The sequence below is a fragment of the Lycium barbarum genome, chromosome 2 (genome assembly GCF_019175385.1).
Source record: "Lycium barbarum isolate Lr01 chromosome 2, ASM1917538v2, whole genome shotgun sequence".
In the NCBI taxonomy this organism is placed as follows: Eukaryota; Viridiplantae; Streptophyta; class Magnoliopsida; order Solanales; family Solanaceae; genus Lycium; species Lycium barbarum.
In genome coordinates this window covers 13,609,876-13,754,054 of record NC_083338.1, presented here as the reverse complement: position 1 = coordinate 13,754,054, position 144,179 = coordinate 13,609,876, and the positions used below count along the sequence as shown (strand labels likewise).

At 35.8% G+C, this 144,179-nt stretch overlaps 5 protein-coding genes and 1 long non-coding RNA gene across 10 annotated transcripts in view; 4 read left to right on the top strand and 2 right to left on the bottom strand.

Annotated features, from left to right (window-relative positions):
- The first annotated feature begins 14,883 nt into the window (after window positions 1-14,883).
- On the top strand, window positions 14,884-15,747 carry LOC132629340 (glutaredoxin-C1-like). Its single transcript, XM_060345020.1, has one exon. It carries the CDS (start codon window positions 14,933-14,935, stop codon window positions 15,482-15,484), a length of 552 nt encoding a protein of 183 aa, XP_060201003.1. The 5' UTR covers window positions 14,884-14,932; the 3' UTR covers window positions 15,485-15,747.
- Window positions 15,748-74,699: 58,952 nt separating this feature from the next.
- On the top strand, window positions 74,700-75,665 carry LOC132629339 (glutaredoxin-C1-like). The gene has a single exon (XM_060345019.1). The coding sequence runs from the start codon at window positions 74,861-74,863 to the stop codon at window positions 75,221-75,223; it is 363 nt and encodes a 120-aa protein (XP_060201002.1). The 5' UTR covers window positions 74,700-74,860; the 3' UTR covers window positions 75,224-75,665.
- An 11,852-nt stretch (window positions 75,666-87,517) lies between these two features.
- Window positions 87,518-99,157, bottom strand: LOC132626216 (protein MICRORCHIDIA 7-like). Its single transcript, XM_060341005.1, has 20 exons — window positions 99,003-99,157; window positions 95,342-95,739; window positions 93,112-93,186; window positions 92,953-92,987; window positions 92,774-92,852; window positions 92,306-92,398; window positions 92,090-92,174; window positions 91,898-91,973; window positions 91,641-91,769; window positions 90,914-91,012; window positions 90,732-90,833; window positions 90,276-90,437; window positions 90,078-90,173; window positions 89,511-89,562; window positions 89,300-89,411; window positions 88,925-89,219; window positions 88,346-88,407; window positions 88,196-88,250; window positions 87,993-88,115; window positions 87,518-87,909 (listed from the first exon to the last, which is right to left on the bottom strand). The coding sequence occupies exons 2-20, from the start codon at window positions 95,736-95,738 to the stop codon at window positions 87,820-87,822; spliced, it is 2,217 nt and encodes a 738-aa protein (XP_060196988.1). The 5' UTR covers window position 95,739; window positions 99,003-99,157; the 3' UTR covers window positions 87,518-87,819.
- Window positions 99,158-111,145: 11,988 nt separating this feature from the next.
- On the top strand, window positions 111,146-111,598 carry LOC132628371 (auxin-responsive protein SAUR50-like). The gene has a single exon (XM_060344155.1). The coding sequence runs from the start codon at window positions 111,146-111,148 to the stop codon at window positions 111,596-111,598; it is 453 nt and encodes a 150-aa protein (XP_060200138.1).
- A 1,599-nt stretch (window positions 111,599-113,197) lies between these two features.
- Window positions 113,198-117,952, bottom strand: LOC132629338 (uncharacterized). 4 transcript variants are annotated; one of them, XR_009578192.1, is made up of 6 exons: window positions 117,791-117,952; window positions 117,523-117,615; window positions 117,346-117,444; window positions 116,902-117,264; window positions 113,486-113,535; window positions 113,198-113,397 (listed from the first exon to the last, which is right to left on the bottom strand). It is a non-coding gene; the product is annotated as an uncharacterized LOC132629338 (long non-coding RNA). The 4 variants fall into 4 exon arrangements; XR_009578191.1 differs by having other exon boundaries at window positions 116,902-117,258; window positions 117,791-117,950; XR_009578193.1 differs by lacking the exon at window positions 116,902-117,264 and having other exon boundaries at window positions 113,479-113,535; window positions 117,791-117,946.
- An 18,726-nt stretch (window positions 117,953-136,678) lies between these two features.
- Window positions 136,679-144,179, top strand: part of LOC132626215 (uncharacterized) — a 9,638-nt gene continuing 2,137 nt past the window's right edge. For both annotated transcript variants that reach the window (XR_009577203.1, XM_060341004.1), the window contains exons 1-8: window positions 136,679-136,940; window positions 138,768-138,940; window positions 139,197-139,355; window positions 140,060-140,209; window positions 140,800-140,943; window positions 141,994-142,150; window positions 142,455-142,627; window positions 142,760-142,815. Coding sequence is in view for 1 of the 2 variants with exons in the window: in XM_060341004.1 (XP_060196987.1) it covers window positions 136,727-136,940; window positions 138,768-138,940; window positions 139,197-139,355; window positions 140,060-140,209; window positions 140,800-140,943; window positions 141,994-142,150; window positions 142,455-142,627; window positions 142,760-142,815 (1,226 nt within the window). In the remaining variant the exon portion in view is untranslated. The remainder of the gene's footprint in view (window positions 136,941-138,767; window positions 138,941-139,196; window positions 139,356-140,059; window positions 140,210-140,799; window positions 140,944-141,993; window positions 142,151-142,454; window positions 142,628-142,759; window positions 142,816-144,179) is intronic.

Sequence of the window (144,179 nt, the reverse complement as noted above, 5' to 3'; positions counted from 1 at the left end):
AACCCTCACCATGGTCCTCTTTCTCACCATTGTTGATATGGTTTCTTAATTCATCTGAATTCAATGCATGTCTTACTATCTGTAACGTGATCACCTCCTTACTATACATCATTGAATTAACTACGTCTTTGTACGATGGTGATAATGAAAACAGTAGAGTGCACGGTAGTTCTTCATCTCCCACTTTAATATTAGCATGAGTAAGATCCATAGCCAATTTATTAAAAGCATCAAGATGATCTTGTAAAGTTGTACCTGTCTTCATCTTGAAGGTGTGTAAACGCTGCCTTAACAGCATTCTAGTTATTACTGATTTCTTCTGGTAGAGATCTTCAAGTTTCTTCCACAAACTCGCAGCTGTTTTTTCGGTATTGACTTCATATAACACGCTGTCTGATAAAAAAAAATTGTGCTAAACGCATCCATCTCAATCTTCCGCTTCTGGCCTCTTTCGTATTTTCGGGATACGAGTCATCCAAAGCATAGACTGATATTTCTCTCCGTAACAACGCTATGATCTTGATCTTCCAAATGTTGAAGTTATTACTTCGCCCATCAAAATTCACTACCTCAAACTTCATAGATGTCATAGTCTCCTCGTCTCCTAGATCTTATGAACTGTAGGCTCTGATACCAATTGTTAGCGCGGAAATGATAAAAACACAATAATTAACGAGGTTCGGATCAATGGGATCCTAGTCCATGGAGAACGACCGACACTTTTATTAATATCAAGGGAGAAAGTAAGTTACAAGATTGAATACGCTTAGGTTCTATATTCTGTCTTGCTTAATAAATCCTAGCTAGCATATATTTATACTACTAGATCTAATCCTTTCCTAGAAAGGATCTAAATCCCAATGACACTCGAAAACCAACAAAGAAAAAAGTTTCCTTTTATTTCTTTCCGCTTTTGAGTAGGAATTGGCTTGAATATCTTCTCAACTTCACATTATTCTACTAGAATGCAAACAAGATAATACCGCACGAGCAATATGAAATGGCTTATAGCCCCATGTACCATCAAGTATTTTTTAGGTTCTTGAATCATTTGTAAAGAAAGGAATCATCCTTCAAAGTTTATATTCTAGTATTTTGTACGGAATAAGATATAAGCAACCCTGAACTATATCCGAATTTTTAGGATAGACCTTTCCTATTATCCCCTGAACTATTCCGAAGTTTTCGAGACATCCTTTCCTATTACCTCTGAACTATTTTAAAGTGTAATAAACGCAACCTTAAGTGCTGATGTGGCATAAAGAATCAATGTCTTAGGTAGCAGTGAAATACATGCGCTGGCACGTGTAATTTCGCAATTTAAAAAAAAATCTATTCCATTTTTCTTCCTTTTTGTTTACTTGTTAATTCCAATATATAATGGAAATATCACTTTATATTTAGAAAAACGAAAAGGACAATTGTTATTGTTCTTGTATGAACTTGAAAAAGAATTGGAGGTGCTGAGCAGATTCAGAGGTTGTTCAGGTTTTAAAGTTGAGATTCAAGTGTCAAACTCATTCAAGATCCTTAGTTGCTATTGATAACAAATAATTTCAAATCAACCATTGTTGAACCTTGAAAAAGCATGAAGAACAAAAAAATGGGTTTGTCGAAATTCTTGATTTTTAGCCAAACTGAATACTGGAGTTTGCTGATATGTTGTTATGAAGTTGACATTTGAGCTTGATTGGTGCGGATTTGATTGAGTTCTTATTACCAAAAAATAAAGAAGACGAAGAACATTGCCTTTTTTTTTTTTAAGTTCTTGGGATTTTCCAATTAAAAAAGGACACATGTCCATATTATTTAGAAATTTAGCTCATTTTTCGTCTCACATGTCTCTAAGAGAGCGAGCACACTCTTAGCTAGCGTTTGGCCATAGATTCCCCTAAAAAATTTGATTTGGGTGAAATTTGACATTATTTATACCCATAAGTTCTAAAATTGTCATACTTAATAATCCCAAATTATGCAGAACATGATATTTTAAGAACAACTGCTAATAACACACTTACTAGCTCATACAATTCAAATTACAATACAAAGATCCATTTTTATCTTCGCAATGGATTTCTACAGTCGGCAGAGCAATTTTCCGTAGAGTTTCTTCTTCTACTATTTGGGCACAACTTAACTCGTTCACTTTATAGAAGACACTGCTTTAATTATGGAATCTAGAATTTTTAGAGCATGAGTTCTCTATAAAAAATATAAAAAAAAAATAAAAAAAAGAAGGAAAAAGTGTGTTTAGTGGGAATTGATCCCTAGTCCTCTTGGTAAATAACTCAACTTTCAATTCAATCAAGTGCACCATTTAGTCTTTTTATAGTATGTGTTCCTGCAGGTAATATTACACTACTTTTAAAAAATATATACATAAAATATCTAGCTTTACGTAGAGACCATGTGTTCACATGCCCCAAATTTAGTTACTAAATTCGCCCCTGCCTCTAAGCCTTATTATTCTTTCCAATAAATATATGAAGAAAAATTTACAATAAATAATATCACCTTTTTTTTTTGGGTGCACTATAAGACTAATTTTTTCAGAATAGTATATTTCATACGCTACGGAACTTAAATATGTTAAGAGTAACAATTTCATTTCCTTGATAGCATTTGCCTAAATTAACAAATCTTTTTCATGTATATGTCCTTTATCAAAGACAGATTCATGATTTGAAATTTATGAATTCTTACAACGACTAACGTTAATAATAATAATAATAATAATAATAATAATAATAATAATAATAATAATAATAATAATAATAATAATAATAATAATAATAATAATAATAATATGCACACATAATCGTGGCATTATTTATTTTAATTTGAAAAATCAAAACAAAGTATTTGGACACGTAGGAATTATTCCAGAACGCTTTTATCTTCTTTTTCTTTTTGAGTGAATTTTGTATTCCTTATTCTAATATATATGGGAGTGTTTGATTATATACATATAGTTCAAGAAAGAACAAATTTTACATAATTTAGGGATAAATTTGGATTATTTCATATAGTTCAAGGGTAATTTTAACAAATTTCTCTCGTAAAAATATCAATCTTACCGAAAGCTTCCATCATTAGTGCATAAGAGTATATTTGGATCAATCTTGTAACGGAAGGTAATATATTTGACCTTAGCTATTAATGAAGGGTGAATTTGACGAAGTTCAAAGACAAGTTTGAACCTTAGAATTGTGTCATCAACAACAATTATTTTGATGGTTAGGCCAACTTTGATTTTATAGTCCCTTACAAATATTATTTTTATTATATAAATTTTCTTGAATAGAAATTTGTAAAATCATATTTTTTTAATTTTAATTATATGAACATAGAAGACACACGCCAACTTAAGTCCGAAATTCCTTGGAGTAAAAGAATAAATAACGAGATAAAAGAGTCGAGGGGCAAGGGAGACGTCGAGAGTTTGGTTAAAAAAGCAAATTTTATTCAATATGGAGTAATTGATATACAAATACTTTGCTGCCATTACATTTAATTTTCCTTTATATGTGTACTGAAAACGGCCACCTCTACAAGTTTTTCATTTTTCAAAAAGGGAAAAGAAATTGGAATTTATTCGGTCTCTCAATAAATTCCGCTTAACCTATTATGAAATTACTTCAGTAGATGAATAGCAACCATGGGTATGTTAGGTCAGGGATGGAGCTAGAATATCGGTTATGGATTTGGTCGAAGTTCATAGCTTTGATTCAAATAATATATTTATTTTAATTTTTTTGTTACATACGTATAAAATTAAATTAAAACTCTATAACTTAAATAAATTAAAATTAATTTTATACATTTTAAATTCTAACTCTGTCTCGATCTCGAAAACTTGCATTACTATGCAACATTAGCTACGTAACCGAATTTAAAGGAGCCCGAAACTTTTTTAACCCCAATTTTTTTTTTTGGAACCAAATTAACCCGTTAAAAAAAAAGAAAAAAAAAAAAGAACCAAAGTAGGCTTCACCCAATGAATCTGTGCGTGAAAGGGCCAAAGTGTACATTTACACTTTGGTCCTTTCACGCACAGAATCTGTGCGTGAAACCCCTAACAAAAACCCACTACAACCTCCCATTTCCAGCATACTCTTCTCTTTCATTTCCTCCATTTTGACCCTTTCAACACACTTTTGCACTCCCAAAAATATGTCTCAAAGTTGCGAAACTTCAAAGTTGCTATACAACCCGATATTTATGAATGCGGTTATTACTATAAACTAAAAATATCAAAGACCCAAGATAATTCGGGTCGCCTTTTTAGCATTGTAAAGTTCCCAAAGTAAGTGTTTTTACATTTTTTAGTGTTTTTTTTCACGTTATCCACATGTTTTACTTTAAAAAACTGATTTTCTTATAATGTTTATAGGATATGGGCGGTTGCAAACACTTTCGGTGGGAAGATAACATTCACGTGGATAAAACGGTGGCAGCGAAGTTTAAAAATCCACTTTTTGATAGAGATACTACGACTTCACGTATCTCTAGAGATACTGCTAAGTTTGACTCGCAATTTAAGCTTGTGGAAGCTGAAGAAAAAATTGAACTTTTGGAGGTCTTGCTCATCGGTTCCGAAAAAAAAATTTGCTGAAGGCTAAATTTAGAGACGCTCAACACGAGAAAATAGCTTTGAAAGAAAAACTTAAATTGTGGAAGATTATTTGTGCTATCTTGTTGTTGTTCATTATTTATATGTATTTTTTTTATTAAGTTTAATATTTCTATGAATTATATTTTTTTACTAGTTGTACATTTTCCCCTATAATGTAATCCGCACCCTTTATGTACTAATTTATTTGTGTTTCTTTGTTAAATTGTCAATTAATAATAGACTTTAACAATAAAAGCAAATTAAAAACATGCCAAACTAATTCAAATTGATGACTTTATCATAAAATAAAAATACAAATTAACAGCCTTAGTCCGAAACTTAAATGACCCATAATCTAAGACAATGAGCCTAAATAGACCCTAATCGTCATCAGAATAAAAGTCTTCAATATCGTCCTTGGAACGATATTGGCGGTCTCTTAACAACGAGACATAGGGAATGTTCTTGACTCATCTGAAAACTCATGTTATTAAGGGTCGTTAGGGCATATGTGTCCTATCGGATCGTCATAAAGGCATATTGCACAATATGCGTACTCTGGAAGGGTGGCGACTTCCACATGCTTACCATCGATATTGTTTTTAAGGCACTTAAAGGCTAATTTGCAAATAAAGTTTGGAAATGGCACTGTAAAAAATTGATGTGGGGGGGGGGGGGGGGGGGGGCTGCGATGTAGCATCAACAAAGAAAATGGGCTATAAAAATGGAGCTGCTACGGGAAATGAGTGAAGAGGCATATGTTTGGTTGATGAAATTAGAAGTTGAAAAATGGACGCTTTATGTTGATGAAGGAAGGAGATAGGGCATGCTCACAACGAACAGCTCAGAATCTTTCAATGGACTCCTCAAATCTACTCGAGGACTACCTGTCACCGCAATGGTAAGACTAACTTTCAAGCAGGTCGTGAAGCGATTTGTAGATAGGACAAGGCAGACTAAAGCTATATTAGCCAAGGACGGAATATGGATGCCAAAGTCCTATAAAAAGATGGAGCACCATAGAAGAAAGGCAGAGGGTCACCAAATGACCGAGTATGACGTCGTTGAACAAGTGTATGAAGTTAGAACGGGATATTACGACGGTAAAAGAGGAAACAAACATATCGTTACTGAGCGTACAAAATCATGCACTTGTGGTAAGTGGCAAACGTACCACATGCCAAGTGCTTTGAGAGAATGGCTAGAAATGTAATTGATTATGTGGCGAAAGAATATAAGGTCGTAAAATACCTTAGAGCATATTCCGGCCTCTTCCATCCCCTTGGTAATCAAGCTTATTGGTCAGCCGCGCCGTTTTCTATGGTTGCGAACAAGAAGCATATCCGTAAATTGGGAAAAAACAAGCTAACCCTTTATCACAATCAAATGGATGTTAGCGAAAAGACTTACTCTCGCAAGTGCTCGACATGTAAGCAATTTGGGCATGATAAGCGTTCATGTGGGCAAAACTCTAGTGGTGGCAGCACATTTGGAAGTAGAAGAGTGTCTAGAACTTGATTTTTTTTTAAAGTTTATTGTAATTTAATGTTGTATTTCGTTGCTAATAGAATGAAATATTTTTTAATTATTACGAACCTTTCGAATTGGATGAATTATTTTTAAATATTATATTTATTTTTGCACATTCAAAAGGTGCGGATTACACAACACAATAACAAAATAAAAAAAAGACATAAAAGAAAAAAACAACCTAATACAAAACAGAGTAATTTTTTCTTTTCTATCTTTCTTGAACCAAAAAAGTACTTTCATAGCTTTGAGAGTAAAACAAAAGAGATTAATCAAAATCCTATAAAATATGATACTTAAACCTAAATATAATAAGTTTTCAAACGTAGTTCAGAGCACTTTACAACCTCTAAAACGGCGATCCAAATGTATATGTATACTTGATGTAATGAGCCGATATTATTGTATACTAAAAAAATATTAAGTTTTATATAAAATATTTATATTCCAGTGTTTTGAAGCGTAACTAATCTTCGATTAAAGTACGGAAAAAAGCTTAATTTTTTATTTGATTTCCAAAGAATAAAGGTTGGGGTCGGGGGGAAACAGGGTTTCACGCACAGAATCTATGTGTGAAAGGACCAAAGTGTAAATGCACACTTTAGCCCTTTCACGCATAGATTCTGTGCATGAAGCCTACTTTAATTTTTTGTTTTTTGGTTAAAAAAGTTCCGGGTCTAATCTAAGGACATTTCATGCACCTGCTATACGTACGTGTCATAAAGGACAAGCAATAATGCAACCACGTGTTGGTGGAAAACAAAAATGAATGCAACAACAATACAACATCATACTCAGTTGTCAACATTAACTATTCAATGCGCACTTGGGTGAAATAGTCGTGATCTACCACTCTTAGATCCATGGTACTCCTTCCGGTTCAAAATAAGTAAAGATTATTCTCTTTTACTTTTTATTCTGTCCTCAAAAAATTATTTTCTTTCTATATTTAGAAATAATTTAACTTTATGAGATGATTTACAGCCACACAAATATCTAAGGTTTGTTTTGGACCACACATTTCAAAAGTCTTCCTTTATTTCTTAAACTTTGTGTCAAGTCAAAATAGGACACTCTTTTTAGGATGGAGGAAGTACTTACTTAGCTTTTTTTAATTTTGATTTAAATTAAGTATTTATTTACAACAAATTAATATTATCTTTTCATATTTATCTTTATTTACTCAAAGCAAAACATAAGCAAGAGTCTTATTAATTGAAGTTAGTTTAGTCAAAAATTTTTTTTTTTTTTAGGAGTTCAAATTTTCTTAAGGAGTGTAAAAAAGGTTAAGTGGACATTGATGTTGATCCGGAGGGACCTATTTGTCTTATCAAAATTTCACTTAATTTAAAATTATGTATCTAAACTATACCTCTTTTATTTATGCAGCACAATTTGATTTGCTTCAAAATTTAGAAAGATTTTTTTTTTTAAGTTATGGCCCTTAAATATGCTACTGTAATATAGCATTGGTACGACCTTCGTGTGATGTGACTTATCCTGGATGGTCCAGGCAAAGTGGGGTACATTGCGACGTCGAATTGTCTAATTGACCGTTACTCGCTCCAAATCCAAAAACATCCAAATATTGTGAAAATTAGGCTGGGAAGTGGGAAGAATATTGAGTCCGCAACTTAAATAACCTAGAAAGTAGGGTTTAAGATTAGAATAACTCAGTTAAAAAAAAATGTAACCAAATTATCCTTTTAGTGTGTAATAGAGCAAAAGTGTAATTTTACAGTTTAGTCCTATTGTGCACTAAATTAGGGCGCAATAGGTGTTTAATAAAATTCCTATCAGCTTCATTTTTTCAAATTACTCATCTTGTTAGAGATACCCCGACCTCACGTATCAGTAGAGATACCGTGAAGTTTGACTTGCAGTTTAATACGTGATGTCTGACTTGCAGCTTAAGCTTATGGAAGCTCAAGAAAAAATTGACCTTTTTGGAGGTCTTGCTAAAAGAATCCAAAGAAAAATAAAAAAATTTCAAGGCTAACCTTAGAGACACTCAACACGAAAAAAATGCTTTGAAAGAAAAAGTAAAATTTTGGAAGATTATTTCTGCTATGTTGTTGTTGTTTATTATTTCTATGTATTTTGTTTATTAAGTTTAATATTTCTATGTATTTTATTTTTCTATTTAGATTGTTATTTTTATGTACTTTGTTTTTATTAGTTGCACGTTTTCATTTATTATGTAATCTGCACCCTTTATGTAATAATTTATTCGTGTTTTTTTTTCTTTTTTAAAAAAATTGTGAATTGTTGAACTTTTTATGTATTATTAACTCTACGAAGATTATATAAATTAATAATAGACTGTAAGAATCAAAGCGAATTAACAACATGCTAAAAATATTCAAATTGATGACTTCATCATAAACTAAAAATATAAATTAACCGCATGAGTCCGAAACTTAAATGACCCAAAATCTAAGAGAGTGAACTAAAATAACCCCTAATCATCATCAGAATAGAAGTCCTCGTCCTCAGAACAATATTTGGGGTTTCTTAAGACATATCTTTTTTCTATAGATGTTAATTCTCTACTTGTTGATGATGCTTGTTCTTCGGCCAACGTTAGCATGTAAAATCTACAACGTCTTGCTAGCATTCTGTTATTTTCTTTTCTAGTCCTTTGTACGGCAAGCTCGCAAGTTTCTGGACCTACTCGAGACATGGTTATTGAGTACCTTGTTGGGATTTGAACGTTGAAATTTTTCAAGTCACGAACAAGATGTTCTGATTGGGCATGCTGATATGCCCATTCTCGACGTAACCCGCAAAAATATTCTCGTGGATCTGAATATTTTATGCTGCAAAAATCATCATTACGCTCTATAAGAAGGTGGGGTTTCAAATCGTCTAGTTTGAAATCATTGTTACTAAGAAAACTTGTTTCACTGGAATAGCTGCTATGATTTGAACTATCATTACCACTGCTATTCGAATCATTTGGAAGGAATAAAGACCAATCTACATTTCTACTACTCGACATTGAATATATTGTAGTCTAATAATAAATGAAAGGCTACTTATATAATTGCAAAACCCCCGAAGTACCCTCGGGGAGGGGGGGGGGGGGGTCATTATGACCCTACCTACTTACTTTATTATAAAAAAATATTAATCTTCATCGGACATCTCACAGTCCGAATCCCACTTGGATTTGAATCTTACGTAACCATGTTGACCTTATTCTGCCCTTAGGCAACGTATTTTCATCCGATTATTCTCTTTGCGAAAATGGTTAAGAGCAAAATTCAACTCTTGTGGAGTGTCACGAGGCATTGACATAGCACCTCTTTTTAGGCGTTTAATCCCTAATGACCTCAAGTTTTGCCAGTGTTGCAGCCTCCTTGACACGCCAATCCCACTCCTCTCTCATTGCATTATTATTGTATTGTCGATTGAATCTGTTATTCGGGTTATTTGAGTATTTAAAATCATCATCTAGTTCCAATGTCCTATCCATTGCTTCGAATATATCTGTTGGGGTAAAACATGTAACAGAACTAATATCAGCAAATTGGATATAGAATGACATGATAACTCGTTTCAATGTGAATGCTAAGTGTTCGTTAATCAGGTTATATACTACTCCTTGATTTGACAAAACCAACTTATATTGCGCAAAATATGAGTTTTAAGACACACCATGCTTGATTTGATAACACCATGCTGCATTATTTAATCACTTTTTAAGACACTGCCTTATATCGCACAACATTTAAATGCGCAATATATGAGTCATAGATGACACACTATGCTTGATTTGATAACACCATGCTCCATTATTTGACCGCTTTTTATGACATACTATGCTTTATTTGACAACACAATGCTGCATTATTTGACAACTTTTTATGACACACTATACTTGATTTGACAACACAATGCTACATTGTTTATGAGTTTTTATGACACATTATGCTTGATTTGATAACACCATGCTACATTATTTGACTGTTTTTTATGACACCAACTTATATTGCGAAACATTTAAATGCTTAATATATGAGTTATAGATGACCTTCTTGATTTGATAATACCATGCTCCATTATTTGACCGCTTTTTATGACACATTATGCTTGATTTGATAACACAATGCTCCATTATTTGATTGCTTTTTATGACACACTATGCTTGATTTGACAATACAATGCTGCATTATTTTAGCAATCTTATCCTATTGCGCAAACATTTTCATGCGCAAAAGTACTGCGCAGTGTTTTCATACGTAATAGGGGTTAGCCCCACGTTTTTTAAATGTTCACTTTTGCGCTCAAATTTTTCCTATTTGATATGAATGTTTGGATAAGGTAAAATCTCATCTATTTCATAAGTTTAAGTTTTTAAGTTCTTGCAAAAAAATCAAACTTCAGAGAAAAAAATGTCTTCTCCTCCTTCAACTGTTAAGGTTTCTCTATTCTGGGATGGAGTTATACTTGATGACAATAATACTGTTCGTTATAGTATCAAACCACAAGCCCATGTAATGTTTCCAACAACCTTGAATTACAAAACATTAGTTAGTTACTTCCACAAAAAAATGAAAACTAATCCCACTCAGTGTGGATTATCTGTAATAGGTAGATATCCACACACTGTTTCACAAGGTTTAGTGCTTTATGGTGTGTGGAATATCGATGATGATGACTCTTTGAGGGGGTATTTGAGGGTGCCTGAAGAATATAGAGATTTAGTCGCCATTTATGTTCTTGAAATGTATATTGAAAAGATATCTCAAGAAGTCCCTTAAGTCCAGCCCACTCATGATAACACTTATGAGGAATTTAGTTCTTATGGAGACATCTTACGTGGTCAAGTGCCGATGGAAACTCTAAGCCAACAATTTAACAAACTTACACTGAAAATTATTCACAAAACTATCCATTGGTACCAAATGTTAATTTTGGGCAAAACTCTCAGTTCGGTGGAGTTGATATTTCTCCAAATCATGACAATATAGATCTATATCGGTAGGTTGATCACCTTGATATTAAATAATCCTTATATATTTGATGTTGGTATTTAAAATATGTTACTTTTCGTGTAGGAAGGGGTCTTTCTTAGATGGAGATGATTGTCCAAATTATTGTGAGACATCATCAAGTGATAACGAACCGAATAATGCAGAAGTAACCGATGATAATGATGACAACGAAGTGGTCGATGTTCAATTTGGTATGCAGCAAGCAAATTTAATAGAAATGATGCAAAGTACAATGCCAAAAAACCCAAATTCTGAAAACCTAATGCAGTGGCATTCTGATAATATTCCATATCTTGATAATCTTCAAGGACGTGCTGATGCCTTTGTCTTCACCAGAGAAGATGATCAAAGTCACCAAAAAATGTGGAAAGAACCGCCCGATCTTATAAAAGATGATTGCTACCTTGGAAAAAGCATGATCTTCGAATCAAAAAAGGCATTGCAAAGGGCAGTCAAAATTTGTAGTACAAGGGAATGAGGGAGTATAGGGTAGATGATTCAACCAAAAAAGTATGGAGACTAGTTTGTAGACGATAGTATCAAGGCTGTCAATGGATGCTTGGGGGAATTGTTAAGCCTGATGTATGTGGGTTATCACAAAATTCCACCAACATCACACTTGTGATATGGGAGAGAATCAAGTAGATAATTTTAATTTAGATATAAATATGATTTCTCAAATGCTACTTAAAGACATTGCGGAAACCCCAAGGTAACCTATTCGACCTAGTTCATAATAATTCTTACACCAATTAAATTATCATTGCTAAATGTTGTTTGTTTAAACTTGTGTAGGATCCCCATCAAAGATTGCATTAGAAATGTTAAGACATTATATCATAAAACGATAAGCAAAAGAAAGGGATATCTTGGGCGTAGACATGCGTTTGAGATGATTTATGGAAATTGAGAGAGCTCTTTCCAGACATTGCTGAGGTATATGGCAGCTTCACAAAAATTCAATGCTCGTACTGTTGTAGAGTGGAAGCATCGACCCGGTAATATTTTCAACTTTGTGTTTTGGACATTCAAACTATGTATTGATGGTTTTGCTCATTGTCGGCCAGTCATATCCATAGATGGCACGCATGCATATGGTGTATACAACATCAAGCTATTGATTGCAGTAGGAATGGATGCTAATGGGTCGATATTCCCTCTTGCTTTCGCAATTGCCGCTAACGAGAGCAATGAGACTTGGGGGATGTTTTTGACACATTTGACGCGATTTATTATTAAGGATCGTATGGGCATATGCGTGTTATCTGATCGACATCAAGGCATATTGCACAGTATGTCTACTTTGGAGGGGTGGTAACCTCCCTTCGCTTACCATCGCTATTGTTTAAGGTAAATTTTCAAATGAAGTTTGGAAACAACACACTCAACAAATTGATATGGGCGGCTGCGATGGAGCATCAGCAAAAAAATGGCTTGTAAAGATGGAGATGATCAAGGCAGTGAATCCAAAAGCATATACTCGGTTGAAGAATATTGAAGTTCAAAAATGGACATTACATGCTGATGAAGGCAGGAGATGGGGGGTGCTTACAACAACCAGGTCGAAGTTATTCAATAGTTTGCTAAAATTTAAGCGGGGACTATCCGTTACTGCAATGGTGAGAATGGCTTTCATACAAGTTGTGGAGCGGTTTGTGACAAGAACAAAGCATGCCAAAGCCATATTAGCAGAGGGTGGGAAATGGATGCCAAAACCAAAAAAAAAATGATGAAGCATCACAGGAAAAAATGTGAGCTGCACAAGATGACCGAGTATAACTTGGCTGAACGTGTGCATGAAGTCAGGACAGTTTATTAGGAAGGTAGGGGATGAAACTTACATACTATTTATGAGGGCACGAGAACGTGTAGTTGTGGTAAGTAGAAAACATACCACATGCCGTTTTCTCATGCCCTCAAGTGTTTCGAGTCAATGAAAAAACGATATCAGGTTATGTGGCATCGGAATACGGCATCAAAAGTTATCTTAAAGCATATGCCAGCCACTTCTACCCACTTGGTGATTAAACTTATTGGCCAAACGAACCATTTTCAATGGTTGCTACCAAGGAGTATATCCGTAAAATCCGTGTCAACGCACGAACTCGGATTCACAATCAAATGGATGTCAATGATAGGACATACCCTCGCAGGTGCTCTACGTGTAAGGCGTTTGGCCATGATAAGCGTTTGTGTAGCCTACGAGGCCGTGGAGATGCAAGTACCTCTCGTAGTGGAAGAGAGTCTCGTACTTGATGTATTGTTTTAGATATTGTGTTATTGCAAATAAGGCTGTATTATTTGGTTATTATAATGAATTATTTTGAACCTCTCGTATTTGATGAATTATTTTTTAATATAATATTTATTTTTGTACATTCAAAATAAAGTAATGTCTTGACTAAATAATAAAACACATAAATCAACACCTTATAAAATAAAACACTTAAACCTAAAGATAACAAGATTCAAATAAACAAAACTTACTTCGGGGTACTTTACAATTCCTAAAACGACGATCCAAACGTTTAGGACGACTTGATGTAATGAGCCGACATTATTGTCAGCAAAAAAAGATATTAAGTTCTATATAAAATATTGATATTTTGGAGTTTTAAAACATGACTAATCTTTGGTCAAAGTATGGAAAAACGTGAATTTGAGAACTTTAAGATTGGTTAAAAATAAAAAATAAAAAAAGATAGCCTCTATTGCGCACTAATTTGGTGCACAAAAGGTAGTTTGGTTACTTTTTTTTATTTTTATTTTTACTAGGTTATTTTAGTCTCAAACCCCACTTTTTGGGTCATCTAAGTTGCGGACTCGAAGAATATTGGGCAGCTACGTCTCTCTTTCGGGACAATTTTATCTTTCTATTAGGTTTTTTAAATTAAGTATAAATTAGAGTTCACTTTTATGAACAATAATTTTTGTGTATCAGGACTAGAGAATTCTTTGAGAGAATTGAGATCTTGATTAGCATTCAACTTCAGATTACTTATTATTTTCAAGAGTTGAAATAGTGAAGGTTATATTTTTCTTATATCTGGTGTTCTCTTTGGTCATTCCTTAGAAACGATCAAGTTAATATATCGATTGTTGCATGAGACGTTCACCTAGATTTCTAGATTTTCTTCCCTGTTTCATTAGTCAGACCATCTATCAATTTTAGTTTAAGAGAATTCTATACTATATCTTAATTTGCTTTTAGTTATTGCTATTTAGATATATCCCGTTATCATTAGTATGGCCGATCGTGTTGTAGCTAGCTTTATTAATGGTAAAATAAACTTTTAAAAACTGAATTGGTTTCCATAACAAAGCATTATTTTTTTAGCGGATTAATAACAAAATAGTGCCATATAAAACGAAATCAAGGGAAGTAATTGTAATTTTTTATTTTCTAAAATACTGAATATTATAAAATAAATATAATTTGTAAGAGTGATTATTGTTTAAGACTGGACACAAAATTTATATATCTAGTACACCAATTCAATATGGATACCTGTATTAATTACGCTATGATATGTGTATATCCATCTTCCAAGTATTCCCCCTTCACCCTAATTAAAGCCCTTTATTCCCCTTGGCTATATATTGACGTAACCTTGGAGCTTACAGTAGACATAAAAACCACACAACTGCCCACCTTAATTTGCCTCTTCCATTAAAGGTTTTTTCTCGACATGTCTTTTTTGCAAGGGCTACTGGCTATTGTACACCTTTTGTATTTAATGCACATACAAAAACTTTACTTCTGTTATACCTACATCCTATATCTCCCATGCACGAAATTAAATCCATATACACAGAATTCCTATATTCACTAAACACCCCCTTTAATTCAAAATCGCCCACCTACACTATATATACCCTTATTGTTCTACTCCTCTTTCCTCACATTCATTGGACACCATTATTTTTTTCACCAATAGTATCCACAATGCAGTACCAAGAATCGGAGTCATCCTGGGGAAATCACAAAAACACAATGGGGAGGCGAAGATCATCGTCTTCAGAGTCTTTGGAGAGGGTGGCTAGGTTGGCATCAGCAAGTGCAGTGGTGATTTTTAGCTTGAGCACGTGTTGCATGTGCCATGCAACGAAGAGGCTATTTTGTGAGTTGGGAGTGAGCCCAACGGTGTACGAGTTGGACCAAGACTCTAACGGAAAAGGGATGGAGAGAGCACTCTCCAAACTTCTTGGAAATTCATCTATTGTTCCGGTAGTGTTTGTAGGAGGAGAACTAATCGGATCAATGGACAGAGTTATGGCTTCTCATATTAATGGAACTCTTGTCCCACTTCTCAGGGAAGCTGGGGCTCTCTGGCTTTAATTCCAATGTCATTTCTTTCCATTTGGACAAATGCCAAATGTCATCAATTAGACTCAAAGTTGACAAGACGAACTTTTCTGTTAGCTAATTTAATCTTTCTTAGATTTAAGAGGGGTTAGTTTGTAGTTAGTAATCTCCTAACCCTCCTTTTATCCTTGTGTTGTATGCTGAGGTAAGGCCAATCCCCCCTCTTGTACTTATTCTGAAGTTATATGACACCCCTGCTAACAAGAGAAAATTTAATAAAACGAAAATTCTTTCCATTTGATGATAGTTATGGTCAATGGTGGATGCAACGTATGTATAGGAATATTTAACGGTTGCTCATAACTTCCGGTCGATTGGTGTCATTCCAAAACCATATGTGTAAGTTGGAAAAGTGATGTCGAACCATATTAGACTGCCCCGACGTTTGGCCCATGAGGGGATAAACATCGATCGAGTAGGAACTCCCCAACATATATAAGATATGACTTTATTCAAACGTGCTACGGGCAAATGTTATTGTTTTCAAAGAATATATCGTTAATGTGTATTAAGTGCATTGATGTTTAAAGATTTAAGATGAAATATGATAAATGTTTATGATCCATAGGATATTTCATACTAAATGATGATTTAACAAGATTATGATACTTGTTTTCTCAAAGATTTGGAGGGACGTTTATGAGAGCTACTGGGTCGCAGGACTCACGATCTTTCTTTTGATCTGTTGATTCTTTAGCATGTCTTGCATCATACCATTATATCCACCAGCGTTCTAATTTCTTATTATCATCCATTCTCCATGATACTGACCAAATCCGTGCAATGCATGCAATTGTGAAGCAAGACAGAATCAATTTCTCCAACGATCAAACTATATCCTTATTTATGCACCACTCCAAACCAAATACCAGTGCACAGGGGTCGACCCAATTGCTGATTCCTTGTCCCAGTCGCAATTAGAAAGCCATTAATAGGTTCCCCACGTTGTCTTTTACTCTCATCGATCACCACATAAACCATTATTACAATCCATCACTATTGATCTTGACAAAAAGAGTTGGACATCTAACCCATTTGACAATAATAATAACCAAAATTTCATGCAGTTTGTGCTCACAAATGTTACAAAGATCTCTCTAATTATCACCAACTTGCAAGTTCCCAATGTGGATTTTTATCTTGCTGTTGATGTTGAAGGAGACTAGAGAGATAGATGTTGCAGTAGAAGGCAACTTTCATACTTAGAGCTGACCCCCCTTTTTTTTTTTTTTTTTTCCAAAACCATCATTGGTAGTGATTAGGCATTGCCTAATCTATGTGTTGATTGTAGAAAAAAAAAATACATAGTCGGTGTGTTGGCCTTTTGTCCAACCCACCTTGGGAAATAAGGAGGATGAACAATTCATCCTTGTACAAAATGAGATTTAGCCTTTTGTCGCTCTGATTCGTAAAAAAATAATAATAATAATAATAATAAAAAAAAATGGTTCCTTGTACCAAAAGGTCCCAATTAAAGTATACATGGGATTAGGCATTCAAGTTTGGAAGTTTCTAAGATCCTTAGTTACAAGGAGGGCAATATATATCTGCCCGAAACAAAAATAATCGAAATTAATCATTATAAAAAAAAAAGTCTTCCTCTGAGCTCAAATTCTGAAATTTGGAGTTTCTTCCTTGTCATTCTTCAACCAGTTTTTTTGCCCCATTGGCTAGGGTCAAATCCTGCGTGAAGAATGAGTTTTCTTTTTCTCTTTCACCCAAATTAGCTAAATAAGTCCCTGTAGCAATGATGGAAATTGAAATTGCCTTGTTTCTTCAAGTTGTTGATCTGACTTATGATGTGTAGAATATGTCTATTGACACTGTTTTGATCATTGATTATGTTGATGATTATCATAAAGTCAGATTCAATATCCAGATTCCTGTATCCATTTGCAATACACCATTGGATTCCAAAGAAAATTGCATTAAATTCAGCTACATTATTACTGCATTCTCCATAGTATTTTGAGTAAGTTTAACAACCCGTTTGGTCGTTATTGCACTTTTGACCCATTTACTCTCGTTGACCCTTTCCCGAGCTCTGTTAGTATGATTTTGACCAGCGGGGGTGGGTGACACAATTCCCGAGGTAATCAAGCGAGTTTTATTGTGACATATGAGAATTAGAACCTTAAAGTGACAAATCTTTGACCGATAGTTGACTTTTGGGTAAACGAACTTTTTTCGAGAATCCGTCGATTTCCTGAGGTTCAGAGGGTCGATTATGACTTGGTGGGGGTATTCAGTTCGGTTCCTGAGGCACTTGAAGCTTTTTGCACTAATGGTTGAAAAGTTGGTTTTTGGCCGTTGGGGGTTGACTTGGTCAGATAGACCTCTGTTGGGAATTATGAAGCCACGAGTGAGTTCGTAGCGTGTTTTTGAGTGTGTATGCATATCTAGTGTGTATCCGGGAGGCCTCGGAGGGATGTCGGGATTTTGGGTGAAACTTGGTGAAACATGAATTTTCCTAGTTTCTGGTGTCTCGCCCCAGCGAGATTGTCTACGCCGCAGCAGGTTCGCTTCAGTGGAACCTGGCCCGTTGTGGCGAGTTCTTGGATTTTTAATAAGGTCCGCCACAACAGATGATTCTCCGCCGAGGCGAGACCGCTGTAGCGGGTTCTTTGCTCGCGGGAGCGGAAATGTTGAATCAGAAAACCTTTTTTATTTCTAACTCCGAATCCATCCCTCCTATTCACTAAATCTTTGGTCTATAGAGCATTAAGGGGGAATTGAAAAGTCTTTGAAGTTTTTTCACTTGAGGGGTAAGTTTTCACTTGAGGGGTAAGTTCCTTTATCTTATCTTATGATTAACTACTCTTGTTAACCTTGAATTAATGGTGGAAATGAATGGGGACTAGTTGGAGAAGATGAGTTCCAACCTTAACTCGAGAAGTGAATTCTAGGCCTTAAATATCAATTTAATTGGTGAATCTTGCCAATATTAAGATGGTATTTCATGAATTAGTGGATTATAAGTTTGAATCTCTAACCTAGACCAAGAAATTGATCATGGTTAGTTAGGGTTTATGTTTAATTTGGGGGTTTTATTTTGAATGATAGAATTGATCAATAATTGAGCTTATTTAGAAATTGGAGAGTAGAATTGAACTTCTAGAATGCTGGGTTACCAATTCTACTCTTGAAATACCCATTTTACCCTTGTGGTCCGATTTCCCTCTTTTCTTAGTTAAATTTCGATTCGAACTAATTTATAGCAATATAGGTACCGTAATTCCCCGTTTTTAATTTAGATTTCGATAATGACTAGACTTTGAGTATTCGGAGGCTCTTCGGAAGGGCAAGGCTCACATTTATTGGTTTGTGGCACCAGCTCGGCATCGAGGTAGGTTACGACTTACCTTTTGGTTAGACTTCAGTTAGCGAAGCATATGTAGAAGTTATTTATTGACGGAGAAAGCATGTTAAGCCTTCGGGTATGAAGTTGGGATGGATATTCTTAGGTTGGTATTGTTGATACCTTCGTGGGCTTATCGTCTTGTTTATTGTGATTTGGCTTGTTGCCATGTGTGTGGTGTTAGGATTGTTGCTTATTTGCTATGTTATGGTTGTGATACGTTCATCTCTCACTTATCTAGTCGTTTCTTATTGATAAAGGGAAGGACATTTGATTTGGGATTAGTATTGTGATGTGTGCTCATGTAGAGGCACAAATGAGATTGGATTATGATTACACTTGATATTGATATCATGCATTCTTCTTTCATCTGATACATTGGTTCAAACTGTGACTTGATACTAATGATGGTAAGTGAGGAAGTGAAACATTCGAGGCTTCTTATTGTGGTGTTGCTACATGCATATTTCAAATGACATCTCATGCATATATTATTTGATGTTACCTATGTGGTTCGAAGAGAAATTGTTCCAGACAGGGCATTGCACAGATTTGAGGATAAATTTTGTATTAGTAGTTGATTTACGAATGTTGTTATGGTTATCCACCCTCATGATTATTGTTGAATTCAACATTCATGCATGTATTTCATCCTACATTTCTCATGGTATTATGATGTGATTCCAATGGAGAAATCGATGAAAAAAAGATTATGGAAACATAGGATAAGGAAGTGAAAGACGAAAGTCACCTCTGGGCTGTGTGCGGAGTTGCCTGTATTGTGAAAGTCACCTCTGGGCTGTGTGCGGAGTGGCTAGTGTTGTGGAAGTTATCTCTGGGCTATGTGCGGAGTGAATGGTACATTGACTTCTCGGGTCCGCTATAGGTCATGACTATCTAGACGTGGAGGTTATCTATCTGCAGCATGTATGTACGGTATGGGACAATTGGCCAATGCATTGCATCACACCTGCATTCATATTACCTCCACTCATATCATTGATTCTTGTTGCATTTATTGGATTGCATGATACGTTTCCCCATTGATTCCTTGGTTGATGATTCATTTGAGTCGTTGTGTGCTTGTTAATTACTTACTTAGACACTTGATGGATTTGAGGACTAGAGGTTTCCGCCTAGGCTATGACTGTAGACTACTGAGATCTGTTGTGATTCATATTCCTGCAATTCTTACGTGAATGTGCTTAATGACTATATTTGACTGCTTACATGTCAATTTGTTGACTTCTTTCTTCATATATGTGAACTAATTGTTGTCGGCCTATGATACCTACCAGTACATAGTGTTTGTATTGATACTACCTTGCTGTACTCTTTCTGAGTGCAGAGTTCGTCTAAGATTCTACCTCTGCCTCTCGCGAGTAATCCGAGGCCAGTTTCCTGAGTTTCCAGGGTGAGCTACTTGATGGACTTCCGCAGCTCGGAGACTCCTCTCTTATTAATTGTCTTCTCTTGTATTCTGAGACAGTATTTGTATTACGAGACTTATAGTTATTTCAAACATGTAGTTTAGCAGCTCTTGTAGTGTTGCAGACTAGATTCCCTGGGGATGTTGTAGTATCTATTCCGTACTTAGTTATTTATATACATGATTTGAGACTGTTTATTTTATTAAATCTTCCGCATGATAATTCTAATAATTGATAGTGAAAGGGAAGGGTTCTCCTACTAGTAGGATTTGTGTGGTTGCCCAGTCGACCCACGAGTTGGGTCGTGACAGTAAGCCATGATCAAAAGACCATTGTTATCTCTCAAAACACCACCTTCTTCTAAATCACTTGGATTTCCTTTGCTGCGCCAATCAATGTTCAACTTGAATCTACTGGGCTTAGGTTTACTCCACCTAAGACTTTTAATGTTAATCCTAAGTTTGAGATTTTCAATGTATAGAATAGTGTTATCCCAATGCCACTAAATTTGGGCTTGAGGGAATTGGCAGGACAACAACAAGTGGATCTGGTAAATAATCCTATTGATGGTGTTACCTGAGAAGCTTTTGATGTCATCATAATTGTGACTACATCTTGGTTTCCGAATTTCCCAGCAGATGAACAGAGGTTGACATTGCAAAATAACTATGTGTACTCTATGTTTTGTCTTGCTAAGCCACCATGTAATAATGGTATCTCTTATTCTTCCTTGTCTAAATGTAATGCCACAGCTACTGGAAAAGAATTTCCAAACTACATCAGCTAGCTCTCCTTCTCTGAATAGGTGATCTACACTTTCCATTTTTCCTGTTTTGCAACAAATGCACTTTGAAGGTCCATGGACTTTCAATCTTTGCAAACATCAGTTGATAGTTTCTTGTCTATTAACCTGAGCATAAAAAAAGAGGTCTCATAAAGTATCTTTTTTTTGCCAGATCTTGAAGCAGTAAAAGTAAGACTTTTAGTCTTTCGTAACACTTGCCAAGCAAATTTAGTAGTAAAAAGCCATTTTGATTTGGTGTCCAAATAGGCAAATCAGTGGCATAGTCCAAAATATCAATGGTAGCAATATGACTAACAATGTAGTTAGGAAGAATAGTATGCAATTTGTTGAAATTCCAAGTCCTATCACTATAAAATCAGAAACTTTAATCTTATTTGAATGATAATTGTTTGGAAAAAAATTGAGCAAGATGTCCACAACCTACCCAATTATCCCACCAAAAAGAAATATTTCCTTTAGCAATTTTCCGAATAATAAATTTTTGACAAAGAGTTCTAAAATCAAGAAGTCTTTTCCAAATATGAGATTGCCTGCAGCCCATTTTTTATAGACAGGATGGGCTCTAAGGCAATATTTTTTATAAGAAAATCTTTTGTTATGAAATTCCACCAAACTTTGGCTCCAAAAGCATGACTGATATCTTGGATGGATCTAAAGCCAATCCCACATTCTAAAGTAGGGAAGCATAGTTTCCACTAAGCTATCGAGTGCATTTTCTTTTTACCTTCTCCATCTCTCCAGAAAAATTTGCCATAAGCTGCTCAATTTGTTTAATAGTAATTTTGGGGCTTTGAATAACAGAAAGAATATGTAAGGGAATGGAATAAAGGACAGATTTAATAAGAATAGCTCTACCTCCATGAGATAGCATCTTACCTTGCCAACCTTGCATTCTATTAGCAACCTTAGAAACTAAGTTTCCAAAGTAGACAACTTTTTTCCTTCCATTATATATTGGGGCTCCTAAATAAGTGAAAGGAAATTTTTGCTGCTCATATCCTGCTACCTACTGGATATCATTAATGACAGATTGAGTAGTATTGGAGCCAACTAAGAAACAAGACCTGCTCTTGTTAATAAGTTGTCCAGAATAATTTTCAAAGATAGCTAATGTATTCATCATGCACTTTAGGGATAAAGGATCTTCTGATGAGAACAATACAGTATCATCTGTGAAACTGAGATGTGTAATAATAGGGAAACCTTTATCAACAATATATGGAATAAAAGCCTCATTTTTTAATTGGTCCATAAGATTAGACAGTAACTCATAGCCAATAATAAAAAGAGAAGGAGAGATAGGATCACCTTGCTTAATTCCTTTACTGGATTTGAAGAATCCATGTCTTTCACCATTAATGTTGATGGAGCACCAATTATTGGAAAGTAATCTCTAGATCATTTCCGTCCAATATTCAGAAAAGTCAAAACAATTTAAAGCTTGACAAAAATATTTCCAATCTACTCTATCAAAAGCTTTAGTCATATCAAGTTTTAGCACAACATTACCATTAGTATTAGTCTTACCAATGTTATGAACTATTTCTTGAGTTAGCATTATGTTGTCATAGATGGATCTACCTTTGAGAAATCCAAATTGATTTGGTGAGACTATTTTGTGTATCACCTTTGCAAGCCTGGTGTTCAACATCTTGGAGATGATTGTACAACTGAAATTGCTAGGACTTATTGGTCTTAGCTCAGTATACCTCTGAGGATTTCCACTTTGGAAGAAGGATGAGACTAGTATGAGTGATTTCTCTTGGTAATTAAGTACCTGCAATGAAATCACAAATCATTAGATAAAGATCCTTAGCTATGATTTCCCAATAGGGCCAATAGAATTTTCTAGAAACACCATCTGACCCAGGAGCACTGTCAGGTTTTAAGGAAAAAACAACATCTTTAATTTCCTCCAAGATAGGAGAAGCTCCTAGCATTGTATTGTCTTCTTCAGTGATCACTTTAGGTAAACAGTTGAGGATTCTTAGGTCCCTTTGCTGTCTTGAATCAGTAACTGTTTGTCAAATGATTTTATGGATTCATTAGCAATGTCTTCATTCTTCAGCCCAGGTACTGTCTTCTTTTTTTCATTTTTTTGAGAGTCAACCTCCTTCTTGTAACATTCATGATGGAATGAAAAAATTGACATTTGCATCCTTATTTAAACAATTTCATTCCAGGTTTTTGTCTCCAATAATCTTCTTCCTTTTTGGTATGTATGATCAACTCATCATTTGCTTTGTTCAGCTCCATCCTATTGCCTTCATTGTTGTCCTGAATACATATTTGTTCCTTGTCTGCTACAACATTTTCCAAGTCGTTGGTTTATCAAAAATATTGCTAATATGGTTCTTTGACCACCAACATAGCTACTTGCAAGTGTTCTTAAGCTTCAAATGGAATTTCCAAATAGAAGATCCTGTTGCTTCAAATTTCTAAGCCTGTCTAACAATGTCTAAAAAATCAGGTTCGTTAGTCCAGAAATCAAGGAATGTAAAATATTTATGATGTGAAGATTGAGTATCTTCAAGTGTAATGAAAGGAGTTGTATGATCAGATCCTGATCTGACTAAGTGATAAACTAAGGTTTCAATGTACTTTTGGGCCTAACAGTGATTTAGTGGAACTCTATCTAGCCTTTCCCAAACTCTGAACACTGGTCTACATTGCACCATGGGTATGTAGAACCTGTGTAACCTGCATCAATCAAAGAACAATCTGCAATACATTCAATAAAAGGAAGACTATTTCTAATTTTATGAACATTACCAAAAAAAAATCACTTTGGTCAAGGATACAGTTGAAGTCTCCAGCAATCAACCATGGTACATTGATAGCACTGGACATACTTCTAATATCATTCTAAAGCTCTTTCCTTTGTTGCTCTTCGTACTTGGCATAAACATATGTGACAAAAATGGTAGTCCCCTAATCCTTGATACTGCAAGTAACCTGCTGTTTAGTATCTTGAATGATATAGCAATCAAAAAATTAATCACTAAAAAATTATATTTTATTGTTACAGTTGGAGTATGCAAACTGATACCCTAGCCATCTTTTGAATTTATCAATCTTTGATTTTCTGCAAAAAGGTTCCATCATAGCCATGAAAACAATGCTATGTCTCCTTTTGAGTTGCTTGATTCTATCAAAAGCACCTTGAGAGGTAATTTCCCTCACATTCCATATAAGTGACTTAATTATAAATCACTATGATGAGTTGTTTTTTTCCTGTGATCTAGTCACAGTGGAAATGAGAAGTGCGTCCTCCTCTTTTGCCTTTACTGGTTCTGCCTCCCTTAGTGTAGTTACCTCTGGGAGAGAGATGTATCCTTTCAGTAATTTCCTGGAATGTCTGCTTAAGTTCTTCATCTTGATTGGAGTTAGTGAAAGTTTGAATAAGTTTCTTTGCTTACTCATCACTGTCAATGTGTTCTTTCTCAATGCTTTCATAGTCATCTGCACTGAAACTTTCACTGCCTTCTTTCTCTATGGTTAAGTCATCCCCGGTGTGTTCACTATTTACTTCCTCTTGATCAGATGCTGAATTATCATGGTATTGTCATTGCATTCTTCTTCTTGTTCAGAAAAAGAGTCTTCTGTAATACCCTGAGTAGTTTCAATGTCATGAGTATGTTTGTTTGCAACCTTTTGTTTCTGGATTGGAGTGACATTTTTTTTAAACCACAATTTCTTCCTCAACATGGTCTTCCCATCTAACTTGCTTCTGACTTTTACTTCTTTTTTTTTTCTTTGTAGCTTGTTGACTGTGTTGTTGTTCCTCTTTTTGTTTAATTTTTTCATGAATCTCCTTTTTTTTTTCCTGAGTGGATGTTGATGCAACACTTTTGTTCCTTCAAATTGGTTTAGCTTGCTTGGTGACTGTTGGCTTGACATGTTGATGTTGAGGTTGTGCATTTCTTGGTTGATCAACCTTTTGTTTCCCTTTGCCAGTTACAGCATCAACCTTCTTATTTTGAGGCTTGGAGGGATCTGGTTCATTGATGCTATTCCTTTGTTCCTCCTGCTAGATTTCCTCCTAGTGACTTCCTGAAAACCATCTTCATCATGTTGTTTGTTGCTACCACCATCACTTTTTTAATTCTTTTCAGTTGTTTCCTTGTTATCATTTTTGTTTTTATTTTCAGCGGCTTCCTTAATCTTTTTTTTACAGCAATGCCAATCTCCTTATTCCTACACCGATTCTTTTCACGCCCTTGCAGTTTGCAATAGTGACAATGTTATGTCCCATATTTTCATACATTGGGACGTTTTAAACTAAACGTGACAAGTTAAAGACAAGACTATTTTAAGATACGAAGTAGAGATTTTAACTTCCGGTTTCGTTTCAAGTCATAATTTAACTACAATTTCGTTTGGCATTGATATATTAATGGAAAATTGGGATTAAACTAACCATAAGTGGGATTGGGAACAAAAAAAAATCTGCCCATATTTTTTTCCATGTGTAGCCGTGTAGATTAGTGCCATGGTCAAAGGTTATTGACCCAAGATTAGTGTGGTACACATGTCCAAGTCTTGTAGGGAATATACATAGTGAAAAATCTGATTCACTCCACAACTCACTATATCATTTCAACACTTACAAGTTAAGAACACATAGAGAGAGAAAGGGAAACTCTTGACCTAGAGCTAGCCGAGAGTGAGGTCCAAATTTGCTAAAAAAAAAAAAACAGTTTTCTTCCTCAAATCAACTCCTCATTTAGTGTACAAGAATATGTAGTAGTTGTTGAAACGAAACAAAGAAGTGTAGCACCTCAATAGTGTTGAAGATTCGGCCAAAGTGAAGAACAAGATTGTAAGGTAAGAATGCTTATTGTTCTTGTGTTTCATGACGATTTGAATGTATAGTTCATGCATGTTGTTGTTGGATTGTTGTTGTAGTTGAAGTAGAGAGTTAGCCATGAGTATTGGTGAAGTCATGGTTGATTTCATTTTGCTTGTATTGTTGATGAATTGAATATGTATCAACATAGGTAAATGAACAAAGATTGTAGAAGTTTGTTTGTGATGTGGCATGTTGGATATTGGACTGTTTTTCTAAAAATTAAAATGAGCCGTGTGTTGAAGACTCTAATGAAATCATGTTTAATCTTCTTGTACATGTATTGGAAATGGATTGAATGTGTTGTAGTTTGGATAAAAGGATGAAAATCATGAAGTTGTTGGAATAGTGTTGAAGCCGTGTTTTTAGGGGAGATTATGGACTGTTTTGTGTCACATTTTGATTGTTGTTGTTATGGACATTGTGGTGTATTGTATGCATGTTGAATATGTGAATTAATGTGTTAAAGAAATGAATTATGTTGAAGCATACAAGCAGTCCAAAACAGTGGACTGTTTTAGTGCTAGAAGTGAATTTGTATGTGTTGAGTGTTGATTCTTGTTGTGAACGTTTAGTGAAAGTGAAGTGCAATGATTCAGGTCGAAATTGGAAGGATTTGTGGGCTGTTATAAGAATGGAAATGATGCTAAAACAGTTCCAAGAATCATGAAAGTAATGTCATTAAACATGTTGTTGTCGTTGTAAGGTTTTAGTGTCGACAATGTAGCTATTCGCGTACGAATTTGGTGATATATTTATCGTGTGACTGCTGGTCGTATTTTACTGAAATTACATGAAATGAAGACATGAAGTAATGTGTAAGAATCATATGTGGTTTGCTTGGTATGTTCGTAAACGTTTGCAAGAATTCCGGGCACCTTTATGTTGTTGGTTAGGGACTGTTTTGGGCGTGTTGATTGGTTAGGGACTGTTTTGGGCGTGTTGTGGTTAGGAACTGTTTTGGAAATATTGTCTTCTTTAAATTGGAAAGACTAATGATAGTTAAGAATATATATTGTATTTACGTTGTTTGGGTTGTTGTAAAGTTGTTACACGAAAACGTTAAGGCTACGGATTATTAGGAGTAACTTGAGAATGTAGTAGCCGTATGTGAATCGTTATGGAATGTTGTATTTGGAATGTTATGTGGGCTGTCCGGATTGGTATTGAACATATGATTATTGATGTTGGATTGGTTGTATGTAGTTGGTTTGAATGCGAACGAAACGTCGTTTAAACGTTAGAAAGGGATTGTGAGCGTCAAAATACGTATTAAATTCCTTTGTAGACTAATTGTAGCTCTTGATATCTTGATATAGGATAAGTGTTATTGGGCAGCAAGTACAAGTATAATACGACTAAACGCTAAAGGTATGTAAAGCCTATTCTTTCTTTCCTTTGGCATGTCCTAGACGTAAGTATGAAACGATATGAACCTTGGGGTAAATTCTACTCTCTAGTTCCATGCATGACTTATGATTCTATATTTCCTTAATGCTATTGTCACGAGTCTACTACATGATTGACTAATGAATGATGTATAGAAGTTCTTGCTCTTAAAAGAATGGCATGAACAGAAGCATACTTGACTTTCAAAAACTACACCATGTCAATTTGATACATGTACATGAAAGCTGAAACGTTCCTTGCTATAACTTATAATGAGAGTTGAAAAGAATTGAATATGATTATTATCCCAATACTTTAGAGCTGGTTAGTTGCTTATCTATTGAGTCTCAAAAGATGAATTGCATATATGTGGTTGCTTATTATTCTGCTCGTGCTTACCGCTATATCCTTCACTGAGTCCCGGGCCAGGACACGTTCTCGTGCGCATATTTACTATATTAATCACCGAGTCCCTCACTAGAGGGCCGGGACACGTTATATATATATATATATATATGATGATGTGATGATATGATGACATGATGATATGGAGATGGTGGCCAGGAGGGCATATTCCCTATTACCGAGTCCCTTATTAAAGGGCCGGGACACGTCTATGTTTATGTTTATGATGCTATGATTTTAATTACCGAGCCCCTCATTAAAGGGCCGGAACACGTTATATATATATGTTATATACAGAATGATTATGCAACTTTGATTACAAAACTCTATAACGATATTGATATGAGAATGATACAGATGAAATATGTCCAAAGGCAAGTTTTATGAATTTCTGATTGTTGCATTGGGTCCTACATACTTTGTCTCCTTATGAGTCTATTACTACATTTCATGCTTTACATGCTCAGTACATATTCCGTACTGACCCCCTTTCTTCGGGGGGTTGCGTTCATGCCCGCAGGTACAGACACTCGTTTTGGAGATCCGTCAGCTTAGGGTACCTATTCAGCTATTTTGGACTGCTCCTTTGTTCCGGAGCCTAGCCTGTGGTATAACTTCCTTTTATGGTATATATAAGTGTTTACTCGGGGTACGGCGGGACCCTGTCCCGTCATATGATACTATCACTACTCTTAGAGGTCTGTGGACATCTGTGTGGGTCTGTATATAGTTGTTGTTGCGTTGTATGAACATGACTTATGTTTGGGGCGTACCCATTCGTGATGGCAGCCTTGTCGGCTTGCATATGTATGTATGTTGGGAATGTTGCGTGTAATGGTAGCCTTGTCGGCTTGCGTATATATAAATATATGTTGTTGTTGAAAATGGTAACTCCTCAGGAGATAGGTGCTTATGACATACAGAATCGTGACATCTTTAAAATAACACCCTACCTTTTTATACAAATAAGTTCATGACATGTTAGTTATAAATGATTACAGTTGACAGGCAATATGAGTGTCCAATTCGGGCACTAGTCACGGCCTACGGGGTTGGGTCGTGACAGACAATATGTGGGAGCACCTTCATATTTGATTTCTTAGCACTTCCCATCTTCAGAGCCATCAAGTCTGTTGAATATCAACCATATACTGTCTAGTTTTGGGTTGAGCAGGTCAATTTCAACTTTAACTTTGGCTACATTACCTCTAGTTTTATTATAAGTAGCTTGATCAAGTCCAACAATAGTTCCTATATATTGAACCATCCTAGCTATGATATCCCATCTAAAAAGGTGCGATGGCAACTTACGAATGAAAATCCAGACATGAACTATGGAAGTTTCTTGTTCAGGTTTAAAATCAGGAGTCCATTTCATAACCTTCATAGTGTATTGTCCCATATAAATAAAAGGTTTGAGGTATATGTGATTGAAATCAGTCTCATTTGAGAAATAAATATACACAATTCTGTAGTCTTAGTAAGCAATTTTAATCTTCCCTTTCAAACGGTAATGACTAACTAAGAGTTTTCTCAATTTCTTCATGGTTGGTTTTCCTTTGATAAGTTTTCCCACAATAATAAATTTGCATTCATTCGGAAGATTAACAAAATAGTCTTGAGCATCGAAATAAACCGTAGGCTTACTGGGATATGTACCGTGAGTGATACTAATTTCAGTAGCCTCAGTAACCTTCGTCGCCAGAGATTCTTGAACATCGGCTGCAAAAGTTGGTTTCGAAGAAACAGGGGTTTTCTCATTATTATTAGCATTTTTCAGCTGCACTTAGAGGTTGATTGCTATCATTGACGGTGCTGGTATTCTTTGTGTTTTGTATATATGTAGGGTTTGCGTTGGTTGGAGAATTAGGGATTTTGGGTTTTGTGGGATTTTTGTTTTTCGGGGGAGGATCGAAATTTGAAGAAATTTTTGGCTTGGGATTCAGATTATTAACATTTGATGCCTATTCCGATTAATTATCCCTCTTTTCCTCGGTTTTGTGTGTTTGAAAGTTTGAAAATTGAAAGCTTCGAGGTTGAGATTTTGCTTTGGAAACAATGGCTTACCTAAAGGCTTCTAGAATTGATGGGTCGAAGTGTGTTTTTGGTTGCTATTATCTGATTGGTCAAAGGTGAGGGTGGTTAGGTTTGTCTGATGTGGTGTGTTACTGTTGGTAGAAGCTGACATATGTAACAGTAATTTATTTTTATCCGGTGGGTCCTTGAAGTGGGATCCAAAAAGATCTATTGTGAGCATAGGGAGGAAAATGCTAGAGAGATAAGCTATAGCTTTTTTTACCAATTGTTGTAACTTAAATCCATATGACTTAGAGCTGTACCTTGATTTTCATATATAGTTTAAAGGACAACAAGGTAGAAGAATTTTTAGAGCATAGGAACCAACTGTGTTTCAGGTCCTATGGTTCTAACAGTCGAAGATAAACGCCTTTAGACTTACATTTCTGTAATTAACTCTTGAAGTTTCTACAAAGTGCTTCCATAATTGTTGTTCATATTAGCCTTTAGAAAACAGGTGCTCAACTGTCTCTATATTGTGTCTTACCGGCCAGGACCAATGCAACATGAACATTTAGAGGCTATATTTGTACCAAACTCGGTAATTTGTCAACGGTTGGAATCCTATGTATCATGAACAACCTTCCAAGCTAGAAAAGACTTCTTGAAAGGGAGTCATTTGTACCAAATTATGGAATCAAAATGATTACTTGTCTTCTCTGCATGAATAAATTCCAAGTAGTGGAAGTATAAAATTTCCCAGAGTTCCCACAAGCCTAGTAAGGAACATTTGTTTTTTATCTTGATTGAAGCTAACATTTAATTGAGAAATCTGCAGCTTCAACTTATATGGTGGGTGGAACCGTAAGCATGACCAATCCTATTGGTCATCCTTAAGAACCTAATTAATATTGATATTCTCCAGCACATTTCCTTCTGCCATTCTCTTATATAAAGGACCAGGGCTATCCCAATTGTCAAAAAAAAAAAAAAGTGTTTCTTCTACCGATATTTCAAATAATACTTGTTTCCATCTTCTCCCTCACTTTACACATTGCTTTACAACTATTGGAATGACCAAATCTCCAAGGCTTAGTGAGAGGATGTGTGTTCCTATAGTATTTTGCTCTCGTGACCTGGGACCACAGTGATTTGTAGCAGTGTTTTAAAAGACGAGGGCGTAAGGCATGGCGTTTTACATATGCCTCAGCGAGGCGTATGCGCCATGAGTATTTAATTTTTAGTATTTTATAAAATAATATAATTACAATAAATACTTTTAAATAGGTAAAATTATATAAAAAAAATAAAAGAAAACTGTAAATAAGTGATATATATATCCAAAAAAAAAAAAACTAATCAAAGCAATTCATTATATGCCACTTACAACTTGTAATTATATATAACATAATTTTACAAGTATAAACAATACAATGAAATAAAAGCTAGAGAAAAGACATCATTTAACCCTTGAACTTGGCACGAAAACTCACTGTAGCAACTAAACTTAAGTTGTATTTATATACCCCCTTAACAACTTTCATTTCAATTATTTTCCACCTCTAATGCTGATGTGACAAAAAAGAAAAAAGAAAAAAAAATTTAAGCCAGTAAATAACATAAAAAGATGGGCCCACTAATATATATTATTATTATACAATAAATCAATAAAATAAAATAAAAATGGACCTTTTCTCTTTTTTCTAAACCCCCGGGTCCTCTTCCCCACCACCTCCACCACGGCTACCACCATGGAAGTATATTATTAACTAGTCAATTTCTTCATTGTTTAAAAACAATGAAGAAATTTTTTTCTTTAGTGAAGGGCAGTTCGTGCAATTTCTTTAGTGAAGGGCAATTCGTGCAATTTCTTCATTACTTCTTAATCTGTTTTTGTCCGGCATAAATTATTTTGAGAGGACCATAGAGAAATAAGGTCCGACGGTTAATTCTTGGGCTCAACATTGTTTGTTTGGCGTTTCTTCCAAATTCCCATTGTGGCTGCTTGGGAAGATTAAGATGAAGGCTCGGAGCTTTTGTTAAAGCTTTGCCAACTTGCAGCTATAAACAAATAAACAAATAAGGATAAGGAGGAAATGGAAATGACAAATATGGGATTTTTCAATTGGGTTGATTTAAGGAGGCGGTGGCTATGGTGGTGGTGGAGGTCGTGGTGGGAGGCGGGGGCGGGGGGATTCAGTTGGGCTGATTTAGGTGTGGTGGGGGAAGAGGAGCGGGAGGTGGCAGTCGTGTGGGGGGTGGAGGGGAGGGAGGAATAGTGGGGTGGGGGAAGAGGAGCGGGTGAAGAAGAAAGAGAAAAGCGAGAAGTGGAAGAAGAAAGAGAAAGAGAAAAAAATGATAAAAGAAAAATAATTTTCTTTTGTGCGGCGGCGGCAGCGGTGGCGGCGGCAACGGCAGCGGCGATGAGGAGAAAGAAGAAGAAAGAGAAAATAGTGAAGAAGAAGAAAGAGAAAGAGAAAAAATAATAAAATAAAAATAAAAAATGAAGTGTTAATAGTTTTTGACATGACAATGACGTGACAACGATGTTGCAATGACGTGGCGCGAGTGTAACACACCTCACCTTGTGAGAGTGGTATTATTTTTTTTAGGGTGGAAAATAATTGAAATGAAAGTTGTTAAGGGAGTATATAAATACAACTTAAGTTTAGTTGCTAAAGTGAGTTTTCGTGCCAAGTTCAAGAGTTAAATGATGTATTTTCTCTAAAAGCTATTATGAAATGCAAATCAACTATAACATCGTAACTTTCAAACAATGAAAAAATCACAATTTCTTTAAACAATATTGCTACCATAGTATTCAATTTATCTCAGTATTATAATTAAAACGTAACTCCTTCATGAATAAATATAAAATTACTTTCAAATAACGAAATAATAAAATATGATAATTTTGATACATAGGATAAAAGACCAATGACAAGCAAAAATGTACAATTCGGTTATGTATTTTTAAAAGAAATATAAAGTGATATTCGCCCTCACGATGTTCTCAAATGTATGCAATACTACGACTTGTTATTTGAGTTACACTCAATCTTCTTATTTCTATAGATAAAAACTATTAAGTATCATTCATTTGTTATAGAATTATAAGGGTCAATGATTCTAATTAAGGAATTTGATATATAATTTGTGTAAGAACTGTTAGGACTTAGGCAAGCCCGAACATTGAGTGTTAGGCGTGTTTAGGGCGTATAGTCAGGCGCTTGAGGCGTAAGCCTCACAAGAACTAAGCCTCGCACGTGAGCTCCGGGGCGTTTTGCTAGTGCCCAGCCCCGAAGCGCGCCCTGAAACTGCCTTTTAAAACACTGATTTGTAGTTCTAAATTTCCATCATTGCTTGGTATAAATGTTGTACAAGTGTCCTCCAGCTTCCTAAATTTTGATAGCCCTTCCTTATATAGCGAAAACAATTTGGACCAAGAAATCCATTGATATTTAACCCCATTTTCTAGTTATCCAAACCAAGAAAATCTGGAGTTATATCTTTCATTCATATCATGGTACCTTTGAGAGGTTGAACAACTATCAAAATATATATATTAGGGGCTAGGAACACATGCCTTATAAGTATTGCTCTACCTACCGTTGATAGAAATTTCAGATATCATCTTTTCACTCAGTTTATAACTTTACTCACCATCTAAAAAATGGAGGACAACTTCTTCCTTCCTAAGAAGAGTGGGCAGCTTAGGTATTTCATAGGCATTTTGTCAAACCTCATTCCTAGAAGCTTTTGTACTGCTCTATGTATAGTTGATAAGCGGCTCTTGCTTTTGTTAATAAACTGCCCAGAATATTTTTCATAAGTGGCTAAATATTAAGAGTTAATTGTAGAGAAGCCTTCTCGCTAGTGCAAAAATAATGGTGTCATCTGCAAAAGCAAGATGATTGATATGTAGCCTATGTGGAAAGCAGAAGCTTTTATATATATATATCTGTTATTATTTGATCTTAAGTCATTGAGAATCTAAGAAAGCAATTCAACACTCAAAATAAAAAGAGATGAGGAAAGTGAATCATATTGTCTGAATCCTCTCCATAAATTAAAGAATTCTTGCCTGCTCTAATTAACAAGAAGAAAGTACCGATTGTTAGAAATGAACTTATATATATATATATATATATATATATATATATATATATATATATATATATATATATATGATTTCTATTCATTCCTCTGCAAACTCTAGTTGTATGAGCATGACATATAAAAAAGGCTAAAAACCTCTGTCGTAAGCCTTTGCCATATCTAACTTTGATAACAATATTTGCCCCTTTCTAGGTTTGGAAGTATCTTTAACAATTTCTTGAGCCATAAGTATATTCTAAACCCTTCCCTCAATGTTATTTTAATGGTTGCTTAATTTTACTCTTTTCACGCTTATTAACAAAATACATGACATAGTTTACAAAGTTATCCATATTTAATATAAGTAGATTAATCTTGTCCTCTTAATATTGTGCATTCTTATTTAACATTAAATGTATAGTTGGAATAATTGTTACTTTTGATCTTAATTTCAAAATTGAAATTTCTTGGAATGATTTTTTATGCTTTTTATTTATTTATTTATTTATTAAGCCATCACCATTAGGTTGCGGGCCTAAGGTGTGGGAGGTGTGGCTTGACCCCTACCATGTTATATTTAAGTTTAAAAACTTACAATGGAAAGAGGAGGACATGGAACTTTGCCTCAATCGTACAAAAGAGATTGTCAAGCAATCTGGGAAAGGGAGAGCCTATACAAATTCCTTTCCCTATACTACAAAGCATAATTCACTAACAAAGAAGTTACATTTTTCATATCTCCTCCTAAAGGTTAGGATTTTCCATTTGTCCAGTTGAATTAGTCCCTTTACCTCTCTTGGGAGTTCTTGTAGAGAGTGATATAAGCTCCTATTTCCACTGGTTGCTGCCCGTTTAGCTAAAAAATTAGCCACCTGATTGGTTTCCCTACAACAATGAGTAATCTCATGAGGAGTCTGACTGAGTAATCTAGAAATCTTCTTGAAAATGTGCTTGAGCTTCAAGTTGTTAGTCTCGTGTTGTTGAGCATCTCAGAGATGACAAGAGAGTCTAATTCAATGTGAAGACTACTTATTCCCTGTTGTGTGCACCATTTTACTCCATATTGAACTGCTAGAGCTTCTGCCCGGTTGTTGCTATAGCAGTTATAGAGTAAGCCATGATCATGTTCCCCACCTCATTTCTTACCACGCCTCCTATATCAGCCTTGTTAGATTCCTTGAAGAAACTACCATCCGTGTTAAGCTTGATCATTCTAATGCTAGGCTTCCTCCAAGACATAGTAGTACATTTCACCTTTGGCTTAATTCTTTGCGTTTGCTGCATAAATTGATCCAATTTTCTTCAGTTCAGATGGATGGAAAGGCATCTTGAATCACAACCTTAATGTTCCAAGTGCATTGAGTAACCATTCTGTAGTGGTAGAATCTGCTGTTGTATCCATATCTACAAGCTGACCATGATTTTCATATTTTCCAGCAGATTATGATTGGTAGAGCTTGAATCACCAACTTATAAACTCTGTTTTGAATTTGGTATCCACCAGTTACTAAAAAGAGTTCTTGTTGACCCATGCTGATGATTAATCCCAAGAGGTGCACCCATAGCCTTCCATATACAGTTAGCAGCTTGTCTTTCTCAAAACATGATGCATATCATCATGTTGTGGTACATAGCAGCATACATAATTCACTACTTCCTCAAAATTGTTGTTCATCAAGGCTTTAGGAAATGGCAGATTGCTAATAAACATTCTCCAACAGATGAAGGACATCTTAATGGGAATGGCATTGTGCCGAATTTTGCTCAAGAAATCATTGTTGTTCCTGTGATTTCTAATCAAATCCCAAGCTGAACCATTTGAGAATTTCCCATCTTCAGTCTCATTCTAGATGGCATAGTCTCTCCTTTCTTCAAAACCAATACTTATGAACATAATGTGTAAAACAACTTGGCTTAGGAGAGTAGTGTACAACTTTTGAGCATTCCATATGTGATCTATCATGTAGTCCTGGACTTTGTCCTTGTAATTGCTTCTTGTCATATAATTTGGACACATTTGAGCCAATAAACTAATATCAGTCCAGTTGTCCCACCAGAAGCTACATGTACCAGTGTTGATTTTCCACCTAATGCACCTTTCACTCTTTTCTCTTGCCCAACGTAAGTGCTTCCAAGCTTATGAACTCCCAGCAACCCACTTTTTCGCAACAAGATGCATTATAGGACTGTACTCGGCAATTAGAAACTCAGCCCTTTTTACAGCAAGAGTTTTAGCAATATCTCTCATAGCTCTAGTACCAATTCCAAGTTCTGTTTTAGGAAAACATAAATTTTTCCATGCACTCCAATGGTACTTTTTTTTTTCCATTATCTGCTCCCAAAAGAAGTTGGCAATGTGTTTTTCCATAAGTTCCCATGTACCTTTAGGAGGGTTAATAGCAGACAAAGTATATATAGGCAAGGATTGGATAACACTTTTAATAAGAATCATTCTACCTCCACTAGATAAGATGTTACCTTGCCATGCATTTAACCTTTTAACTATTTTGGAAACCATGTTGTCAAAGTAAGCAATTCTTTTCCTACCAAAGTAAATAGGACATCCTAGATATGTGAAAGGAAAATCTTTTTCTAGAAAACCAGTGCAACTTCTTGTTCTAATGATTCTGTAAGCATAGGTTTTAGGATTGGTGAGGAAAAAACTCTCATCTGTATTGACCATTTGTTCAGATACATTTTCATATATCCTAGTCTGCATCATGATAAGTTTAATAGGTCTAGAATTACCACTACTAAATATAACTGTATCATCAGTATAGGCTCAATGAGTGATCTGAGGATTATTTATATGCATGGAGAAAGGAATGAAGTTGGGGTTGTACAGTAAATTGTTTAGGGACGACCTTGTGAGTCCGTCAACAACAATTATAAAAAGGAAAGGGGATATAAGATCTCCTTATTTAAGACCTTGTGAGGATTTAAATAAATCATGTCTAGTTCCATTAATAATAATAGAATACCAAATTAGAAATGTTCTCCAAATCATATCAATCCAAACATGATTGAACCCAAATTTGTTTAATACTTTAACAAGAAAGGACCAGAAAAGTCTATCATATTCTTTGGCCATATCCAGTTTCAAAACCACATTTCCCCCCTTATTTTCTTTGGAAATCCCATGAATTATCTCCTGCGTAAGGATTGCATTATCAGTAATACTACTCCGAATGAAAAATCCACTTTGTTTTTCAGAGATCAACTTAGGGAGAAGGGAATTGAGCCTAATAGACAGGATTTTTGAAATAATCTTATTTGAAAAGTTACTCAGGCTAATAGGTCTCAATTCGGAAAAATAAGTTGGTGTGTCAATTTTAGGAATTAGTGCAAAGCAAGAGTGTGTATAAAATTTTGTAAGCATTTTACCATGAAAATAATCATGCACAAAAGCAATAATATCTTCTTTAATAATATGCCAACAATGCTAGAAAAACTTACCATTGTACTCATTTGGTCCCGCAGAACTGTCCATGCTCATGTTGAAAACAACTTGCTTAATCTCATCTTCCTCAGGTAATGTGATCAACATGTTGTTATCCTCAGTGGTGATAATAGAAGGAATGCATTCAATAATTCTGCTTTCCTTATCAGTAAGATTCAGGTTGAATTGTTTACTAAAATGCTTGGTAGCAGGCTAGCAGCTTTAGCAATTTTTTAATCCCCTTGAACCTATCTTCCTCTTTGATTTTTGATCATGTGAATATGTAATCTTCTTCTCCTGTTTCTTAACACACAGTGAAAATATCTAGTATTCTTGTCACATCTTTGAACCATTTAAGTTGAGTTTTTGTCTGAACATAGAATTTTGGAGATTCATCCATCTAACATATTAAGCATGTTTAAATCAGCTCTTTCTTGCTCAGTGTTGTTCATAACATCTAGCTCTTCCAGCAATTCCACTTTTGCTTCCCACTCTTTAACCTGTTCATTAACATCTCCAACGGTCTTTCTGGACCAATTGCTAAGAGTTCTACTGAGCCTCTTTAGTTTGCATTGTAGTTTCCACGTAGGATTAGCTCTAATCTCCTCATTTCAGCTTTCTTGAACTGTTTTCATGAACCTAGGAAGATCAACCCAAAAAATTTTAAAATTAAAATACTTGATATGATCCTGTTGAGGGTTGTGGCACTTTAATAGGAGTGGTCTATGATCAGTACCACTCCTGGATAAGTGTTTCACAATTAAAACATTTCAGCCCAATCTTCATTGACTAAGATCCTGTCTAGTCTCATTCAAATTCACTTGCTATGAATCCAATCATTGCACCAAGTAAATTTAGGACCAGTTAATCTTATGTCAATCGAACTACAAAAATTCATACAATTTGTAAATTCCATACTTTCAGAGGCTTTGTGGGGTATACCTCCAAGTCTTTTATCAGGATCCATAATAACATCAAAATTCCCTCTCATGCACCATGGTCCATCTATAAGACTGGTCATATCAACAATGCTATCTGAAAGCTCAATTCTTTCTTCAGGAGTGCACTTTGCATAAACATCAATGATAATTCGAGATAGAAGATGTAATCTCTCTTCATTAAATACTTACTCTATTTATGTTTCATCATCCCATAATTGAGGTACATGTAGTTTTTAAAAACAATTACTCCCTCCGTCTCATATTGGTTGTCCACATTACTATAAATATTTGTCCCAAAATACCTGTCCATTTACAAAATTAAGATAGAAATAATTAAGTTTTTCCTATTTTGCCATTAATTGTTTTTTAAGTAACGAATATGATTAGAGTGCAATTAATTGGAGAGAGATAAGGATAATATAGTAAAAATACATTTTTATTTATGAGTTCTTAAAGGGCGTGTAAAAGGAAAAGTGGGCAAGTAATATGGGACGGAGGAGTACTACTAAGAGTAAATTGAATAATTAGTTTTATCTTGAACTTCTAAAATGACAAATAATTTGAGACAACTATTTTTAGAGAACAAGATACTCCTTCCGTCTCAAAATATTTGTCGTCCTTACTAAAAATACTTGTCTCAAAATATTTATCGTTTTATTTACCCAAGATAAAATTAAGTAGTTTTTTTCATTTTACCCTTGTATTAATTACATCAATGGTGCGATAAATATTTTGAAATGGAGGTAGTAAATAATTTGACACGGGGGAGTAGTATTCATTTTTTTGTGTGGATTTCCCTTCAAAGGCACTGTTCTTTAATATTTGCCCTTCGCCTAATACCCCGATTTGAACCCCAGATCAGTAAAATAAAAAATAAAAATAAAAAAGGAATTTCGCAAGGCAGAGTTTTGCATGACCTTAAGGTGGAGTTTGAACTCTGCCTGAGGTAGAGTTTTGCATTCAATACTCAACCTGAGGCCTAACTTTGCTAAGAAACTCTGCCTTGAGTTTTTTTTTTTTTTTTTTTTTTACTGATTCGAGATTCGAAACTCAAACCTCATGGTATTAGATGAAGGACAAAAATTAAAACCACTAATTTGAAGGACAAAAATTAAAGACCAGTGTCTTTGAAGGGTAATCGTGCAAGAGAACCAGTAGTATTTATACTTTGCTTGATACGTTGGAAACAACCACCGCTCTATAAGTTTCCCTTTTTGGAGGTAAAACAAACATGTGAAGTATTCCCCTCTCAATTAAAGGTGGCAACCGGTTCCAACCGGAACCGGACCGGTAACCGGTTAGTTAACCGGCCGGTTCCGGTTAAAAAACCGGAACCGCTTAACCGGTTCCGGTTTACCGGTTTTAAACTCCAAACCGGAACCGGTCCGGTTTGGAGTGCTTAAAATCTTTTTTGTTTTTTGGTTTTTTGTATTATATATATATATATATATATATATATATATATATATATATATATATATATATATATATATATATATTGTAGGTATATTTACATATGTTATACAACTTTATAATTAAAATTTAAATATTTACTGACTAACAGCCTAACAGCAAGTCAGCAATACAGAATAGTGCTTTTCGTATACATATATATGTATAACTTAATATATATACTAAATATATGTACTATATACTATATATACTTATATATAGGTATAACTTAATATATATACTATATATACATATATACTATATATACTATATATACTTAATATATATACTATATATATTTATATATAATATATACTATATATACTTATATATGTGTATAACTTAATATATATACTATATATACTTTATATACTTATATATATGTACTATATACTATATATACTTACTTATATACTATATATACTATATATACTTATATATTATATATACTATTTTTTCTATATGTACTATATATACTTATATATGTTTAAGTATATTATATAACTTAATATACTTCTAAGTATATTCTTAGTATATTTTAGGTATATTCCTAACTTAATAAAAGTAAAAATATGAACACAAGTAAATACAAGAAAGCTCAATGAGCCATATATTTTATTCATTCTTGGATAACATTTATTTGCAAGTTGTATTTTTTTTTTAACTTGCAAATAATACATGAGTTGTACAAAAATAGTAGAATAATAAAATCACCAATTTTGAACCATTTCGTTAATTTCCCCCACATCATATTCGGTCATGGAAATATCTTCAAAGTCTTCCATTTGGTCCGGTCCACTAGCTATCAAATCTTCAATTTCTTCCTCTTCGCCTTCCTCCGCTTCTGAGTTTTGGTTGCGTCGCTCCGATCTAATCCAATCTCGAATGCACACTAGTACTTGCAAGCTAAAGCCGGATAATGAATGTCTATGGTCTCCAATTTGCTGTCTTCCTTGGCTAAATGCGCTCTCCGAAGCCATGGTTGATACTTGAACCGTAAGGATATCTCGAGCTATTCTTGAAAGTACCGGATAGCTTGCCTTGTACTTCTTCCACCATGCTAAGACGTCCACCTCATCCAGTTGGCTGATATCCACATTTGGCTGCATCAAATAAAAGTTAAATTCATCAAAGTTTGCAGTAGAAGAAGAAGTTGGCTGTGAATGTAAAATTTTTAAACCCGACAAGCCCTTTTTGCTACTCTGAGAAGTAGTAGGGCGTGGAGCAACGGGTGTAGCACGTTCTTCCAAACTAGAATAATGAGTAAAAACTCTTCTAAACTCATTATCAATAGCGAGATCGGCTTCAGCTAAAGATGGTTGAACTCCCTCTTCAATTTCTAAAAATGTATAAATTTGACTAACCAAATTTTTAGTATAAGACACTTTTAAACAGGGATTTAAAAGGGAAACCAATATAAATAAAGTTGGGATGGGAAAAAAATACTTCTTAAATTTTATTATCATTTCAAAAATAGCCACTTGATAATCGGGTTTATATTTATACTCTTGTAAAACTCTAGCTATTTCCGCTAAGTAGGCTAAAATTCCAGTTACCGTGGGTTAGAATTGTCTAGAAAAAGCAAGAGTTCATTATAAAAAAATTCTAAGAGTTCAATACATTCTTTAACATCTTCCCAATGCCTAAAGGTTAACCAATCCTCACTATCAGTATTATATTTGTTGTGAACTTGTTGTATGGGAATCCTATACTCATATGCTTGTTGTAGCATAATGTAAGTGTAGTTCCACCTAGTCTCAATTTCTACTTGAATTTTCCTAGGTCTAAGGTTATTTTCCACACAAGCATTCTTAAAATCTCTAATTCTTCCCCTATTAGCATTACAAAAAAGAAACGCAACAGCATTTCTATCTTTTTGAACAGAATCATCAAAATGCACAAGACCATCTTTAACAATTAAATTTAAAATGTGACAACTACATCTTACATAAAAAATATTTCTTAGAGGAGGGTTTATTTCTCTTTTTAAAAGACCAATTGTCTTTGTATTATTAGAAGCATTATCTAAAGCAATACAAAGTGTTTTTCTATAAATGTTAAAAAATCTCATTATAGTAGACATTGAATCGGCTAAAAATTTTCTATCATGACGACCTTTTCCTTCGTCATATAAAAAAGCTATAATTCTTTTTTGCATAACCCAGTTGTCATCAATCCAATGACATGTAATAGCAAAAAAATCTAAATGGTTAATACTAAGGCCCAAATCAGCGGTAAGACAAACATTACAATTTAAAGAATTAAATACATGGCGCAAATAAAATCTATATATTTTAAACAAATCTATAACATCGGCTCTACAAGTACTTCTAGGAATACCCTCAAATAACGGGTTATGACAACGTTGAATGTAAGTAGCAAACCCCAAACCCGAGGGAAAGGAAAATGGTAAACAATCATAAGCTACCATTTTAGCTATTTCTACGCGTTCTTTTTTCTTGTCATACTTAAAATTTCTACCGGTTCGTGGGTCTATCGTCATTTGACTCCCCCCCACATTTGAACCCGTTTGTTCTCCCCAAATATCCATATGTTTGGTTCTCATATGACCATTTAGTGTACCCGTTCCACCATCCTTACCAGTTCCTTGCTTAAAACTAAATACTTGTCCACATAGGGTACACGTAGCTGTTTGGTTTTCCCTATTCTTAGTCATAAATTTCCAAACTTTAGCTGTTGGCTTACGAGTTCTAGGCGGTTTGTCTTGTGTATGTGATTGGGCAGGACATGTATCTCCTATGGGATTTTCGGGGCGTTGTGTTTCATCATCATCATCTAAGTCTTCATTAAAAGTGTCGGTAAAATGTTGTTGTATTGCCTCATGACCTAAAAGTGGATTATTTCCACCAACATCAATACCTAAATTAGGTGTGTTGACATCCAATTTTGTCCCTCCTTTATTTAATTTTATTCACTCGGACGTCTAAATTTATTGACGGGCTAGATACTTTATTTTCACTGCTATTTATATTCGCTACTTTTATTTTAACATTACAAGTATTAATTTATCACAAATTTTAAATGTCCGTCATCGTGTCATTTTCGGGTTTGGAATTGTTAAATTAATTACAAGACAATACCGTATAAAATCTTTATTTTTCTACATATTAATTATTAATTGTCTTTACATAGTATATGTTGTACTAGTTATTAAATTAGAAGCCCAAAATAATTAAATAGAGGAAGAAGGATCAACAATTTTCAGCCAAATTAATGACTTAAAATACAATGTTATTCCCCTACCCAAATAATCAGCCCACATTTTAATACCCAACCCACATTATATCAGCCCACGTTTAAATTAATCAACCAGCCCAAATAATTCCCTACCCGGTCCAATAAATTCACCCGACCCGGCCCATTTACCTTATTCTTCTAAACCTAACCCTAACCCCTTTCCCTCTCTCTTCTTCATTCCCTTCTCCCTCCTCTTATCTCCTCACCGCCGCACCCCCTTCCCTTTCCCTTCTCCCACGCTCCTCTCCACCTTCCTCATTTTCCTGCCACTTTTGTCTCCCCTGTCCCCCACGTTACCCGCTCCTCTCCACTCACCATTGTTTCCCCACGCCTCTGTCATACACTACTCTCTCTCATACGCTCCTTCTTTTTCCTTTTCTTTAGTACAAAATAAAACTTATAAGTAGAATCCGGGTGTAATCATGGAGGGGGGACGAAAAACAATCCTAACATCGACAAGGATCTGGAACCAAAAACCCCCCTACAAATACAGATTTTAAAAAAAGATAGTCTGACTCGAAAAGGAACAGCCAACAACTACTCTATTCTTGGTTGGAAACTCTTGTTACTTTAATTGGTTTCTCCGAGTTCGAGTACGAATCCGAGACTCATACCCACTTCACTGCGCACAAAAAAGGTGAACTTCGACACATTTATCGCTTATCGTCTTTAATTTCTGCTCGGTTTAAGAATTTAAGTTAGTCTGCCGTCTTGCGTAGTTATATATTTTTTCTTTGTTGTTGTATCGTTTGTTCAATGTTTGGGAGCTGTTAGGATAGAATACTAATTGCTAAGAAATAATTTGAAAGTCGTATACTGTGGTTTTGAGTATTTAGACTGAATTTCTAGGACTTGGAACCGATTTAAAGTCGAATATACATAGGATATACAGCGGGTTATCAAGCTAAGAAGAAGTTATACATTCGATATACATCTGATATATACACCGTAGAGTGTATATCTCAGGTATATTGCGTATGGGAACTCAAACTGCCCTGTTTTATCTGTGTCTTTTAGTTGTTCGAACATGATTTTAAGCCTGAACTTGTTTTCATCTAATTATTTTTGTTGGTATTGGACCTTTCTCCCTAATTGTTAAAGATCCGACATATATACATGAAGAACACTAAATGTGATGCGCTGCTTGGTCTGTTGTTCAGTATTCTCCAGTTTGCTGCCTTCATGCATATCACTGCTACTTCGTATTTTCTATGAGCTGGTCCAGTTGATCTGTGTATATGTAGGTGTTGTTGGTTATGATAAATATATACAAGTGTTGTCCATGTTTGAAAGAGTACTGATTTTGAGCATGTTTTGGACTGCTGTGTGCTTTTGTGCTCTGTTTGTACAATTCTGTTCATCGTGTCTTTTTTTTTAGATTGATTCAGTTACGTGCACAGTATCCAGGCTTCTGTTTGTTTCTTTTGTTTAATCTAGTGATCATGCTTAGTATAGTTAATCTTATTACTTGTTTAGCATAATGCTTGTGCCTTGATTAGTATAGTTATCATGTTTAATTAAGGTTCAGTTTATCCTGCTTCAGGTTTAAGTATATGTATTTTAGATGGTTAATTAGCTTTATGAACTGATTAATCTCCTTCTTTCGAAACCTGCCCAAATGACCTGTTTCCTTCTTATCTTGTTAGTATGTTGAGGCCTCAGACAATGCCCATGGTTTGATTAATCGTTAAATATATTGCATTCAAGCATGTTATGTTCAGGGTAAATGTATTAGAAGACATATGATTAAGAAACCTACATGCTTTGCCCAGATTTCATTGTGTTGGTGTGATCTTGTCGTGAGTCTCGTTTATGTTTAAAATCCAGCCTACTTTGAGGGGCTTAGTCATAATTCGAAACCTGAAACCTGCTAGACCCAGTGTATGTGCTTCTGTCTGAATAACTTGCAAACAAATGAAATACTTGAACATGCTAAAGGCTAGCTGATATTTTATGTGTTTTCTTGAAGTCATCTGTGCCGAGAGAGGTTTTAATTTGATAACTGCCTCATGCTGCTTTTGCATTCCCCTGCCTAAATGTCACTTTAGCCTAAAATATGCTTATGAATTATGTACATTTTAGGCCTTCTTTATAGTTGTGAACGAAAATGTTGATCATAAACCAAAGTGTGATCTGGTATATGCTTTGCCCCTGATCATCTCTTTCAAATTCTGTTCATCTGGAATCATGCCCCAGCTTTCCTTGTTACAAACCCTGCTTGTTTATTTCACCTTGACTCGTGTTTGATCATAGGTGCACATTACAGCGTGAACCTAAACTTATGGACCAGTTAGTGCTTTCAGAAGTATGTAGTGCCTTAGTTCCATATCTGTAGCTTATCCTTGTGAGTTTATCACTACAGAATCAGCTCGCCCCCCGTGTCCTATAATTCTATGATTTATTACAGTTTGTGTTAGGCTGCTATGATGGGCTATATGCATGGGGTTTTCTCCTTTTTTTTTTCCTTCCTCCCTAAATCTACTTCTGTAGATGTGGCCATGACCTATTTCTCTTTAACTGAATTATAAATCGCTGGCTCATCACCACTGCTCTTGCCTAAATTACTTTATCTCTGATGGACTTTATTCCCTCACTGTGGCAGTATCCACGACCCCTCCTTTTGTCTTACGCTAAAACTTGTCAGGGCTCTTGTTGGTACCCGCACCATCTTGCTTGCATTTGCATCATCTTTGACATTAACCTTCTAAATACTCTTATGAATGTATATACATAAGATATACTAAAATATACATAGTATATACATAATTTGCTACTTCATTTTTTGTTATATTTCGCATGTTTGAACTCGTTTATTGTTCGTATACTAATCCTTTCCTTTTTCGTTTTATGCATGACATCTCGCATACGAGTCCAAGCGACCCGTCATCTCCCGCATTCGGTGTTGGGCTAAAACCCAACGCAATTTCTCTTTCAAGTCAGCCAACCTACAGCCAAACAAGGAAATAAAATTTGGGCCAAAGCCCAATCAATGTCAACAGCAAACAGACAGCCACAGCAGTCCAAAATGACTGGGCCATAACCCAACAGTAGCTTAGTTACAGCAGTCATAAAAATGGGCTGGAGCCCATTTAACTTCTTCACTCTTCTATTTTTATCTTTGTGCATTTAATTTGTGTTGTGTGACTAACACTTTTGTTTATTAATCTAGATGAACTTTAGCAAATTAGTGGAGTTTAATTTAATAATGGGTAGTAATTTAAGGAAAGCTAATAATAATCAATTCCACAGAGTTTCATTTTCTTCTTTTTTATATTATTAGAATCATTTATGGTATCCATAATATTTACTTTTTTTTAGAATAATTGATCTTCAATAGCGCAAATTTATATTCATTTGAGTTAAAAGAATCAAGATTTGCTCTTACTATCTTATAAATTTAAAACATTACATATTTGACACTAATGCTAGCTCATTTGAGAAATAAAAAAGGCAAACTAGTTTAACGGATAACTCTTTCACTTTAGCTCTTTTTCAACGCTTCAAACGTATATTTGTTAAAACAATCCTTATATATATATATATATATATATATTAAATTATTAGTCTTTATATGAAACCTTTAAAAACTTATTTAACATTAATCTTACAATAACTCTTTTAATTTGTGAATCGGCATAACTCACTTTTCTTCAAACACATATAAACATCACATGTCCTTTCTTTTAGTTTATTTTAACTAAACTAAGTTTTACTTTAAATAACTTTAGGAATACTTATAAGATATTTTCTTAAACATTTAAACATTACATTTACACTTAGCCTAATTAAATTTTAGTCCGGTCGGTTAACCATTGTTAATGGGTCTTAAAGGATGCCTAATACCTTCCCTTTAGACTAATTGAACCCTTACCTAGAATCTTAAGTTTCGTAGACCTTAAACAGAGTTAACTTTAAACATAACTTTAATAAACTTTATGTGTCTTAATTCACCATAAATAATTAGGTGGCGACTCCTTAAAATAAACAAAAATAGGAATCACCAATATGTCGTACTCCTAAATGAACCCGGTTAAAATGGGGTATGACAGCTTGGCGACTCCGCTGGGGAATCTCACTTAGGTTCTAACCATAACGGACTTAGTTTAAATAGACTTTGTGTGCTATTTTAATTACTTTATTTATTTGTTAACTGTTTTTACATGCTATTAATTGTTTGTTTGATATAAACTGTTTGTTTGATATAAACTGTTTATGTGTTACTTGCTTTGATAAAACTGTCATTCCGTTCATACTTCCTCCACTTCTGGAAAATTCACACTATCCCATGTACACGCGAGGTGTGTTTTGCGCACCCGCAAATTTCTTTCAAAATCCCAAATTTTAGGAGAGTTGGCGTATGCGCGGGGTGCCCGAGTAACGGGGACCGCGTAGCCTTCTCACTCGAGTAGTCCACTCGGGAACCTTGCGTCCAGTAAACCAACTCTTAGTCAGCCTAAGATAGAGCTAAACCAACACCCTTTATTAAGAGCATACATTTCATGACCTAGGAGGTTTAATACCCTTGGTGTATTAAATTCATTAGATGACTTTACCCAAACGTCCAAGCGGGTTCACAACCCCGAGTGACACTAATCATACTTTATGTGCATGTTTGAAGGATAACTGTGCCTAAATATTGACTATTTGCTCTAATTAATTAAACTTTAGGAGGGAGGGAATGACTAACGTTTCTATGACAGATATGGATTTGCATCGGAGTACAACGAATGACGAAGATCAATGACGTCACAAAACGGAGCTGAAATTTAGACATAGGAAATTATTTACTTTACTCAGATTTGGAAATACTTTATGTACTATTCATTTAGCATGTAATAAATATTACACTACTTTTGTACTTTATTTTTGGGGAAATAGAATTTGTTTAATTAATCAAAGCGATGGGATGACATATTATGGCACACTTTACCCTTCAAACAAACGTTAGGCCTACCTCTGGCACAAAGAGGTCACATGCATCTTAGGACGCATTATTATTGTTTGATACAATCATTTACATTTATCTGGCAACTTGTTTGACTTTATTTGATGAATTATTTGCTACATGACTTACTTGACTTTACGTGATCATGACTTTACCTAGACGCATTAATGAGACTGACATCATTTCTACTTTATGTTTCTTTTATTCCCAGAGAGAGAGTTGATTCGTGTTGACACTCGATGGCCGACCATCCTTACATCACAAGGTCAAAGACGTCATCGTTACCTAAGCGCAGTTGGGTTGTTCAAGGAAATAAAATTACTATGTCTGATCCGACCGCACCTATTGCAACTGGTATGGAAAACATCGTGATCCCTAGTGATCCCCCCGAGGCTTCTGAGCACAGAACGATTATTCAAAGGGACGAACACATCGCCCGTCTGACTCAAGAGATTGAGGATCTTCGTGGAGAACTGAATCGGGTTAGGGACTTGACCAATTTATCCATCACACTCCAAAGTCCACCTCCTGAACCTAAACATACTGCACCAAACCCACCTCGTTTCCCATCACTTGAATCTCCAGTTGCTGAGCTTTTTCCTCCCCAAAACAATGTACCTACCAACAACAACTTACCCCCGATCACCCCCACAAATCCACCAAATCCATCATCCCTCTATACCCCTCCACAAACTCAACCACCCATCTACGCTACCTATGCTAGTCCCAATCCACTACCCGTCCACCTACCAAGTCAATCGCTAGTTCACACTCCCTACGTTCCTTTGCCTACCAACACTAATCCACTACCCACAACCACACCTCTAAACCTACCAAATCAACCACCTACAAACACCACCTATAACACACCACCTCCTATCCAAAACGCTCCGACCGTCCAAATTTATCCAAACCAGCATCTACAAGGGGCACATTTTGTCACTCCAAATACACAGTATGTGCCTCCGGTATATGCAGAAACACAAGCCTTTACCAACCCAGTAACGGTCAAGTTCCAACCCGAGGTGGATCAATACGAGGAAATGGAAAAAGATGCAAAAGTAGGGGCAGATAACATATTGCTAAAAGAGATCCACAGTCTCAAAGAAGCGATGAGAAACCTTCAAGTCGCCAGGGGAAGCAAAAGTGTAGAATACGAAGATCTGTGTGTTCAGCCTGACGTCGATTTGCCCGTAGGCTACAAGCCGCCAAAATTTGATACATTCAGTGGAACAGGCGATCCTCATACACACTTAAGGGCTTATTGCGACAAACTGGTTGGAGTAGGAAGAGACCAGAACATAAGGATGAAGCTATTCATAAGAAGCTTATCTGGTGAGGCTCTTACTTGGTATACACAACAGGACGTCCGTAAATGGCGTGGTTGGAGTGACATGGCGCAAGACTTTATGGACAGATTCAGTTTTAACACTGATATTACGCCTGATAGAGTTTACATGACTAAGTTAACCAAGAAAGCAGCTGAGACATTCCGCGAGTATGCGTTACGTTGGAGGTCAGAAGCGGCCAGGGTTCAACCTCCGATGAATGATAGAGAAATGACTGCTACCTTCATTGAATGCCAGGCTGGCATATTTTACGAGAAAATGATAGGTATGATGGGACAAAAATTCACAGAAGTTGTCCGAATGGGAGAAGCCTTAGAAGAAGGAATCAAATCGGGGAAAATTCAGGATCTTATTGCTTTACAAGCAATAAACAAAGCTGTTCAATCTGGTTCTATCAACGGGGTTAAAAAGAAGAAGGAAGACGTCGCTGCAGTCATGAATGTCCAAGGGCATAAGCCGAGCCAAGCCATTACTTACTTTAACCACCCACAACAACCTTTCTACCCTTACCACTATCCTGAACCCTACCAAGCTCCACCATCTCCTTACCCTGTTTACAATACCCAAGCAAACTACTACCAACCCCGAGCACCTCCACATCAAAACCCACGTCCATATCAACCCGTCCAAACCCCAACTTACCAAAATCGACCACATGCTATACCCAGAGCCCGTCCAAACCATGACACCAAAAACACCCTTAATTACACACGGATCGCTGAACCCTTGGCTCAATTGTTTGAAAGAATGAAAGCAGCAGGCGTAATACAACCGATTGAAGGAAAAATTCCCGATCCTATCCCAAAATGGTTTGATGGTTCCAAGCGCTGTGCATACCATTCTGGAGTTGCTGGGCACGCCACTGAAGATTGCTATGGGCTTAAAAACAAAATCAAATCCCTAATTAAGGAAGGAGTAGTCCAGCTCGCGGAAGCTAAGCCCAATGTGGTCAACAATCCTTTGCCTGCTCACGAAGTTTGAACGAATCCAGTGTGTCGATTGGAGGGTGAAAAGGAGACATGTCATCAACTTTTGTCGCTCCCATGAACAGTCCAAAGACAGACACACATGAAGATTACTGCTACAACTACTCACAACACCAAGGCACTGACAATACGGGGTGCCGAACCTGGAGAGACTCTGAAGAATTTGACTTGTACTCCGTCTCTGATGCGCCGGTAGTCTTGGTAGACTGAACATGTAGTGGATTGTTATCTTTTGAACCACACGCGTAAAACTTTTGTTGCTTTGCTTCATCTTTTGGATTGCAAACCTATGAATGCATTTCTGATTTTCCTTAAATCATCTATTATTGTTATTTTCTACTTTATTTATCAAAATTGTCAACTCTACGATTGTGACACAAAATAAACGAATAAAAAACATACATCTCGAGAGAGTAACAAAGAAAATTCGAGTACAAGACAATATTCCACTTGGAAGAAATCGAAATAGCCGATAGACAAGCTAGCAATTCAAGGAGAAATCAAAGTATGACATTAGGTTAGACAACCTAGTTCGCAACCTTTCCTAACAGTTACGAACTACGCTGACCTGATTCTCATGGTGAGATACGCAGGCAGCCCACATAGGGTTCGGTTGCACTATAACAGAAAATCAAAAATCCGCAACAAAGTATGAACTACGTTCCGACCTGACTCCCGAGGTGGGATACATAGGCAGCCTATATAGGGTTCGGTTGTATTATAATAGAAAATCCAAAAAAAAATCCTTATACAAGGAGAACTACATATAGCCTGATTCCCTCGGCGGGATTCGTAGACTATCAACATACAGGTCCGTCACACCTAGATAAAAATCCAACAAATCTTTTACCATTTATATAACAGAACTACGCTGACCTGATTCCCTTGGTGGGATACGTAGGCAATCCACGTCGGGTTCGGTCCCTTTATCAGAAAATTTCAAACCATTTATATGTACCTTACGAACTACGTTCTGACCTGATTCCTTTGGTGGGATACGTAGGAAACCTATACAAGGTTCGGTCATACCGCAACATAAATTTCGCATACTCTTCTGAACCCAAAACTGGGGCATATTTTGAAAAGATATAGACAAAAGAACAATTGTGCATCGACAAGATTAAGGCTACCAGACGAGAAGTTTATGAACCGATTACTTTAGAAGTGTCACAATTTAAAGTTGGCAGAATATTTTACAACTTACATATATATACATTTATATCTTTTCTTATATACATATACTTACGTATATATCTTTCCTTATACATATACTTACATACATACCTTTCAAATGAAACACTTTCTTTCAATTGTTTCACTACTGTTCATCTACCGAGGCTTGAACGGAGATCACAAGATCCAAACAAATAAGACGAATGGAGCAGCCAACAACGTCAAGCTTCGAGTCAACACAAATCAACTTCCCCCTCCCAAACTAAGAATTTTTCTTTAAGTGCAGGAACCTAAAATCGCGAGATCAGCAGTCAAGTCTATCAATCAGGGCCAAAAGCATCATTTGGCTCATTATGGCCTCGCCTCAAAAGCCATACGGCTTTACTTCCAACTTTATCTTTTAATTTATTTTATTTTATTTTTATCACAATAATTTTATGACTTTATATACCTGTTTTGTAGGTTGACGAGATTGAAGACGAATTAAATCAGGATTTCGTGTCCTTAATTTGGCCTGTCACGATACCATCAATATCATTAGCCGAGCGATCTGACTCTTACTTTACTCTCCGTTTTATTATTTATTTTAAATACTTTAATGACTTTACTTTAAATTTTGTAGAAATCAATATCACACTCCGAGGATAACTATACATTTTAGGCTCGTCCGCCTTTAATAGGACATCATTTCTTCAAATGCCCGCACTGCATATGCACTACTGCTTTCAAATGCCCGCACTGCATATGCACTACTGCTTTCAAATGCCCGCACTGTAAAAGCACCACACCAGCATTGCATTATTACTTTCAAATGCCCTGCAAAGGGACAACATCATTTTTCACAAACGCACAGCATTTAGGCTGGTCCGCCTTTAATAGGACATTTAGGCTCGTCCGCCTTTAATAGGACATTTTAGGCTCGTCCGCCTTTAATAGGACACTTTAGGATTTTCCGCCTTTAATAGGACACTTTAGGCTCGTCCGCCTTTAATAGGATATCATTTCTTTAAATGTCTCACACGGCATATGCATCATGTCCTCGAAAACAACCGGAGACATACTTGGGTTCGTCCACCCTAAAATAGGACATATCGGGTTCTTCCACCCTAAAATAGGATACTTGGGTTCGTCCACCCTAAAATAGGACATATTGGGTTCTTCCACCCTAAAATAAGAATTCACATTTTTATCTTGAATTTTACAGGATTGGCGTCGAGTCTCCGAAGACAACTGGGGGCATCATTCGACTATACAGTCTCATATGCATAAGCCAGACGGCTGCACTATGACTTTACTCTCTACCTTATCATTCACTTTACCAACTCTAACGATTTTACCTTGAACTTTAAAGGAATTATCATTAAGCCTCCGAAGACAACCGGAGACATAACATCAAGTCCTCGAAGACAACCGGAGACATAGCATCAAGTCCCCGAAGACAACCGGAGACATAGCATCAAGTCCCCGAAGACAATCGGAGACATAGCATCAAGTCCCCGAAAACAACCGGAGACATAGCATCAAGTCCCCGAAGACAACCGGAGACGCATCATCAAGTCCCCGAAGACAACCGAAGACATCGCATGGCTACACGGCCTCACCTGCATAAGCCAAACGGCTATACACTTATTTTAATCCTTACTTCATTCCTTTATTTCATCATCTACCTTACCACTTTAATGAATTTACCTTAAAATTCGCAGATATCATTTATCATCGAGTTCCGGAAGACAGCCGGAGACCTTATCACTATCATCTTCAAATGCAACTAGAGATATTATCACATCCTCAGCATACACATCACGCATTCATTCAAGTCTCTGAATACAACCAGAGACAACATTTGGCCACACTGCTTCATCAAAAGCCACACGGCTTCATCTTCATTCCCACACTCATATTTACTATCATTTTACACTCTTTATAATTTTACACTTCCAACTTTACTACTAATTTTGACATGAATTTCAGTTTTGGCAGAAAGTACAACCTGCAGAGACGCAACACAACGTGGAACTTTATCTTACGCAGTGAACTGGGGCAAATTTGCTGAAGAGGAATGTCAAACTCACAAGCAAAGGTCACGGATCTACTCTCGAACTCAATCCGCCTACGTCCACAAACATGTGATACGTAGGTTAATTTCTCCTTCACATCTCCCGCTAAAACTCTACTGAATCTACTCTTTTCGCAATCTCATGTTCCTTTCTACATCCCCAGCGTTTCCATAACTCAACACTGGGGCATCTTTGAAGAATTTACACCGTGTCTAGTAGAGTCCTACTTATGGGTGTATTGTGCACCACATTTATAATTAGGAGGCTATAAACACGTGTTCCATTCTTGAACGTCTCGTCACTTGTCTACAACCTCCTGCAAGATTGTGAATCCACAAAAACTTTCGAACTACACATGGCCTGATTCTCGTGCAGCCCGAGATATGTAGGCAACTCGAAACTGAGATTCGGCCATAATTTTCCATAATTCCTTCGGCCCTCATAATATTTTCCATCAATTTTCCTAAATCATACTTTCTTAAAAAACTCATACTCGTTGGTCCAAACAAAATTGGCTACTACGTCAACTTCTTCGCCCGAAGATTCTTACATCACCTCCGGTCGAAGAGGGGCATCTGTTGACACCCAATTTTGTCCCTCCTTTATTTAACTTTATTCACTCGGACGTCTAAATTTATTGAAGAGCTAGATACTTTATTTTCACTGTTATTTATATTCGCTACTTTTATTTTAACATTACAAGTATTAATTTATCACAAATTTTAAATGTCCGTCATCGTTTCATTTTCGGGTTTGGAATTGTTAAATTAATTACAAGACAATACCTTATAAAATCTTTATTTTTCTACATATTAATTATTAATTGTCTTTACATAGTATATGTTGTACTAGTTATTAAATTAGAAGCCCAAAATAATTAAATAGAGGAAGAAGGATCAACAATTTTCAGCCAAATTAATGACTTAAAATACAATGTTATTCCCCTACCCAAATAATCAGCCCACATTTTAATACCCAACCCATATTATATCAGCCCACGTTTAAATTAATCAACCAGCCCAAATAATTCCCTACCCGGTCCAATAAATTCACCCGACCCGACCCATTTACCTTATTCTTCTAAACCTAACCCTAACCCCTTTCCCTCTCTCTTCTTCATTCCCTTCTCCCTCCTCTTATCTCCTCACCGCCGCACCCCCTTCCCTTTCCCTTCTCCCACGCTCCTCTCCACCTTCCTCATTTTCCTGCCACTTTTGTCTCCCCTGTCCCCCACGTTACCCGCTCCTCTCCACTCACCATTGTTTCCCCACGCCTCTGTCATACACTACTCTCTCTCATACGCTCCTTCTTTTTCCTTTTCTTTAGTACAAATAAAACTTATAAGTAGAATCCGGGTGTAATCATGGAGGGGGACGAAAAACAATCCTAACATCGACAAGGATCTGGAACCAAAAACCCCCCTACAAATACAGATTTTCAAAAAAAGATAGTCTGACTCGAAAAGGAACAGCCAACAACTACTTTATTCTTGGTTGGAAACTCTTGTTACTTTAATTGGTTTCTCCGAGTTCGAGTACGAATCCGAGACTCATACCCACTTCATTGCGCACAAAAAAGGTGAACTTCGACACATTTATCACTTATCGTCTTTAATTTCTGCTCGGTTTAAGAATTTAAGTTATTCTGCCGTCTTGAGTAGTTATATATTTTTTCTTTGTTGTTGTATCGCTTGTTAAATGTTTGGGAGCTGTTACGATAGAATACTAATTGCTAAGAAATAATTTGAAAGTCGTATACTGTGGTTTTGAGTATTTAGACTGAATTTCTAGGACTTGGAACCGATTTAAAGTCGAATATACATAGGATATACAGCGGGTTATCAAGCTAAGAAGAAGTTATACATTCGATATACATCTGATATATACACCGTAGAGTGTATATCTCAGGTATATTGCGTATGGGAACTCAAACTGCCCTGTTTTATCTGTGTCTTTTAGTTGTTCGAACATGATTTTAAGCCTGAACTTGTTTTCATCTAATTATTTTTGTTGGTATTGGACCTTTCTGCCTAATTGTTAAAGATCCGACATATATACATGAAGAACACTAAATGTGATGCGCTGCTTGGTCTGTTGTTCAGTATTCTCCAGTTTGCTGCCTTCATGCATATCACTGCTACTTCGTATTTTCTATGAGCTGGTCCAGTTGATCTGTGTATATGTAGGTGTTGTTGGTTATGATAAATATATACAAGTGTTGTCCATGTTTGAAAGAGTACTGATTTTGAGCATGTTTTGGACTGCTGTGTGATTTTGTGCTCTGTTTGTACAATTCTGTTCATCGTGTCTTTTTTTTTAGATTGATTCAGTTACGTGCACAGTATCCAGGCTTCTGTTTGTTTCTTTTGTTTAATCTAGTGATCATGCTTAGTATAGTTAATCTTATTACTTGTTTAGCATAATGCTTGTGCCTTGATTAGTATAGTTATCATGTTTAATTAAGGTTCAGTTTATCCTGCTTCAGGTTTAAGTATATGTATTTTAGATGGTTAATTAGCTTTATGAACTGATTAATCTCCTTCTTTCGAAACCTGCCCAAATGACCTGTTTCCTTCTTATCTTGTTAGTATGTTGAAGCCTCAGACAATGCCCATGGTTTGATTAATCGTTAAATATATTGCATTCAAGCATGTTATGTTCAGGGTAAATGTATTAGAAGACATATGATTAAGAAACCTACATGCTTTGCCCAGATTTCATTGTGTTGGTGTGATCTTGTCGTGAGTCTCGTTTATGTTTAAAATCCAGCCTACTTTGAGGGGCTTAGTCATAATTCGAAACCTGAAACCTGCTAGACCCAGTGTATGTGCTTCTGTCTGAATAACTTGCAAACAAATGAAATACTTGAACATGCTAAAGGCTAGCTGATATTTTATGTGTTTTCTTGAAGTCATCTGTGCCGAGAGAGGTTTTAATTTGATAACTGCCTCATGCTGCTTTTGCATTCCCCTGCCTAAATGTCACTTTAGCCTAAAATATGCTTATGAATTATGTACATTTTAGGCCTTCTTTATAGTTGTGAACGAAAATGTTGATCATAAACCAAAGTGTGATCTGGTATATGCTTTGCCCCTGATCATCTCTTTCAAATTCTGTTCATCTGGAATCATGCCCCAGCTTTCCTTGTTACAAACCCTGCTTGTTTATTTCACCTTGACTCGTGTTTGATCATAGGTGCACATTACAGCGTGAACCTAAACTTATGGACCAGTTAGTGCTTTCAGAAGTATGTAGTGCCTTAGTTCCATATCTGTAGCTTATCCTTGTGAGTTTATCACTACAGAATCAGCTCGCCCCCCGTGTCCTATAATTCTATGATTTATTACAGTTTGTGTTAGGCTGCTATGATGGGCTATATGCATGGGGTTTTCTCCTTTTTTTTTTTTTCCTTCCTCCCTAAATCTACTTCTGTAGATGTGGCCATGACCTATTTCTCTTTAAATGAATTATAAATCGCTGGCTCATCACCACTGCTCTTGCCTAAATTACTTTATCTCTGATGGACTTTATTCCCTCACTGTGGCAGTATCCACGACCCCTCCTTTTGTCTTACGCTAAAACTTGTCAGGGCTCTTGTTGGTACCCGCACCATCTTGCTTGCATTTGCATCATCTTTGACATTAACCTTCTAAATACTCTTATGAATGTATATACATAAGATATACTAAAATATACATAGTATATACATAATTTGCTACTTCATTTTTTGTTATATTTCGCATGTTTGAACTCGTTTATTGTTCGTATACTAATCCTTTCCTTTTTCGTTTTATGCATGACATCTCGCATACGAGTCCAAGCGACCCGTCATCTCCCGCATTCGGTGTTGGGCTAAAACCCAACGCAATTTCTCTTTCAAGTCAGCCAACCTACAGCCAAACAAGGAAATAAAATTTGGGCCAAAGCCCAATCAATGTCAACAGCAAACAGACAGCCACAGCAGTCCAAAATGACTGGGCCATAACCCAACAGTAGCTTAGTTACAGCAGTCATAAAAATGGGCTGGAGCCCATTTAACTTCTTCACTCTTCTATTTTTATCTTTGTGCATTTAATTTGTGTTGTGTGACTAACACTTTTGTTTATTAATCTAGATGAACTTTAGCAAATTAGTGGAGTTTAATTTAATAATGGGTAGTAATTTAAGGAAAGCTAATAATAATCAATTCCACAGAGTTTCATTTTCTTCTTTTTTATATTATTAGAATCATTTATGGTATCCATAATATTTACTTTTTTTTAGAATAATTGATCTTCAATAGCGCAAATTTATATTCATTTGAGTTAAAAGAATCAAGATTTGCTCTTACTATCTTATAAATTTAAAACATTACATATTTGACACTAATGCTAGCTCATTTGAGAAATAAAAAAGGCAAACTAGTTTAACGGATAACTCTTTCACTTTAGCTCTTTTTCAACGCTTCAAACGTATATTTGTTAAAACAATCCTTATATATATATATATATATATATATATATATATATTAAATTATTAGTCTTTATATGAAACCTTTAAAAACTTATTTAACATTAATCTTACAATAACTCTTTTAATTTGTGAATCGGCATAACTCACTTTTCTTCAAACACATATAAACATCACATGTCCTTTCTTTTAGTTTATTTTAACTAAACTAAGTTTTACTTTAAATAACTTTAGGAATACTTATAAGATATTTTCTTAAACATTTAAACATTACATTTACACTTAGCCTAATTAAATTTTAGTCCGGTCGGTTAACCATTGTTAATGGGTCTTAAAGGATGCCTAATACCTTCCCTTTAGACTAATTGAACCCTTACCTAGAATCTTAAGTTTCGTAGACCTTAAACAGAGTTAACTTTAAACATAACTTTAATAAACTTTATGTGTCTTAATTCACCATAAATAATTAGGTGGCGACTCCTTAAAATAAACAAAAATAGGAATCACCAATATGTCGTACTCCTAAATGAACCCGGTTAAAATGGGGTATGACAGCTTGGCGACTCCGCTGGGGAATCTCACTTAGGTTCTAACCATAACGGACTTAGTTTAAATAGACTTTGTGTGCTATTTTAATTACTTTATTTATTTGTTAACTGTTTTTACATGCTATTAATTGTTTGTTTGATATAAACTGTTTGTTTGATATAAACTGTTTATGTGTTACTTGCTTTGATAAAACTGTCATTCCGTTCATACTTCCTCCACTTCTGGAAAATTCACACTATCCCATGTACACGCGAGGTGTGTTTTGCGCACCCGCAAATTTCTTTCAAAATCCCAAATTTTAGGAGAGTTGGCGTATGCGCGGGGTGCCCGAGTAACGGGGACCGCGTAGCCTTCTCACTCGAGTAGTCCACTCGGGAACCTTGCGTCCAGTAAACCAACTCTTAGTCAGCCTAAGATAGAGCTAAACCAACACCCTTTATTAAGAGCATACATTTCATGACCTAGGAGGTTTAATACCCTTGGTGTATTAAATTCATTAGATGACTTTACCCAAACGTCCAAGCGGGTTCACAACCCCGAGTGACACTAATCATACTTTATGTGCATGTTTGAAGGATAACTGTGCCTAAATATTGACTATTTGCTCTAATTAATTAAACTTTAGGAGGGAGGGAATGACTAACGTTTCTATGACAGATATGGATTTGCATCGGAGTACAACGAATGACGAAGATCAATGACGTCACAAAACGGAGCTGAAATTTAGACATAGGAAATTATTTACTTTACTCAGATTTGGAAATACTTTATGTACTATTCATTTAGCATGTAATAAATATTACACTACTTTTGTACTTTATTTTTGGGGAAATAGAATTTGTTTAATTAATCAAAGCGATGGGATGACATATTATGGCACACTTTACCCTTCAAACAAACGTTAGGCCTACCTCTGGCACAAAGAGGTCACATGCATCTTAGGACGCATTATTATTGTTTGATACAATCATTTACATTTATCTGGCAACTTGTTTGACTTTATTTGATGAATTATTTGCTACATGACTTACTTGACTTTACGTGATCATGACTTTACCTAGACGCATTAATGAGACTGACATCATTTCTACTTTATGTTTCTTTTATTCCCAGAGAGAGAGTTGATTCGTGTTGACACTCGATGGCCGACCATCCTTACATCACAAGGTCAAAGACGTCATCGTTACCTAAGCGCAGTTGGGTTGTTCAAGGAAATAAAATTACTATGTCTGATCCGACCGCACCTATTGCAACTGGTATGGAAAACATCGTGATCCCTAGTGATCCCCCCGAGGCTTCTGAGCACAGAACGATTATTCAAAGGGACGAACACATCGCCCGTCTGACTCAAGAGATTGAGGATCTTCGTGGAGAACTGAATCGGGTTAGGGACTTGACCAATTTATCCATCACACTCCAAAGTCCACCTCCTGAACCTAAACATACTGCACCAAACCCACCTCGTTTCCCATCACTTGAATCTCCAGTTGCTGAGCTTTTTCCTCCCCAAAACAATGTACCTACCAACAACAACTTACCCCCGATCACCCCCACAAATCCGCCAAATCCATCATCCCTCTATACCCCTCCACAAACTCAACCACCCATCTACGCTACCTATGCTAGTCCCAATCCACTACCCGTCCACCTACCAAGTCAATCGCTAGTTCACACTCCCTACGTTCCTTTGCCTACCAACACTAATCCACTACCCACAACCACACCTCTAAACCTACCAAATCAACCACCTACAAACACCACCTATAACACACCACCTCCTATCCAAAACGCTCCGACCGTCCAAATTTATCCAAACCAGCATCTACAAGGGGCACATTTTGTCACTCCAAATACACAGTATGTGCCTCCGGTATATGCAGAAACACAAGCCTTTACCAACCCAGTAACGGTCAAGTTCCAACCCGAGGTGGATCAATACGAGGAAATGGAAAAAGATGCAAAAGTAGGGGCAGATAACATATTGCTAAAAGAGATCCACAGTCTCAAAGAAGCGATGAGAAACCTTCAAGTCGCCAGGGGAAGCAAAAGTGTAGAATACGAAGATCTGTGTGTTCAGCCTGACGTCGATTTGCCCGTAGGCTACAAGCCGCCAAAATTTGATACATTCAGTGGAACAGGCGATCCTCATACACACTTAAGGGCTTATTGCGACAAACTGGTTGGAGTAGGAAGAGACCAGAACATAAGGATGAAGCTATTCATAAGAAGCTTATCTGGTGAGGCTCTTACTTGGTATACACAACAGGACGTCCGTAAATGGCGTGGTTGGAGTGATATGGCGCAAGACTTTATGGACAGATTCAGTTTTAACACTGATATTACGCCTGATAGAGTTTACATGACTAAGTTAACCAAGAAAGCAGCTGAGACATTCCGCGAGTATGCGTTACGTTGGAGGTCAGAAGCGGCCAGGGTTCAACCTCCGATGAATGATAGAGAAATGACTGCTACCTTCATTGAATGCCAGGCTGGCATATTTTACGAGAAAATGATAGGTATGATGGGACAAAAATTCACAGAAGTTGTCCGAATGGGAGAAGCCTTAGAAGAAGGAATCAAATCGGGGAAAATTCAGGATCTTATTGCTTTACAAGCAATAAACAAAGCTGTTCAATCTGGTTCTATCAACGGGGTTAAAAAGAAGAAGGAAGACGTCGCTGCAGTCATGAATGTCCAAGGGCATAAGCCGAGCCAAGCCATTACTTACTTTAACCACCCACAACAACCTTTCTACCCTTACCACTATCCTGAACCCTACCAAGCTCCACCATCTCCTTACCCTGTTTACAATACCCAAGCAAACTACTACCAACCCCGAGCACCTCCACATCAAAACCCACGTCCATATCAACCCGTCCAAACCCCAACTTACCAAAATCGACCACATGCTATACCCAGAGCCCGTCCAAACCATGACACCAAAAACACCCTTAATTACACACGGATCGCTGAACCCTTGGCTCAATTGTTTGAAAGAATGAAAGCAGCAGGCGTAATACAACCGATTGAAGGAAAAATTCCCGATCCTATCCCAAAATGGTTTGATGGTTCCAAGCGCTGTGCATACCATTCTGGAGTTGCTGGGCACGCCACTGAAGATTGCTATGGGCTTAAAAACAAAATCAAATCCCTAATTAAGGAAGGAGTAGTCCAGCTCGCGGAAGCTAAGCCCAATGTGGTCAACAATCCTTTGCCTGCTCACGAAGTTTGAACGAATCCAGTGTGTCGATTGGAGGGTGAAAAGGAGACATGTCATCAACTTTTGTCGCTCCCATGAACAGTCCAAAGACAGACACACATGAAGATTACTGCTACAACTACTCACAACACCAAGGCACTGACAATACGGGGTGCCGAACCTGGAGAGACTCTGAAGAATTTGACTTGTACTCCGTCTCTGATGCGCCGGTAGTCTTGGTAGACTGAACATGTAGTGGATTGTTATCTTTTGAACCACACGCGTAAAACTTTTGTTGCTTTGCTTCATCTTTTGGATTGCAAACCTATGAATGCATTTCTGATTTTCCTTAAATCATCTATTATTGTTATTTTCTACTTTATTTATCAAAACTGTCAACTCTACGATTGTGACACAAAATAAACGAATAAAAAACATACATCTCGAGAGAGTAACAAAGAAAATTCGAGTACAAGACAATATTCCACTTGGAAGAAATCGAAATAGCCGATAGACAAGCTAGCAATTCAAGGAGAAATCAAAGTATGACATTAGGTTAGACAACCTAGTTCGCAACCTTTCCTAACAGTTACGAACTACGCTGACCTGATTCTCATGGTGAGATACGCAGGCAGCCCACATAGGGTTCGGTTGCACTATAACAGAAAATCAAAAATCCGCAACAAAGTATGAACTACGTTCCGACCTGACTCCCGAGGTGGGATACATAGGCAGCCTATATAGGGTTCGGTTGTATTATAATAGAAAATCCAAAAAAAAATCCTTATACAAGGAGAACTACATATAGCCTGATTCCCTCGGCGGGATTCGTAGACTATCAACATACAGGTCCGTCACACCTAGATAAAAATCCAACAAATCTTTTACCATTTATATAACAGAACTACGCTGACCTGATTCCCTTGGTGGGATACGTAGGCAATCCACGTCGGGTTCGGTCCCTTTATCAGAAAATTTCAAACCATTTATATGTACCTTACGAACTACGTTCTGACCTGATTCCTTTGGTGGGATACGTAGGAAACCTATACAAGGTTCGGTCATACCGCAACATAAATTTCGCATACTCTTCTGAACCCAAAACTGGGGCATATTTTGAAAAGATATAGACAAAAGAACAATTGTGCATCGACAAGATTAAGGCTACCAGACGAGAAGTTTATGAACCGATTACTTTAGAAGTGTCACAATTTAAAGTTGGCAGAATATTTTACAACTTACATATATATACATTTATATCTTTTCTTATATACATATACTTACGTATATATCTTTCCTTATACATATACTTACATACATACCTTTCAAATGAAACACTTTCTTTCAATTGTTTCACTACTGTTCATCTACCGAGGCTTGAACGGAGATCACAAGATCCAAACAAATAAGACGAATGGAGCAGCCAACAACGTCAAGCTTCGAGTCAACACAAATCAACTTCCCCCTCCCAAACTAAGAATTTTTCTTTAAGTGCAGGAACCTAAAATCGCGAGATCAGCAGTCAAGTCTATCAATCAGGGCCAAAAGCATCATTTGGCTCATTATGGCCTCGCCTCAAAAGCCATACGGCTTTACTTCCAACTTTATCTTTTAATTTATTTTATTTTATTTTTATCACAATAATTTTATGACTTTATATACCTGTTTTGTAGGTTGACGAGATTGAAGACGAATTAAATCAGGATTTCGTGTCCTTAATTTGGCCTGTCACGATACCATCAATATCATTAGCCGAGCGATCTGACTCTTACTTTACTCTCCGTTTTATTATTTATTTTAAATACTTTAATGACTTTACTTTAAATTTTGTAGAAATCAATATCACACTCCGAGGATAACTATACATTTTAGGCTCGTCCGCCTTTAATAGGACATCATTTCTTCAAATGCCCGCACTGCATATGCACTACTGCTTTCAAATGCCCGCACTGCATATGCACTACTGCTTTCAAATGCCCGCACTGTAAAAGCACCACACCAGCATTGCATTATTACTTTCAAATGCCCTGCAAAGGGACAACATCATTTTTCACAAACGCACAGCATTTAGGCTGGTCCGCCTTTAATAGGACATTTAGGCTCGTCCGCCTTTAATAGGACATTTTAGGCTCGTCCGCCTTTAATAGGACACTTTAGGATTTTCCGCCTTTAATAGGACACTTTAGGCTCGTCCGCCTTTAATAGGATATCATTTCTTTAAATGTCTCACACGGCATATGCATCATGTCCTCGAAAACAACCGGAGACATACTTGGGTTCGTCCACCCTAAAATAGGACATATCGGGTTCTTCCACCCTAAAATAGGATACTTGGGTTCGTCCACCCTAAAATAGGACATATTGGGTTCTTCCACCCTAAAATAAGAATTCACATTTTTATCTTGAATTTTACAGGATTGGCGTCGAGTCTCCGAAGACAACTGGGGGCATCATTCGACTATACAGTCTCATATGCATAAGCCAGACGGCTGCACTATGACTTTACTCTCTACCTTATCATTCACTTTACCAACTCTAACGATTTTACCTTGAACTTTAAAGGAATTATCATTAAGCCTCCGAAGACAACCGGAGACATAACATCAAGTCCTCGAAGACAACCGGAGACATAGCATCAAGTCCCCGAAGACAACCGGAGACATAGCATCAAGTCCCCGAAGACAATCGGAGACATAGCATCAAGTCCCCGAAAACAACCGGAGACATAGCATCAAGTCCCCGAAGACAACCGGAGACGCATCATCAAGTCCCCGAAGACAACCGAAGACATCGCATGGCTACACGGCCTCACCTGCATAAGCCAAACGGCTATACACTTATTTTAATCCTTACTTCATTCCTTTATTTCATCATCTACCTTACCACTTTAATGAATTTACCTTAAAATTCGCAGATATCATTTATCATCGAGTTCCGGAAGACAGCCGGAGACCTTATCACTATCATCTTCAAATGCAACTAGAGATATTATCACATCCTCAGCATACACATCACGCATTCATTCAAGTCTCTGAATACAACCAGAGACAACATTTGGCCACACTGCTTCATCAAAAGCCACACGGCTTCATCTTCATTCCCACACTCATATTTACTATCATTTTACACTCTTTATAATTTTACACTTCCAACTTTACTACTAATTTTGACATGAATTTCAGTTTTGGCAGAAAGTACAACCTGCAGAGACGCAACACAACGTGGAACTTTATCTTACGCAGTGAACTGGGGCAAATTTGCTGAAGAGGAATGTCAAACTCACAAGCAAAGGTCACGGATCTACTCTCGAACTCAATCCGCCTACGTCCACAAACATGTGATACGTAGGTTAATTTCTCCTTCACATCTCCCGCTAAAACTCTACTGAATCTACTCTTTTCGCAATCTCATGTTCCTTTCTACATCCCCAGCGTTTCCATAACTCAACACTGGGGCATCTTTGAAGAATTTACACCGTGTCTAGTAGAGTCCTACTTATGGGTGTATTGTGCACCACATTTATAATTAGGAGGCTATAAACACGTGTTCCATTCTTGAACGTCTCGTCACTTGTCTACAACCTCCTGCAAGATTGTGAATCCACAAAAACTTTCGAACTACACATGGCCTGATTCTCGTGCAGCCCGAGATATGTAGGCAACTCGAAACTGAGATTCGGCCATAATTTTCCATAATTCCTTCGGCCCTCATAATATTTTCCATCAATTTTCCTAAATCATACTTTCTTAAAAAACTCATACTCGTTGGTCCAAACAAAATTGGCTACTACGTCAACTTCTTCGCCCGAAGATTCTTACATCACCTCCGGTCGAAGAGGGGCATCTGTTGACACCCAATTTTGTCCCTCCTTTATTTAACTTTATTCACTCGGACGTCTAAATTTATTGAAGAGCTAGATACTTTATTTTCACTGTTATTTATATTCGCTACTTTTATTTTAACATTACAAGTATTAATTTATCACAAATTTTAAATGTCCGTCATCGTTTCATTTTCGGGTTTGGAATTGTTAAATTAATTACAAGACAATACCTTATAAAATCTTTATTTTTCTACATATTAATTATTAATTGTCTTTACATAGTATATGTTGTACTAGTTATTAAATTAGAAGCCCAAAATAATTAAATAGAGGAAGAAGGATCAACAATTTTCAGCCAAATTAATGACTTAAAATACAATGTTATTCCCCTACCCAAATAATCAGCCCACATTTTAATACCCAACCCACATTATATCAGCCCACGTTTAAATTAATCAACCAGCCCAAATAATTCCCTACCCGGTCCAATAAATTCACCCGACCCGGCCCATTTACCTTATTCTTCTAAACCTAACCCTAACCCCTTTCCCTCTCTCTTCTTCATTCCCTTCTCCCTCCTCTTATCTCCTCACCGCCGCACCCCCTTCCCTTTCCCTTCTCCCACGCTCCTCTCCACCTTCCTCATTTTCCTGCCACTTTTGTCTCCCCTGTCCCCCACGTTACCCGCTCCTCTCCACTCACCATTGTTTCCCCACGCCTCTGTCATACACTACTCTCTCTCATACGCTCCTTCTTTTTCCTTTTCTTTAGTACAAATAAAACTTATAAGTAGAATCCGGGTGTAATCATGGAGGGGGACGAAAAACAATCCTAACATCGACAAGGATCTGGAACCAAAAACCCCCCTACAAATACAGATTTTCAAAAAAAGATAGTCTGACTCGAAAAGGAACAGCCAACAACTACTTTATTCTTGGTTGGAAACTCTTGTTACTTTAATTGGTTTCTCCGAGTTCGAGTACGAATCCGAGACTCATACCCACTTCATTGCGCACAAAAAAGGTGAACTTCGACACATTTATCACTTATCGTCTTTAATTTCTGCTCGGTTTAAGAATTTAAGTTATTCTGCCGTCTTGAGTAGTTATATATTTTTTCTTTGTTGTTGTATCGCTTGTTAAATGTTTGGGAGCTGTTACGATAGAATACTAATTGCTAAGAAATAATTTGAAAGTCGTATACTGTGGTTTTGAGTATTTAGACTGAATTTCTAGGACTTGGAACCGATTTAAAGTCGAATATACATAGGATATACAGCGGGTTATCAAGCTAAGAAGAAGTTATACATTCGATATACATCTGATATATACACCGTAGAGTGTATATCTCAGGTATATTGCGTATGGGAACTCAAACTGCCCTGTTTTATCTGTGTCTTTTAGTTGTTCGAACATGATTTTAAGCCTGAACTTGTTTTCATCTAATTATTTTTGTTGGTATTGGACCTTTCTGCCTAATTGTTAAAGATCCGACATATATACATGAAGAACACTAAATGTGATGCGCTGCTTGGTCTGTTGTTCAGTATTCTCCAGTTTGCTGCCTTCATGCATATCACTGCTACTTCGTATTTTCTATGAGCTGGTCCAGTTGATCTGTGTATATGTAGGTGTTGTTGGTTATGATAAATATATACAAGTGTTGTCCATGTTTGAAAGAGTACTGATTTTGAGCATGTTTTGGACTGCTGTGTGATTTTGTGCTCTGTTTGTACAATTCTGTTCATCGTGTCTTTTTTTTTAGATTGATTCAGTTACGTGCACAGTATCCAGGCTTCTGTTTGTTTCTTTTGTTTAATCTAGTGATCATGCTTAGTATAGTTAATCTTATTACTTGTTTAGCATAATGCTTGTGCCTTGATTAGTATAGTTATCATGTTTAATTAAGGTTCAGTTTATCCTGCTTCAGGTTTAAGTATATGTATTTTAGATGGTTAATTAGCTTTATGAACTGATTAATCTCCTTCTTTCGAAACCTGCCCAAATGACCTGTTTCCTTCTTATCTTGTTAGTATGTTGAAGCCTCAGACAATGCCCATGGTTTGATTAATCGTTAAATATATTGCATTCAAGCATGTTATGTTCAGGGTAAATGTATTAGAAGACATATGATTAAGAAACCTACATGCTTTGCCCAGATTTCATTGTGTTGGTGTGATCTTGTCGTGAGTCTCGTTTATGTTTAAAATCCAGCCTACTTTGAGGGGCTTAGTCATAATTCGAAACCTGAAACCTGCTAGACCCAGTGTATGTGCTTCTGTCTGAATAACTTGCAAACAAATGAAATACTTGAACATGCTAAAGGCTAGCTGATATTTTATGTGTTTTCTTGAAGTCATCTGTGCCGAGAGAGGTTTTAATTTGATAACTGCCTCATGCTGCTTTTGCATTCCCCTGCCTAAATGTCACTTTAGCCTAAAATATGCTTATGAATTATGTACATTTTAGGCCTTCTTTATAGTTGTGAACGAAAATGTTGATCATAAACCAAAGTGTGATCTGGTATATGCTTTGCCCCTGATCATCTCTTTCAAATTCTGTTCATCTGGAATCATGCCCCAGCTTTCCTTGTTACAAACCCTGCTTGTTTATTTCACCTTGACTCGTGTTTGATCATAGGTGCACATTACAGCGTGAACCTAAACTTATGGACCAGTTAGTGCTTTCAGAAGTATGTAGTGCCTTAGTTCCATATCTGTAGCTTATCCTTGTGAGTTTATCACTACAGAATCAGCTCGCCCCCCGTGTCCTATAATTCTATGATTTATTACAGTTTGTGTTAGGCTGCTATGATGGGCTATATGCATGGGGTTTTCTCCTTTTTTTTTTCCTTCCTCCCTAAATCTACTTCTGTAGATGTGGCCATGACCTATTTCTCTTTAACTGAATTATAAATCGCTGGCTCATCACCACTGCTCTTGCCTAAATTACTTTATCTCTGATGGACTTTATTCCCTCACTGTGGCAGTATCCACGACCCCTCCTTTTGTCTTACGCTAAAACTTGTCAGGGCTCTTGTTGGTACCCGCACCATCTTGCTTGCATTTGCATCATCTTTGACATTAACCTTCTAAATACTCTTATGAATGTATATACATAAGATATACTAAAATATACATAGTATATACATAATTTGCTACTTCATTTTTTGTTATATTTCGCATGTTTGAACTCGTTTATTGTTCGTATACTAATCCTTTCCTTTTTCGTTTTATGCATGACATCTCGCATACGAGTCCAAGCGACCCGTCATCTCCCGCATTCGGTGTTGGGCTAAAACCCAACGCAATTTCTCTTTCAAGTCAGCCAACCTACAGCCAAACAAGGAAATAAAATTTGGGCCAAAGCCCAATCAATGTCAACAGCAAACAGACAGCCACAGCAGTCCAAAATGACTGGGCCATAACCCAACAGTAGCTTAGTTACAGCAGTCATAAAAATGGGCTGGAGCCCATTTAACTTCTTCACTCTTCTATTTTTATCTTTGTGCATTTAATTTGTGTTGTGTGACTAACACTTTTGTTTATTAATCTAGATGAACTTTAGCAAATTAGTGGAGTTTAATTTAATAATGGGTAGTAATTTAAGGAAAGCTAATAATAATCAATTCCACAGAGTTTCATTTTCTTCTTTTTTATATTATTAGAATCATTTATGGTATCCATAATATTTACTTTTTTTTAGAATAATTGATCTTCAATAGCGCAAATTTATATTCATTTGAGTTAAAAGAATCAAGATTTGCTCTTACTATCTTATAAATTTAAAACATTACATATTTGACACTAATCCTAGCTCATTTGAGAAATAAAAAAGGCAAACTAGTTTAACGGATAACTCTTTCACTTTAGCTCTTTTTCAACGCTTCAAACGTATATTTGTTAAAACAATCCTTACATATATATATATATATATATATATATATATATATATATATATATTAAATTATTAGTCTTTATATGAAACCTTTAAAAACTTATTTAACATTAATCTTACAATAACTCTTTTAATTTGTGAATCGGCATAACTCACTTTTCTTCAAACACATATAAACATCACATGTCCTTTCTTTTAGTTTATTTTAACTAAACTAAGTTTTACTTTAAATAACTTTAGGAATACTTATAATATATTTTCTTAAACATTTAAACATTACATTTACACTTAGCCTAATTAAATTTTAGTCCGGTCGGTTAACCATTGTTAATGGGTCTTAAAGGATGCCTAATACCTTCCCTTTAGACTAATTGAACCCTTACCTAGAATCTTAAGTTTCGCAGACCTTAAACAGAGTTAACTTTAAACATAACTTTAATAAACTTTAGGTGTCCTAATTCACCATAAATAATTAGGTGGCGACTCCTTAAAATAAACAAAAATAGGAATCACCAATATGTCGTACTCCTAAATCAACCCGGTTAAAATGGGGTATGACAAGGTGTTTCTTCCACAAATGTTTCCTCATTAAGCGCACCCCTAACAGTACGACTACTACTACCGGCACCACGTCCTAATCTCTTTGACATTATTAAATAGAATTAATTTAAATCACAAGAAAATAAATTACAACAAATTAAATTGCTAGAATTAAATTGCGTAAATTAAATTGCGAAAAATAAATTGCTAGAATTAAATTGCGAAAAATAAAGATAGAGTTGGAACGAAGGTACCAAATTGCCGGATTAATTTCCAACAAAGTGAAGGTGGCTAGAATTGCAAATCCACCAAAGCTACTTCGGATTGTTGCAAAATCACCAACTCCACCAACAATATTATAATTGCAAAATTAATAATTGAAAGTTGAAACTATAATAAGACTTTGCGGCTAATTATTGCAAAGAAACTATAATTGAGAGATTGAAATTTGAGAGAAAGATGAAGAAGAGTGAATTGATGTGAATTATAATGAAAATGAAGAAGGGTTTATATAGGGGTGGAGATGGGTTAAAGTGTTAAAAAAAAAAATTGGGGGCCAAAAATTTAAAAACTGACCGTTTGGCAACGGCCATTTTTGCAAATGGACCGTTGCCAACGGTCCATTAAGGGCCCACGGCTCTTTCCTTTTTTTTATATATATATATTTTTTATTTTTCACCGGTTTAACAGGTCCGGTTCCGGTTTCCAAAATATTGGAACCGGACCGGTAAACAATTACACGGTTAACCGGTTCTACCGGTTCCGGTTCCGGTTCTGATTTAACCGGTCCGGTTACCGGTTAAAACCGGTTAGCCCGAACCGGTTGCCACCTTTACTCTCAATAAATGCCGCTTAACCTATTTCTATGAATTTATTACCATAGTAGAGGTATACCAACCAAAAGTGTTATATTAGGCAATTGCTTTGCTGTGGAACATTAACAAAATCTAAGGACCATCACACCTGCTTCCATACCTTCATTAGATATTGAAGAATCGATGTGGCTATTTAATGAACGAGAGCTGCTAAACTACCAAATTAATTTGGTCCAAATTTGGCCACAGATATGAAATGACCACCATTATCTTTACTTATACAATTTTTGGTATCAGCAATTTCCCACCAACAATTTTCCCTCCAAAATACACTATTAAATTCACTAACTTATGCTTATTCCAATAAAAATAATTTGTAGATTTCAACTTGAAAATTTCAAGGAGAAATAAATAGAAAATTTTCAAACAACTTAATGTATAGAGCACTCTTCTTGCTTGATTCTTTTAGCCAACTTTAATCAAAGAAAAATCATCATTATTAAGATAATTAGCTCATTTTATAAATATTATTGTCTCCTAGCACTTAAAATAATTGAAGATAATATGAAAACATGAATAGGTCCAAAAAATTATTAAATTGAATAAAAGAAATCAGATACTTTATAAACATTCTAGGAACCTTTACTAGATTTTTTTGGCATACATAATGGAAGAAAAAGAAAGAATACGTTAAAATATTAAATCCCAATATTTGTTCGCAATTTTTTTTAATTTCCTTTATTAATTATGACAGTAATAATTATCTTGCAAGACTAACTAATATTAAAAGAATTATATTAAAACAAAAATGAAGAAAAAATGACTAATTATATTATTAATGTTTTCCTCGTTAAAAGTTACTCCCCGCCCTCCCACCAAAGTAATAAAATAAATACACCTACATTTTCTTAGCAAAAGGCGGAACAAGAATTTCAACTATAAAATCGGCAGAAGTTAATATATAGTTCTGGTCAATGTCACATTTCGCCTATTGTAATTTTGTTTAAAAACTTTATGAGAGAATTTGTATAAAGAAGGATTTTGCCGCATCACAACAATTCTTTCATTTATATTTGTATTATAAATCTGTTAAATACGTAAAAAAAATTATCAAAACAAAATTAATTTGATATATTTACAAAAACAGTTGAAAATGAATTTAAATATGTACTTCAATAGTTAAGCATCAGATGGCCGAACGAAACATTAAGATTATTTTTCTTCTCGCACTTTAGATATTGGTAAGTCTATCACTCACTGAAGCTTAAAACTTTGCAACAAATTAACAACTCAAAATTTTAAGAAGAAATAGAAGAGAAAACATAAAAAGGATGCATCGTTTTGTTTGAAAATTTTAATTTATTCAAATTAAGTATTTGATCTAGATAATGCATCAGTTAAGTAGAGTTACATTTTTTAGTTTAATACTACCAATTGAAAACAAAAAAAAATATTAAATATTAAAAGTAAGTTTGTTGTTATTCTGTTATTACCATACATGCAAACTTATTTATCTTAAAAAAATATAAATCAAATATTAGCGAATATTTTAGAAAATTAGATAAATATTAATTAAAAAGATATTAAATCAAGAAAAATAAGCTAAGCATTGTTAATGCAAAGGCAGACTCATACGTGAAAGTGAGGGATTACCGATGCCTTAAAATTTTGAAAAAAGCATCTCTCCTCTAGCTAGATTCAAATTTAACTTTGTAATGCTAATATAATTTTGCATTTTACGCATCAGGCTTTTCTACCCACTCACTCCTTCAAACTTTATATTTTATTTTTTATTTTGTTTACATTTTTATTCATTTACATTATTCTCTTTTATTTTTTCCCGTAATGTTCTTTTTTCACTTGTTCTTGTATTCTTTTATACTACAAGTTCTCTTTAACCCTTAATTTAGATTAAGAGTTGAAAATTTTAATTGAACTTGTTAACCGTTCTGGTGAATTTAATTAGTTAATGTGCATTTAGTTGCTTCTGATTTGATTATGAAAAGATGTGATAGCTGTCAAAATTGCCCTTGAATACTTTTTATTAATCTTAATATTTTTGAAATATAATATTTAGAAAAGATGCTAATACAATAAAATATGAAAAAAACTATAAAAGTAAGCAATTATATCTAACAAAAAATACCAAAATAAAGCTATAGATTTTTCATCAACTCGTGTGATTAATATGCACAATTTTAAAAATGGAAAGAATTTCTTCACGAATTATCTTCAAATTTTGTTCATTAGAAAAAAAAAATGGAAGATAATTTTCTAATAAATTCAACAACTTTCGGTTTCTTGATTGCTCACATATTTATAAACAAAAATTTATTATAATAATTGATCAATGGCGAATAGTCTGAATGTACATGTTGTTATCTTTTTTAGAGTACTATTATTTACTATAAATGTAATGGTCCATCCGCTGCCAAATTTTGAATTCGCCTATACGATGGCGGTGAAAGAGCAATAAAGTTACATCTGAAAGAATCTACTTATAACTGAAACTCTCAAAAAATTTCATTTTAAAAAATTTTAGTGGAAAAATGACTAACATATGCCATTATTTTAACGTTATAATTTTAAGAATTAATTTTAAGTTAGTAATTAAGTAATCCATGTATGAAAGATTTCTAATTTTTTTTTAATTAAAGACTAGAAATTAATTATTTTTTAGTAATTAAGAGAGAACAGTATGTGTGCATCTTTGAGATTCTCAATGTATTGGGGAAAAAATCTAAAATTAAATTGATGAGATAGATTTTGCATGCAAATTTCGAATTAATAAATTTTGGGACGGAAGGGTAGAAATGACCTTGTCTAAGCATAAATTATTAAACTTAACCTAGATACTCATGTGAATTTATTGAACTACCCCCATTTAGGCCATTGTGGCCAAATCAGCGTGGTAGAAAACCGTACCATTTCTCTTAATTGAACTACTCTGCATATAATAAATTAATAACTGCAACAGCATCATTCGTAGTCATCAAAATTAACAACTCAATGTCCACTTAGCTGAAGTCATTTTAATGGTTTGGCCGATAAAGTGAGAAGAAATCGTCTTTAATTGGGAGCGAAACCTCTCAAATTGAAATATTTCGGAGAAAACTTGGTACTCAAGCCCCAGAACGACTACCAAACTTCAAGTATAAATCTTTTCGACAAATTGAATTTTAAGATTTTTTAAAAAAAAATAGAAGTTACTTATGCTTCTTTGTCAAATCTACCATTTTTGTTCGAACTGAAGATCTAATTAAATAAAATGTTTAAACAGAGATATAAAAAAAATTAGATAACTATCTTCTTAACAAAGATTCCTAAGTATCTTTCTTATATGTAAATTTATGCCATATCTTACATTTTCTATTTTAAAATCAATTCGGTTCGATCAACAACAACAACATTTTCTATGTAGTTTTACAAGGAGGGTAAGAGGAGGGTGGTGTGCATGTAGCCTTATTCTTACCAATGTAGAGATATTATTTTCGATGACCCTCGACTCAAGTAAAACATATTAATCAGGCATGAAAAGGAAATACTATAGAGAAGTAATCATATTGAAAAAAAAAAAAAAATAACAACAAATAATACTATAACTGAACAAAGAATTTAAGAATTCATTTTGCCACTTCTATCGATCAATAGGAGACATAAATTTTGTACTCCTTGGCTATTGACGTAATCCCTTGAGTGTCTTCTGCTGACACCTTTGCCTCGTCCATTTAAGGCTTTATAATTCGCTTTCGGTTATTATTGTGCCGCTTTTAATTTTTTATCCGTTTAGAGCAAAAATAATTACTTCTACAATAAATACATTCGATATCTCCCAAGTACAAATGACAATAATAAAATTATCATCCTTATTCACGAAATTACCCCCCCCCCCCCCCCCCCCCCCTCTACACTCACTATATATATACCTACAATATCTTCCTATTACCTCATCATTCCATAAACTCAAATTCCTCGGATACTTTTCTTTTTCATCTAATTTTCTCATTTTTTCTCCCTTTTTAAATATTTTATTACCAATACTAGTGCATGCTCAACTAGTTGAGCGAACAAGGGTTTCTTTGCATTATTTGTGTTTTCACTCGCAGATTTTAAAAAAAATAAAAATAAAATGCAATACCAAAACACAAATGCGAGGCGAAGATCATCATCATCGGAGTCATTGGAGAGGGTGGCTAGGTTGGCATCAGCAAGTTCAGTGGTGATTTTTAGCTTGAGCACGTGTTGCATGTGCCATGCAGTGAAGATGTTATTTTGTGAGTTGGGAGTGAGCCCAACGGTTTACGAGTTGGACCAAGACCCTAATGGACAAGGGATGGAGAGAGCACTCTCTAAACTTCTTGGAAATTCATCTGTTGTTCCGGTAGTGTACGTAGGTGGAGAACTAATCGGATCGATGGATAGAGTCATGGCTTCTCATATTAATGGCACTCTTGTCCCACTTCTCAGGGAAGCTGGAGCTCTCTGGCTTTAATTCGAATTTTATTTCTTTTCCTATGGTGATTGTTCCGGGCCACTTTGAAGATATTCCGTTCGTTAGTCTGTTTAAAAAAAGAATAATTTTTTTTTTAATCTTTCAAAACTGTTTAACTCTTAAATAACTTTCTATTTTGCTCTTACAATTGACAAGCTTTTACAGCAATAGAAATGCAATGACATGTTTAAGACTACGAATGTCAAGACACTTCTAATATGTCGTGTCAAAAAATTTTCTTTCTTAAATTTCGTGTTTAGTAAAATACGACAGTATAAGAAGAAACCGAGAGCAAAGGATGTTCAGATTTGTTTTTAGCTGGCTAGCTGCTACTGGATGATGGATGAATTCATCCAATTTCTGTATTTTGTTTGTTTAATGAGCTTTATATCAGTAGCTAGCACTAGTTAATTAGGTGAAGTTAGAAATATCTGTTAAGTTACCTACTAGTATCGTCACAATCTGGTTAATGCCCTTAATCATACATTTAGTTCAAGAATCGACCCTTTCGTTTACATTATTTTCTCATTTGGATGGTTAAATTTATACGTGTGTAACATTACATTTTATGTACGAAGTATGCTAGCACGAGCGGAAGAGTAATTTTTTGGGCTCACAAATTTGAAACCACAGGAAGGGAAGACACTAACTTATGTTTTCAGCTAATTATGTTGGATCAGGCTGCCCTCCAGTACCTCCTGATCCGTCCATTTCCTCCCGTTGGCTATTAAAATTCTAACTCGCGTCCCTTAAACAAATAAATGGCCCAGATCTGTTAAGTTAACCCAAACCTTCTAACCATGGTAAAAATCTTTCTAAAAAAAGAACAATACGCATTAAATAGGTGTAGCAGCACAAATGCCAGCAGCCAGCCGATATACATTATTGTGTAGACTCTGCAGAGTATATAGAAACAGAAGTATTAATGCCTTGTCGGAATTCCCAACATTACAAGTTATTTAAAAAAAAAAAAAAAAAAAAAAAATACTCTCTCTGAATTAAAAAAAGTGTTCACTTAGCCATTTGCACACCCCTTGAGAAAATACTAACTCCAAGATAAAAAGAGATAATTTGACTAAACTGTCCTTAATTAAATTAGTATTGGATTTGATCACATAAACACTTAATGGGGGCAAATCTGAAAAAATAAGGTTATTCTTTCTTGATTTGATAAGTGGACACTCTTTTTTACTCAAGAAAAAAAGGTTACGTGGACACTGTTTTTGATCCGAAGGGAGTAAAAAATTAACCCAATAGAATTCTGGGTTAGGGTTTATTATAATCAAAGGAGGAGGGCAGAATTTACCTCAAATTACAAAAAAGTTGCAAATTAAATGGTATATGAGCCATTGCAACTGAAGCTGAAGGAGGGGGGGGAGGGGGGGGGGGGGGATATACAAAAATACAATTAAGAGCTTCATCCCTCTTCTTTTACATAAGCTTAACTAACAAAACGTTACTGTTCTCATATCTAATTCTAAGATAGGGACTTGCCATTTATCCATCAACCGGTTTAGGCATAGGCATAATACATAAACAGGCCCTCAAACTTGACATCAGCTGCCAAGTATGCCCTCCAACTTTGGGCGTGCACAAGTAGGCACCTCAACTTGTCTCTACTTTGTCAGTTGAACAATCCAACATACAAAATGATAATCTAGACACCTCAACTTGTATAAAGTACACCTCGAAAAATTATGTTCCACATCAGCATTTGTATTTACGTGTTCAACTTTATATAAGTTGAGGTGCCTACTTATGCACACTCAAATTTGGAGGGCATGTTTTGAAAGTGCAAGAGGGGGGGGGGGGGGGGGGTGAATTGTTAAAAACTTTCGATCTGTTAGTCGACTAGGTTAAGCCAGCAGTCGACTATCTACTCAGTGAGTAAGGTGCAGAAAATAAATGACACACGTATTTTATACTGGTTCAGATTCAATGTGAATCCTAGTCCAGTCCCCTTGGGTTGCAAGGGTGATCTCTGCAGCTCTTTTATAAGGTTTGGTACAATGAAGGTTTTGAATGAAGTTCCTACGTCTACACTCAAAACACTCTTATTCTTTTTTATACAAAGCCTCACAAGCTATAACTCTCCTTTCTCTCTTATTACACTATGAATCACTCAGACTAACAATGTTTATTAAAAGTAAAGCAGAGCAATGGAGGTAATGAGACTGTTGCATAATTCTTGTGTTTGTGAAGCAGCCCCTTTTATAGAGTTTTAGGCTCTTCACGCAGAGAGATCAACTCAAGGGATTTGATCCTTGGAAATGGAATTAAAGATCCTATTTCAAAGAATAATACTGAGCTTTTGCTGCTTTCCTTGTGCGTCGAGGCAGCATCAGAATTATTATGCTTCTCGCGATACACCTCTTAATATTGGAGATGGCTTTTCCTTCTTTGAAACGATTTGATGCTACTGGAATATTGCATCGTGATTGAACAGATATGTTTCCCTTTCTGAAAGATCTTGTACTACTGCTGGAATATTGCTTCGTTATTTAGCAGATATCTTTTCCTTTCTGAAAGATCTTGTACTGCTGTCTGCATCGTTAGGGCTGAGAATGCAGTCTTCTCGCGTGAGCCCAGCTCGTTTGGGTTTGTGCTGTGGGCTTCCATTTTGTTGGAGCTGTTTTGTGGGCTCCCATATATTCCTTGTGTGATTTAATCACTATACCTGCACAAGTAAAATTGTCATCATAAAAACTTGACACTAACAATCTCCCCCTTTTTTAGGATGACAATTTTAGATAATGTGTAGTCAACTTCCCTGTAACAGATGCTCCCCCTGACTAGTCGACTAGTCCTTGTAGGCTCCCCCTGAGTAGTTGACTGTCCTTCTCCCCCTTTGGCATCACTCAAAAAAACAAAAGCCAAGAACAGTAAACAACCAATCCAACAAAACGGGCTAACCAAGGAGCAAATAGCAAGTAGTAAATAGCAACTAACAACCAAACAAAACAGACTAAACAAGGAGCAACTAACGACCAAACATAAGTCCCACAAAAACATTGTTTAAACAGTCCAAAAAAAACTAAGAACTAGGCTTGACGACGGAAGACTGGCTGACGAAGAAAGTAAGCTAAAGTATTTACAATAGCATCCTTCATCTCAGTCAACGGAGTGGTAAGACGTTCAGGCATGGCGGCAACACTGGCTTGAAGCTTGGCGGACAGTTTGACCACTTCCTTAATGATAGCATCTAATTTCACCCGCAGCTTAGAGACATCAGCACCTGTTTCCTTAGTCACATCACGAATCTTCTCTACTTGAAACAATATGGATGCCATTAAGTCTTTGATGGACTCAATTTTTTCATCCATAGAAGAAAGTTTGGCGAGAAGTTCTTCATAGCATTCAGTAGAGACAACAGAGGAATCTGATTTTTTCTCTTTAGTGGAGGGACCAGGTTGAGATGCTTCATAAACGTCTTTTAACAACCAGGAATCATTGCTCAAGATATATCCCATGCTACCAAATACCCTAGAATTGTAGCATTGCTTTACTAGAGTGACGGGATAGTCGACTAAGTCGATTTTATGGACTTCTAAGATGCGGGAGATGAGCATACCATATCGAAGACTGGAGGGATTGGTAGCACACTCAATCATGTAATTGATGATGACGGAGGACAAATTAATTTTTTTCTTGGAAAGAAGGCAAAACGCAAAAATGGCATCACGCTGGGAGATAGTGGAGTAGGACCCAGCACGAGGAACAATGGTAGTGGCAACCATATGTGCAAGCACACGAGCCTCAAACGAGATATTGGACGGACCAATTTGAGCAGGGGAAGAAGTGGAATTGGAGAGGGTTTTCTTAACATCGTCAAAAGACACTTCAAGAGATTCAGGCCAAAAATTCTTAGGAAGTTCGGAAAAACCAGAGCAGGTGCAACCAAAAATAGAGTCAAGAACATAGCAATTTAGCACAATGTGAGTACCAAGAACCAATTTTTTGAATTCATTAGCCTTAGAAGACCTAAGATTGGCATAGAACATACGAACAGGAATTTCATACACATGAGGAGGGGTTTTAAAAAAAAAAATCCCATCCTTGATAGACAAATAGTTGTTTAACCTTACAACTTAGAGAGAGCATAAGGTCAAGATCGACAATCCTACTAGAAACGATGGTTTTGTCCTCAAGAGACGAGAACCGTGCTTGATGATGTTCATCCCAAAAAAAAATTCGAAGATCAAGAGGTTTATCATAGATTGTTTTGAGTTTCTTGGAGGAGGTGGAGTATGCACCCTCAGAGAGGGCTCGCTTCCTAAGATTACAAATGGGAATGGAGTCGGAGTCGGAGTCGTCAGAGGAAGCAGGGTCATCGGAGACGACGACGTCATGAGGAGTAAAGGAGGGAGTCTTACCCATGTCCTGGAGCCTTGAGCTGTGACGTGTGGAAGAAGTAGGAATTTTCGCGGTTTTCGCCATTGAGGAGATGAGAAGATGGACGGAAGTGGTGGAAGGGAAAGGTGAAGAGGAAAGTGAAGGGGTTTATGGGGATACGGGTAAGGCAAAAAGATTTATGGGAAAGGTAAAAAGTAAATATGGGAAGATGGGATTGTCATAAATTAGATGGGAATACAATTTATGACAAAGATTTGAGAAGCCGAAAATTGTGGCATGGATTAAAAAAATAGACAGATTTATCAATAATTCCCAAAGATTTTCTTAGCATGCAGAAACGTTCTTCAAGCAGGGGTTTAGTAAAAATATCAGCAAGCTGATTTTCAGTGTTAACAAAAACTATTTCAAAATCTCCCTGAGCAACATGATTTCTAATAAAATGATGCTTAATATCTATATGCTTGGCCCTAGAATGATGCACAGGATTTTTGGACAGACAGATAGCACTAGAGTTATCACAGAAAAATTTTATAGGTTTAAAAAACAAGTCATAATCACTTAGCTAATAAGACATCCAAATTAGTTGTGGGCAACATTGACCAACAGCAATATATTCAGCCTCAGTAGTAGATAGAGAGACTGATCCTTGTTTTTTGCTATTCCAGGAAATAAGAGATTTTCCTAGAAGCTGGCAAGTACCACCGGTACTTTTTCTATCATCTTTATCACCTGCAAAATCTGCATCTGAAAAACTTTCTAGCGTAAAATCAGTGGTGTTAGGATACCATAAACCATAGTTAGTTGTTCCATGAAGGTATCTAATGATACGTTTAACAGCAGTAAGATGAGATTCCTTTGGATCAGCTTGGAATCTAGCACACCTGCACACACTAAACATAATATCTGGTCGACTAGCAGTTAGATAGAGCAGTGATCCAATCATTCCGCGATACTTGGTTTCATCAACAGGTTTTCCTTTTTCATCCTTATCAAGAGAGCAAGTAGGACTCATTGGAGTTCCCATAGCTTTAGAGTCAGACATCCCAAATTTTTTAACAAGTTCTTTTGCATACTTAGCTTGACATATAAATATTCCAGTGTTAGTTTGGTGGATTTGTAGTCCCAAGAAGAATTTTAATTCTCCCATCATGCTCATTTCGAACTCGCTTTGCATAAGATCAGAAAATTCCTTGCACATAGAGGGGTTAGAGCTTCCAAAAATAATATCATCAACATATATTTGTATAATGAGATTTCCTAAGGAAGATCGTTTAATGAAAAGAGTTGTATCGATCTTTCCTCGAAAAAATCCATGACTTACCAGGAAAGAGCTTAAGCGATCATACCATGCCCTAGGTGCTTGTTTAAGACCATATAAAGCTTTACTTAATTTAAAGACGTGATAGGGAAATTTTAAGCTTTCAAAACCTGGCGGCTGTTTGACGTATACTTCTTCTTCAATGAACCCGTTTAAGAAAGCGCTTTTGACATCCATTTGAAAAAGTTTGATTTTTTTAAAAGAAGCATATGCAAGCAAAATTCTAATGGATTCTAACCTGGCAACAGGAGCAAAAGTTTCATCATAGTCAACGCCTTCCTGTTGTGAATATCCTTGAGCAACTAGTCAGGTTTTGTTTCTAACCACTTCTCCAGCCTCATTTAGCTTGTTTCTGTATACCCATTTTGTGCCAATGATTGAAGCATTCTCAGGTTTGGGAACTAGATTTCACACTTTGTTCTTTTCAAATTGATCAAGTTCCTCTTTCATAGCCTTGACCCAGTATTCATCTTTCAAGGCATCACCAACTTTCTTTGGTTCGTATTGAGAAATAAGAGCAAGATTCACATTATTTTACTAGATGCTCTAGTTTTCCTTCCTTCATGGATGTCTCCAATAACAAATTTCTTTGGATAGTCAGGTTCACTTCTCCATTCGTTTGGAACTGTACCAATAGCAACATCAGTCGACTGAGGTACATCAGAAGTCGACTCACATGGTGCCTTTTCTTCAGTGGGTTGTGTAACTACTGTAGTAAGTATTTGACCGTCTTCTTCATCTGCAATTTTCCTTTTCTCGACCAGGTGATTAATATCATCAAATACAACATGAATAGACTCTTCAATAGATAAAGTACGTTTGTTATAAATCCTATAAGATCTACTAGTAGGAGAATAACCAAGAAATATACCTTCATCACTCCGAGGATCAAACTTACCAAGATTTTCCTTTCCATTATTGTGAACAAAGCACTTACACCCAAAAGGATGAAAGTAGCTGATGTTTGGTTTCTTACCCGTCCATAGCTCGTATGGAGTTTTCTTAAGAATTGGTCTAATTAGGCACCTGTTCAAAATATGACAAGCTGTACTTACCGCTTCTGCCCAAAAGTGATGAGGTAGGCTTGTTTCTATGATCATTGTTCTTGCCATATCTTGAAGGGTTCTGTTCTTTCGTTCAACTACACCATTTTGTTGCGGGGATCGAGGTGAAGAGAAATTATGTGTGTATCCTTGATCATTACAGAATTCTTCAAAAAGCTTTATTTTCAAATTCTCCTCCATGATCACTTCTAATGGAAGTGATGTAATATCCTTTCTCACGCTGAATTTTCTCACATAAAAAACTTAAAATTCTTTAGAGTATCATCTTTATGAGCAAGAAATATTACCCAAGTAAAACGAGAGAAGTCATCTATTATAACAAATGTGTACCTTTTTCCTCCAATGCTAGCAGTTCTAGTAGGACCGACTAGATCCATATGAAGTAATTGCAAAGGCTTTGATGTCGACACAGTATCTTTAGAACTAAAAGAGTTTCTAGTTTGTTTACCTTTTTGACATGAATCACATAAGTGATCTTTTGTGTAGTTGAGTTTTGGCAATCCTATTACAAGATCATGTCTTGCTAGTTTCTCAATTAATCGCATACTAGCATGTCCAAGCTTCTTGTGCCACATCCATGGATCTTCTCCCATTGATGCTAGGCATATATGACCTTTAGGATTTTTGACAGAGTCTAGAGTGTCAGCCATTTGATCTTTTCTCACGTGCGGTTAAGCACTGAAAGTGAGACCTTGCTCTGATACCAATTGAAAGTGCAAGAGGGGGGGGGGGGGGGGGGGGGTGAATTGTTAAAAAATTTCGATCTGTTAGTCGACTAGGTTAAGCCAGCAGTCGACTATCTACTCAGTGAGTAAGGTGCAGAAAATAAACGACACACGTATTTTATACTGTTTCAGATTCAATGTGAATCCTAGTCCAGTCCCCTTGGGTTGCAAGGGTGATCTCTGCAGCTCTTTTATAAGGTTTGGTACAATGAAGGTTTTCCTACGTTTACACTCAAAACACTCTTATTCTTTTTGATACAAAGCCTCACAAGCTATAACTCTCCTTTCTCTCTTATTACACTATGAATCACTCAGACTAACAATGTTTATTAAAAGTAAAGCAGAGCAATGGAGGTAATGAGACTGTTGCATAATTCTTGTGTTTGTGAAGCAGCCCCTTTTATAGAGTTTTAGGCTCTTCACGCAGAGAGATCAACCCAAGGGATTTGATCCTTGGAAATGGAATTAAAGATCCTATTTCAAAGAATAAGACTGAGCTTTTGCTGCTTTCCTTGTGCGTCGAGGCAGCATCAGAATTATTATGCTTCTCGCGATACTCCTCTTAATATTGGAGATGGCTTTTCCTTCTTTGAAACGATTTGATGCTGCTGGAATATTGCATCGTGATTGAACAGATATGTTTCCCTTTCTGAAAGATCTTGTACTGCTGCTGGAATATTGCTTCGTTATTTAGCAGATATCTTTTCCTTTCTGAAAGATCTTGTACTGCTGTCTGCATCGTTAGGGCTGAGAATGCAGTCTTCTCGCGTGAGCCCAACTCGTTTGGGTTTGTGTTGTGGGCTTCCATTTTGTTGGAACTGTTTTGTGGGCTCCCATATATTCCTTGTGTGATTTAATTACTATACCTGCACAAGTAAAATTGTCATCATAAAAACTTGACACTAACATATTTGTCAGGTGAGGGTCTATTTATGTATTATGCCTTACCTTAGGAATATGAAAGTTCATGTACAAAGAGCCATGTTGAGCATTTGTAGCCTCCTAATTAGCTAGGCAATCAGCAGTTTGATTAGCATCTCTTAGGCAATGGCTTATCCTGATGTTGTTGTTGTCCAGCATACAGATAATCTCAGTGATGTCCCTTCTCATCATGACATTCCTCACATCTCTAGCAGCAATAATGTTGTAAATGATTTGTGAGTCCATCTCAATAGCGACATTGGTGATTCCTCTATCAGAGCATAGTTTAACACTAAATTTAAGGGAGCTAAGTTCAGCAATCTTAGTGTTAAAAGCATAGATAGGAACTGAGTATGCCAAAATTAAATCACCAATCCAGCATCAATGTTCAATTTCTGTTTTCCATTATCAGGAAAATTGCAAGTGACAGTTCTGTAGAATGGTATTGGCCTTAGCTTCGTTATTTTAGCACGAGTCTTTGACCAAAGAGGATGGAAGCTTAACTTGGGATATTTCTTCCTCAAAGCAGCGCCAATGTACCATAGAATATCCCTTTTCATTCTGTATTGGTTATACTTTTTTCCATCACCATATTTTACAAGTTGCATAGCATTTCCAGATCTGCCAGCTTATGATGATAGGAGTGATTTGCAGAATCATTCTGCCACCATTTTATCAGGATACAAATTCTAATAGATCCAAAAGGATTTTGTATACCTAGAGGTCTATCAAAAAAAAAAAATCCAGATGCTAATGGCAACTTCACTATTAAAGAAAACATACTCCAAGGCAATTTCCTCAGTAGTAGTCTCCATGCTACAAATGAGACTTTAAAAGGAATAGAGTTGTGCCAAATCTTGTTAAGACAAGGGTCTTTTGGCATTTTGGCCTTTTAATTGTTGGTATACTGACCATTTTCAGAAATTTTTCATAGAGCATAATCCTTGTTGCTATTGTCTCCTCTACTAATACCTTCTATGTGGTTAACAATGTCCACAGGATTTAGGTCCTAAGTTTCCTTAAATCCCATCTATGGAAGAATTTTGAAACCTTGATTTTAGCAGATCTGTAGATGTTGTCCACATAGTTAGTTAATGGACCGTTACCAGTCTAATCATCCCACCAAAAGCTACTATCACCAACATTAATGTTCCAAAGAATGTTGTTTTCCACCTTGTCTCTGATCTTAGTCCGACCTTTCCACATAGATTGGAGAATGCATAAATTAAAGAGGAAAATATTGTGATTTTGAATTCTAATCTTATCGTAATTAGCTTGCCCATCTCACCATTCATGAGCCAATTTCTCACCCAGTGAAAAGTACATTAAATTAAAGTATTTAGAAGCGCGAAAGCCCTAACACAAAATGTTGAGATTAGAAAGAAAGAAAAAAAGACTTTAGAAAGGGACAAAATAAAAAGAGCCAAATTAAGAAAGTGAGGATAGAATTCTTATGTAATAAAATTATAATTCCAGTTAAATATATAAAGTATAGGATGAACTAATATCAATAATTTAAATTAACAAAAAAATAAAGATAAAATGTATTTTAAATGAATTGTTATTATATATTGTTGCATTCATTTTCATTTTTTTGTTTCCCATCTGGTCTCTGATATGCCCATTGGAGGCCGACTATCCTGATTCGCATCGTGTAGGGCCCATAAGGTGGAAGTACTCCTTACTAGAGGTGTCAAAATGAGCTGACCCAGCCCAACCCAACCCAATCCAATCCTAAAGGGCCAAAGAATTAAATGGGCTAGGACAGGCTGGCCCTTTTAATTGAAGGGCCGACAAAATGGCAGCCCAACCCAGCCCTAAACGGGCCGCGGGCTAGGATAGGCCAACCCTTTAAGTTTTTTCGTCTGTCGGAATAACATTTTCTAAGTGATTTTTGGTACACTTTGAACATGAAACTTTTGCAATATGAAATAGAATCTTCTACCACCCATTCTTGCGCAAATTCATATCATAGAAGAAAAAATTCAAGAGAACAAATATAAACTATTGTTTTTTATCACTAATTCAGATCACGTTCAAAAGAAATTAAACATAACATAAATTCTAAGACTAAAAAGTATTGCTCTAGTTTCTAATTTACTACTTAGTGGTAAGTACATTCTTTTTTTCTCATTACTTTTATCTTTTTGTTTAATTTACTTATATTTTTTAAAAATTTAATTAATTTATTATTTTTTACTGGCCACAAGAGCTGGCCTTAGCCCAACCCTTAAGGCCGGCGGGCCAGGGGAGGCTGGGCTTTTGAGCCTCACTTCTATATGGGCCAAAGGAATCCTAGTCCAACCCTACTTAAATAAAGGGTTGGGTTGGGCCGGCCTCGCGGGGCAAGCCCAAGTTATATACTTAATAAATTCTCCACTTAAGACTTTAAGTGTACTAATCATGAGACCATCAATTTCAGTAAATTCCTTTTTGCTGCTAGAGCACAAAAGGGTGTTATTTTAACAAAGGGAAAAGGGTCAAATATACCCCTCTACTTTAGTTTATTGGCTAACTTTGCCCTCCGTTAGTCAAAGTAGCTAAATATACCCCTCCTGTTACCAGTTAGGGCAAAATATACCCCTATCGTTAGCAAAGTTTCAAAAATACCCCTCATTTCTAACACATAAACAAGACTAGTGATTGAAATTGGGTGACATGGATGCCACATGACATTTAACTTATTCTGTGTGGTGCCTACATGACAATTTTTTTAAAAACAATCTGGAAAATTGATTTGTCTAAAAACAAATCTATTAAAAATGACTTATATTAAAAATCTAAATTTCTTTTTTTACTTTATAAAACCTACTTCTTAAAAAAACATATTCTGGAAAATTGGATTTTTTTATTAAAAAATTTGGAAAATGATTTTTTTTTTAATCAGTTTTTCAGATTTTTCAAAATTAATCCAAATTTTAAAAAAACATTAGGACACTTTTTTTTAAAAAAAAAATACTTTACAGTTTTCCAGATTTTTTAACTAAAATATCCAATCGAGAATATATTTTTAAAAAATGGGTTTTATTAAAACAAAAATGTTTTAGATTTTTAATAAAAGCCATTTTTTTCCAGATTTGTTTTTAAAAAAATTGCCACGTAGGCATCACATAGAATAAGTTAAATGCATGTGGCGTCCATGTCACCCAATTTCAATGACTAGACTTGCTTATGTGGGAATATGTTAGAAATGAGGGGTATTTTTAAAACTTTGCTAACGGTAGGGATATATTTGGCCCCAACTTGTAACAGAAGGGGTATATTTAACTACTTTGACTAAAGGAGGGCAAAGTTAGCCAATAAACTAAAGTAGAGGGGTATATTTGACCCTTTTCCCTTTAACAAATGGATTTTCTACATGATGCTTAGGAATCTTTTTTTTGCATCTAATAGTGTCTACAGAGCAAGGACAATGTCCTAATCTGAAGACAAATCACGTAGTAAAAAATAAAAAATAAAAATGAATATCACTCTAAAAGATTACTTGAGCAAAGGTAATATGTCTCACCATTAAAGATCTTGCTAACTTATAAATCACCTTTTTTTCACTCTTGCCATTCTTGTAAATCACCCCTGCCATCCTGCCCTAAGGAGCCAACTGGTTCTCAACACAAGACATTAGTAAAAGTCACTAATATACATGTTTGTATTGAATGGACTTCTATTTGTCGGACATTGAAGTCTGCATCAGTTGTTTTAGAGTCGAATCACATAAGAAACTATTCCCTCCGGTCCATTTTACTTGTCATGTTTTCCTTTTACATGGCCCTTAAGAAAATCGATTTAATACTTTATTGTAGGGGCATAGGTGGAAACTAATAATTAATTATATCTTAATTTTCTAAAAGGACAACTACTTTGGACCAGTTATTTTTGGTAAGCATGTACAACTAAAATGTACTGGAGGCAGTAATAAATGTTAAGTACTTGTATAAAAGACTGCTCGAGCAAAGGTAACATGACGGATTACAATACAGAGTAAACTCGCAGTTAAAGATCTTGCTAATTTACAAATCACTTTTTTCCCACTCTTGGCATATGAGAAAGCTTGCACATCCTGTGCAAAGCAGCCAACTGGTTGTCAACACAAGCCATTAGTAAAATTTAATATACATGTTAGTATTGAATGGACTTGCTATTAGTCAAGACATTGAAGTCTGCATCAGTTGTTCTTGACCTGCATATTTTGTGTTACTTCTCATCGTTGTTTGTACCTCAACGTTCGCGCTTGATACTTATAAAGGCTATCCTACTTTCTAGCTGCCTATTTTTGTTGATTAGCTTTTCCATGGTATCAGAAGCATCCTAACCAGAAAAAGGCGAAAAAAATTGAAGTCAAATACAAAAGGGGAGGGAAATTAGTAATAGCAAATAACATAACATTTTACCTTTAACTTGCTCCTTAGATTTTCTTCTTCCTTATCCCTACATTTTCGTTCTTCAATAAGCATACTAGCTAAATTTTTGTAGTTGTTATTCAGGTCTGATATCATCTTGCGTGCTGCCTGAAGCTGATAGTATCCGCGATTACACAATTAAAGACTTAGTGCGATATGAGGGACAAAGACATGTAAGATCAATCATCACTTACTTGGCCTTCTAGATTCTTAACTTTGTCTTTTTCATACTGATAAGCCTGTTGTAAACTGCAGGAAGAAAACAGAAGATCCAGGCGAATGAGTACCTCTCCATAAAATTTGTAAGCAAAGAGCATCAATTGTGACAATGAGTATTTACTGACCTATTCTTAGTACTGTGATTCTCGTCTCTCAAGTCGGACACAGTATCTTCCATCTGTTCTCGCTGGAAATGAGAAACGAGAGAAATTTAGTGAGTGGAAATTCTAATGACTGTCTACAAATAGTGCTGGCCAATTGATCATCCATGAAGTAATTCATCCAACGAATTAAAAATATAGCATGATCTTGGAGTAGTCGATAGTGAATGAGTAAGAGAATAAGAGTTGGGAGTTCAATATGGAAAAGAAAAGAAATGTTAGATAATGAACAACTCCCTCTTTTCAATTTGTTTGTCTTACTTTTCTTTTTAGTTTGTTTAAAAAAGAATGTGTCTTTCCTATTTAGGAAACTCTTTGATCTCAACATCTCACATGACATGTTTAAGATCACAAAATTAAAGGATGTCAATAGCTTAAGACCATAAGATTCAAAAGTTTTCTTTATTTTCTTAAATTTCGTGCCTCGTCAAACTAAGATAAACAAATTGAAATGGAGGGAATAGTTGTAAACAAAGGCAATTTTCTTGATAGAGAAGCTTGTAAACAAGAAAAGAATGTCAATAGCTTGTCTATTTACATTACCTTGACAACTAAATTTGCTGGAATTTGACCAGTTTGACTATTTGATAAACACGCTTGCTGAGTTTCTCTCCACATAGCCTGATTTGTTGCCTGTACCGAAGAATGAACTGGTCCCTTCTCGTATTCTCTTCCAATGGATTTCGATTTAGATTTATCATGACAGTTTGTGTGGCCACTAGAGGAAACCCGGGAACAGGACTTGCTTTTAGCGGAAGCACTTGTTTCTTTCTCCGGAGAGGCACCGTTCTTTATATTGCGACGCTTAGCATAACCAATTAAATGGCAGTTTGAAGACCTATGAAAGAAAGATGATCAATGAAACATCATAAATGAAGAAAAACTTATAATGTTGAAGAACGAACCAGTCGAACATACCAATACTTCTTCTGCATAACTTGTAAACGCGCCTCAAGTCTAGCAAGGACGATTGTGCGCTCAAAACCCTGTTTATCATGAGCTGGTTTAACAAAATTAGTTTCCAAGACACCTGTTACACAAAAGGAAAACAGCAAAGTAATTTATTGAAGTTTAACACTATGAGGAAAACAATATCAACCAAAAGCCCAGATAAGACATGAAATAGTACCAATCACACCACGACCATCACTTCCAGCAGCATTCCACACCCTCCAAAAAGGCTGACGAGAAAAAGGAATGCATCAGCTTGATGACAAAGATCATTAGTTAAACTTAAATGTATAGGTTCAACTACTTCCAACTGGATCGATTTCCTATCTCATGAAAGCTTGATGACAAAGACTATGATAGGCTGAACAATTCATAAACGTAACTGTCAAGACCCATAAAATGTGTCACAGATTACACAAGCTTCCATGTTGTTCCAGAATCTCTTATTTTAAGTTAGATGCAACTATCCAGCTTTTAGAGAAAAGAACTGCTTAGTAAAATTCCCGATTACATTCAACAGATAGTAAATGTTTCACAATTATACTCGCTGAAACATAAAAATTATTGAATTCTGACCATCTATGCAAATGAACCACATATATAAGTAGTCCCACAACCCCACATTTTCTCCTGATATGTATAAATAGTGGATGTACCTAGGACTATGTTTCGACCTATGATATTGAAATTTTACCTACACCCGTAATAAATCCAATCATGATGTGTAGAGTAAGAAAAAGCTAACCTTAATTAGCCGGTTCTTGTGATAAACGTTGAAACCTTGAATGTCAATGTGATGTTTTGCATCCTTCACAAAACCAATCGTTACCAGAGAGACAGCCTATTATGAGAAAACCAGTTGTTAGATAAAAGCCAAAAGTGTTAAAAATGCTTCTAAAATACCTAAAATCATGTCTAAATCTTTAGGGGAAAAGAATGTTACATTTGGATCCTGGGTTGTTTGATCACCAATTGGTTGAGGTCTGTAAGTGATCTCCTCGGATAGCATCATATCGTTGATCAAATTATGATGCTCAACATCTTTTCCGCGCAAAATGATTCGAAATCCAGGAGAAAGCCTCAGGTACAAAATTGAAGCATAACTCTGAGAACAATGATCAAGACACAAGTCAACTCCAAGAGAATAATACGCGAACCAATATGAACAAACGAGAATTCCGATGTCAAAACCGTTTTAGTTTTAGGAAATCTTCTTATACTTTTCCAGATAACTTGTCTAGTAATAAAGAGAATGTTGAATCCTTTTGGCTTCTTCATATGTTTACTTCCTTATTTTTAAATTCCTTAGTGAAAATTCTTGCTCCGCCAGTGGCTATCAGTGGTTTGGCGAATAAGAACTTCAATAGACTGGAATTTAATAACAATTAAGAATATTTACCCTCAAAGAATGTTGATAAGTTAGAAAATGCCTGAAGTTAGGATATTCTTTTGCCATCTCAATCTTCTTTTCGTCTCGACTAACACCCCTGATTTGAATGTCCTGAATAAGATAAAAGGATCATTTAGCTATGAAACCAATGATACGATTTGGTAATATGTAATTCAAGAGAAGAAGAATACTTGTGGATCAGTGTCAAAATCAAGTTCTGTGGCTCCTTCTTCGTCCTCCCAGAGATTGTATATGATAATTCGCGTTCCTTGATCATTCAATAATTCAAACTACAACGAAGAAGAGCAATAACATTAGGAGCATCACTAATGAATGGAAACAAATTTTATGACAACGTAGAATTTACATTTTGGAGCCAGTGCAATGAATATCAAAACAGAATACTCTTTAATTTACGTGAAACCATAATCTTTGATCTAAATTTTAGGTAACTTAACCACCTATATGAATTAAATGTCATTGTAAAAAATGTCTAGTCTTCCATTCGTTTCAAGCCATATTAACTTAATCCAACTTCAATTGTAAAAGCTGTTCCACTGCAAATAATACGCATCCTTGCAAAATCGAGAGATATTACTAGTCAAACTTGAACTACAATGTTCTCCACGAATTAGATTCAGAATTGAAGTAAAGGAATGTCTATTAATCACTAACAAAGGGGAAAAAGGTGCTTAAGTATCTTGTAATTACAATCCATATAAAGACTAGTCGAAAATCAATTTCTTCTATTGTTCTGAGAAGAGAAACAGTTCTTAAACAAGATGAAGAGGAAAAGAAAAATAGGAGCATGCGAAAAAGCATAAACACACACCAGAAAAGAAAAAAAAGAATATAGTTCTCAGTTACCGTGAATTATTATCATCTTTTATAACTACATAAAGAGAAAATAGGAAATACCTGCTGGAAGAGATCCTCTTCACTTTCATATGGAGACCATTGTGCTATCATGTCTGAATTTCTTTTCCAATCATCAGCTGAAGATCGAAGCAACATCTCCCATGTTCCTTCTCTCTTGACAAAATCAATCTTCACATTGCCAAATACAAAAAACCGTATTTAATACTTTATGTGCCTCTCATATTGTAACTATCTTCACTGAAACTTTTCGAACAAGAAGAATATATATGTTCTTCGCAGTAGTTAGGAAGTCGTACCATAGGAACAACAATATCTTCTTTCCCTGTGCTCCTTAAAAATGTATATGACAACATCCCAACACTTTGTGTTGTGCTAAAAAATAAAATAAAAAACAATACATTACTTTTATAATTACAATGCTAATCGGTCTCTAGGAAGATAACTATATAAGAAATTAGCAAGTAATATTTACTAGCCCATAAAAGCACCTTATCCCGTCCCTTCCCTGACAACGCGAGAATACGATCACATCTGCCCCGAGTCTCATACTACTTGTTTTGAAACCATTTCCATCTTGCAAAACATTACAAAACAATAAGGCAATTGTTGCATATGGAAAACAGTTTGATCCAATAAAACTTTTTAGCATGCCCGAATAACAGAACAGAGATGGTTTGGCTGTTGCAACAGATATATAAACTCACATTGGCCAATAGTATTTGCTAATTTGCTTTTTGCTGAATATCCAAGAGACATGCATGAGCGCATTTTATCTGGAGTCATTCCACCACCATTATCTGTAGTCCAATTGTGAAAGAATTAACTCAAGATTTGAATGAGAAAAGAGCGGCCTACCAACGAAAACATTTATTATGTGTCTCACACAACAACTAACATTAGTTGTGCGATGCTTCTTTTTGTCTCACAACTTAGTGGACCCAAAAGTGTAAGAATCGGGTCCACTAAAGTGTGAGACTAAAAGAAGTCTCGCACAACTGTGAGGCATGCAATAAAGTTTTTTCGCCTACCAACTATAGATCAAGTATCCGATCCACAAGTATGGTCTGTAGAACAATAAAGGAGAATCTCTCCAAAAACTCCAAGAATCCAGAGAACCAACAACATAAAATTGAACAAAAGAATCTACAAGGAGAGTGGATGAATATATATACCTTCAACTAATATCATTTTACCCTTATCTTTCTTGTTGTCCAGCACATCTACACTGACATAGGTAGCTCCATTGCAAACCTGAAGGAAAAATATTTCCAAAGAAAGGGAGTGATTAAGGTGGTGGAAGAAGGGAGAATAGAGAAGGAAATAACGGAACAGGTAACCACAGCACGTGTACCTCATCCATAGCATTGTCAAGAAGCTCAGCAAAAGCTGGTGCAGAGAACAAGATTATAAAAACATCAACAAAGAGAAATCTTACACTAATATATATGGGAGAAATGAACTCAAGGAACAGGAAAGTAAATGAAAGCTTAAGCTTTGCAACAAACTTTACCTCCCAACGCCCATTTATGACTGGTGGCATTTGAATGCAAGAATTTTGGGTGAACTCTCACATGATCCATGCCATCTGCACATATGAATGAAATCAAAGTAAATGAAGGATGCCTTTTTTTTTTTCTTTTTTCGTGATAAGAAAAAGGTAATTAATTACATTAACCCAGCAGTCAACCATATCAATTGTTAGACAAGTATATGACCCTCACTTTGGTTGTGTAAAAGTTTTCAAAGGGTTAATAGTTGTCTTGAGTTACTCTATTCACGCGTTAAGGTTTTAGTTCCAATGTCCATATTCTTTCACAAGATATCTGAGCTAGCCTTTGACAAAACCATTCTCACTCTCATAAGCAAGTGCTAGACAATGTGTGAACGCTAACTTCGTTCATGCAAGAGTTTCTTATCAATGCAAAGTTCCAAATTTTACAAATATAATGTCTTTAATTAGCATCCATTATTTTCAATTAGATGACAACTTACCTAGTTAAAATCCTTGCTCCTTCACTGACCAGGAGTAAGAGTTTTGGAAGCTAGTTTTGAATTAAAATTAATTCCTTAATGTTTATTTTCCGTCAGCATCTTGAAATATTTTTAAGTATAAAATTAGATTTTGTTTTACGCTACTTCTATACTTAACACTACTAAAAAATCACAATTTTTCCACTGAAATATTCCACTAAAAATGTCCAATGACTATTCTCACTGAATGCCGGTGGGGAAAAACTAAATAGTAGTGTCAACCGAAAAATTGAAAAGTTTTCCAGCGTTTCAATGGGAACCTGTTTCCCATCATGCATTTTCCCGGTGAGCTCGTTCGGTGGGAATGAGGTGGGAAAATCATGTTTTATAACGCAAATTTCTCACTGAAAGTCGATTGGGAAAAACCTCTGCTTGTAGTAGTGTGATCCGTACCTTTAAAAAATTGTGATTTATAGCAGTAATCTTTATAAGAAAGTTATTTCATAATTCACAGATAAATAAACTCTGGATGCATTCTTCCCCCGACCCCCACCATTCTTTTTCTATACAGGAGTACTTATAGGCCTCTGGACGTGATTTAATTGAAGTTTGAAAACAGAGTATTTGAAGTTAAAGTTGAAAAGGTATTTGAAAATTAATATGAATTTCACTTGGAAAAAGAATTATTTAGATAATTTGAAAAACTAGATGTGATTTATAATACTTTCATAAGATGTAATATAAAAAATTGTGATTTATAGTTACTTACTAATTACAAGAAACTAATTTCATAATTCACAAAAAAATTTCTCGATGCAATCATCCTCCCTTCTCAAGCAGATGCCGAACCTCATTATTTAGCGGCTCTCCGAAGTCCCAGAGGTGGAAGCGGTTCTGATAGGCGGGACAAAGTGGTGATGAAAGAAGGGGAAATGCCTGGACGACAGCCACTCGCCCGCCGATCAAGGAGCGAGGCTTCTCGTGATAGGCAACGCTTTAAGCTGCTATCGTTCGGTTCGGATAAGTCAAGTTCCTTCGGTCGCTTCGCTCAGGCGGTCTTCCCTTATCTTCCCTAACGTGAAGACTCATTATGGTTTGAGATGAGAAAGGAGCACCGGCCGAACGCAATGAATAAGAAATTGACAGCAGAGGGAATAAATGATTCTTATTAACACCACCATTCTTTTCCACACAGAATCCCGGAGTTAAAACAAACACTTCGATTTTGAAGTTGAACTTTTGTGAGCAGAAACTATTATTTCACTTGAAAACTAGTCAAATTATTTTTCAGACTTCAAGATTGAAGTTGAAATAATGGATGAGATTGTAAAACAAATAGTTATCTGAAAAAGCAGGCAAAGGACAACATGAGTGGCGGAGCCACGTTTATTCAAGGTTTCGTTGAAAGATTACTCTTATGTAGATAGTCAAGGCCTCAGGGGCGCAACTAGTCAGAACATTACACTATATAAAAAAGGTCAATTTGATTATTTATGTATAAATATTAAGTTTTGAATCCCCTTAACACAATATGAACTTCAGCTCAGTGACGAAGGACTTAATGTTACCCCATTGTTGTGGGTTTTGAGTTTCTCTAGAGAGATTTTGTTTATCTTTTTGAATCTCCTTGGCAAAAGTCCTCAAAGATAGTTCAAAAGAAATTTTGCATATATACAATATGTTGAATTTAGTTACTCCTTTTAGTGAAAACTCTAGCTAAACGATGGGTAGAAGTAATGAATTACTAGCAAAGAATAGTCAAACATTACCTGCATGACCAGCAGCAAAACCACCATCAATGCCTTCATAATCTCCAGCTTTCCAAAACTGCTTACAACTCGAAACAACACCACTAGAAGAAGCGACAAGCTTTTCTGCAGTCACTACCAATTCATTATTGCCTACAATATTACGTGACCGGTTTAATGCTGCCCGCTCTTCGGGGGAAAGTGGATCAAGAAACCCTACTGGCAAAGCTGCTTGAACTTTCATCTTCTTCAAAGGACTTCCTTCCACGTCGTCATCATCATCATCATCACTATAATCAAAAAAACGCGAGCCAGAAACGCCATTGCTTCCTCCACTGCTTACGGGAATCATAGCTGTATTATGATGATCTAAGTCCTCGACGTCCACAATTTCATCCTTGATAGGGAGAGTACTCATGCTGTGAAAAAAAAAATATTAAGAATCAAGAACTAGGGTTTTGTTATTTTTTGGATATTGATGATTGGGAAAAATAAAATTGAGAAGTTGTTATGTTCGGAACAAATTCTGAAAGTGCGAGGTTTGTGCGACAGTTTTTTCCTTATTTATGTCAAAAACTTGAACCGTCTCCTACGTGGTTTGGAGTTACAAACAAGTTGGCGCCAACATGGGATTCCCGGCCCATGAAGGACATTTTAATTTTAATAAAATAAAGTTGAAAAACTTAACTATAGTTTGTCATAGTTAAAAAAAAAAAAGATAATAAACTATTGCTTCTTTTTGAATAATGTTAATTGTAAAGTAAATTGCACATATCTTTTTTCGTAATTTGATGATTAAAATCAGGGTTTGCAATGATCGTTCAAATACAAATTACTTTTCTTTCTATTTTTATATTTGCAAGCACGAATATCCAATATGGAATGTCGATTGGCGTTTTTATCCTTAAAAGTAGACATATTAATCATAATTTAATTATCTCTTTGTCTCAATTCCGATGCACTTTTTTTTTAATCTGTTCCAAAAAGAATTATAGTAATTTAATCTAAACTTCTCATTTTACCCTTAATGAAATGATTTATTGCTACACAAATATCTAGGGCTTGTTTTAGATCACAAGTTTCAAAAGTATTTATTTCTTAAATTTCGTGTCTAGTCAAACTATATCACAAAAATTAGAACGGAGGGAGTAATATTTTATGAATATTTAGGACGTAGAAATTAATTAAAGGTTAGCTATTAAATCTTTCGTTATTAGAAATAGGAAAATGCGTAAATACCTCATATTATAGTCTGATTTTCAACTACATGCTCCCTGCTTGAGAGAGTCTTATTACCTCATCGGCCTATTTAAAAGTAGAACTGTTAACCCCCTAAGTATTGAGGTGGCATAGCAGTGAAGGGCAAAAAATTATTTTTATGATGTTTTAGTTATTAAATATATATCTTTTTGTTTTAGGTTTGTTTTTCTTTGTTTCTTGTTTTTCTTTTTCTCTTTTTTACTTTACTTCTTCTTTTGACTTCCCTTTCGCAGTGAAGAACATGAACACTAACCCTTTGTTTGGATGGTTGTTTCCCGTGGTTCATTAATGTATAGTATGGTATGATACAGTATGGTGTTGTATTGTATTGTACTATATTAATGAACACAATGTTTGGATAGACTGTATCATTTGTTGTGGTTTAATAACATTTGTTTTGTTTGGTTTGACTGTATGGTACTGTATAATAACTTGTAAGTTGACTAAATTATCCTTAACTCTTAATTAGAAATTAGTTTATATATATTATAATAAAACTCAAGTAAAGAATAAAAAAGAACTTTAAAAAATAAGTAGGTAGTGAGTGGGGGTGGTGTGAGGTGGGTGGTTGTGGGATGGGGGTGGGTTTCGTGGGTGGTAGGGTGGGGGTGAGTAGTTGTGGGGGTGGTGGTGGGTGATGGTGAGGGGTAGTGGATGGTGGACGGGTGGGTGGTGTGAAGTGGGTGGTTGCGGGATGAGGATGGGGGTAGTTGGTGGTAGGGTGGGGGTGCGTGGTTGTGGTTGTGGGTGTGGGGTTGGGTGGTGTGAAGTGGGTAGTTGTGGGATGAGGATGGGGGTAGTTGGTGGTAGGGTGGGGGTGAGTGGTTGTGGGTGTGGGGTTGGGTGGTGGTGAGAGGTAGTGGGTAGTGGAAGGGTGGGTGGTGTGAGGTGGGTGGTGGAGGGGTGGGTAGTGTGAGGTGGGTGGTTATGGGATGAGGGTGAGGGTGGGTGGTAAGGCGGGGGTGGGGTGGGGTGAGTGTCGTGGGTGGGGTAGGCGTGGGGTGGGGTGGATGATAGAGAGTGGGGTATAATGGGGAAATGAAATACGTAACCACGAAAAAACTACCAAATCCGTGGTTACAAAAATTAGGACTTTTCATGGTTATATAACCATGGGATGAACCACGAATTTACAACACCATACCACATAATTTTAAGAACAATGGAAACAAACATGGTTTCATACAAAATCATACATTAATGAATCACGGGAAACCACCATCCAAACAGAGGGTAAGGACTTTTTTCCCACGAACAATTTTTTTTCTTCCATTTCTTCTCTCTCTCATGCGCGCGCGCGCACAACCATCTCAACAACCTCCACTTTCACAAACCCCCCCCCCCCCCCCAACTTTTTTTTTTTGTTTATTTCCTACACCATCATTCCAAACCAAAATTTGAAAGGGAAAAAAAAAAAAAAAACTCCCGATCGTGCAATTCAAGATCTTAAATGATGTAGAAAGAGTGAATTAAAAATGAAAAGAGAAAAACATATATGGAAATACAAAACTTAATTAGGAGGGGCAGATACATACATTAGTGTAGACGATACTTCTTTGAGCACTCTACTTCAGAAGAAACTTTGAAAGTGTTGTAATGGTGGAAAAATGGTTAAAAATAGTGAACAAAATAAGGATGGAAGAAAGTAATTAAAGAAGAAAAAGAAGAAATGTTACGTGGAAAATACACGCGTCAAATTAGGATAGGCGTGCGTATTTATCACTTATTTCATATCTATATAATATTTTGCGTGGAAAATACACGTGTCAAATTAGGATAGGCGTGCGTATTTATCACTTATTTCATATCTATATAATATTTTGCGTGGAAAATACACGTGTCAAATTAGGATAGGCGTGATATAATATTTTGCGTGGAAAATACACGTGTCAAATTAGGATAGGCGTACTAGGATAGAATTAACTATTCCGCTCCAAAATTGTTTAGTAGGGTGATAGTAAACCCGCAAAGAAAAAGTGTAGATCGAGGAAATCAGTTGTTGATCAGAGAAAATACAAAAATTAAGACCGTTTGGATGAAACACAGAGATATTATCCTACAAATGGCTATTGGTACATACAATAATAAATGAGAAGGACAATAACTGCAAAAATAACAGACCCACTTCATGCGTGAACAATAAAATGGGCAAAACTCAAAAAATCTTAGAAGAAGAACAATAGATGCAAAAACAATCAACACATAGCTTATTCGAGAAATAAAAACAGAGATTCACTGCATTCAATTGATAAATCCGATGATACGATTTATACACATTCATATAATCATCCGCTTTGCCACAACACAAAAAGAAAAAGAAAAAATAGCACATTTTCACAGACATGTCCAAAAAAATATGGAATTCTTCAAAAGTTAGGGTTTTGAAAATCTCATACTTGTAGAAAAAGAGAAACAAACTTACTTGCATGATACACTCTCTGTGCGCAAAATTTTGATCGATAGAAAGGCAGAAAAAGAGAGGCGAAAAAACAACTGGGCTGAGGGACATATGGGAATATGGATGGAACTCTCTGGAAAATAGTGAGAGAGTTCTAATTTTGCTGAGGGAAAACTTTTTAAGAAATATAAAATACCATACGGCGGTTTCAAACCGCAGTATTAATAGACACTGTTACTATTAAAAATCTTAATATGGCGCTTCAGACATCGCCAAATTATGTTGAATATTTGTGGCGGTTTCTCTAAACAGCCGTAATAGAAACAACGTATTGAATTATAATAGAGGCAAATAATTTGTACAAACATTACCTTTTAGAGACCAATTCACAGCTGCAGGAAACTAAAATTGTTTAGGAATACAAAATTGGATACTACATGACTTGACATACATGTGCAACGCACATTCTCAAAATCGATTTCACATTAGACTAAATTTTCATTTAATCGTTTTTCTAATACAATTTATTTATTAAATTATTTCCTCATATTTAGAACTTCGAAATCTACTAAAAATTTATAATTTTACTTTGATGTAATATTATAATATTTAGGACTATAAATCAGTTATTACTCTTCTACGATAACTATTTTACTTGCGTCAATTTTTTTCATCAAAGCTCTTCAGCATGTCCCTCCCTCTCCAATAACCTAAAATCTTTTTCTCTTGATCTGAGAAGTTATAAAAACATTACCAACATATAAAGTAGGGCTAAGTTTGTTGGATTCGTACCAATATTTTTTATTCTATCACTTTGTTATCAAGAATTCATAAGATTTTGTTAACACTTTGACACAATGCAAGTGAAAAGGAAACTTCATAAACATGTTTTTTGAATTAAGTGGTAACAGTGCGGTGAAGCCGCCAAAAATTGTTTGAAATCTCAATATCTTTACACAATAGTTACATTAAGGGATAATTGAGTATTTTCTTGTGTAATTCTACTTTATCATGAGATATTTGACATTGTTCTTCTAAAGAACCTTGGCTTCTAACCATACGGCGATTCAAAATCAATGATTCACAAAAACATGTACTTTACACTTTCATGTGTAATGATTTACTCAATCTTTTGTTTTAATTATATTGATATTATTTTACTGCGTGACTTGACATACACATGCCGATAATTATAACTTAGAGCAAATGATTTCAATGAAACTGATTTACTCTGATCATTTTCCCAGATTGTTAAAGAAATTTAAGGTATAAACATTTATTTATTGGAAGACTAATTAACAGTTATAGGAAACTAATTATTTAGAAATACAAAATCATATATTATATGACTTGACATACACGGGCAACGCATGTCCAAAGAATCGATAAGTTGGTATTTTAACCACTTATCTCTTCCTTAATCTTAGATTTTTGCTATGTTTAATTGAGAATATAGTACATTTAATGTGTTTTACTCCTATTTTATAAGCTTATGTGGTTTAGAAGTGATCAGGAAAGATTCCAAGTGAAAACAAGTCAAAAAGAAGCCAAATTGAAGAAAATGAGAAAAGTTGCTAAAAATGCCAAAAGAGGGTTGGGGGTGTTTTGGTCACATATTGATGTGGAAAAATTGAGGATATATAAGAGCATGACTTGGGAGAAATTATTCTCATCTCTGGTCATTCTTACAAGCTTGGAGAGCTAGGGTTCTTACACCCACACTTGGGATTGAAGATTAGATGATTTGAATGAAAATTTTCTTACTCTTTTACTCATTTCTTCAATTTCATATTATGTACTGAATATCTAAATGTGTACTACTCTATTCCATTACTTGTTTATGAAAATATTCATTGTTCAAGTTCTGGATTGCGACTCTTCTTATGTTTATGTATTGAATGATTTTTATTTCTAATGAAGTGAGTTAATGTTTCTCTATTTATTCTTCAAGCTTTAATGTCATTTAGTGATTGCAACCATTAAATGTGCCTTTTCACCTTTGCTTTGCTTGGAAAAGAAATCTAAATTTTAGGAAAAGATTAAATTGCAAGGATTTGGGGCTTTAACCTCATCTAATAACTTTAGTCAGGAATAGAAAGTTAACTTGCAATTGATTGTACTTAATATCATACTCTAAGTCTTGGAAAAGCTTAGTAAGAAATTCATTGATTTGGTTAGAGGACTTTCCATGAGATCTTAGAAATCATTATCTATTACATAGCTCGCTCTTAGATGTAAAATCATGAAATACATTGGATCGTTACTTGAGAGTAATTTCTCTTATATCATGCTTGTGGTCATTGATCATTTTGACGCGCTTTCTAGTTAGTTTTATATTTTTTTAGTTCTTAAATTTTAAAAAAAAAAATTGATAGAGTGTTTGGCGTAACTTGGTGATAAATGTTTTACTTTCTTAATTGTCTTTATATTGTTCTATGTGGGATTCGACCCCGACTAATAGTTCGTAAATTATATTGCGACGACCATGTACATTTTCTTATTGATGAAAAATGAATTTGGACATTATCAAGAATCTAGTCTATGTAGATATATCTTTAAAAGCACGAAGCACCTTACCTAAATGTCGTTCGACTTTTGTACCCTTTAAAAATTGATTTCACATTAGACTAAATTGTCATTTAATAATTTTTATAATATATAAGACTTCAAAATCTACAATTTATTTATTAAATTATTATATTTAGGACTTCAAAATCTACTAAAAATCTAAAATTTTACTTTGATAGTATGTCATAATATTTAGGACTTTAAATAAGATTTTGTTAACACACGTCTTGATTGATTCAAATATGTACGTTCAAAGAAACTTTATAAACATGTTTTGTTGAATTAGGTGGTAACAGTGCAGTGAAGCCGCTAAAGAATGTTTGAAATCCCAATATCTTTACTCAATAGTTACATTAACGGATAATTGAGTACTTTTATGTGTAATTACATTTTGTCATGAGATGTTTGACATTGTATCTTCTAAAGAGCCTTGGCTTCTAACCATACGGCGATTCAACATCAATGATTCACAAAAACATGTACTTTATATTTTCATTTATAATTATTTACTCAAAAATTTATTTTAATTATGTTAATATATTTTAAAAAATCGTATATTATATGAGTTGACATACACGTGCAACACACGTGCTAAAAATTATAATTTAGAGCAAATAGTTTTTATAAAATCGATTTACTTTGATCAATTCACATGTTTTTAAAGAAACTTATGGAAAAAAACATTACATGTTGAAGACTCGTATACTACATGACTGGGCATTTACGTGCAACGCACGTACCAAGAAGCTATAAATCTTTAAAAGCCCGAAGCACCTTAGCTCGCTCTCTCTCTCTCTCTCACACACACCCACACTTAACAAACCATCTCATCACCTCCACTTTCACCCACAACCAACCCCCCCCCCCCCCCCCAGCCCCCTTTTTTTTTTTGTTTATTCCCTACACCATCATTCCAAACCTTTTTTTTTTTTTTTTTTTTTGGTAAAATAAGAATCAACACTCCCAATCATGCAAATCAAGAATTTAATTTATGTAGAGGGAGGAATAAAAAATGGAAATAGAAAACTCTATTAGGAGGGGCAGATACATACATTAGAGTAGACGATACTTCTTTGAGCACTCTACTTTAGAAGAAATCTTGAAATTGCTGTAATGGTGGAAAAATGGTTAAACATGGTGGGAAAAAAAAAAGTACGGAAGAAAGTGATTAAGAAGAAGAAGAAAATTTTACGTGAAAATACACATGTCAAATTAGGATAGGCGTGTGTATTAACACTTATTTTATATCTGTATAACATTTTATGTGGAAAATATAGGTATGTTTGACCTATATTTTCTTATGCATTGAAGTGTACAACATCCCTATCTTTTTTTTTTTCTTTTTTTTTTTTTTGTAGTAAATTTGGCATGACTATGCATGTTGGTATATTTGACGTTTTAGATACACTAATTCTTAGGATTTATATTTGGTAATCCTAAATATTTAGGATTTATACACTAATTAAAATTTAAAAGAAAAAAATTATAAATGGAAATACAAAACTTAATTACAAGGCGCCAGTGGCGGAGCCACACTATGCCGAGGGTGTTCATCTGAACCCCCTCGGCGGAAAAAAATACTGTTTTTACAAGGTTAAAATTATTTTTTATGTATATATAGTAGATGTTGAATCCCCTTAGGCTTCTTCGTATGTTTACTTTTTTATATTTTGAACTCCCTCGGCAGAAATCCTGGCTCCGCCACTGCGAGGCGCAGATACATACACTAGTGTAGACGATACTTCTTTGAGCACTCTACTTCAGAAGAAACTTTGAAAGTGTTGTAATGGTGGAAAAATGGTTAAACATGGTGAAAAAAACAAGGATCGAAGAAAGTAATTAAAGAAGAAGAATAAGAAAATGTTACGTGGAAAATACACATGTCAAATTAGAATAGGCGTGCGTATTTAACACGTATTTCATATCTATATAATAATTTACCTGAAAAATACATGTGTCAAATTAGGATAACCGTGCTAGGCTGGAATTAACTATTCCACTTCAAAATTGTTTAGTAGGTTGATAGTAAAACCCCAAAGAATAAGTGTAGATCGAAGAAATCAGTTGTTGATCGGAGAAAATACAAAAATTAAGACCGTTTGGATGATACACAGAGACATTTTCCTAAATATGGCTATTAGTACATACAATAATAAATGAGAAGAAGAACAACTGTAAAAATAACAGACCCACTTCATGCGTGAACAATAAAATGGGTAAAACTCAAAAAATCTTAGAAGAAGAACAATAGATGCAAAAACAATCAACACATAGCTTATTCGAGAAATAAAAACAAATATTCACTGCATTCAATTGATAAATCCGGTGATACGAATTATACACATTCATATAATCATCCGCTTTTCCACAACACAAAAAGAAAAAGGAAAAATAGCACATTTTCACAGACATTTCGGAAAAAATGTGAAATTCTTCAAAAGTTAGGGTTTTGAAAATCTCATATTTGTAGAAAAAGAGAAAAAACCTTACTTGCGCAAAATTTTGATCAAGAGAAAGGCAGAAAGAGAGAGGCAAAAAAATAACTGGGTTGAGAGACGTATGAGAATATGGATGGAACTCTCTAGAAAATAGCGAGGGAGTTCTAATTTTTCTAAGGGGAAAACTTTTAAAAAAATATATAATACCATACAGCAGTTTCGAACCGCCGTATCAATAGACACCGTTACAATCAAAAATCTTAATATGGCGCTTCAAAAATCGTCGAATTATGTTGAATATTTGTGGCGGTTTCTCTAAACAATCGTAATAGAAACGTCGTACCCAATTATAACAGAGCAAATAATTTTTACAAAATCGATTTACTCTAATCAATTCCACGGGTTGTTAAAGAAACTTAAGGAATCAAACATTACTTGTTAGAAGACTAATTCACTTCTGCAGGAAACTAAGTTGCTTAGGAATACAAAATCATATACTACATGACTTGACATAGACATGCAACGCACGTCTCGAGAATCAATTTCGCATTAAACTAAATTTTCATTTAATCAAAATATATAGGACTTAAAATCTACAATTTATTTATTAAATTATTTCTTTACATTTAGGACTTCGAAATCTACCAAAAATCTAAAATTTTACTTTGATGTAATATCATAATATTTAGGATCATAAATCATAATATTTAGGACTATAAATCAGTTATTACTCTTCTACGAATTGCGCGAAGTTCAATTTTTTCATCAAAGCTCTTCAAGATGTCCCTCCCTCTTCAACAAACTAAAATCTTTTATCTCTTGATCTGAGAAGTTATTAAAACAACATTACCAACATATAAAGTAGGGCTTAGTTTGTTGGATTCAAACCAATATTTTTTATTCTATCGCTTCCTTATCAAGAATTCATAAGATTTTTTTAACACACATCTTGATTGACTCAATGCAAGCGAAAAATAAACTTCATAAACATGTTTTGTTGAATTAGGTGGTAATAGTGCGGTGAAGAATGTTTGAAATCTCAATATCTTTACTTAATAGTTACATTAATGGATAATTGATTACTTTCATGTGTAATTATATTTTGTCCTGAGATATCTGACATTGTTCTTCAAAAGAACCTTGGCTTCTAACCATACGGCAATTCAACATCAATCATTCACAAAAGCATGTACTTTATACTTTCATGTGTAATTATTTACTTAACTTTTTAATATAATTATGTTGATATTATTTTACAAAATTATTACTACATGATTTGACATACACGTGCAATGCATGTGCCGATAATTATAACTTAGAGCAAATAATATCAATAAAATCTATTTACTCTGATCATTTTTCCAGGTTGTTAGAGAAACTCAAGGTATAAACATTACTTATTGGAAGACTAATTAACAATCATAGGAAACTAAAAAATTTAGAAATACTAAATCTTATACTACATGGCTTGACATACACGTGCAACGCACATCCGGAGAATTGATAAGTTGGTATTTTCCCACTTATCTCTTCTTTAATCTTAGATTTTTGCTATGTTTAATTGAGAAGATAATACATTTACTGTGTTTTACTCCTATTTAATAGGCTTATGTGATTTAGAAGTGATCGGGAAAGAAACCAAGTGAAAACAAGTCAAAAGAGGCCAAATTGAAGAAAATGAGAGTTGCTAAAAATACAAAAAGTGGCCATATCTGCAAATCTGAAAATTTGGTGCTGTTTTGGTCACATTTTGATATGGAAAACTGGGATCTATAAGAGCATGACTTGGGAGAAATTATTCTCATCTTTGGACATCTTTACAAGCTTGGAGAGATACACCCACACTTGGGATTGAAGATTAAAGATTTGAATGAAAATTTTCTTACCCTTTTACTTATTTCTTCAATTCCTTGTTATGTATTAAATATCTGTGTGTATTACTTTATTCCATTACTTGAATATTGTTTATGAAAATATTCATTGTCCAAGTTTTGGATTGAGACTCTTCTTATGCTTATAACAACAACAGCAACGCACCCAATGTAATCCCACAAGCAAGGTCTCAGGAGGGCAGAGTGTATGCAGACCTTGCTGTTTCTGAAAGACCCTCCGCTCAAGAAAAAGCATGACAAAAAGGGGAAAAATGTTTCTCTTATGCTTATGTACTGAAATTTTTATTTCTAATGAAGTGAGTTAATGTTTCTCTATTTATTCTTCAAGCTTTAATGTCATTTAGTGGTTGCAAACGTTAAATGGGCCTTTTCACCATTTCTTTGCTTTGAAAAGAAAGCTAAAGGTTAGGAAAAGATTAAATAGCAGGATTTCGGGCTTTAACCTCATCTAATAACTTTAGCTAGGAATAGGAAAGTGAACTTGAAATTCAATTAATTGTACTTAATATCACACTCTAAGACATGAAAAAGTTTAGTGTGAAATTCATTGATTTGGTTGGGGGATTCAATGAGATCTTAGAAGTCACTATCTATTACATAGCTTGCTCTTAGATGTAAAATCATGAAATACACCGGATCGTTACTTGAGAGTAATTTTCCTTGTATCATGCTTGTGGCCATTGATCGTCTTACCTGCTTTTTAGTTAGTTTTATATTTGTATTCTTAATTTTTTTAAAAAAAAAAAGTTGAAAAAGAGTTTGGCGTAGCTTGGTGATAAATCATTTACTTTCTTAATCGTCTTTATATTGTTCTTTGTGGGATTCGACCCCGAATAATAATTGGTAAATTATATTATGACTATCGTGTACACTTTCTCTTTGAGGAAAATGGATTTGGACGTTATCAAGAATCTAGTCTATATCTATATATATCTTTAAAAGCACGAAGCACCTTACTAAATGTCGTTCGAATTTTGTACCCTTTAAAAATTGATTTCACGTTAGACTAACTTATCATTTAATCATTTTTATAATATATAGGACTTCAAAATCTACAATCTAGGGGGTAGGATTTGGATGGTATGGAAACCACATATCTTTACAGAAAATATAACTAAAGTGACAGCACAAGTTGTGCATTGTGAAGTTCAGCATATGGGGACAAGAAAGAGATTTTGGCTAACCTTGGTATATGGTTTCAATGACCAAGGGCTCAGGAGGGATCTATGGCAGGAAGTAGAGGAAATAAAAGGTAATACAGGGAGCATGGGTTATAATGGGTGACTTTAATTGTGTTCTCAATGTAGAGGACATAATTGGGAGTCCAGACAGGATGGTTGAGGTTAGGAAATTTAGACAGTGCATTGGGGTGTGTGATGTGCAGGACTTGAAGTCCTCAGGGTCATTCTATACATGGTCAAATAAACAAGATGCGAATGATAGGGTCTATAGTAAGATATACAGAGTGTTGGTTAATAGTGAATGGCATGTGGAACTCCCAGCTTCAGAGGTGAACTTTATGAATGAGGACTGTTTGATCATTGTCCAACAATAATCAACTGGGCAGATGGGGTTCAGATTGGTAGAAGGTCATTCAAATACTAAAATATGTGGAGTTAAGCAGCTGATTTTAAAGACTGGGTAAGAGAGAGTTGGTTGCCAAGAATTCAAGGGAGGAAAATGTATCAGGTTATTGGAAAATTAAACAGACTTAAGAAGGTGTAGTTGGTTGCCAAGAATTCAAGGGAGGAAAATGTATCAGGTGATTGAAAAATTGAACAGGCTTAAGAAGGTGTTGTACCGACTAAACAAGGAGCAGTTCAGTGATGTTGAAGTTCAAACACAGCAAGCATGGGAGATGCTGGCCCAGTGTCAGACCAAAATCCAATCTGATCCTATGAACTGTAGCCTCATAGAGGAAGAAGGGAGACTGGCAAAAGAGTACCAGAAGAAGAAGCTAGCAAGTGAAGCTTTCTTGAGACAAAAATGCAAAAGCAAGTGGTTAAAAGAGGGGGATCTCAATACTAAGTTTTTTCATAGTGTGATAAGGGCAAGAAGAAACATCAAAAGAATCTTCACAACAGCACAGTGACATGGAAGGTAGTGCTAATGCTTTCCTTGAGTATTACAAGGGATTGTTGGGACAGAATACAGTAGAAAGAGAATCAGTAAGCACATACATCATTGAGATGGGATTAGTGGTTAATGCAGAACAATGCTTGTTCAATTCAGGATTTCAAAGCACAAGATGTGAAGAGAGCATTATGGGAAATTGAAGGAGACAAAGCCCAAAATCCAGATGGATACAACAGTAAGCTCTATAAGGATAGTTGGGAGATTGTAGATGCAGATATCACTGATAGTGTATTGTAATTTTTCAGAATAGGGAAACTGATCAAAGGTCTCAACTCAACAGTGATTACACTTATTCCAAAAAGTAATCATGATGTATCAGTAGGGTCTATAGGCCCATCTCCTGCTGCAATACATTGAATAAAGTAATATCAAAAATGCTTTGCAACAGATTGAAGAATGTCCTGCCTAGTATTATCTCTGAAAATCAAAGTGCCTTTGTAGCAGGAAGATCCATCATCCAGAATATTTTGATCTGTCAAGATTTAGTCAGGCTATATAATAGGAAGGCTGCAACTAAGAGTTGTCTGATTAAAATTGATTTGAGAAAAGCTTATGAGACTGTTGAGTGGGAATTTGTGAAAGAAATGTTGTATGGACTGAACTTCCCTTGCAAGTTTATCAAATAGATCATGGAGTGTTTGACTACAACCAAGTACTCAATTGCTATAAATGGAGGATTGTATGGGGACATAGAGGGTAAGAGAGGATTGAGGCAGGGTGATCCTGTCTCTCCTCTATTGTTTGTAATTTGCATGGATTATTTTACAAGAATCATGAAATGGGTGACTAATCAGCAGGGTTCTGCCTACCACACTAAATGCAGGAGCTTGGGTATAAATCATCTCTGTTTTGCTGATGATATGCTTATTTTCAGTAAAGGAGAATTTGTTCCAGTACTATTGATATTGAGGGGTCTGAAAAGTTTCTCTTTGTCCTCAGGTTTGACTACAAATGCTTCAAAATCAAACATCTTTGCTGCTTATATGGATAGTCAGGTCCTAGAGGATATATGTGAAATAACTGGATATGAAAAAGGAAAGTTGCCTTTTAGATATTTAGGAGTACCTATCTTATCTAAAAGACTGTCCAAACTAGATTGTGAAATTATGGTGGAGAAAATGGCAAGTAGGGTCAGAACATGGGGGACCAAACACCTATCCTATGTTGGTAGGGTTCAATTGGTAAACTCTGTATTGATGCACATCCAATCATATTGGTCCTCAATCTTCATATTGCCAAAGAGAGTGTTGAAACAAATAACAGCAGTGTGTTGGAACTTCTTGTGGGCTGGCCAGGAACATACAAATAAGACCCCCCCGATAGCATGGGATTTAGTATGTCGACCAAAGAAGGAAGGGGGGTTGGGTGTCATTGAATGCATTACATGGAATGAGGCAGCTTTTAGCAGCTTTCTTCCGGTTAATTTCATAAATTTATTGTCGAAATATATAAATTATGGCGTCAAAAAAGTCCTTGAGGTCTTAACTCAAATCTCAACATAAGCACAAAAAAAAAAAAAAAAAAAAAAGGTGATCTTTTTATATGCTAAAAGTCTTCAAGGACAGAACTATTCGGTATATATATTTGTAAAATATAATCAATATCTGATGAAATAATCGAAGTACTCACAAATTAACCTGAAAACCACGGTCATAAAAAATCCAGTGTTGATTGGTTATGCTAAAGATTGTTTGATACAGGAATCACTTAAGTTACTGGTCAAGTGGTCATATGTTTTCTTAAACTCGAGCTCCTTTTTTTCGCAAGCTTTTGCTTAATTAACTTCCTATTGAAACCTAATTGTCGGGTAATTCAGCTAAGTCTTCTCCTTTTCTTTTATATTTTTTCGAAAAAATAAAGAGGGTGTCTTGGGGGCGGGGACGGGGGAGGGGGGTGGGTTGGGGTTGGAGGAGTTAGTTGACTTCAGATTTCTGCCCAATTTGTATTACATATTAAGTATTACACATGAATATTATCGTAATACAATACATTCTCGATATAATGGCTCAATTATTAGGATCATTTTATATTGTACCTAAAAAAACATAAACATCCTTGAACAGTTGGATGGTAACTGACAAGTGGAATGGCGTATGGATAAACTCATAAAATAAAGAGTGAAGACGTGCCATGGACCCGTTCCAAAGTGGAATGGCTTATGAATAAACTCAAAAATAGGGTGTGTTTGATACAAAGCATAATGTTTCCACGTAATATATTTTCTTGGAAAAAATGGTTTTCATTTTTTTTTTTTTTTTTTTTTGTGTGTTTGGTACATAAGTAGAAAATATTATCCCGGAAGAATTTGTGTATAATCTAGGCAAACAATGTGAAAGTTGGAGATGAGGTTAGGACTCTAGGGGTGGAGTGTGTTGAAGGGTGGGGAAGAGACAATCAATATGAAATCCTACTTTATGGAACTTGTCTTCCGTACTTTTATTATATAAGTCATTTTCATTATTTGTAAGGAACTTATTTTCATAAATAATATATTTTCCAAAAATTTTGATCAACAAAATATAAGAAAATTGAAAAACTTTTTTTGAAAAATAATTTCCTCTATACCAAACACACCCTTATACTCACCATTTTCAATTCAGACAAATTGGTCTCTTTGTGACACCCTAAGGTTAATCATCATAATAATAGAAGGAAATACATTGATAATTAATTCTTTCAAGCGTTGACATTTGCAATCACACACAGCCCTATTTATTTAAAGAAAAAATAGTTCAGTCTTATTTGTTGGCCTTCGTTTATATATAATGTCTAGTGTTACATATATAGAAGAAACTTGCCAAGAGAGTTTAATCCTTCTCCCCATATTCTCCACTACTTCATTCTCAATCCCCTTTTATCTCCTCCTTTACTTTTTCACCTCTTTAAAATCTTCTTTTGCATACAGTTATTTTTAGGTTTTTTCCGCGACAAATCACAAGTAATTTTAATTACCTCTTGCATGAATATACTACCTTTGTGTGACTTTTATCTGCATGAGTATAGTAACACCATGAGGCCAAGGATGAAGGTCCAACTTCACTTGGCTTACGACAGAGGTTAGCTCAAATCCTCGATATATAGATCATACTACCTAGTACGTGCTTTTTTCTCGTTAATTTCTCCAAAAAAAAAAATGGATTTGAACAAATTAGCTGAGAAAGGGAAGAAAGGAATAATCCCCAAAACATGGGAACGATGCAAATCTTTTGGTCGAAAAAATTCATCAGAAAATAATCGACATGCCCTAACGACAAAACGTAGCAGAAAAAGATTTCGAGTGGCTACACAAGGTTGTTTCTCGGTCTATGTCGGACAAGAGAAACAAAGATTTGTTATTAGGACTGAGTATGTGAATCATCCCCTTTTCAAGATGTTGCTTGAAGAAGCTGAATCAGAGTTTGGTTACAACAGTAAAGGTCCATTGGTCTTGCCTTGTGATGTTGATTATTTTCTCAAATTTTTGATGGAAGTGGACTCTAATGATGAGATATTTGGTCATCATCGTAATGGTTGCAGCTTTGCTAGGAGTTATAGCTCCTCCTATCACATGACTCCAACAATGTTTGTTGTCATGAATAAACATTAATTCCTTGTAGCTCATGGATCTATCAATCGGGCTATGTAATATCGAGTTCGAAAGTGTGTATTTATCATATGAACTTGGATTTTTTTTTATAAGATATGTTTGGAAATTACCGTGTAGTTACATTGCTGTGTAATTCCTGGGATATATAGTAATTACGTTAACATGTTTGTTTGTTACAACATAATTACAATGTAATTCGTAATATCATGTTTGATCGCACAAGTAAAATTGCATGATTGAGTATTATTCGTTCATTTTAAATAAAAGCTATTTATAAAAGTTAAATAAACTTTTTTCATATGAATGTTAACAAGTTTTAATGTGACAAATATATGTGTACACACACCACCACCACCAATTTTTTTTTTTTTTTATCTTCCTTGAGAATTAAAGAGTGCAATTGCTCCTCAATCCTTAATCTCAATTATATACTGACCAATTAATTACTTGGTTGGATACCAACTATGTAATTACACTTAATTACATCTGAACTCAATGACAAGGTGAGCTCCGTACACGCCCATAATATTTTTCTATTGATCTTCCAGCTTTTAAATATGAAATTTGATCAATATATCATATGCATTTCCTTTTTTTGAAATCTTAATTGTCAACCTAAAGTTCTGTCAGCTCTTCACCTTAACCCGCTAAGATGGGGCACTATATCACCTATGGATGTCTTCAAGTACTTCGAGGTTAATTATAATACTTCGAGGTTAATTATAAGGTTAATTTACTTTATGGTTCCAGTATATATTTGTTTTTATCTTTTTATTAGTAAAACTGCAGACTGATATTTTTGTGTCCTTCCACGGGCAATCGGGCATGCAAATCAATGGTTATTGCGCCATGGTGCCATAAAGACGGGCGGATCCCAAATTTATTGTTTAGGTTGGATGCTTAGATTAATTGTCCTTACCTAACATTGTTTAGTTTCTTAAAAAAGAACATTGAACATTGAAGTGGAAAATGAAACAATTAAGGGTGTGTTCAGTATGCACTACAAGAAAAACGGTCTTTAAGGAAGGGAAATCTGGTCCCTAAAAGTCCAAATCTGGTCCTAAAAGGGAAACTACGGCCGGAAAATACTGGTCGCCACCCGTCGTAATACCCTCCGTCGCTAAAGGCCAACAGCGACGGGATCAAAAATCTAGTCGCAAAAATGTTTTTTGGGACGGGGTATATATCTCGTCGTTAAAACCTTTTAGAGACTACATATCTCGTCCCTAATGGACAATTAATATCAAGGGAAATAAATATTTCCTGGTCATTAAACCTTTTTAGCGACCAGCCTTTACTAGTCCTAGATTATCTTTAGAGACAAGCATTGCTGGTCCTTATTTAGCTTATTGTACTACTTATAAGGACCATATTTCTGGTCTCTTGCTAACCAAATCTAGTCCCTAAAGCTCGAAATCCAAAAAAAATAATTTTATCAATAAATATAAATTGCTATTGAAAAATGTAGATATAAAAAGCTTATATATATATATATATATATATATATATATATATATATATATATATATATAGAGAGAGAGAGAGAGAGAGAGAGAGAGAGAGAGAGAGATAGAGATAGAGATAGAGATAGAGAGTGAGTTATATTAATTACAATAAAATGGTTAACATCCCATGATGTTAGTTTCAATATTTGCTCGACACCTTAACAAAAAAACATTGCTAACAACCCGAGCTAGAGTATGATACCGAGTTCTACATAACATTCCTAGAAAAATAAGAATGAGTTCGCGTGCATCTTCTAAACTTGCATCTTGACTTCTAACTTTAATCTTCAAAACCTGTAAGTACAAAATTTTGAAAAGATTGAATAACTATTAGTAAGATAATATATGTAAATGTTATACTAGTAGTGGTCATACCGCTTACCCCAAAAGCAATCTAAATTCATTAGGTGTAATCCAACAACATCATCAAGCCTGCATGAGTATAAGAAAAATTAATTAGAAAAGCTTCGGGATGCATTAACAAAGAATCCAAAATCTATTTTAAAAACGCAACTAAGACAACAATTGTGTCTCATATTTCTATATCTTGCATCTTCCTCTATCGAGCAAACTAGAAGTCATTTATTTTCCATCTCCAAACTTATAAAATGCTTGTAGAATTTTCATTGGAACCTCAATGCATTTATTTTGCTAAACTTCATTAATTAGATGATAGTCATACAAGTTTCAAAGAGGACCACTTCAAGAACTTTAATCTATCATTCTGCATAACCTTTATATGCTCTTTGTGGCCATTTCATCCCAATTCTCAAAGTATTTGAACTGAAGGCGTCGTTTCCTATTTAAAGAGAAAATGGTACCGGACTTCTCTTAATTTCTAAAGATTACAGTGGCGAAGTTAGAAATATAAGTACTCGCTGCTATTCTTCATCTAATATATGTTCCCAACTAAAAAAAAAATCATAGAATGTAGATGTTAATTCTTTCATACTCCCACTAAAATCTCTGATAAAGCAAGGAGAATACAAACCAAGTAAGATTGTGAAATCTTTCTGGTACCAAACAAGGGATCACAAACTGGAAACACATAAAAAGGCAACAACATTTAATAGCAATAAGACTTTTTCATTTGGTAGAAATTATTCTTTTATCTATCTTCAATAAAGCTTTTTCCATCATCACAACAACAATTGCACTTTCTTTAACAGTAAGTCCTTACAGCTAGAGTTAGAAGTGTTCACGATTCTGCGTACTATTTTTATAACCGAATAAAATTACTACTATGTTCATATGAAATAAACCACTGTTACAGACTTTGAACCGAGACTGCCACAAATATATAGGAATTGTGAAACGGATAATAGTTGCACCATCTATATATAAAAGAATAAAGGAGCTCTGAACTTAAAGATGCAGCAAATGCAAACCATACAGAGAAGGCTATGAATCTTCTTCAAAATTGTTTAAATCAGGAAAATTATTTATTTTGCATTGTAAAGCTATACCAGACTTAATCAAAAATCCTCAGTACTTCTGTATGCACTTCCTAATTGTGCATACATGAATTTAAGGCATCAACCACTTAGATTAAAGATAATATATTTAATACAACCCAAACCATGACCAGCAATCGCAAATAAGCTGAAACAAATTCGGTATGCTTGAGAAACGAGGTGAAAAACAAAAAATGACAAAGGCACATGTCAAACCTATCATGAACCAATAACAGTCAACAGTTAAAAATGCTGCATCAGTCCTATCTGGTGCACATCAGGAAAGCAAGAGTGCTGATAAGAAACTTGCTAGTGAGCAAGGTGTGCAGCTTGACTCTACTTCAAACACAAAGAAGAAAAATCAGGTGGTGAATACCAAAAAGCAGAACCAGGTTTCACAAGGTACAAGAATTAAGCAGAACCAGGTGGTGCAAATTGATCCTCAAGTTAATCCAAAAAAGCACAACCAGGTTTCAGTTCCAAATTCCCAAAGAAATTTACAAGTTGCAGTTCAGATATTGAAGAAACTAGAAATGACATAGAAGAGGAGTCAACTGCACAGAATTTCTTTAATGCAGCAAGGGAAGGGGATTTATCTCCTAAACAACTGGAAAAAGTTGTGGGGAAAAATAAATCAAAATATCATGGTAGAAATCATAGTTGGGATGATAAAGTGCTTGACCAATTTGTTCTAAGACAAATACCAATGAGACAAGCAAAACAAAAAGTGACAGGCCCTATCACATCAACTAAGTCCACAAAATCCAAGTAAAATTGATGATAGATGCTGGTTTCGCGAAGTAGAGGAGGTTGTACTTTCATACTCAAGTCCTTAGGGAGGAGAGGATGGTTGTATTTGTTTCAGATAACCTTGTTTTCTGGTTTGCAGGTTGCAGTTTCACTATGGTGTTGATTGGATCTTGTTTTACATGGAATAACAAGGCTACTGGTGTCATAAACTTAAGTGCAGCAGTTTGTGCCAAAGATATATCCTACCCTATGTGGAAATGATTTGGTACAAATTGGCATCATGGTTACTTGTTTCTACTATCCCATAGATTCTCTTTGCTTAGTAAATGAAATGGGATGGTTCTATATAGTAACTCACAAAGTATATATGGTTCTAGGACATTTGGTTGTTTCTGGTGTCATATCTTATGCACATAGGATATGATTTGATTCATCACTGGTTGTCCTTGTTTCATCTCTTTGATTCATTTTACAGTGGAAAGGATGAGAGTCTAGTGGAAAATTTCTTTGATACTAATACTTGTACGGCTAATGAGCAAATGGACTTTATGAGGTGGACTTTAGATGTCTTGTGTGTTTGCAGGAGATGCTGCACATATGATATTTTGCTCCGGTGCAGAAATTTCAAGGTTATAGAGAAGATTTTGTGACTCAAGTGTGGATGTTGGTTGGTGTTTTTTGTAAAAACACCAGCAATATGTACTTTATATGCATCATTGCTGGAAATAATCAGATGCTTATTTGGAGGAGAATGACAATTGGTTCTGGTGTTGTGCAATGGAAAAGTGTTGTAGCTCTTTGTTGCCATCATGCTCCAATATTTTGGGAGGAGAGTATGATGGTAACTGTTTTAACTAACATTGTTTGCTTTTTTGCAAGGATCACAGGTACCAGAAGATCAAGGAATACTGTTGCAATTGTTATCAATGGTCTTATTTATCTAGGAAAGTATTTGGTGCGAGTCTGTTTCAAATTAGATCTAATACTACAAGCTATTGATCCTACTCAGAGAGGAAATGATATAGCACTCACTGGAACTATGGTCCAGATGGAAACAAATGAAACTAGAAAATCAACAAGCTTTTACTGGTTTTTTAAGTGTGCAGGTTTGGTTATAAGATATGCAGTCTGCAGTTTTACAAAAATCTGTGTGGAGGCTAAAAAAGAAGATAAGGTTTCACAACAACTTTGCAGAATTTGAGATGATGTGCTGCAATTCTGATTTCATATGGACAGTTATGGATAATGTTGGTGTTACTGATCCTATTCCGATAGGAAATGATTTGACACAACATAGGCATAACAAGGCGATGATGACGGTAGCATTTGAGAATTCCACTAATTCCCCTAAAAAAAGGAATTTTCAGGAATATGTTCCAATAATTCCACTAGCTAGAATTTTCCCTCCTTTTCTTTTCTGTTTTTGAGAAGTACATTTTGGATTCTACTGCCCAAAACATTAATTAGAGTAGGCTCATAACTTTCTGGTAAACACCATACGTAAGTCAAGCAACTACTAGAATCAGTGTAAGATAGAAATTGGCTATACGCAAATCAACAAATAAAATAAAAAGTCGAGTGTAGTAATACTAACTTGGTTAGCAGACAAAATCAGTGGTCATTCAGAAAAACGGGCGATGTCGTAGGCGGGACAAATGATCATTGAGCAGCAAATAATTCTTTCATTTTCTTAATTTCTTTCATCTCATCTTCTAAGGCAGACAAGCGATCATTCAAGGACTTGTTTGTCTCATTCAAGGATTTGTTTTCCTTTTGAGTCGAATGTAGCGCAGACAATAATTCAGCCTTTGAAGAAGTTCCACCTTTCAATTCTTTCGCCTTTACTCCACCCCCCAAATCCAAATACATGGCTATGAGTTTGAGGTCCACAACATTTTTCTACAATCTCTATACTAGATAGAGAGCGCTCCGATTGAACTATTTCTTTGATCTGAGACTACAAAACATATAAAAGAAGATTTTCTATCAGAACTATAATACTTTCAAGTAATTTACATGTTCAATGTACCAAACATACATGTTTTTCAATTGCTTCAGGTTCAACAAGCTTGTTATCTTTCTTACGAGTCTCAAAGAAAATAGTCCCTAAATCTGGTGGATTGCCGTATTTCCCGCCCTTTACATCAAAAGCAAACATGTCAAGTAACACCTCATAAATATTTCCTTCAGGAAAATATAGATTTTATGATAATACCTTTTGATAAATAACCTCTCGAATAGGCTTGCTACCAATATGATGAGGCATCTTCAACTTAGCTCGATTTGCTGAATTCCTGTTGCTTCTTGCCTATATTTGTGAAATAGTTAAGCTTAAATGTAATAATAATAATTGATTTACATAAAATTAAACAGTATACATAAGTTATTTTCCAAGTATAGTGGAAAAAAAATATTTGGTGCAAGAGAGGGGAATCATGTTGCGGATGGTTTGGCGAAATAGACTAGTAAATCACTAGGCATACCTGAAAACTTTCTGAAGTAAAATGTTCTTTTATTAACCACTACCAATCTTTCTTGTCTACTCGCTTTGGAAAAATTTTAAGAGCCTGTTGGATTGGCTTATTCTTCACATAGGTTGCATGCAAGTATCCTCTCCATTTGTTCCATAACTCTTTCATCCATTCCAAGATATGATCACGATGATCATTCATGTCAAAACTCTCAAATTTATCCTACAATAATCAAACCATGGGTTGGGTTAATGCATTTACAAGATACCATCGACAAAGTGATGTTGTCCATGTACTTACATTAGGTCGGTTCTTTTTTAATTTGACAATAATTTCTTGTTTATTCTTGAACTCAACCTACATACATTTTTAAAAAAAGAGCTACATACAATTGAATGACCAATAGAATATGAAACTGTTAACATATATAAATAATAAACAAAGAGCCTAGAATGTATGTTGAAATCTTTAAAAATTTTGGACTGCTCGAGTAAGAATTTCCCTTCCTTGTATTACTGTTATGTGTATATATATATATTGCAAAACAAAATGAAAATATTTTCTGCTAGCACTTGTTTCCCTAAACAGGCTTATACAACTACATGAGGTGTGCCCAGAACATTATGCAGTGGCAGGTCTGAGAAATCGCAGCTGTTAGCAGTGCACTGGTACTATTTTTTGCAGGTTTAACATACTACAGGCAGTAGTGCATCAATTTGGGACACCGTTTGCTTGACCACTGCAAGGGAAACACATTGCTTATGCTCAGCTGGGAAGGACAACAAGAGATGCAGCAGTGCAGTTTGCATTTGACAGTGCTAATTTGTTGCATTGTTGTACTCCTATGTTATCTTTCAAGCAAGGTTTGGTGATATCCCATTGATCCAACTGGTTTAGGAAATGATATGGACCATACAGTTGACACAAAAAGAAACAAGTGCAGGCTGCAGATTAACAATGGGACTGGTTTACTGGTTTTTTCATTTGCAGCTATGCAAGTTCAACAAAATGGTGGATCGAAAATAATATAAGGTCTTGCATGATCTATTTGTTGTCTTTCTCACAGTGTGTGGTATTAACACTTGGTGTTCATTCTGCTGAGGGATTGACGACATTTGGAAAATGGTTTGACTCTTATAAAGACGGGATTGATATACCAACTACACAAGGAAAACTACAACTTAGTACATGGAAGAGGAGCAATTGTTGTTGTTTTAGGAGTAGCTGTTTCACTCCTTTGCATCATGCAGTTCACAAGATAACATCAAGTATGTAGAAGCTCAGCAAATGCAAGCAAGAACTAATGGTTTTGTAATTTATGTTAGAGCTAACTCATTTGAGATCTTCACTTTTACGGATACTCATTATGGAGGTAGACATTTATAAAAGTTTGACCATAAAAGTTAAACTCACATATATTTGGTTAGACCTTGCTTCAAAACATGGGTTCCATAACTTTTTCAATTTTTTCCTATTGAGAGTGGAAGAGTTAAACACAAAAAAAAGAGTATTGCAATCTTCTCAGATGCTATTATTTTCCAGGAGTGCTAAATACAAATTACAATAGATTTGTAACTCTTCCTGTTTTTATCCCTTCTTCTATGAAGTCCCCCATCCTGATGACTTCAGCAAACTTCTGCCCAATGACACTTAACATTCTCTCATAATATGTGGGGTCCTTTAGAGATTGTACGAAAAGCATCGTCATTTCACTCTCTGCCATTGGAGGCTGGACTTTTGCCGCCTCTGCTCTCCAGCGCATAGCGTATTCCCGGAAAGTTTCTGTTGATTTTCTCTCCAGCTTCATCAAATAAAACCGGTCCGGGATAGTCTCAGTGTTGAACCTGAATCTGTCCATGAATTCCTGGGCCATATCTCCCCAACTGTGCCACCTCTGCGGGTCTTGGTATGTGTACCAATCGAGTGCCTCTCCAGTTAAGCTCCTTATAAACAGTTTCATTCTGATAGCTTGATTTTTACCCACTCCGACAAGCTTATCGCAATATGATCTCAAATGAGCCTGAGGGTTTCCCTTCCCGTCGAACATGTCAAACTTCGGCACCTTATATCCAGCAGGTAACTCAATGTCCGGGTGAATGCATAGATCTTCATATTCAAGTCCTTCACATCCCCTGTTGGTTTGGATGTTCCTGACTGCTTCCCTCAGACTGCGAAGCTCTTTTGCCACATCTTCGTCCGCTCTTGCCCTAGCTTCCCTTTCCAACTCTTCATAGGGGTCAACTTCTGGATGTTGCAAGGCTTGTGCCTGGGTAGTGAAAGGATGAGCTTCTGCCGCATACTGTGTGTTATGGCTGGCAATATGCGCCAATGGTGTATGGTGAACTGTTTGGTAGTTTTGGGTATGTGGGTTAATTTGGGTAACTGCAGGTTGAGGAATGTAAGGAGTAGCGAAAGGTTGTGAATTGGTTTGTTGGAAGTTAATTTGCTGGAGGTTGGCTTGTTGCTGGTCATTTGGTTGTGAAGTAGTTTGTTGTATGTTGGCTTGTTGCGGGATGGTTTGTTGTTGGATAGTTTGTTGCGGGATGGTTGGTTGCGGGTGGATCTGGTGTGGAATGGTTTGTTGTGGATTTGACTGTTGTGAGGCGGATTGTTGGTTAGTTTGTTGGGGGTTGGAGGTATTTGGATGGACTGTGTAAAGCGGAGGGTTTGAGGGAGAAGGTTGTGGAGCGGGTGAATCGACAGGCGAAAAGGATGGTGGAATTGTTGTGTTTGTTCTTTGCTCAGGGTGAGGGGCGTTCAAAGTGATGGACAGATTGGTGAGATTCCGCAGTCGCTCAATTTCGGTCTGCATATTGGCCATTTGCTGCAACAATTGGGCAATGAGTTCATCATTTCCCCCTCCTGAAGCCTCAGGTTCCTCTCTTGGAAGAGTGACGAGTCCCAAGCCAGTCTGTTCGGATGCCCCTGAATCATTCATATTGCCGGATGTTCGTGCTTTTGATCTCGTGAAGTATGGGTGGTCTGCCAGTTCACAGTCAACGCGAATCAACCTCTAGGGGATAGTAAAAAATAAACCCTTTTAAGAATGAAGAAAGTTGTGTTAGTACGGTCCGAATGATTGTTGTTTAAAATAATATGGAGATTTAGCAGATGATGTTGAAATAAGCACATGTTGCATAGCAAATAAGCACATATTGCGTAGCAAACATACATTGAATAGCAAACAAAACATATTGCAAACAAACATATATTGAATAGCAAACAAAACATGTTGGAAGGAAATCAATGTGTCCTATTATGCAAGGGACCATTTTGTGCCAAAGGTAGGCCTAGCGTGGATTTGAAGGATAACATATGTAGTCATGCGTCATTCCAGTGCGCTATTAATTGAAGGCCCAAAAACGAATACAATGCTTAAAATCCCAATGCAAAAGAAATTATTACAATGGCTATTGAAACAAGTTAACTAAAATGAAGATGGCCCTTCGTCGCTCTTGAGTCTCTTGGTTGCCCGAATTGACTGATCAATCTTTCGGCGATTCTGGGCAAGGTATGACATAGCTAGAACACCCCCTGTTTTGATGCCTTCTTTGATACAAGTATCGCCCTGTTCATCCAGAAGTGTATCCAACTCTTGCATACTTTGCTCGTAACTAAGTGCTTGCTGCTTCCAATTCTCTGCTTCTCTTTCCTTTTCCTTAAGTTGCGCATGATGCTCGGCTTCAGAAACAAGACTTTTCTTACGCAATTGTCGGAGTAAGATGCATGCTTCGGCTTCCCCATCCTTAATCCGATCTTTCAAACTAACGCCGGGTTTGATTGATTCCTCCAAATCAGCGGCCAGCCATTCCATATAGTTGTCCTCGCACCCAGCTTGGTATCTATTTGGCTCCACTGAATCTGCTTTTGTAGTCTCTTTCAATTTCCACATGCGAATAACCTCTTTTGCAAAAGGAATTTTGCCTTCTTTGTAGTCAACACAGTAATGATTCATATCTGCCACTAAAGGTATGTTTTGCTTCCTCCCTGATTGTCTCAAAACTCTCAGCGGGGCGTAAGGCTGCAAACCTCGAAGTCCTATCAAGACCAAAAATGGTACGATCTTCGTTCGAAACACCAAAACCTCAGACGGAAACCAACTGAACATCCATTGCATCGAGTCATCGTTCAAATGACTAAGAAATTCTACCCACTCTTTCACACACTTTGGTTTCTCAAATGATTTTGCTGTCAAGATAGCGCCTGGAACATGACCCAGAATGTGATTCTCACCCGTCGGCTTCTGGAACGCTAGACCCCCGTTGACTTTCTGAAGATGTTCCATCAGCCAAATTTGCAGAAGCAAGTTGCATCCTTCAAAATGCTTATACCCGCGCTTACAACGCCCTAATGCTCGGTAGATATCTGCCACGACCATAGGGACCAGAGTGTAGTGTTTCCCGTCGATGCCACCAAAAAGAGCCTTAGTTACAATAACAAGATGGGTGTGAATGTCTTTTGTGGTTCCTTTAGGAAATACTATAGTCCCTAAAAAACATACTGCGAAAGCGAAGCACCGTTTCTGCTTCCAAGAGTCATATGAGAAGAATTCATCCTGATGATCGACGAAACTCCTTTGATAACCGAATCTGTGATACAAATACTCGAGTGGTATCATAGACTTCTGCAAACATTCCACACCTTTACCCTCTCTTAACCCGAAGCTGTCAGCAAATTCTTTTGGTAAAGGTTGCCTCGGAATAATCATGCCACAATTTTGCCATTTTCTTGGTTTACGTAATAATGCCACATTTTCTATATAGCCTCCTATTTCCTCTAACAACGGAGTCATCTCAATGTTGCCAAATCTAAACACGACCCTCTTTTCATCCCAAAACACAGTTGCAGCCTCGATGATGTCTCTGCAGGGCTGGATATCCATCAAAGACGGTAAGTGTCCCAATGCTCCACGTACAACCCGCTGTCCGTAATCCCCCAAATCAACCCACCATGCTGTTAGTTGGGAAGGGACGCTCAAAACCATGCTGAATCTCGGGTAGGCATTGTGTTGACTCATGGTTACCTGTGTTCACAAATGGTTAGTTCTACCTAAATAGCACATGGTCCACATAACGCACATTCATCCTTCAAATCAATGCACTTAACGTGATAACCGCCGCTCGGGGTCGTAGACCCACCTGGACATTTTGGAAGAGGTTGACTAATGGACTTAATACACCCTGGGTATTAAGCCTCCTAGGTTCGTGCATGCCTTTAAAGGGTTTTGGCTTAGCTCTATCTTAGGCTGACTAGGAGTTGTTTTCCTATGACGCAAGGCTCCCCCAAGCGGACAACTTGGGAGTAGAAAGTCCGTGGCCGTCGACTGCACCGCTGATCGACTAAATCCACTAGATCAATCCAACTAAAGGGGTAATTTAGTAGTGCACGGGCGCAAACTGCGAAGCCGCTTTAAGTGTGTGAATATGTGTGAGTTTTCCAGGAGTGGAAGAAATATGAGCGGAATACCAATTTAAGGAAAGCAATAACATACATAGTACATAGAAAATTTACATAATAAAACAATCACTTAAAAGAACATAAAAAAAAAAAAGAAAAAAAAAAAGCAACAATAAAGGCAAAAAATAAAGAAAACAACCAAATATCCAACAAATTTAATTATTAACCTAAGTTGTTATGGTTAAGAACCTAAAAGTCCCCAGCGGAGTCGCCAAGCTGTTATACCCCATTTTAACCTGGAGAGTTGAAGCGGAGTACAACATATTGAAGATTCCTCTTTTGTTTTGTTTTAAGGAGTCGCCACCTAATTAATTTTAACGGTGAATTAGGACACCTAGATATTAACTAAGGTAAAGTTAAAACTAAACCTCTGCTAATGATCTGCTTAACCAATGTGATTCTAGGTAAGAGTTCTATATTATCCTAAAGGGAAGGGGTTAGGCATCCTTTAGAATCCGCTAACTTACGGTTGTCCGGCCAAACTTAGGTTAATTAATTAATGTTAGATATAGTATTAAAGATTTAAAAAAAAAAAAATAGCTTATAACTATTACTAAAGTTTTGAAGGAAATAATACTTAATAAGATATACAGCAAATAGTATAAAAGAACTTTAAAATACGATTTATAAGAATATAAGAATGCTATTTAGGTAGAACTTGCAGAATAATTTGCACAAAAGAGGTTTCGAATGCTATCTTAAAAATAAACTATGAATATTGCTAATATAATGTTTTTTTTTATTGATTCGATACATAATGATTTGCATTATATGTAGAAGCTTTGAAAGAAGGTTTGGCCAATTTAAACTTGGAATGAAAAAGATTTAAAGTTATTTTTTTTTATAAATATCATGCAAAAGGTGATAGAGTTTTTTATTAACTCATTTAGCTACATTTATCTTAAGATGTGTATAGTTTAATGAACCTAAAATATTTATGAAAGTATACTTGAGTTTATTCTTGCGTATCAGTGATGTTGGAAACGTTTATGATGAAAGTATGATTTCTTTTATTTAAAATATATAGGCGCGCTATTTTGCAAATCAACTATTCCAATTAAAACATGAAAAAGCAAGACGATAATTTACGGAATTGACGATTAGTCTTCTTTAAAACTAAACTACCCCTCACTAAACTAAACTTACTAATCATTAGGATTTATATAACTGATAAAAAAAATAAACAAAGAATTAGTCGCACAATATAAATTAACGCACAGAAATATATAAAGGAGGAGATATTTCGAAATGGGCTCGGCCCATTTTAAAAGAGCTGCTGTCAAATGGGTCTGGCCCATCTGGACCATTGCTGCAATCTTTCCCGCCCCTGGGCTTCGGCCCAGAAACTTTAAATGCAGTCTCAAGTGGGCTGCAGCTCTGCTTTGGCTATATAAGTCTCGGCCCAAAATTCTTATTTTTGCTGCAGATGGATTTGAATGAGGGATGACTCGAGAAGATTTCGTTGGGCTTTTAGCCCAACAACGCATGCAGGAGAAGAACGAGCCCCTCGGACTCGTATGCGAGTTTCATGTGAAAGATAAAAGGGAAGAGATTAGTGTACGCTCAACGAATATGGTAAAGCATGTAAAAAATATAAGCTCAAAATAGATCAATAGATGATATATGATATGTATATTTAAGTATATTTCATGTATGCACAATTCAGCCGCTATATATTTATAACATGGGAAAGCAGGGCAACACTCAAAACGTAAGCAGCAGTATAATCGATAAGGTAACACATATAAAGTATAAATTCAAAACAATTCTGTAGGTTATATATATATACTATGTATATCTAGGTATATGTCATGTATACATATTTACAAGAATGTATAGGAGGAACAAATCTAAAATTTAATGCCGGCGAGATAAAGGATTTAGAAATTAGAAACAAGACCAACAAAACAAGAAGAGGACCAAACCAAATATAAGCTATGATAGTGCAACATCCACAGTTGACATAAAATGCTTAAAACACTCAAACTGAACATACACATGTTGCATTTAACTCATCTTAGGCATGCATGGGGTATGGAAATCAGGTTCTTATTCTAAGGTATTCATTCATGCTTCTTTTATGCTTCTAGGGCTCAGAACTCAATCTCAAAAGAATCATATAAGTATCAAGAGGCCAAAATTATTTGGGGATAAGGAAAGGTTTATACTGGACACACAATCCGCACAGAGATATGGGGACAAAATTCAAGGGCTGCAAGGAGATCTAGGTAATTCAACAGGGGGCAAACATGCTAAACAGTAGCATAGACAAACAAAGACCATCTCTTAAGTCGGCCAGATGCGACACAAAAAAAAGAACTTAGCAAAACTGTAGAAAGAACAAAGAGAAAATCTGCAGGGGTTCCTTCAATTCATGGCATTAAAGAAAACTCAAATCTTTTAGTTGCAATAGAATATTTTTTCAAAGACTGAGTTTAATATTCGCATGGAGATTGTCCTAGGATAGGGACTGATCTCTAAGGTCTGCCAGGTAGAACATCACAATGGTGGTTGGCAAAACCAAAAGAAACATGCTAAACATGCCACACATAGCATATTTGATCAATACTGGAAAGGAATTTAGGCTGCATATTAGCATCATTTCAAACAGAAACCGACACCACTGTCAATCGAACCAAACAATGACCTTAATACAGCACAGCTAAACTGACCAGAATAATAAGAATTAATGGTCGACACCAAAGTGTACAACCTTGACTATAACACGTCAAATACATCACAATTGAAATAGGATCAAGCCATGCTAACATACTCTTCAATCAACAATTTGGGATCATGCTTAACAAGGATAAATTGCACAATGCTTTCATGCATATTTAAACTAACAGGTCGGCTATAAGTATAAAGTAAACTTAAACATTAACCAGGAGCATTCAAAACAGGTCCTAAACTGAACTAACATATAATGCAGGCAAACTAACAACAGACAACTACATGAGGCAATGAAACTACATTTCATACGCATTTAAATACATCCTGGCGACACGTTGGGCTAAACAGCAAATTGAGCATAGAAATAGATTACATACCAGAATTGAAAGATAAAAAAAAATGAAGTTACTGATATTTGCCTAAACCTTATCTGCAACACCCTAACAGACAGATTCTGATTTTTAGAATCTGAAGTAAAAAAAATGAATTTTGCCGAGCATGGTGCTTTATAACCTAAGCAAGACTCGGTTTGTTTTTTTTCCTTGTTCTCAAAAGATATGACAAAACTCAAGTAGTTTACTTAGTAAACCAGGATCTACTTGGTAAATCAAACTTAGGCAATTGACGTCTTTTAACTTCGAAACCACACTACCAAAGCTATGCATCACAAAATTAGTAACTCAGCATACTTATTCGAACTAAATTAATCTAACCATAGGTTAAGGGCATTTGACACACGCAGATAATGAATCTCCAATACACATCGAAGATCAAATCGAACTAAAAGGGAGGAAAAAGATGATCGCACTAACCTTTTGCGAGTGCAGCGAAATGAGGTTTGAGTTTCCGATCTACCTCGAACTGCCAGATCCGAGTTTGCGAAGCTCGAATTCACAACAACAACGAAAAAAAAAAATAGACAAAAGAAATTGTTTGAATATATTTTTTTGATTCGGTATTTTTTGAACCGTCACAACAAGTTGCAAGTTCGATGTTTTTTAAAACTTTAGATCCCTCCTCGATCGGTCCCCTCCTCTCCTTTTTCCCGAACTGATTTTCTTTCTCTCTCAACTCTCTGATTTCTCAGTTTGCAAGGGATTTTCAGGGGGGTTTGAGGAACACGAACTTGTTTTAGCGAGGCGATTTTGGTTTTTTCTCCCCTTTCTCCTCCTGTTTTCGTTGTTCTTATACTAAAAAAAGGAAGGAGGAGCGGGGGAGAGAGAGACAAGTGGGAGACAGGGGTGAGTGGGAAGCGGAGAAGAAGGAGGGAAAGGGGGAAGTGGGAGCGGCGTAAGGCGAAAGAAAAAGAGAGGGGCGGCTAGGGTTTGGAGGAAAATGAAGGAGAAGGGGAGAGGAAATGAAGAGGGCGGCGGAAGGAAAATGTTAAGGGAAACCCTTTTCCCTTATTTCGCTGAGGAATGAATTGGACCCGGTCTATTTGTGGACCGGGTCAAATTTTAGACTGCGCATTTAAAAGAATGGGCTATTAAATTAAACATGGACTGATCTAAAAAATTGAGGTAAAAAATATGGTCTAGTCCAAAATATTGGGAATTAATCGGACTTTGATTTGGGGTCCGGTAAGTCAAAATACGGACTGAGTGCAAGAAATAGTTTGGCCTCTAAATTTGAATAAAAGACCCATTTTGATTAACGATGTACCAAGGGTACCAGAATATCACCTAGTACGAAAATGTGTAATTGTAAAAGACCCGGGTAAAAATTATATGATGTCGCAAATGACCGTGCAATGATATTTAATAACAAATGCTATCATAAAAATGTGCGAAGTAAATGCGATGCGTATGCGGAAGTTGGTAGAAACGTTGAGAAATGCAAGTTTGAATAATACTAAATAATAGCAGCAAATAAATAGCGGTAGTAATACTGCTAATAACAATAATGATAATGGTAATAATGATAATGTTGATGATAATGGTGATAAAAAAAAAAAAAATAGATATAATAATAATAGTAAGTAAAAAATATTGATAATTAAAAATGATAATAATTAATAATAACAATAAAGATGATAACAATTAATAATAAAATAATAATAATAAATAACAATTATTGATAGTGACAAAAATGTTAATTAATAATAATAACAATAATAGCGGTAATAATAAGATAATAATGATAATAATAATAAGAAATAATAATGATGATAATAATAATAATAATAATAAATAACAATTATTGATAAAACAATGATAATAATTAATAATAAAATAACGATGATAATGATGATTAATAATTGATAACAAAATAACGCTGATAATAATGATTAGTAATTAATAATAATAATAATAATAATAATAATAATGATAATAATAATAATAATAATAATAATAATAATAATAACTGTAGCGGAATAATAAAACGCGGGTGTTAATAAAAGACTAATAATTATAGTAAAATTTAAATGCATATTTTTTAATTTCTCAAAACACTAGAAGTATTAATAGGTATTTCGGGGGAGAGGCGGGACAAAATTGGGTGTCAACATATAGGTATGAGATGAACCTATTGATGTCATTAGTGACTCAAGCAAGCACTTGACAATTTTCCAAAGACAAGGAAGATGTTTTCTTCCTCAAAACAAGGGAAGTGTTTTCTTCCCTAAAATAAGGGAGGTGTTTTCTTCCTCAAAATAAGGGGATGGACCCAACAAATCTCCCACTTGAAGACTAATTTTAATTTGTCTTCACACTTTGATCGATGCAACAGCTCTTTCCTAGTTTCATACTTCGTGCAGGCCAACTGAAGCTGAGCATTCTTCAGTTTGTCTATCGTCACTGCCTTTGTCAGCATGTCTGTTGGATTCTGACTCCCTGCGATTTTCTCAAGCACTAGCGCTCCATCTTCCAAAGCTGATCTAATGAAATGGTACCGGAGTTGTATGTGGTTCGTTCGAGCATGGTAGACCGGGTTCTTTGCCAAATGAATGGCACTTTGGCTATCACAATATAGCACACTTCCCTCGTGGTCCTGATCTAATTCCCGCAGAAAAGATTGTAGCCACATCATTTCCTTTGTGGCCTCCGTCACAGCAACGTACTCAGCCTCACAACTAGAGAGAACTACTATCTTTTGCAACTTGGAAACCCAAGAGATTGCAGTACCTCCGAAGGTGTAAACATACCCGAATGTGCTCTTTCTGCTATCAACATCACCACCGTTGTCAGCATCAACATACCCTTGCAATCCTGTTTCTAATTTTCGGAAATACAAAGCTGAACTCGAGCTGCCTTTCAGATATTTGAATATCCACTTCACAGCCTCCCAGTGTTTCTTTCCCGGATTGCTCATAAATCGGATGACAACTCCCACTGCATGTGCAATGTCTGTCCTTGTACATATCATTGCATACATAAGACTACCGATTGCAGATGCATAAGGTATCTTGTCCATCTACTTCTTCTCATCCTCGGTTGTCGACGACTGATCCTTTGACAACCGAAAGTGTCCAGCCAAGGGAGTGTTGACTGGCTTGGCATCATGCATGTTGAACCTTTTGATAACTTTCCTCACATGTTCTTCTTGTGAGAGTTTGATGCCTTCTTTCTGTTGAAATCCCTTTGCAACCAGCCTTGCTTTATAACGCTTGCTTTCATTGGGTTCTTCCTTTATCCGATAAACCCATTTGTTTTGCAATGCCCTCTTATCCTTTGGCAACTCGGCTAAATCCCATGTATGATTTGCCGATAGTGAATCCATCTCATCCTTCATAGCCAGCTCCCACTTAGTCGATTCATCGACTTGCATTGCTTCTTCATAACATTCCGACTCCCCTCTATCAGTGAGTAGAATGTAGTTGAGGGATGGAGAGTACCTGTGAATCGGCTTCCTGATCCTGGATGATCTACGCAGTTCTGTGATTGGCGTCTGTTTATTTGTTTCAGAATCAGCACTTTCATCAGCACCTTCTCGGATTGTTTGTTCCTCTGCCTTGGCTGTACCTGGCTGCGGCTCAGGTGTCGGGAAGTCCCTCAAATCGACTATTTCTGATTCCTTGTCCTGACATTCTGAATTTTTTTGCAACTTGTCTTTGTACAGTACCTCTTCGTTGAAGACAACATTCCTGCTTCGGATGATCTTCCGATTTTGTTCATCCCAAAATCGGTAACCAAGCTCGGTGTCACCATAGCCAATAAAGTAACACTTCTTTGATTTTGGATCAAGCTTGCTTCTAGCCGTATCATCATTATGATCATATGATAAGCAGCCGAACACTTTCAGAAATGGAAGATTTACCTTCTTGCCACTCCAGACTTCTTTTGGAATTCTGAAATCCAAGGGAACTGACGGTCCTCGGTTAATTAAGAAGGCCGCGGTATTGACTGCATCTGCCCAGAATGTCTTGGGAAGTCCAGAGTGTATTCTCATACTCCGAGCACGCTCGTTAAACGTTCGGTTCATTCTTTCGGCTATTCCATTTTATTGCGGTGTTCCAGGAATAGTTTTCATCATCTTGATCCCATTATTGGCACAGTACCGTTTGAAATCACCATCGGTGTATTCTCCGCCGTTGTCGAACCTCAAACACTTCAACTTGAGGTTTGTTTCATTCTCGACCATGGCTTTCCATCTTTTGAATACACTAAACACATTGGATTTATTTTTCATAAAATAAACCCATACCTTCCTGGTTGAATCATCAATGAAGGTCATGTAGTAGTGTGATCCTCCAAGAGAGGGGATAGTGGTAGGTACCCACACGTCTGTGTGCACCAATTCCAGCTTCTCGACCTTCAACTCCCTGCCTACATTTGAGAAGCTTACTCGCTTTTGTTTTCCGAGAATGCAGCTCTCACACGTATGAAGGTCCACCGTCTTCAGCTCCGGAATTAAGCCATTTGTCACCAACAACTTCATCCCCTTTTGGCTGATATGCCTCAGCCGACAATGCCACAAATCTGTCTTCTTTGTGTTGTCAACCACAGCAACAGTATCACGACAGCTAGTTTTCATGTAGAGAGTGCCAATCTTCTTTCCTCGGCCAACTACCATAGCACCTTTCGCCACCTTCCAAGACCCATTACCAAAGTTGAGATCATATCCCTCATCATCAAGCTGACCTACTGAGATCAGGTTTCGCATCAGCTTTGGAACATGTCTAACTTTTGTAATCTTCCACGAGGATCCATTTGACATCTTCAAATTAATGTCTCCCGTGCCAACAACGTCTAACCGCTCTCTATCGGCTAAATAAACTTTGCCGATATTCCCAGCCACGTAGTTTGTCATTATATCATGATGTGGGGTGGTATGAAAGGACGCTCCTGAGTCAAGCACCCAAGAGTCTATCGGGCTGTCAACCGATAGCAACAACGCATCGCCAATGTCTTCCGTAGCAGCTTTGGTTCCAGCCCCCTTGTTGTCCTCCTTCTTTGGCGCCCTGCAGTTCTTCTTGAAGTGACCTGGTTTTCCACAGTTCCAACACTCAAGTGTTCGTCTTGGTCTGGATTGACCCCTGCCATTCCTTGATTTCGATCTGCCCCTATTTCGGTTGTAGTTTCTGTCATAATTTCTGCTTCTGTTTTCAACATTAAAAGCAGAACTCGTCGATGCCTCTCCAGAATCTGTCCTGCGCACCTCCTCAGCAAGGATACGATCCCTAACATCGTTGAACTTTAGTTTGTTACTGCCGACAGAATTACTAACCGCTGCTCTCATTGGCTCCCAGCTATTTGGTAGGGATGCCAACAAAATTAGAGCTTCCATTCATCAATTTTTACCGATGATAATTGATTTACAATGGTATTGAATTCATTTACATGTGCAGCAACATGAGCATTTTCCATCATCTTTAGATGAAATAGTTTCTTCATAAGAAATACCTTATTATTTGCCGAAGGTTTCTCATACATGTCAGACAATACCTTCATCATATCTGCGGTGGTCTTCTCCTTTGCCACGTTGTGAGCAACGTTCTTTGACAGCGTCAGCCGAATGACTCCCAGAACTTGTCTGTCGAGGAGATCCCAATCTTCTTGCTTCATCTCCTCTGGTTTCGGACTCAGAGGTTCATGAAACTTTCTGCCATATAAATAATCTTCAATTTGCATTCTCTAGAACGCAAAATCTGTACCATCGAATTTACCGATGTCGTGCGTCGTACCATCTTCGCCTCCCATCGTTTCTAAATCACAACACAACCTGTTGCTCTGATACCAGTTGTTAGGATTTTGAATCCCAAATCCGACCTTTGTAAGCAGGTTCCCAGGAAAGATTGGAGGGTCACAGCTGGACCACTTAAATACCAACCTCCTTAGACAGAACCTACTTACATCGTGATGTAAGCGAAGAATAAATAGCACACACAGATTTATAGTGGTTCACCCTTAATGTGAGAGCTACGTCCACGTTGCTGCTGCAGATCTTATTAAAGAAGAAATATTACAAGTGTTTACAACACTCAACCTCACAACCCCAATCCCAATTACACTCAAGAATTTTTACTAAAAATTCTCTCAAAGACTTCTCTTACTTAAGCCTTTCACTAAGAGTATTTCTCTTAGATTTTTCTCTCTATGGGATGTGTTGTCTTCTTCAATTTTTTTGGTGTGTCTAGCAAATGAGAAAGCTTCCCTATTTATATGTATGAGATGAACCTATTGATGTCATTAGTGACTCAAGCAAGCACTTGACAATTTTCCAAAGACAAGGAAGATGTTTTCTTCCTCAAAACAAGGGAAGTGTTTTCTTCCCTAAAATAATGGGGGTGTTTTCTTCCTCAAAATAAGGGGATGGACCCAACAGGGTGGGGGTGGGGGTAGGGTGCGGAGTGGGGGTGGGGGTAGGGTACGGGGTGGGGGGAGTGGTTGGGGTGGATTGAGTGGGGGTGATGGTGGGGGGGAGGGGGGAGGGATGTGGTGGTGTAGAAACCCAAAAGATTTTTTTTTTAAATGGTGGGGGTGGGGCGGTGGGAGGGTGGGGTGGGGTAGGGTGCGGCATGGGGGGAGTGGTTGGGGTTGGGGTGGTGCATGGTTGCGGAAGTGGTTGGGGTTTGGTAGTTGGGGGTGCGGGTGGGTGGTGCAAAAAACCAAAAAAAAAAATCAAAACTTTTTTTTCAAAACAATTTTTTTTTTTTTTGGGAGGGAGGGTGGGGGGTGGGGATGGGGGCGGTGGGAGTGGTTGGGGTTTGGTGGTTGAGGGTGAGTTGGGTGGTTGGTGGAATGCACTTGTGGACTTGTTTTCCCTACTTTTATTAGAGAAATCATTTTCACCATTTTTGAGGAACTTGATTTCCTAAAGAAAATATTGTTTAAAATTTTTTGATTAAACGAACATGAGAAAATTGGAATGTTAAATGTTTTCCTCCATACCGAACACACCCTAAATTAAAACGTAAGGGATACACGGCTCATCATATACCCTCAAAATATATCAGTACTTATTTGTCTTAACGAATTGTGGAATAAATAGATATATTGTCTTCCAACCTGCCAATAAGCCCTAGCCTCAACATTATCTTTCTATTTGTATACATGTATTATTTTTCTAATGATTATCATTTTTAAATGACAATTATTGCCAATAATAAGCCATTATTTTTTGGTATCAATCGTAATCAAGGATGATACAGTCATATACTGATTAACTATATGAGATGATGATGTTAACCTCCCCCCACCCACCCCGAAGTGCTTAGAAGAAGATGAGTTGCTAAGCACATAATTACTATGATGATAAAATAAAATGAAAAATGTGTGAATCGAAAAAGAATAGTGAAAAATATAAATCTGTTGTATTACTGACATGGTGCTTATCAGTTTGTAAATAACAGTTTTAGACAATTTCAGGAGGCAATTTACGTATTTTCCCAGAGAGTTTAACTAATGTCCACTATCACAGTGGAAACTCTTTTTAACACGAGCAAACAATTTTAACGGGTAATATTATTATTTCAAGTTGAAGTAGGAAAATAATATTTAAAAATTAAAATTGAATTTGAATATGCATTTTAATTGAAAAAATTAAATTTTGTGAGTGACAAAAAATTTCACTTGAAAACCGGTCAAAAACAAACCAAAAAATATCATTATTATAATATATAAACAAATAACTGGAAAAAAAAAAATTAATGTCCAAACTGAAGCAAGTAAAATTCGTAAAGAGGCAAAAGGATGTGCACTCTCCAAACTGTATAAACAGTTAATTGACCTTCATCTATCCCATCATTACCCAACTCCTGTTCTTTTTTCGAGTTGAACGAAGATGAGAATCGTTATACACCTAACTTTCAACCACTAGAATTTGATCAAAACAATGGAGGGCAATTTGCAGTATTGCCCTTCGCTGGGGTGGTCTTTCATTTTTTTTTTTCGCCCCTCAAATCAGTGGCCTTTAATTTTTGCTTTTCACTAAAAGCCTCTTGGTTCCGAATTAGAATCTCCGCTAATCAAAAATTAAAAAATAATTCGCAAGGCATAAGTTGAATTTCCAGGGCATAAGTTGGACCCCAACTTATACCTCTGCCTTAAGGCAAAAAAAGAAAAATTATTTTGCTGGAATTTTACAAACCTCTGCCTTAAGACCTAATTTTGGATAAAAGTTTGTCTTGCCTTAAGGCATTGTGAATCCCAACTTCTGCCCTGCGAATCTCAATTTATGCTTTACGATTTTTTTTTCACTGAGCCCGAATTCGAACCTAGAACCCCTGAATATTAAGCGAAGGATAAATATTAAAGACACCAATTTGAGGGACAAAAATTAAAACCACCCCAAAAGATGGGCAATCCGCGCAAAAAATGAATAATTGAAGCAACAAAGTGGAATAATGGCTCAATTCTAATACTCTACAATGCTATGATCGTAGCCATGGATTCTCAAACCCGCGTTTACCAAAACGGCGCAATTGTTATCCAAAACGACTCAATCATACCCTCGAAATTCTCCCCAAATTTTCTCATGAAGTTATATTAACCTCCATGGACAAATTCTCTTTTTTCCATTATTTTAATATTTGTTAGTGTTATTATAATACTAATATATATGAATTGTATATGTAACTATATACTCCATTCTGATCAAAAAGAGTGTTCGTTTTAGTAATTTGTACGTTCATTAAGAAAATACGAATTCCTAGGCAAAAATAAATCATTTGACTAGAATGTCCCTAATTAAATAAGTATTGAAATTTAGTTACTCAACACTTGATAAGGACAAATATGGAAAAGTAAGATTAATTCTTTCTTGATTGCTAAGTGGTTACTCTTTTTTAACCAAAAAATAAAGATTAAGTGATCCCTCTTTTTGAACCAAAAAATAAAGACTAAGCGGACAATTATTTTGATTCGGAGGGAGTACTTCAGTACAGTATTTAGGGTTTGTTCGGTATGGAGGAAAATGTGTTCTTGGAAAATAAGTGAATTTCTACTTATTTTCTCATGTTCGTTTGAGTAGCGGAAAATAAGTGAATTTCTTACATATTTTCTCATGTTCGTTTGGTTGGTAGAAAACATTTTCAGGAAAATACCCACCCCCACCCCCACGCCCCCACCCCTTTTTTTTTTTTGAAGTTTCTAATTTTTTCCTGGATTTTCTAAACCACCACATCCCTCCCCCCGCGTGGACCCATACCACACCCACCCCCTTCTAATTTTTTTTTGAAGTTTTAAATTTAAATTTTCTAGATTTTCTAAACCACCACACCCCCCCCCCCCCACACCCGTGCGGACACCCTCCCCCCCTCCCCATAAAATTTTTAAAAGTTACTTTTTTCGGATTTTTACACCACCCACCCCTCCAATAACCACACAAACTTTCAATTTTTATAATTTTTTAATAAAGGTAAAATTAAATGGGAAGTAGAAAATTCGGGAGGGCGTGAGTGCGGGGGGTGGGTGTAGAGAGTCAAAAAAAGAAAACTTTTCAAAACTTTTAATAAAAATTTTTTTTGGAGGGGGTGGTCGTGGGGGTGGGTGGGGTGAAAAAAAAAACTTTTAAAACTTTTTTTAAGAAAAAAGAAAAAAAATTGGGTGTGCGTGGGGGCAGGGTGCGGGGTGGAGGGAGGGGGGGATGTGGTGGTGTAGAAACCCAAAGATTTTTTTTTTTTTTAAGAAAACAAAAAATTAGGGGTGGTGGTGGGGGTGGGGCAGTGGTAGGGGGTGCGGCGTGGGGGTAGGGTGCGGGGTGGTGCATGGTTGCGGAAGTGGTTGGGGTTTGGTAGTTGGGGGGTGGGTGGTGCAAAAAATCAAAACTCTTTTTTCAAAACAAAATTAATTTTTTTAGGGGGGGTGGGGTGGTGGGAGTGGTTGGGGTTGGCTGGGTGGTTGGTGGAATGGATTGTGGACTTGTTTTCCCAACTTTTATTAGGAAAGTTATTTTCTTCATTTTTAGGGGATTTATTTTCTAAAAAAGAAATATTTTCCAAATTTTTTGACCAAATGAACATAAGAAAATTGAAAAAAATGTTTTCCTCCATACCGAATACACCCTTAGTATTTCTTTTTATATATATCAAATATTGTACGGAACACCAAAAAAGTTTAAACTGCATACCAAATATCATATCAAATACTACCATAATAGCAAAATCACAGTATCAATTTTTTTGATTTGGATATGATAATTCTGTATCTACCCTTCTATGCCCTACCATATATCAACCCTAATAGTATTTTCCAAATTGTATGCAAAAATTTTAAATAGTATTTGTTTTGCTTATTTACTAAAAAAAAAAAAAACACTAAAAAATATTTTCCATAAAGAACATTTTTCTTCCTGCCAAACACACCCTTATTGCTAACCCGTATAAACAGCTCATTGACTTCTACACTAACTTTTCAGCACTAGAATTGGATCAAAATAATGGAAGCAACAAAGCCAAATACTAACTCAATTCTAATACTCCACAATGCTATGATTATAACGATGGATTCTCAAACTCGTGTTTATCGAGACGGTGCAATTGTTATCCAAAACGACTCAATTATAGCCATCGGCAAATCAATCGAAATTCTCCCCAGATTTTCTGCTCTCTCACCTGAAGTTCTTGACCTACGTGGACAAATTCTTCTCCCTGGTCCTTTTTTTTTTCCCACTGAATTACTCTTTGATAATAGTTACTATGAACAATTAAATATAGACACTTCACATACCAGTACTAGAGTAAAACTTCTTTTTTCTTCTGTTACATTTTACTCCAAACGTGTCTTAAATATTTTGTAAAATAGGAACCTGTGAGTTGCAATACTTTTTAGAGTCGAAAATGTTAGGTTTTTTATGTTTTCAGGGAAAAGGGTCAAAAATGCCACTCTACTTTGAGAAAATGGCTAAAAATATCTTTGAATTAATTTTGGGTTAAAAATAACTCTTTCTTCATTAATGCTTTCAAATATATCCTGTCTTAACGGAAATTCACAACATAACCCGATTTTATTTTAAAACCGCTCCATTTAAAACCGATCAAACTAAATGAAAAACGGATATCGGTTGACCGCTCCTGTGCATAGTGGCTCCAGATGCCGGACTCGAGAACAAGTTGGAAGCATATGGGTTTATTATGTAGTTGGATCGATTTTAAATAGAGCGGGTTTAAAAATAAAATCGGGTTATATTACGGATTTTCGTTAAGACAGGGGTGTATTTGAAAAATTCAATGACGGAAGGGATATTTTTTATCCAAAATTGGTTCGGAGAATATTTTTAGCCCTAGGGACATTTTTGACCCTTTTCCCTTTTTTTTATTAGTCTAATAGCTTGTTTGGCCGAGCTTTTGAGAAGCCAAATGTTTTTTTTTATTAAAAAAAGCAGTTACTCCCTTTGTCACAATTTAAGTGTCTTCTTTTCTTTTTCCTCTGTCCCAAAAGAGTGTCTCTTTTTATTATATTTAGTAAATTTTTAGTTCCATCATTCTACGTGGCAAGTTTAACACCACAAGATTCCAAAGTCTTTTTATTTCTTAAATTCCGTGTCTAGTCAAACTAAGACACTTAAATTGACATGGAGGGAGTAATATGTCAATATGATACTAGTACTATTCAGAGTGAAACTCTTTTTTTTGTCTAACATTTGTTTGAACAGTTCTTAAATATCTTGTAGATGAGAAATTGTGATTTGCAGCACTTTTTATATATTATTTCAAAAAATTTGTAAAATGATGTCAAAATCGTGTACTCCCTCAGTCCCAAAATACTTGTGGCATTTTTTATTTACACGCTCCTTAAGAAACATTTAAAAGGGTAGAATTTTGACTATTTTATCCTCTTAACATAGTCCATCATGTAATCTCTCCTCAATAAATATTTACTCCATCAATGATAAGAACTTCTTAAATTGCTAATTAATACAAGGGTAAAATGGGAATAAGCTACTTAGTTTTATCTTGGTTAAATAAAACGACAAGTATTTTTAGTAAGGATGAAAAGTATTTCGGGACGGAGGGAGTACGAAATTAGTTAGTTTGTTCCATCCGTCTGAACGTCGGTGGACAGACTAGCAAGTTATGTTGCTAAGACTCTCCAAACATATTATCGCACCTGTGTCGGATCCTCAAAAATGCACTATTTTGGACCATTTTTGGAGGATCCGATATGCACCAGACAACATTGTCGGAGAGTCCGTGCAACATAGCTAGCAAGTACCTTGTGAATTAGTCTGCATAACAGCATGAGCTGATCAGATGTCCTTATTTTGCAAAGAGAGAGAGTGAGAGATAGATTTTGGGACAGAGTGAGTATATTTTGAAAATTTCCAATTATAGATACAGTCAGAGTGGAACCCTGGTTAAAAAGTGCGCTGGCCACTGTCAGCCTGTGCGAATTTGGAATGTTTAATTTTGATATGAATGTTACACATAACATAGCTCACTGTATTACAGTGCTTGGTACTTATGAATTTTTTCGTTTAGGGTTCATAAACACACATGTTCACACGTCTCAGCAATTAGCGAGAGGAATAGCTGATGATGTGGATTTGTTAACATGGTTACATGATCGTATTTGGCCTTACGAGTCCAACATGACTGAAGAAGATTCCTACATTTCCACTTTACTCTGCGGAATCGAACTTATTCACTCTGGTGTAAGTACAATTGGAGTCATACTAGGTTGAACTATAAAATTGTTTGAGTTTAAGTTCTATGTACTGGTGTGTAAACAATATTTACAAAATTGAGTGACTTAGAAGGTAATTCCCTAAGCAAAAAATTAGCAAGTAACCTGCTATAGCAGTTTAATTACATTGAGAGTGTGAAGTTTACATTATCAGTGCATATAACTTAAATCCCATGTATTTATGTTTGTTTCACAAGTATATCTTTGTTTGTTGTTGGAATCAGGTTACATGCTTTGCTGAAGCTGGAGGTCAGCATGTGTCGGGAATGGCAAGTGCAGTTGAAGCATTAGGCTTGCGTGCGTGTTTGACCGAGTCAATTATGGATTGTGGTGAAGGTTTGCCAGCTTCATGGGCCGCTAAGACTACTGAAGATTGTATTAAGGTTGGCTAAGAATGTTATCTCACTTGTTTGGTCTTCAGTTGTTTGAATTTCACTTTTGAAATGTGTTTGTTAAGTTTTCAAGCATTTAATAGGCATGTTTTGTTCCTTTCAGCATTCCTCGAATTGATTCCTTTTGTTATTCTTGTATTGAAGTCATTTAGGGCGTGTTTAGTATGAAGGAAGATGTTCTCCAAGGAAAATGTTTTCCTGGAAAATAAATAGGTTTCTTATTTATTTTCTTGTGTTTGGTATGTAAGCAGAAATTATTAGCATTTGTATATAATCTAGGCACATACTATGGGATGTGGGGATGGGGGCTATGGGGTGGGGTTGGGATATGTTGGAGGGTGAAGAGGAGACGGTCAATGTGGAATGCCACTTGTAGAACTTGTTATCCCAACTTCCACTAGGGAAGTCATTTCTTCATTTTTAAGGAATTTTTTTTTCCTAGAGAAAAAATGTTATCCAAAAATTTTGACCAATCAATCATGTAAAATTGTAAAACATTTTTAGAAAATGTTTTCCACCATACCAAACACACCCTTAGCTTGAATTTTTTTTATTAGCTCCTTAACTGCCAGTTGAGCTTAGACTCTCCATGGTAATGTTATTTTAGAGGTGCTAATTTGAAAAATTGTATGCTAGCCGTGTAACTGCAAGTTGTTGCTTAAAGTTATGAATGTAATGTTATTTCAAGGGTGCAGTCGCAGAAGGATCTGTTTATGAAACACCATAATACAGCAGATGGACGTATCAAAGTATGGCTTGGGATACGGCAAATTATGAATTCAACTGAGCAGTTACTTATTGAGACGAGAGACACAGCAAAAGAACTAGAAACTGGGATTCACATGGTATCTCTCTCCATCTCTCTCTCTCTCAACTAAAATGCAGATAGCTTTTTATGTAAACAAGGTTCCTATCAAAATATCAATGAAACAAAGAGAAAATGAAGTCTTTAGTCGCGTCAGACTTAACTATGTTTAAGCATTTTACGAATTTCATTACATCAGTTAATAGAAAATGAAATCTGTATACTGGATGAATATGTTCAGCTTTTCTGATCCCGCATGTCCTCTGCTACTAGTGAGATTTAAGAGTTTACCCAAACAATAGATATAATAATAAAGATTTAATAATTTTAGCTTCAGAGTTTAGCTTGCCCCTACTGTGATGTCTGGTAATGGTTATTAATGATGATCTTCTTTTTTTTCGTTTCCAACCTATTGGCATTCAGTGAATCTAAATTAATATGTTCTTCTATCAAAGAAGATGCATTCAGTCACAGTTAATTAATAGGCATTTCTCTAAGGTCAACCTCAACTCGAGGCTCTGCCGTTCTGCTGCCCCTTAAAGGAGAAAAAGAAAAAGAATTTATGCAAGGGGAATAAGTGTTAAAAGGATTTATCAACATTACTGGTGTCTTAATGTCTCAACTATTCAGCATATTGCAGAGATACCCTATGAAAACCAACTGATTGTTGAAACTCGAGGAGTTGATCATGGAACTGTTACATATCTTGAGAAGATCAAGTTCCTGCAGAACAATTTGCTGGCAGCACATACTGTTTGGGTCAATGAGAAAGAGGTAATCCTCTTGTGTTCTTCTGAGATTTCGCTTTCTTAACTAGTTCGGCCAGCTAAATTTGTGCATCTTGCTCACGTTTGTGTATTGGTAGCATGGCTGGCTAAAACCAAGAGGAGAAAAAGGAACTAAAGAGAGAGAAAAGAAGCAATTTGAATGGATCTAAATATTGGAGAACCTTTTCCTGGCTACTTCATTTTTTATATTGTCCATCCTATGAGCTGATATACATGGCAGGTGGTCGGTTTGGCCCCATGAATCTACGATATGGGAGCAGCCAGAAGACCTCCCTCCCAAAACAAGACAAAACAAAGATTTAAATAAAGGCTAAATCTTGAAATTGCTATTCACATAAGTACTATGGCTGAATTTAGGTCCAATTATGCTGTTGATTTATTCGTAATAGAACTTTGAAATTCTCAACTAATTGCAGGGATATGTAGACTAAAATGAAAAGGGGCAATTTTAGCTAATTTTATTGGACCAAACCACTTAAAGACAACTTCAACTCCTAAATCTCTAAGAAGAACCAAAATATTGTAGTATATCGTGTAAATGGTCAAACAAGTGCAAAATTATGTCTGTTTAAAGTTTGAATCTTTAAACTCAACTTATAGCCTATCTTTACATTGTTTGCAATATAATTTATAACTATGACCTCATTCTTGTGATGCTATATTAGAAGTACTTTTTAATGAATGGGAGAGGGTTATACTGTACTCCCTATCTCCTAATTTGTCTGGTATTGTTTGAGTAGACACAGAGTTAAGAGAACAAGGAAGGCTTTTGACAAATAAGAGAAATATGCATAAAGTACCAAAAATATCGTTGTACCAAAGAATTTCTTTCTTCTCTACAAGAATTCATGTTAGAGATAAAATGAAAATCTTAAAATCAACTGTTTCCATGTACAGAAATATGTCAATCTTTTAGGACAGACCAAAAGAAGGAGTCCAAAACAAATTGGGACAGATGGAGTAATATCTTGTTTAGTTTTTTGATTTAAAATAAGCCATCTTTTCAAGTCTCTGTAAGTAACTGCTGTTCTGTCAGATTGATTGTCTCTCAGAGGCTGGAGTCAAAGTGTCACACTGTCCTGCTGCTGCAATGAGAATGCTTGGATTTGCCCCCATTAGGGAAATGCTCAATGCTGGTGTTTGCGTATCCTTGGGAACAGATGGTGCACCATCAAACAATAGAATGAGCATTGGTATTGATGTGTTGCGATTCTTGATATTTTGCATTGTTCAACTTCCATGTTATAGTTATCTAAGCTCCCTATGTTATTAGCATATCTCTATGTTTGCTTTTCATTTTCTTTCTATTATTGTTTAGAAATGTTAATAATTTATGATTCTTCTTGGTCTATGTCACATCTTTCCAAGAATGAGTTTCGCAGCATCCTTGTATTATCCATTTATCTTGCTTCTCATTAGCAAAATTAATATGCTCGCTGGTATCTATCTCTTCAGCTACTACATTTCTTGTGATGCTCTGTTGTTATTCTGGTGCAGTTGATGAGATGTACCTGGCCTCTTTGATCAACAAAGGCCGTGAAGTATTTTCCACAGGAACCACTGATCCTACAGCTTTGCCTGCTGAAACAATCCTCAGAATGGCCACAATAAATGGTGCCAAGTCTGTACTTTGGGACAAGGAAATAGGTTCACTTGAGGTTGGGAAGAAGGTTAGACACCTTGATTCCTATGTGTTATTTTTCTGCTATAGTTTCTTCTTCTCCTGATTCTGGGAGCGTGATTAGATTTTCATGCTGTCCGATCTCATCATACAGGTTTACTTATTGTGAGCTACTTTGCAGGCTGATATCGTTGTGGTCAATCCTTATTCTTGGTCCATGATGCCAATTAATGACTGGTATGAATCATTATAATGGAGAATAAGCACACTGTGGATTAACATTATTATTGTTGAGAATATAATTAAGTAAATAAAAGTGTGCTCTCTAACAGCTTAAGCTTTTAAAGGAGATAGTCACACACTTCAACATGTATTAGAGCAGGTAGAGGTTTTGGGATCGAATCTCATGCCACCCATTATCAAAAAGAATTTTCACATGCTTGACCCATGAAAAAAGAATCAGGCCCACACATGGGGGGGGGGGGGGGGGGGGGGCATGTTGAGAATATAATTAAGTAAATATAAGTGTTCTCTCTCTAACAGCTTCAGCTTTTAGATGAGATGGCCACACACTTCAACAATTATCATGTAATTCATCAATTAGTGTTGCATCTTCACATTGCTTGACACTGTTTCTTAGTTGCCACTCATACTAATTTTTGAGGGCCTTTAGCACAAATGTACCTTAAGTACAGGCTTCTTTCTCAAGTGAAGTTGTGCCACCAACCTAGCTTAGCCAGTGCATACACTTTCATCTTTTTATGTAATTTTCACCTTAGACTACTAGGCACAGACTTCTTGCTGCTAATGCTGAAAAAGATTGCTCAAAAATGTCAGAAGTGCACCAGTGAGAAGTCTCCAGTGTGTAATATGTAGTTGTATATAGTAATTTGATTTTCTTTAGGATGTCACGTCATTGGCTGACATTTCAAAACATATCCTTTTGTATTTACAATCAGATAGAATCATACTGCCATTGAATGAACTCGAGGTTTCTTGAACTACTTCCTTTGAATCCAGGGTTCACTATTTTAGTAGGTTTTTGTCTTCCACTTTCTTTTTCGTTGTCTATCTTACTTGTTGGGGAAATTGGGGGAGGGGGTTACATAGCTTCCTTCGGTATGTGCAATTGGGGTTTTTTAAACTGTTACAGAAATGAAAGTTTGGCCATATTAGAAATGATACTTCTTCACTTTCATTTGATAGTTCAGAACTTCTCCTGTGTAACAATAATATCTTTTCTTCAATTTCTTATTGAGGGTTCACAACTTTCCTCGTGTCACAATAACATTTTAGCTCTTTTTTCTTAGTTTTGATTTATAGTTTAGTTGTAGTTCTGCTAGCAATAACTGGAATATGGTTGAACTACGATAAATTGGGCTTCCTTGTTTCATAACTTACCTTGTATAAATAAAATTGAGGTCTCTTGAACTATTACCTTTGGAAAAGGGCTCACCCTTTCGTTGATTTTCGTTTTTTAGCTTTCTTTGAGGGATAACTTCCCTTGTGTACTCTATTTCAATGTCATCTTTTGAGGGCTGATCTTAACTTCCTTTGTGTAACAATAACATCAGTATTTCAATTTTCCCAGTCTTTTTTTC

What these genes read in the sequence shown, in the direction of transcription:
- LOC132629340 (XM_060345020.1), top strand. Translation starts at nt 14,933, where the DNA reads ATGCACGAAATTAAATCCATATACACAGAATTCCTATATTCACTAAAC.
- LOC132629339 (XM_060345019.1), top strand. Translation starts at nt 74,861, where the DNA reads ATGCAATACCAAAACACAAATGCGAGGCGAAGATCATCATCATCGGAG.
- LOC132626216 (XM_060341005.1), bottom strand. Translation starts at nt 95,738, where the DNA reads ATGAGTACTCTCCCTATCAAGGATGAAATTGTGGACGTCGAGGACTTA. An exon ending in AATCACAGTACTAAGAATAG is followed by an intron (nt 88,251 to 88,345) that starts GTCAGTAAATAC and finishes TTCTTCCTGCAG; the next exon opens with TTTACAACAGGCTTATCAGT. An exon ending in ATCTAAGGAGCAAGTTAAAG is followed by an intron (nt 87,910 to 87,992) that starts GTAAAATGTTAT and finishes TTTTCTGGTTAG; the next exon opens with GATGCTTCTGATACCATGGA.
- LOC132628371 (XM_060344155.1), top strand. Translation starts at nt 111,146, where the DNA reads ATGGATTTGAACAAATTAGCTGAGAAAGGGAAGAAAGGAATAATCCCC.